Genomic DNA, 126,147 nt, shown 5'->3' with positions numbered 1-126,147 from the left:
AATTAACAGGAGAAAGTGGGAAAAAATAGTGAAGATTTGTAGCATGTGACTGTTACAACAATCTCTGATACTTGATGAGCTTGATCAGTTCAGAAGATTGCTTGAATTGGACGTGTTTAGGGTTTCGAAATAGAAACTTACTTTTTGCAATTGCAAAATGTCTTTTTTTTTTTTTTTTTTTTTTAACAAAAGTGGTTAAAGCGGAAAAGAGGCAATTGCATTCATTTTGATGAGAAAAATGTGCAAACAAAGAAAACAATAGAAAATCTAGACAAGATATTAATTCAGAGAAAGGCTCAAAAACGCTTTAGAAAATTGGCTAGAACGAAAAAAATAGTAATGGTGTTAATTTTGGCGAAGAAAATGTACAAAAACGGCAATCAAGAAACAACGAAGAAATATCTAAAGAAGCCAGCAGTTCAGAGAAAGTTGGCCCTCCACTGTACAACACGTGTTGCGGTTGCCGATCGTTTTTTGTTTTCAATGTGTCATGTGGACCTTCCTCTTCCGTCAGCAGTAACCAGTTCACTTGTGAGTGTCGTGGTATGAAAGTGGTGCGGTAAAATGGGCGACCTGATAGACTTCCAAAGAGGCATGATCGTTGGTGCCCGTCTGGTTGGAGCTTCAGTGGCAACAGTGGGAACATTGTGGGGGTATCGAAAGGCACTGTGTCCAATGTCACGGGGGCATACACAGTTCGTAGGCAAACGACGTCTGCAAAGCACAACAGTGGTCAAAAAACAACTCTGTCAGATAGGGACCGGAGGGCATTAAAACGGATTGTAGCAGCTAAAAAGAAGACCACTGTAATGAAAATTACGTCTGAACTCAATTCCGGCCTACAGAACCCGGTTTCATCGAAAACAGTGCGACGGGAACTTCATAAAATGAAAATTCATGACAGGGCCGCTATCGCCAAACCCCTGGTCTCAGCAGTAAATTCGAAGAGGCGTATTCAGTGGTGCAAGAACCACAAGGCGTGGACTCATGAGCAGTGGAAACATGTAATGTGGTCCGATGAATCAGCCTTCACCTTGTTTCCAACAACCGGTCGTATTTACGTATGGAGAACACCGTCGCAGGCCTATGATACAGACTGTCTGCTCCCAACTGTAAAAAATGGGGGTGGTTCTGTTACAGTATGGGCAGTGATATCGTGGTTTTCTGCAGGTCCCATCATAGCCCTGCATGAAATGATGAATGCTAAGGCGTATGAGACCATTTTGGGGGAGCAGGCTCTACCCATGGCCCAAATATTGTTCCCTGATGGTGATGGCATCTACCAAGACGATTTGGCACCCTATTACGCTGTAAAAACGGTGAAATCATGGTTTGAGGAGCATGACCAGGTTTGAGGAGCACCTCCCCTGGGTCCCACAATCACTAGATCTTAACATCATTGAGCTATTGTGGTCTGAGTTAGAAAGGCGTGCTCGGTCTCATTACCCTCCACCAGCATCCCTTACGGAACTGGAGTATGTTTTGGAGGAACATTGGTACAAAATTCCACACACCACGATTCAGGAGCTGTATACGTCCATTCCACGTCGGATCCAAGCTGTTTTGGACGGAAAAAGAGGCCCCACACCATACTAGGTATGATTTTTATACTTTTGCAAACGTTTTAGATTTTTTGTTCAACCTCTATACATAGATCTCTGATCTAAACGCATAGTTGCCAATTTTGATCCATGTGATCTAAATATACTGAATGAAAAATTTCATCGCAGTAAAAAAATATTTAGAGGTGCTCAAAGCCTATGCTCCATACCTGTTATTTCAAATATTGAACGTATTCGCATTTAAGCGGTGATGGACCTTTTTGTTGTTTTGTGCAATGTCTAGGGATTTCATCCAAAAACATTTAAAGTGGCCAAGATTTCGTAATAGGGGGAGAAGCGGTCCATGACATGAAATAACCCCGTTACAACAATATCCATTTTTAACTTACACCCCCCGTTTCCACCACACAAAGCTACTCATAAGAAAGAGTAACCAAACGCTTGATGTAGCTTTTTATTTTTAACGCTGATTCTTCTTTTTCTCGTTTCTTTTTGTTTAATCTTTCCATAATTTTTCCAATTTTTGATTTCGAAGGGGGTCCAACCCTCCCCCCCTTGGCTACGTGCCTGAAATGGCGTTTCTAGTTTAGGCATAAATATCAGGTATATAAGTCCACGACTGGAAGAGAAACGAAGTTATATTTATGATTGGTATCGTCTAAAATACGGATAAATTTCACCTAATTAATTATGCACCTCCCACAATTTTGGAGAACATACTAGAGGTCCAAATATTCCACTGTGTCAACGTGTCCAAGAGTTTTGACCAAACCTTAAGCATTATAATTTTAAGGCGCTGGAAGACGAGTGTCTTTCCATGCCATATGTACGAACACTGAAAAATGAAGTTGTTATGTTTCTACAAAATTGTCTTGAACATAAGGAAGATAATAACTATGTTCCCCGTGATGACTATAAAGAAATGATAGAGCTTTGCTTGTTGATACTTGGTGAATTTCCAAAGGAGTACCGTTTCAAGTCACCAGGTGCTTACCATATGGCTCGTTGGATGGGAAAGGTAATATGCTGCTTCAAGATATAAATTTTCCGCGAAATGTTTAAGCTTACAGTCAAAGAGGAAAAAAATATGAGGAAAGTGTGTTTATTTGCAAGTCTCATATACGTGAAAGCATGGATTTCGTGTCCCAAGACATGTGATGCCCCCGTCAACGACTTATTTCTGTTCAAGCAGATCAAACAATACGCCATAGTGAATAAATCTGTGTCTGAATCTGCAATGAACAAGTTTCAAACTCACTTGGTATCTTGAAGCAGAGTTAGCTCCACTTTCACTGTTCTCTGAGAAGTTATCTTTCGAGGACAAGCGGAATATTATAAATCGTCTTAAGGCTTGTGAAAAAAATTGGAGTTCAAAAGGCATAAAACTCACAGACTCCCACGGCTTAGAAACAAATAATCTTCATGATTTGATTAATTCAGTCTCTCTTTGCGCCTTACGTTCTCTTCGAGTTGACATCAATTGCATTTTCCAATGTGATCCCGGGCCCTGGAGTAACTCAGACAAATTCCAAAAAGAGAAACGAATCGTCGAGTCACTTAAGGTTGTCAACGATGCTGCTGAACGTTCAGTGGCCCTTATGTCCAATTTCAATGAGTAAATCACAAAGAAAGTGAAATGCAGGTTGTTGAGGACCACAGAAAGCGTGTTTCAGACGCTCGAAAGAGCACTTTGAAAAATTACCAACTTCGTTAATAACCTTATTTTTTCTGTTTAAAATGAACAGCAACTGCTTATTTAGAGGTATCTCACTTATTTTAAATCAATAAATGGTAATTTTGGTAATAACTATCTGCAAGTTTAGTAATAATAATAATTCATTTTGTAGGACAAAAAGTACAATTTACTTTTTACACAACTTCGTGTCGCTTGAGCGACCCCTAAATATTATCCAATTGAGTTGATTGTTTGCAGTAAAATATACTGTCCGTTTTGACAGTTTAGACTATCCAGGATTTGAAATTTGAGACTGCCACATTCACCGTATTCACCAGACCTCGCCCCCTAGTGTCTTTTATGTGTTTAAACCGCTCAAAGAAGCGTTGGGAGGCAAGTTTCAGAAGTGATGGAAAAGTAAAAATCGTGGTGCACCAGTGGCTACTGTCATGACCAATATATATATATATATATATATATATATATATATATATATATATATATATATATATATATATATATATATATAATTTTAACGTGGTATCCATACACTTCCGAATCGCTGGAATACTTGCATTAAACGTCAGGGAGACTACGTTAAAAAATTATGGGTATGTTTTTTCTTAATAGTTATATAATTTTTACAGCACATTTAAGGTTTTCATTTGAATCACTCTCATACCACTTAAAGTAACCTCTCGTTGTTACTTCTAAATTAATTGATAGAAATTACAGGTTTTTTAAAAATAGATTTATAAATATTTTTTTTTTATTTCATGCCAGAAAAATCTTAGATTAAATTTAAAATAGATTAAAATAAAAAAATGATAGAAATAGCTGAAATTTTGTAACAAGCAAATATCAGCTGAGGAAAAAGTTTGACACACTTGACATCATCACCTGATTAACAGTGTTGCCATCTCAATATAGGCATTTTTCAAATGGTACTACGTCAAGTTATTAAAAATCTCAAATCTACATGTAAAATGAAACATTAAAATACCACCCGTTTTATTCAGTGTTGCTAGTTAAGGATGTTACAGTATCTCATTTCGTAGTGTTCTATAATAGTAGGCTAATTCAGCAACTGAGATAAAGGAGATGATGCATATCTAAGTGACTTAGGGTCGCATACTATGACCGCGATACGGCGTATTTGGGATAAATAGGAACAAAATTACAAGAAATTGGAAATTTAATTTTTTGTACAGGATTTATTTCGAAACAGTGCTTAGATAAGTTTCGCATCTACAATAGACAAAACAATCAATGCCGTTTACAGCAATTTGATATCTCGAACTGTTACGAAGATATGAAAAGCACTGGTGGAGTCCGCAGTTTAAAATGATCGCTACTTCCTTTTGCACATACGTACAACATTATAGCGATAATATTTAGTAGTTGTAATTACGATAAGTTCTTTTAATAAATCAGTGTTCAAATCTTATCTATGTTTATCATATGACCTTAATAGTTCGAAATATCAAATTGCTGTAAACAATATTATCTGTTTGAATGTGATAGTTATCTAAACACTTCTTCGAAAGAACGTATTTTAAACAAGTTCTAATTGCCAATCCGTTGTAACTAGTGCTCTCAAACGGGTCGGGTCGGGTCAGGTCAACTCGGGTCGGGTTGTCGGGTCGGGTCAGATCGGGTCGGGTTGTCGGGTCGGGTCAGTTGGGTCAGTTCACTTTGGTCAACTGAGTTTAGGTTGAGTTTAAACTCGGCTGGAGTCGAAAGCTGCTGTTTTTCACTAGCTGCCTAATTAAAAATAGCAATTTTCAATTGATTTTATAGAAACCATAAATCTATTTTGAACACTTGCAGGTAGTGTTTTTATGGTATATATTCTTATTTTTGTACTTGTGTGTACTTTAATTTTTAAATGTGGAAGATTGATTTTACCAATCGACTGTAATATTAATATCTACGCCAATATGGAGTCTGGATTTAGAACAAAACTAGAAGTTGTTTAAGCAACACCAAAAGAGATATTGGATATGGACGACCAAGCCAAAGCAGGACCGCGGTGGCTCAGTAGTAGAGAATTCATCTCTGGTGCATGGTGTCCAATAGCGTAGCTAGAGTTTTTTTCAGGGGGGCTAATGAAGGGCCCAAGAGGATTTTGAGGGGACCATCTCCAACACACACACACACACACACACACACACACACACACACACACACACATATATATATATATATATACAGGGTGGGCCATTTTAATTAATCCACGGAAATATCTGAAAAATGATAAAACATAGAAGAAATGTTTCAAGTACACGTTATATATTGCTAAGGGGGAAAACCAATTCCGCCAAAAGTACCCCTCCCCGCCCCCCGTAAATGGGGGTAACGGGGGGTAACTTTGAAATGTCAAATGGGAATATGGGTCGAGTGATACCTCGTTCGAAAGGTCTTGGAAAACTAAGTAACGCTGTACCAAAAGATGTTCCATATTGTGCACCGGTTTCAAAATGGCCGCCATAATATGGTTCGGAAACTCCAGTACCCGTAGTATGAAAACCATGGAAGGTAAATGAATGGAACAAAATTGAAATACGTAAATATCATAGGGCATATCGAATGATGTAATCCCTGTGATCCCAGTGGCCTCCCTAAAGGGGTCTTGGGGGCTAACTTCAAAATTTCAAATAGTAACATGAGTCGAGTGGTACCTCGTTCGATAAATCTTGCAAAATCTAACATATTGCAGGAGAAAACGATTGATGTGAAATGGCAGTGTTCTCAAAAGGCCGCCGAAACATAGTATCCGTGTCAGAGAAAAGGTTTAGTACCCGTAGTATGAAAGCGATTGGAGATAAATCAACAAAAGAAAAACTGGAGTAGCTAACTGACTCCAAGGGCTAACTGAAAGGTATCCGGGGCCAACCTGAAAATTTCAAATAGCAGCTTGAAGCGAGTAACATCACGTTACATAGACAAATTAATATCAAACAGCTTCTGTAAGAAAATTTTCGACATGAGACACCGTTTTCAAAATGATCGCGAAGACATGGTGACTGTGTCTAAGAAAACGTCTAGTGCCCATAGTATGAATACGGTTAGACATAAATGAAAATAACGAAAATTAAATAGGAAAACCACGGAGGCGTTCCAAGGCTCGAGAATAATACAACAGAGATAAAAATATTAGAGTAAAATTGCCATAAAGTATAGAGGGAAATCCAAGTCCTGCAAAATAATTTCTCCCTTCGCTCTGTATGTGAGTGAGGTGGAAAGTAAAGTGAAAGTTCAAACGAGAACTCTACTTTAATTTGTAAATTAAGGCTAACTTTACAAATAGGTATGAAGTGGTTGAAACATTTGTTTCTAAGGATGACGCTGTAGTGACTAAAAAAAGAGAAACTTTTATGCAATGCGTGCTGGTTATTGAGAAAACATTTCGGGGAAATACGTACACACCGTTTCGTCCCTCAAGCTCACAATATGACATGAATGCTAATAGTTAATCAAAATGTAACTGTGGCCATCCGCGTTAACTTAGTGCACCAATTCTCTATGCATGAAGTCTGCCTTCCAAACAGCATTGGGTAGGTCAAGCGTACGCCCGAACCGTTGTCCGGTCGGACATTGAAATTTTGAAGTTAGCCCACAAGACCCCTTCAGGGAGGCCACTGGGATCACAGGGATTACATCATTCGATATGCCCTATGATATTTACGTATTTCAATTTTGTTCCATTCATTTACCTTCCATGGTTTTCATACTACGGGTACTGGAGTTTCCGAACCATATCATGGCGGCCATTTTGAAACCGGTGCACAATATGAAACATCTTTTGGTACAGCGTTACTTAGTTTTCCAAGACCTTTCGAACGAGGTATTACTCGACCCATGTTCCCATTTGACATTTCAAAGTTACCCCCCGTTACCCCCATTTACGGGGGGCGGGGAGGGGTACTTTTGGCGGAATTGGTTTTCCCCCTTAGCAATATATAACGTGTACTTGAAACATTTCTTCTATGTTTTATCATTTTTAAGATATTTCCGTGGATTAATTAAAATGGCCCACCCTGTATATATATATATATATATATATATATATATATATATATATATATATATATATATATATATATATATATATATATAATTGTGTGTGTGTGTGTGTGTATTCAAGGTGAATGTTTTCATCTTTGTGGTTCATGATTTTACTCTTTGGAAAACAGTGAAAATATAATAATTTAGTACCTCAAACAACTACGATTCATTAATGCAATTGATTTCTAATATAAGTAAATAGTTATTTAATCATGGCGTTTAAAATATGTGTAGCTGGTTGACTTAAGTGGAAGCAAACACACTTTTACAGGTAAAGAAAATAACTTATAGGTTCATGCCTCTACTTGAAGAGGATCTTTCTATTCGTGTGGGCAACAGCAAACATATCCACAACATGTTAAAGATCTAACGATTTAGCAATTTTCTTCTCAATATAAAGTAACACTAAGTTTCTCAACCTATCATGAGTCATTGAATTGCGTATACAAGTCTTTAATCTTTACAAAGAAGAGAATGACCTTTCACATGTAGCACTAGAAACTGATATAATCACAGAGATGATACCTAGCTTGTAGGTTTCTGGGAATGCGTTTTTGTAGATACAAAGAAGATCAACGAAATTCGTTAAGGTATCAGCTTTGGTTTTCTTCTCGTCTTCATACAACTTAATTGTTAGAGCAACCCCCATTATGCTTTATTTCTTGTTTAATTATGCTTTTTTTTAAAATTATGCTTTATTGTTAATTTCAATGATTATTTTACATTAATCGTGTATAATGTATAATGTTTATTATACATTAAATATTCTAAATATCTTGATCTATTTATTGATAATTTTTTTTGCAACTAGTTTCTCTCATATTTAATGAACTTTCTACTTAATTCATTGTAAAGAGATGTGCTTTGCTCGAATAATTTTTTCCTATCATTTGTGTGCGCCTTACAGGTACATATATACAGATAGGGAAAGTAAAAGATGCCACCAAAAAGTACAGAAAGTGCTTAAGTTCAAAAAGTCAACATAACAATATAGTATGGAGTTCTTGCATACTATTCATTGTTGGCGGAAAAATTTCTTCTTTTACTTTTTTTCTTTTCTCCACATCAAAGGATTACACCGAAAAGTTTACAGAAATGAAAATAAGCTTTTCATTGTTGAATTGTTATGTTCTCAATGATTTTGCATTATTAATATTGGTTTTAAAAAAATATTAACACAGTATGTTAAACTTTCAGTTAAAGAGAATTTTCCAAGAATTGTGCTATATATTTTAAACTATGCTTTACGCTTTATTTTCTAAAATTATGCTTTTAAAACTAGTTTCTTCTGATCCCTTAGACAATCACAATCATGTTCAAGGTACCAACCATATGTGTAAATTGCTGTTATGCTTTATATGCTTTTTATGCTTTTGGGTTGCTCTATTAATTGTGTTTGGGAGGATTTTGAGTTCTCACTTTAATGTTTGCAAATCACTCCATAATGCTGGGTTATAGGCTCGGCAATGTTGTAATTTAAAAAAGTTTTTACTTTTTGGATGTAGAGTGGGGATTGATCTGATGATTTTGCAACATGATACAAAGCGGTTTTCCATACCAGATTGTCTATCAATAGTAGGGAGAAAAATGTCTCTTGATAGATATATTATCTTTAGAAAATTCGTTTTCTGCATCCAATGAAGGAAAAGATTCATCCAAAATGTATTTGTGATATTTCGATGGCGAATGTCTAGTTCGTTTCCACGAGGAACCCCTATATTCTATTTGTTTCCGTCTCTGGAATTCGAGACCATTTTCTTTGCACATCTCCAAACATTCTTGATAAATTTGTTCGAATATTGTTCGTTGAGAGTCATATTTACCAGACCTCATCTTGGACAGCGTTTGAACTAGTGTATCTACAAGGATCAAACCTTCTGACATGTCTGCATCTACTTGAGATAAGGCGAAACTCAAAGTTCTAGCATGGGACCAGTAATCTTAATTTTAGCAGCCCGAAAACATTCCCTCGTGTACAGATCACACTAATTTTCCGGATGGAATGATGGAGGTAAATAAATATCAGAAGTTCCAGATTTGTTTTAATACCGCATGATAATATAATGTGTTGAAAACAGATTTTAGGGAAAAAAAAGGGAATAAATGGATATGATAATTTGTGAAAAAAAGTGATAGTGCTTAAGTGAATTATAAGAAAAAGCCTTGAAAAGTAATCAAGAGAAACCATTAATATGTTTTTCCTTTGTTATAATAACTTGTCCTAAGGGACAACGGTGATAGAAACTAATGAGACTTTATAATTGTAAAAAAATCATAAAGCACTTAATTTGAAATTAAAGATTGATAACATTTGGTAATATAATGGGGATTCAGGCTGGCAGAGGGGGAGAGTGAAAACGGAGGCAACAGACTTTTTTTTTTTTTTTTTTTTTTAGCCATGTGCAAAGAGATTAACCTTGGACTTCGGGTGAGAGGTTACCATATACTCATGTGAGTTTCAATTCCTACCACTTGTAAAAGTTAACTAAGAAAGACAGTTTGAGCATAGTTTTAGTTTCCTAGCGTAATTAGTTTTTGTGACAAGTAACTCGTATATGCAAATAGCATCGTTAATATCATCTTGTATGTTAGAATTGTCTTTGTGCAAATAAAATTGTAATTAAGCATTTCGAGGTAAAACAGGTTCTTTTCTTAACTTCTACAAAGAAAAGATTAGAACTTACCTCTTATGCATAGATACGACAGCGTGGGATACTATCGGTCAGTAAATAATATAATCTGAAGTCATCTACCATACGTAACTAAATATAATTGATTAATCATTTTTATTAATCAATAAATAGTTGTTTGGTAGATAAACTCATAATAATAATAATAATAATAATAATAATAATAATAATAATAATAATAATAATAATAATAATACCAAATTATTTAATGGATGCTATGCATTTTTTCTATGTCGCCATAATCAATGGAAATTAATTACTTAGTGTACGAAGACTTTTTTCGTCCAACACAAGTGTAATGTTTTACTGCAGTGCATGTTATTTGTAAGTATGCATATCATATTTTAGTATGACTTTCAACGTTGAAGCGAATGAGAATGTCGATTGATTTTCTATTTTTCTGGTTGTTTGTCAAAAACACAGGAGATAACTAGATAATGGACAGAGGTTAAAATGAATGTCCAGGTGGCGAGGTCAATGCAAGCATCCCACAGATTTCCGTGAATTAGATCTTCCCGTACTACAAACTAAAACGAGTGGAGCTATTTTATTCGGAACGCAACGGTATTCTGCAGTTCGTAACTTTGTTGTCGAGAGATGTTTTGGAAGTAGTTTCACTTGTAGCCACTGGCAACTCACCGTTTGTGGGGGGCACTAGGGGGGCCAAGAATTTGAGCAAGGGGGCCCCCTGGCCCTCCCTTGGCTCCGCCACTGATGGTGTCCATGGTTTGATCCCAGTTTGTGCTAAGTGGGCTTTGTGGTGGGAAAACGCCGTGTAGTGGGTTTTCTCGGGGTTCTCCTGTTTCCTCCCACTTTCTTCATTCATTTCTCATAGTCACGATATCCCTTAGCCTCGGTGCAGAATCGACGGACCTTAAACTGAATATTTCATTTTATTTCACCATGCCCAAGGACACCGATACAATAACAAGATAAAGATTGGATATGCAAGACGAAGTGCATGGTAATCTTGCTCTTGGCCTTGTTTTGGTGATCACCAAGTAGCGATGAGCGTATTTTCTTGCTTTCCGTATAGTATGAAAGACCATAATCAAAATCACGCTTGGTCTTCATTTGTACCGATGAGGCGAGCATTCTTGGTTCTTGTATAGCATGATAGATAACCAAGACTACGAAATGCAGGACCAAGACTTGACTGCAAGACAAAGGATAAGACGCAGAATTGATGACCAAGACCCAGGGAGCGAATTGTTTGAATTTCATTTGTTGGGCTGAAAGTGATGAAATAAAATTAGTACTTTATAATTAATTATCATACAGTATTTTTAAATTTTAAATTACAAAATTCATATTATGTATCTTCTTACGTGCAACTATATATACTGTAAATACGTTTTAATTACCGAGAAAGAGAAATCAAAATGGCAGGGGTCCCGGAATCATAGGAACCTATTTTGGAATGAAAGTTGAAGGGTTGGAAGAAATCACAGTTGTTCTCCCGTTTCCTCAACCCTTATCATTGTAGTTAAACGATTTCCTTTTGTCTCCGCCAAGATACTCTTGCTACTGCCTTCCGAGAAGACCCCCTGCCGTCCGAGCAGGTGAGAACACTGACCTTGAAGAAAAATTTCGTCACATAGAACTAAAGCAAGAAAAAAATTCTCAAAAGTCGGACATTGGTATCAGTTATAAAAAGAAATAACTAAACCTCAAAAGTGCCAAATATTCATTAAGATGCATATACAAATCCCCCGCTTGATCTAGCTAGTGGTTAACGTGTAAGACTTCGGTACACGTGGTCCGGGTTTAATTCCCAATGTGAGTGCATTTTGGCCTTCACCCAGTGTCGTGACCATAATGCTCTCAAACGGGTCGGGTCACCCGACTCGACCCGACTCGGATAGGGTCAATTCGGGTCAAGTCGGGTCGGGTTGTCGGATCGTGTTATTCGGGTCGGGTTGTCGAGTCGGGTCAACCGGGTCAGCTCGGGTCAGGTCAATCAGATCGGATCACGGTTCGGGTCAGCTCGGGTCGGGTCGGGTCAGTCAATTCGGGTTACGGGTTGGGTCGGGTCGGTCTTCAACCCGACCCGACCCGACCCGTTGAGAGCACTAGTTGTAATTGTTCCTATTCATTCGAAATTTTCCATACCATGATTATACCGTAGTATTTGACACAAAAGTACTTTTGATGCACTATTCTCCAATCGTATCGTTTGTAAATGAAATCTTTTAAGTTTTATGTTCCGCGGTTATGCCGGCTAGTCTAAAGGAGACGGTGATGTTGAGAAATGAATAAAACGTTGGAATGAAGGGAGTGGGAGGAAACGGGAGAACCCCGAGAAGACCCACGCACACGGTATTTGTCCTCCACAAAGATCACTTGGCGCGAGCTGGGATCGAACCAAGGACCCCATGTACCAGAGGTGAACGACCTACCACAGCCACCGCGGCCCTTCGAATCGTTTGTATTGCTATTGTAGAGGTTCCCAAAATTTGGAAGTTCATTGGTCTCTAGCATTCGTAATTTGCAACACTGAATAATAAAAGTGGTATTGTAAGTTTTCATTAAAAAACTTAAGTTTGAAATATGTAATAATCTGACGTAGTGCCTGAAGTAGTAGTAAATTTTTATATGGGATTTGCAACACTGTTAAACTGGTGGACCAATTGTTTTAAGACAAAGAAACAACTCGGAAAATACAATGAAAGAAGACACAGAACTTACTACGAGTTTTGTTTATGTCGAGTAGAATACAAGATGGGACAGTATTAGTTATTTAATATAATGTAGTTGGCGCTGTATTCGGTGAAAAAGTGATTAAGCTTTTTTTTTAAAAAAAAATTGAAACTATAACTTTTTATTGCAGAATTGAATTGTACAAAAAATTTAAAAAAAACATTATTTTTAATAAAAATGTCGATTCTTTGTAAATAGCAGTTGAAAGTGGATAAATGAGTTTTTTTTCAGTCGACTTTATAAAGTGTAAAATCTTTCCAGACTAGGGGAAGTAACATGATACATAAACAGGTGTAGAGCAGGGCTGGATTAACCTATCCGGAGGCCCGGGGCCATTAAAAATATGTGGTCCCTGCCAGTGGCGTAACTAAGAGCTTGGGGGCCACCCCGCAAACAACGTGGAGTGGGGCCCCTTCTCTACGCCATACTTCACGATTTGGGGGCCCCGTGATGGATTGGGGCCTTCCCGCAATGCGGGGTCTGCGGGGCCCTTATTTACGCCCCTGGTCCCTGCTGACTTCACCTAATACATTTCTGTGAAAGTACAGTAGAAAAGTTCTGGGAATATGTTTCGTATTTTTGGTCATATTTTATTTTAAGATGACAGTGGTCGAAGTGAGACGGTACGCTGTGGTATGCCATACCGCCTCTGGGTTTTCAGTAATGAAGGCATACCGCCTCCGGTTTTTCAGTGATCAAGACATACCGTTATTGGAGAGTAGATGCTAAATACCTTTAATAAATCAATTTTTATACACTGTAATTGACGAATAGCTTTGGAAGTAAAGATTTTATTTCTTATGTAGAAATTATTTCCAAGTTGACAAGACCGACATTTTTGTTATCTTTTCCCTATCTTTTGTTTCTAAAATGAGATCTCTTCATAGAAGTTCATCTAGTTTATTGTTTGATGTCCCATATTGAATTGTTTCTTTCTTATGTATATGTGTATATTTTTGCATTAATGCATATAAAGGTCGTGTTTTGAGCTTGGGCTGATTTAGGGGTTGTTTGCTGTGGGGGGCGAATCTTCCGGGAGTTTGGAATATCCCTCAGTCGAGTGGGGTTTCTGGGAGTTTTCCCGCAGAAAAGTGTTAATATAAAAACTCGGTTTTTGAGCATTTCGTGTATAATTCTCTTTAATACAACATAAGGGGATATTTTTTAAAAATTTTTTACAGGAAGTTGTTGGCAGATCAAAGTCTCTCCATGCCCTCTCCCCCCCGTAACTTCAATGGTTTTCAGTCATTATATAAATAGAAATGCCACCTTGTAGGCAACATACCCTCACTGTATTTCATCATTTAGATAGCCGGTATGTCCCGTCGAAATCGTAATAAAACATACCGCCTCTGCATTTTTTCCACTTCGAACACTGATGATGATTGTATCTTCATGACTTTTTTTTTTTTTTTTTAGATAGCCAGTTGAGATTTTGATCAGAGTGGAGTCCCCTGTCCACCTGGAAGCCCGGGGCTATAGCTCCTCCTAAACCTCCCCTCTCTTTATCCGGCCCTGGTGTAGGATGTTTGTTGTTGCAGGAAATGGTGTAAGGTGACGTTGAGCAACTTGTGTATTTGGAAAGAGGTTACTGATATTTATATCTTGATGAAGTTCATATCTCGTTAGATATGAATAAAATACGTTAATTGTATTTCTAATTATTTAATGAATAGTGGATGTTGTGGAAGCAAGCATATGCAGTCTGGGGAGAAGTGCTGGAAAAAGTTGTACTGTCCTCTTGTGAAGATCGTAACTGTGCTCGTTGTGGTCTGTGCTGCAAATCACACATTTGTTAATTTCGTCGTACATAATGAGTTATATTTGAAGCTTCTCAATACACCATTAGTCTAACTAGCAGAACTATAATTAACCAATTTGCGTATAGGCGATATGATTTGATTAATTATTTTTTTTGTAAAACGATACAACTATTATAAACGATATATATTTTTCTTTAGCTTCATTCAGTACATTAATCGAATTAGGATAAATTGGAACATGATTGGAGCCATATTCTTTAGACAATAGTTTCTGATATTACAGTCCTGTCTGGGTGTTTCCCTCTACCGCATTGAAGTCTTATGTTTATATTACGTTCTTGAACTCTTAAAACCAAATAATGATATCTCGTATTATTCTACTGGTTTTCTTTTATCATCAATGTATTCTTCTAGTATTTTTTTTCTAGTTGTTCCTTTGATAAGTTCTTTTTAATAAAAAGTAACTTGTGTATCTTGCAAGGATCTTTTGTATGTCGAGCTGCAACCTATTTAAGCCAGTCAACTTCGTTGTTTACGTAGATTGGATAAATGCGCTTGTAACTCTTCATTCTGTAGTTTCAATCTATTCATTGTTCAACTTCTTCCACTTTTAGCTGTAGTTCTTTATTATGTTAAAGCCTTGAACGGAGTAATCTTCAATAATATCATAACATTTGTCATGATAATCAGATAACCATGTTGGGTATATCGAGAAAAAAAATCTTGTACACATATGTTTTACAATTAAGATGGTCTACATCTGATCACTGTAGTGGTTTTACACAAGACAGTTTTAGCCTCTCCGAATTCGGCGAAGCTATTTTCCTTGCAATACTCTTATAGCTTCTTCGATTGTTATTTTCAATCCATTTATAAAATTTTCTTTCACCATCCTGACCTAGTTTAGTAGTATTAATATATTCTGTAGATTTATCGATAATCAATTTAAAACCAAAATATACTATACTAATAATTGTCATTGATATGTTCGTAGCATGTCGACTAAAAGCAGGAAATCTGTGTTATTATTCGGTTCAAAATTTCTTGTCGACACGAACTCTGTCGAGGAATTTGAAGCTTAAAATATATAAAACGATAAACATGCCTGTTGTTCTGTATGGTTGCGAAACATGGTCGCATACTCTGAGGGAAGAACGTAGACTGAAAGTATTTGAGAATAAGATCCTGAGACGAATATTCGGACCCAAGAGGAACGGAAATGGGGAATGGCGCAGTAGTCCAAGTCAGACGGTATGAGGTAGTATGCCATACCGCCTCTGGTTTTTCAGTGGTGAAGACATACCGTCTCTGGTTTTTCAATGATTAAAACATATTGCCACTAGAAAGTAGATGCTAAATACCTTTAATAAATGCATTTTTATACACAGTAATTAACTAATAGCTTTGCACGTAAAAGAATTCTTATGTAGAAATAATTTCTAAGTTGACTATACCCACTTTTTCTTACCTTTTGTTTTTAAAATGAGGTGTCTGCAAAGAATTTCACGTAGTTTATATTTTGACGTGCCATATTGAACTTTTCTTTGTTATGTATGTGTGTGTGTCTTCTTGCCTTAATACATATAAATATCGTGTTTTGAGTATGGGCGGATTTAGAGATTGTCTCTGTGGGGGCGGACTTTCCAGGTTTTTGGAATACCCACAGTCGAGTGGGAAACCAGGAGTTTTCCCGCAGGAAATTGTCAATGTTTTCATTCGGTTTTTGAGCATTTTTGTGTATAATTCTCTATAATACATCATAAGAAAATTATTATTTTTTTTATCAGAAAGTTGTTGGGGAGGCTGAAATTCTCTCTATATACCCCTAACCCGTTACTACAGAGAAGCTCGCCAATGGTTTCTAGTTTTTATGTAATTAGAAGTGCAATCTTTTAGGCGACATACCATCACTGCGTTTCAACATTTAGATATCTGGTATGACGGAACAAAATCGTAATAAAGCATTCCGCCTCTGATTCTTCTCCACTTCGAACACTGGAATGACGGAAACTTCATAACGAGGGACTACATAATTTATACGGTTTACCAAACATTTAGGGTCATCAAATCTAGGGGTCTCAAGTGGGCAGGTCATGTAGCCAGGATGGAAGAAAGTAGGAACAGTTTCGAAGTCTTAACTGGAAGACCAATCGAAAAACGTCCATTAGGAGGACCTAGGCGCAGATGGGAGGAAAATAATGAAGATGAACTTCGCGAAAATAAGAATACAAAGCAGAGACTTGATCCAGTTGGCTAAGGATAGAAATCAATGGAGAGTTTTTGTGAACGCGGCATTGAACCTCCGGGTTCCATAGGCCATAGAGTTAGTTTTAGTTAGTTATGTTCATAGCACATATCAGTTTTACATTAGATGAAATTAAGCAATGTGACCAACTACTATGTATTTAAATGAAAGTTGATATGCACTTAAAATATGAATTGTCTTATTTATTTTGCAAAAGAAAAAGAAATAAAAAATATCTATATAAGATTGTAAATCATTTTGACACAATTAATAACATGCATGTATTTCTTGTAATTATTATTGTGTTAGAGTAACAAAGCTTATGATTAGAGACCGGATGTTTAGGCACTAAAAACCTGGAAAATAGGCAGGCAAATAGGCACTAAAAATTTAAGAAATAGGCAGTAAAATAGGCACTAAAATGTAACTCGAAATAATGAAGATAAATACTCAATATAATTAAAAAATAGATTCAAGTCATAGATAATGTTCAAAGAATATAGAAACATACTTCTTTGTTAATATCTTCTTTCATTGTCTAAAAACGAAGCTTGTTATGCATTCCATATATACTGGGAGAACCTGAAAGATGTGCACATACGTCAGGAGGTGATTCATGATATCAAAAGAAGACAAAAAGTCCTTTCGTATGTTGTCGAATTCCACGTCGTGTAGGAGTGACAGGGGGCGAACTTGGAATCCAAAATCAAATCCTGACAATTGGAACAAGACATAAAGGCGTGCACATACTTCGAGAGGTGATTCTTGACATTCAAGAGGACTTTTTGTCTTCTTTTCATGTCACGAATCACCTCTCGAAGTATGCACACATCTTTCGGTTTCGTTCAAATTGTCAGGATTCGATTTTCAATTCCAAGTTGGCACTCTGTCACTCGTACACGACACGGAATTAGACAAAATACACGAGGACTTTTTGTGTTTTTTTGATATCACTAATCACTTCCCGAAGTATGAGCATATCTTTGAAGTTCACTTTGTATATCTATTGCAACGTACCACGTGCTTGTGTTTACAAACACCTAATATACACATATATGTGTGTATTATTTATGTTATATAAATTACATTTTTCCCAATGAAGGCTTAATTTGAAGAAAATGCATAGAATAGGCAACATTAGGCACTAAAGCAATTATTTAGGCAGTAAAGGTCGAAATAGGCAAAATAGGCAAAATAAAATTGGCTTAAATCGAAACTATAACCCCCCATATAAACTTTAAAACGTCATTTTTTATCATATCTTTAATATTAAAGAATAGGCATTTTGCCTAACATCCGGTCTCTGTGTTAGAGTAACAAAGCTTATGATATAAAGAATAGAAATCAAAAGTGCCTGTTTGTAAATTAAGAAAAAGTCTCAACACGTCGATGTCAATATAAATACGATTTATTGTAAGAAATGTAATCGTTTTTGTTACAATCAAACAGGTAAAGATAAACACTCTGTTTGTGTGTAAAGAAATATACATAAATGTAAAGGTTGCAATAAGATTTTACAAAGAGGTAAAACACACACCTTTGGATACTATTTTTTTTTTTTAAATAAATTGTCAAATTGTTGCTAAGAAAATAATCACCAATATTATATGCAATTTTAAAGTCAAAAAGATTGTTGTAATAACGTGTGTGTGCGTAATACCAAAATAATTAAGTTTTCAGATTTATTTATCATACTACAGAAAGCATGCAGTATAAAAGGTTAGAGTATACCATGGATATACGGTGTATCTATGTAGTTAAATAAAAAAAAGATACATGAACACATGACTAGGGATAGGCACGAGCAAGTTCGAGCGAGTTTTCTTTGAAACTCGACTCTACTCGAAACATTTTTGAACTCGACTTGAGAACTCGGCTCGAAAAATTTCCTCCAACTCGACTCGAATTCAGTTCGAGTTTCGAGTCGAGTCGAGCCGAAACTAGCCAAATCGAGCTAAATCCTGTGTGTAGCATCAAGTATTGTCTTCAAGTATAAAACATAGACAGTATAATTATCAATGATAGTACTACTACTACTACTACAGATTATTATTATTATTATTATTATTATTATTATTATTATTATTATTATTATTATTATTATTATTATTATTATTATTATTATTATAACAGGAATACTAAAAGCTAGTTGACTGCCGATATCGGTCGTGGAGAAGTCTTCAGGAGGCAAAGACACCGTTCACGAGGTTCTGGGTTCGAGTTCCGAAAAAGCAAGTATTCAGGCTGAAGCCATAAATTGTTACAAGTTATAGGACTCCAGCCAAACATGTTCAAAGCTCATTCACTGTCGAGCCGAACTGAGAAGTGAACCGAGCCAACAGCTCACCCAACCGAGCCGGCTTGAGCCGATGTGTCACCTGGGCCGAACCGAACCAAGCTGGTGGTTTACACCAACCGAGCCGGTTAGAACCATCGGTTCAGTTGAGCCGAGTCGAACCGAGCCAATGGACTCGTTCCAATGGAGTGGCTCGATCTGATGGCTCACCTGAGATGGCTCACCAACCGAGCAGCTCGAGCCATCGGCTCAATTGAACAGAGCCGATAGATCATCCTAACCGAGCCGGCTCGAGCTGTTTGCTCAGTTGAACCGAGCCGAGTCGGTTGACATCACTACCCGGATTGGGCTTCTGCTTGCCCTAAAAAAATCGACCGTGCAGGTCTCAGCCTTGATGGTAAGAACTACAGTATATACTTATATTGGTGCTAATGACATTTGAGGCTGTTTCGTTACAAAAAAAAAAAAAAAAAAAAAAACCTATTGTCGTCTCGTTATTTAGACGAGACTGAATGCGACTAGTGTCCCTTGTCGTGGGCAACACTAAAAGTATTCCACTTTACTGCTTATGGGGCGTTTACACTTAGTCGATTTAGTCACACGACTAAATCGACTCGCTGCATTTGCCACTAAATCGAAGCAACTAGGCCGAATCAGATTGATGGATCTGTTCAATTATTTCAACCACAGAAAATAGAACGTCTTTTAATTCAGTTGCCAGTCGATTAGTCGCCTTCGATCAACAAGCGATTAAGTTGAAGTCTAGTTTACACGGTCGATTAAGTTGAAAGTGACGTCAATTCAACTGAATCGAACGCAAATCGACTAAGTGTAAACGCCCCATTACATTTCTCATGGCTTTCGCTTTCCAGTCTAATCAGACAATGATTTCAAAACGAGCTAAACGAGCGAGCCATTTATCAAACTCGACTCGACTCGAAACTCGACCTCAAAACAGTGACTCGGCTTTGAACTCGACTCGAGAAAATTACCTTTGACTCGACTCGTAACTCGACTCGTGCCCATCTGGAAAGAATCTTAACTTCCATATGATGAATGAAACAATGATATTTTAAGTGAAGATGACTTTAAGCTACAAATTGAAGTGTTTTTAGTTAAATATATTAAACTTAACAACAATTGTAAATACACACAAAATATATATTTTTTTGATTACGAAGCACTGTTATTTTTTACTATAGTTATCGCGGAACTTTTTTTTTTTTTTTAAATCGAAGGGGCTATTTACGTCAGGAGATAAGTTGATCGCTCACTCCGTACGGAAAATCTTCAAAGAAAAAAATATTCATATATCCTAAGAAAATCGAGTAATTTTTACGTAAGTTCTTATGGATCGCGAGGAGAATATTCCATTCTTTGCGCTTCCGTGATCTTTCATACAGAGGGGAACTTAAACTGTAGGAGGATTCACTCTTTCATTATTGTCATGTTTTAATCTCAAGCTGTTTAGATCATAGGAATCTAAAAAAAAAAAAAAAAAAAAAAAAAAAAGTACAATATGTTTTGTCGAAATCGTCGTTTCTTACCATATTGGAAAATAGGGGAAATGTGCTGCCATCTACTGGTTACACTTATCCTTATAAATAAAACAATGGATAAAGTACTTCAAGGATGGAAATCTCAAACGAGGACACGTGTAGAAAAATTCTATTAGAACACCCCCTACCATGTCTGAAACACGCGCATTTGCACGGAGAGACAAGTTTCGAGGGGCTGCAAAATTTGTCATAACTATATTCTTTAAAATAAATGTTTCTTGTTGGAAAGAGACTTCATGATGATGGTAGAGTTAAATTTACTAAGCTGATTCAAATACCACATTCATAAATAATGTTTAGATCGCATTAGTTCAAGGTCACATAGACAGTGTTAAAGCAAATAGTCGAACAAATCCCAGAATGAATTGATTGATTGTTGTCAAATACAAGAACTCAATTCTCGAACAGTAGCGAACACCTGTTCCATTTAGTTAGTTATTACAGTTTTGATATGAAAACTAGTCTTGTCTTTGTCACGCCTTTCTGAGTGCGAATGGCTTTTCCTTCCCTTTCGTTCTTTATGATGGGGTAGCATCCTTAAAATCGTGACTTTTAAGATTTGTTCTTTCTGAGGAAAGGGGGCGGCAAAAATGATGTCATTGCACGGGGCGGCAAATTGCCTAAAGCCGGCCCTGTCTCTACTGCAACATAAATATAAACTAAACCTTGGGGGAAAATGAAATAACTCAAAATAATTCACGTTATACAATTTCTGAGACTTAGATTACACACACAATTATGGGAAAGGAGTATAAGAGGACGCGGTCGGACAAGTGTACGCAGTGGATTTTTCTGACAATGGGCAACATTGAGAGAAAAGGTACCAGTTGTGTATTCATTCGTACGTTGTACGAAAAAGCTTGTATACCATACCTATTCTGTCGTTTCCTCCCACATTATCATTCTACAAATTCTTCCATCATCATTCATTTGCCTTAATCATCTGTTTACCTTAGTCTAAACTGCATAATCGTATTACATTAAACTGAAAAATTTCATTTTATTTTTTGCTGAAAGTTACTAGCAGGCCCGTAGCCAGCCCAAAAATACAGGTGGGGCCCGGCTGAAGTTAGGGGGGCCCGATCCAACCATATTATAGTTCATTACCATATTATAGTTCATTACCATATTATAGTTTATTTGCAAGCCTACCGTGAAAATTTTAGGGAGGGGGTAGCAAAAATTTAGGAAGGGGGCGGCCCCCTAGACCCCCTGGATACGGGGCTGGTTACTAGTATCACGTGTAGATAGCCCTATATGAGGTTTATCACAAAGACAATTAATATACTTTCTTCTTACTTTTTTACTATTTTCATCTCTAGATATGCAACGTAAAACTACACTGAAATAACTGTCACCTTCTTCCACATCGTCACAGTTACGTATTTCGTTAAGACAAGATTTGTCACTAGTGATTGGGAGAAGGCTCTCTTCCAATTGATCTTCACTTACATCCCTTTCAATTCTTTCGTTTGTTTTCTCTTGCAACTGTTTTCAAGACACTGAAGTACCAAATTAGTACTTAAGTATTTTTCCATATTCCGCCCGATGTTTATTAGATATGTTTTGGTTCTTTCATGGTACGCTACATGATGAGTAACTTCGCTGTTCCCATTGTTTCAGCACACGGTATACCAGAAAGAAAAAGTTAATTTCAGTAATAATCATTATAACTTTTAAAATGAAATATAGTAAGTCGAATCACATATAAAGATAATATTAGAGAACGGTGAACAAAATTATTACGAAAAATATCACTTTCCTTTTTGTCGTTTTTAAAGCAAAAGACAATAAACAAACCACATACCTAAAGTAAATGTAGTATTCAAAACAACTTGCCATCCTGAAATTATTATTCAATCCATGAATCCACCTATCAGAGGCAATAACTCCAACAGTCTGCTATAAGCTGCTATACCATGGCGTCCTACAAGGTGATTGTCCAAGGAATGGAACAGGTGATAATCAGATGGTGCAACGTCCGGGGAGTATGACGGATGCAATAGTGTTTCCCATCCAAGGCGTGGAATGGTGTCCCGCGTCATCCTAGCCACGTGAGGCTTAGCGTTGTCCTGTAACAGAAGGACCCCTTTGCGATTCAGAAGTGCTGGCTTCACAGTTTTGAGGTTTTCTTGAACACGGCTCAACTGCTGACAGTACACAGTTACATTGATGCGCTGACCAGCTGGTAGCAGTTCCCAATACACGATGCCGCGATCAGTCCACAAATACATAGGAGGACATTCTTCTGGTGTAGTGCTGGTTTCGGCTGTTTTGGAACCGGTTCATGGGATGCTAACCAATGATGGCAGCACCGTGGAGCTTCATAGAGGACCCACTTCTCATCACCCTGCCCAGAAATATCTCCTTCCTCAGACGAGACAGCAAAGAAACACAGATGTCTGCTCGCGTTGTCTTCTGGCCCGGAGTCGAATCATGTGGGACCCGTCGACTCAACTTGTAGTGCTCCTCCATTCACACTGAATTGTAGTCCCAGTTTCTCAAATGTCTGGCCACTGTTCACCTCAATTCCTATCTGAAGATTTTCATTTTGTACATGTGTTGGTCTTCTGGCACGTGATGCGTCTTCCAGTGTTTCCTCACCGTTCTTAAACTTGTTAAACTACCGCTGCACTGTCCGAGTAGTCACGCCATCCTCAGCAAAGTTGACGGTGTAACTGGACTACCACAACCAGGTAGTATGTTAGATATACCCAACCAACGCCTGACCTTCGCATTCAACTCAAGGTGTGAGGGCCAATTGAATGCCAGACCTCCACAAAAAGCGACAGAACTTTCTTGGTTACGTTCGTAGCTTTAACTTTAGGTTAACCAACCTTTTCTGCAGCTCCAATTTGCTACCAAAGAATAGGATGTTGACTTATGTTGTGTATTATTTTACTAATTAAATGTTTTTGTGTATTATTATAGAAAAATAATGTAAATATATACTTTCACAAAAATGTATTCATTTTATTTTCGTTGTTTTAGATAGGTTTTTGGAGGGCGTCATAGAGGGAAGGATGTATCGGGCATTTGCTCGCTTGCCTGCCGAGTCTTTTCACCACTGGTCTCCGAACTTGCCTTCAGCTCAACCTGGTATCCCTGAAGCTAAATGTAAGACCCGTGTCGTATAGAAAGAAAAAAATGATCTATGCGACCCAACGTTGGTATCGGAACTGCAAAAGGTAAGTTTACATTAAAAATTATGGAACAAACATGTAAACTGAACAATGATTTGATGCTGGATTTACGTTATTGCAGGAAGATAGCCGTTGTACCTTGGAGATATTTCGATCAAGTCGAGCTGAGATTACTCAGCAAGTCGAGTAGTTTATCGATAAGACGAAGATAATGAGATTTCAAATTATTGTGGAAGAAGCAAACAATGTTCATCTGGAAGGATCGACACTTGTGAAAGAGAAATACTGAATGTAAAGAAGAAGTGATAGAAAATTACCGAAAGATATAAGTTATAGAAAATTACGAAGGATGAGTAAGAGATGGAAGCAGAAAAAGCGAATGATGAGCCGAAGAAAGAACAGCACAAGAAAGAAAATAATTATAAATAAAAATACTTGAAGTATGGGCGAAAACAAAATAATTCCAACTTAACCTTAGGAAAAATATTTGCAAGGAAAAAAAATAGCAAGAAATGATTGGATCAAAGAGTGGTGAAAGAGAAGAAAGAATAAATCAGCAGAATGATATGAAAGGCAAAACCATATCACGGAGAAGAGTACAAAACAAGAAGACCCTGACTAAGCGTAGACCGGCACCAAAATAATCATAAGAATAAAAAGGAATAGGAATTTTGAGCTACAAGAAGGGAAATAATACAAGACAGAAGGATTATCAGTTACAATAAAATAAAAAGGTAAGTCGAGGAAAGAGGAAATCGTAGAAAATATCAGGAGAAGAAAACAAGGAGAAAAGACACAAGGAAAAATGACGGATCACAAGAAGAAAAGCAAGATATCTGAATACGCTGTAAGATGCTTTCGTAAGAAGCAGGCATAAAGAACGAAATTCAAGAGAAAGAGAATGAAGGTCAAATAGGTGACAGAGAAAGAACTTGTAAGAAGAGGAAGAAAATGTAAAATGTCAAAACACAATAGAGAAGACTTGAAAAAAGAAAGAAAATGAAATCATGTTAATCATATGGATGTGGAAACATGAAAAGAAACTGTTGAAATGGAAATACAGAAGAAAGAAAGAACATTAGAAGAAAATAATGAAGTGAAATTATCAACGTAGGAAAATAAATTAGAGGAAATTGAAAGCCTGGAAGAAGAGAAAGTGAAAACGTGGTGTGTAGGAAGAAACTAAAAATTGCATTCATAAAACTGAATAGTTTTTTTGTTTGTTCGCGATGTTGTTCTGTGCAATTAATTCTTCTACTGTGCAAACAAAAATGAAGTCATAGAAACATGCATAGCTATTGCCAGTACATATGTCGTAAGTAAAATCGTTGTGAAACTGTGCGGTTTTAAGTTCGTTGTCTGAAAATCCTATTGGAACACAAAATTTCAAAAAAATATTGTTGTTTAACTGCTCCGAAAGAAAGAAACAGAAATTAACCGAGGAAATACAAATCTTTGTTTTCTTCCGATGGCAGTGACAATTTGTAACGATTCAATTGCCTCGTTACAATTGTTTCTCTTTCTTTTAACGTTTCTTATTTTACTGCCTGAATTGTTTGCTATATTTATGTTACGTGCTATGTGATATTTGATGTATTTATTGGCCTATTGATAATGTACTGTCAAATAGTTTACTTAAATGTTGTTCATGTATATATGCCCTAATGTTTCCATTGTATTGATATTTTACGTTGTATTATAATTGTGGCCATATTTATATATTTCGGTGACTATATCCGGCTTGTTGCTAATATTTCATATTTCTTTGTTTGTCTCGTTCGAGTCTTATAGTTAGGCAACACGATGGTTGCTGTGGTATGTAATTTTTCTTTCTCCGTGCATTTCAGTTTGTTTAGATAATTGTTAAGATGTATTTACAGCACATATTACCAAACCTGTTGAAGCTTATTAAAAGAAAATTCTACGCTGAGTGCTCATTGAATTGCGACTAATATTTTGTTGGTCCACCTTTTGCTTAGAGGACCGCCTGGACACGGCGTATAGCATGATTCTAGTAGTTACTGATATGTTTCCATTGGGATCTAACAACCTATGTTGCTGATGGCATCCCACAATGAGCGCTTAGATGTCGGTGCAGGATTCATGGTGCGAAGAGCTCGTTCCATAACATTCCATAAATGTTGTATAGGATTAAGATCCGGTGAGTTAGGGACCAATTCATATGCTGCAGCTGCGTGGAATGTTCCTTAAACCAAGCAAGTACAATCCTGGCTTGGTGGCACTGTGCATTATCGTCCTGGAAAATTGCGTCTTCATGTGAATAGAAGTGATACGCATTGAACGGCGTATGTGATCCTGTAGCAACTGCAGGTAATGGGTTCTCACTGTTGTCCATGCACACCAATGGTCCCAGTCCATACCAACAGAATCATCCCCACACCATACAACCACCCCCGCCTGCCTGTATAGTACGCATCATGCACGAGGTGTCCATAGCTTCGTGCTTTTGACTCCACACATACACACGCCCGTCCGAGAGGAGTAGCACAAACCGAGATTTGTAGGACCAACATATCCTTTTCCAATCATCCACGATCCAATTAGCGTGTTCCTGTGACCAAGCGCAACGAAGTCGGCGGTGACGAGTCGTAAGGAGTATGTGAGAGTGTGCTAAGGTGATTCTATTAAAAAAAATGTTTCAAAAGTTTCATAGATGTAACTTACGAGCAATGACACAATTTGTAACAACACTTAAAACTGTATATTTCCGTACAAAAAAATAATAATTACAAAAATACAAAAAACACCCACTTTATTTTTTAACCATACTATGTACGTGTTAAGATGGATTTACAAAAAAGAAGTTTCAAAAGTTTCATAGTTGTGACTTTTGAGCAACGGCACAATTTGTAAAAAACCCTAAAATTTACTTTGTATGCCCATTAATGTTTGATGGTGTAACTTTTTGCAAGGTTACTTGAGATCTACTGAAAGAACAAAAATAAAGCTTTCATTTGACACCTGTATGAGCCCAATAACTTTAAAAATAAGGAAGTTATGGTAATTTAAGTTCCATGATGCTGAGTGGCGGAAAGTGAAATTGAAGCAAAATTCACATTTTTCAAAAATTTCTCCCCGGCCCATTTTTCATCCCAAAAATTGGAAAATTAATTTAGCATAATTTCATTGGTATTAATGTTTGAAATTTTTTAAAAGAGAATCTGAGACATCGAAACACGGTCATGTTTTAAAATTAGGTGATTTGACATGGAATGACCTCTACAGAGTTTGTCCGAAAAGTAGTAGGACTGATTTTTTTTTTTAAATCGCAATTTTGACACATCGACTTAGTAATTTTCAAAATATGCCCCTTCTGAACCAACACAGCGTTTCCAGCTACTCTGCCAATCACTGAAGGCTCCCTGGAACGCATAAACTGGAATGCTCTTTAGCTCCCTCGTTACGGCCTGTTGAATGGCCTGAACCGAGCCGTAGTGCCGTCCTTTCATAACCCTTTTCAGACGGAGGAAGAGGAAGAAGTCTGCAGGAGCAGCATTTTGGGCTGTAGGGTGGCTGGGGAAGCTGTGTGATGCCATGTTTAGTTAACACCTTCGGCACTAATTTGGCACAAACTTTTCTCATTCCGGTTTCCGGTCACAATTTCGTGCACAATAGTTTTTAGCAAGTTTAACTGTTCTAATATCTGCACACTCAATCTGCGCTCAGATTTCAAAAGATTTCGTATTTTCACTAAATTTTCGTCACTCTTTGCCGTTGAAGGGCGTACTGGCCATTGCTAATCATTTTCAACTTGCTCTCTTCCCTCCCGAAACAATTTGTGCCACTCAAAAACACTTGATCGACTCATGGCATCACTCCCATAAGCAGTCTTATTTATGTCATAGGTCTCACTCGCAGTTTTACCCCGTTTGACGCAAAACTTCACCACGTAACATTGCCCTAACAAACGATTCATTGTGAAGATGACAAGACAACTTGAAAAGGGTTCACCTTAAATTCGATCTACACTCAGTGAAGGCTTAGAGACGACGGGCGACTGGTGAAGTGGTAGTCTTACCACCCAACAGCGCAGTAACACTCTCTTCTTCACCACGCTTTGGCGGGAAAAATCAGTCCTTCCAATTCCCGGACAAACTCTGTATACTGTACAGTAGGGTGCAACATTTAGTAAGCTCAAAATAGCCCTGCAGCATCTCGCCGAAAATACCTAGGCATTATCTGGGAGCGAAGTCGAATCAATATTTAATTATTGCCAATCAGCTGTAAAATAAAGCTACATAGCAGTACTGTACTTTTGAGACTGCTTAGCATGCTCTTTTGAGTCTTCCCGTTGATAATGTAGACTGCTAAGATGAGCTATTTTGTAACAAACTTACTTGTATAAATGCCATCATTTCTTTTTATCTGATATTGCGATATGTTTAAATTTGGTTTGTGAAATCTAATTTAAACATAGTTCACTAGGTTGACCAGAATTTGAAAATATTTTTAAAAACGGAAACATCCTCGGCAAACTGGCATAATTTGATAATCTGCCTAGATATAACCATTGTTATTGTCGTTATTCATGTCACTGAGGGAGAAGTCTCTAGATTTTCATAATAACTAAAATATCGAATTACGTTCGATATTCTAGTCTATCAAACTAGAATTGAGTTTACAAGGTGCACACTAAAAGTACATGCTGTTTCCCTTTAACTCTCACAGTTTTCAACTTTCGAGTATATTTCTCAATTTTCAACACAATTTTTGTCCCCTTCTATAAACGATTGCAATCTTTGCAACCTTGCTATGAAAACGGTCTGAGAAGTCTTATATCAGCCACTGGAAAATACCGCTTCCGAGGGCACTTCTGAACTGAAAACTTTCTGCTTCTCAGGTTTTCAAAACATGCAGAGGTCACTGTCGGATTGTTCTTGATAATAGAACGGCATTTCGGTGTTCTTATCATGCTAAAAGTCTTCTCATGATCTAGATGTCGAAGGATCTAACGTGATCCGATCTTAACAACCTATAGTGGTCTGTGAAAGTTATTTCCATGATGAAATGAGATAATTCTGTAAGGTTTCAGGTATCTTTAACGGTTAGCCTTCTGTACTCCTGACCAATCCTTTACAGGCGCAATGCTGGTTGCACTAGATTTCTGAATCTTGACAGATCTTCAGTTGACCTCTTCCCTGCAAATTCACGCACCCACGTCCGCAAAGTACAGTTAACAAGAGACGTGTTTTCACAAACACCTTTGAATTGGCGACGATTATCGATATCTTTTAACAACATGCAGACAAAAATCTTGATTAGTAGCATCTATGGTGAAATCCGACATTTTAGGTCAGTATCATAAAAGGCTTTCTTCCACAGATGAATACATTAAACACGAACATAGTTAAAAGCACAGAATTTTATACAGTTATGCCTTAAGGTATAAAGTTAATTCACGTGTGATTATATTCATCTACCTTGATTAATTTCTGAACTGCAGGAAAACGACACGTACTTTTGATGTGCACTTCGTACTTCGGAACCATACGTTCGAAAAATATGAATGTACTTTACAAAATTTCGAAATCTTTCCAAATGAATACTCAATTATGAGGTTTAAGAACACGAAAAGATTTAACTACGTATCTACGACTCAACAACGGGATATTTTGCATTCCATCTGCATTTTTCTAGGGTCATTAGACGACTTCTTGAAGTCTCAAACAATCTGGTTAGAAACGTCTGGTCACCCTATAGTTTAAGCGCACTACTATGGTCGAAGTAAAGCCGATACTTACTCATTCAGTCGAAAACCAATACATACAGATTTTTAGTGGCGTACGCAAGATGATATGAAAACATTAATAGTTATGATATTAAGGTATGTGTGAAAGGTTTTGAACTAACTAGTTTGAATGCCTCTGTAATGAAATTTTGCGTACGCTCCTGCATCGTGCACAATATTATTATGATATCATAACACAGTAGATATTTTCACTTTTTATCGGGTTATTTTAACATTTGATTAAATAGAAGACTTAATATCTACTTCTATTGATTTACATTTTTGTGAGTTACCTATCCTGCCCCATGCTGTTGGGCATATCCGATTTCCCAACACAATATCCCTTACGGTTCCATGGAATCATAGACATCCAAAGCGTGGCAACGTTTGCTGTCTGGAGTTGACAGCTGAAGTTGCGGAACGTAGTAATACTACTTCGATGGGCGTCGGCGACGAAGACTGCAGTTGATCCATTCAAGAGCCGCCACTGGAAAATTCAGATTTGTATGCAGTTATATGTGTATTGTGTTTACGATGGCTCGTGAGTCGTGATGCAGTAACCGAACGCATGTCAATTATTAACTTGAAGTGACATTATATCGTGATTCAGATGCATAAATATGAGAATCGAAACTTTCATTCATAATCGGTGTATTGTTACAAACTCACGAGCAATCAAAAAATTTAGTTTAAAAATAAACTCTTTCAGTATTACATCCCATGGTTATGCCGTGGACTAAAGCAAACGTTGATGAGAATGAATGAAACAGTGGAACGAAGGAAGTGGGAAGAAACGGGAGAAACCACACACAGTATTTGTTCACATCAAAACCTACTTGGTGCTAGTTGAGATAGAATCAGGGATCCATGCACGAGAAGTGAATGCTCTGCTATTGAGCTACTAAATGACATTAGGGTATCACTGTTCGTCTCAGCGACCCCAACAACTATGAATTCGACATGACGAAAATACTAATAGGTCTTTAAGTGATTTTCGATTATTTTTACATATCATACCCCTTCCACCTCTAGAGATACTAATAGTGTCTTAACTCCAAGTGGGATGGAACTTAGACTTAAACGGCATCAGGATTGTCACTATTCATCTCAGCGACCTCGAAAACTATACATTGGACACTAATATCGGTCGGTAAGTTAAAAGTTTTTATTGGTGGTAAAGATCATGATGTCTTAAGTCCAAATGCAGACACAATCCAAGAATAATTATAAAATTTGGTATCAGAATGTGCGTGGTCTTAGGACCAAACCTGAACAGTTTTTCTCTTCTGTAGCGGAATGTGCCTATGATATAGTGATCATTACGGAGACGTGGTTAAGTGACTTGCATAGTAGTTTGGATTATTTTCCGGACATTTATAATTGCTTTAGAGCAGACAGATCATATGAATTAAATGTTTGTGAAAGGGGTGGTGGAGTGTTACATGCTGTTAATAGAAATATTATTGGTGGAGTGTTACATACTGTTAAATGACTTCTTTACCCTAGTGTAAAAAGGCCCTTTGGAGTGAAATATGTCAAGCTCTTCATATTTTCCTATGGTACTTACTTGCTTTAGGTCATTCGACGACGCAGCTGACATTTGCTGACGTCATTCAGGCTGTATTGTTCTCCTATCTGGTCTATGGCCTGCCCTACTCACTTTTAAAAAATAAATTCTGTAATTAGTTTCTTTTTAGTCATTGTATCCTACCGAATACTTCACCCCGAACATTTCCAAAAAATGACATTTTAAAATCTCTCAATATCAAACCTCCCCTAGTGAGAAACAAAATTTCTGATCTAATATTTTTAGTTATTAAGTCAAATCAATTTTCGAGTACCCGCCAGAACAACACGGTCTAGTGATCTATTTTACATTCGAGCTGCGAGGGTAAATATTGTCCAAAGGTCCTTTATAAACCGAATTGTTAGTACGTATGATCAGTTACGATAAACTATAGACGTTTTTTCTAATTAATATACCATCAGATCCTCTATAAATAAGCTATCTTCGTAATGTTGCCATTATGCTGTACCATCTTGAGCTCAAATTGTTATTCTATTGTTATTCTATTGTTATGTTACATAATCTTAAAATGTTTCAGTGTAAAATGGCCTAGTGCTGTATCTGAAACCTATTATAAATAAATAAATAAATATTAAAGGAATACGAAGAACTGAGTTTGAAATTATTAAAGAATATATTTTTGTTGAAATTGCTAATAGAGCTGGTAAGAACTCACCACTATTCTGTACTTATTTTTATCCTAATTTGCGGGTTCGATTCCCGGCGGGAGTTCATGTGGTTCGGATTCCACGTTAATCAGTAGGTCCCGTCTCATATAACCTCGCTGCTGAAGGGACGTCAAACTCAAACAAACTCAACTCACCCCAATTTGGTTTCTATTGTTTATATATTTTTTAAGTAACATCTTTATCAAAATTAATCCTTTGAGTTTTGATATCTTAATTGTTTGTGACTACAATATATCGAAGGTAGATTAGGCCAGTAGAATCTTCTTCTTGACATACATTATAACGCCAAGTGTAAGGCTAAGATATTATTTTCGTTTCTGGAAGATTACAATTTAAATATTATTCCAGATACATTGAATTTAGATTTAGTTATACCTAATTTTAATGTTATTGCAATCAAAGATGCTTCACCTATCGTTAATCCTGACTCATATCACTATCCTATTGAGATCACTATATTAAATAAGTAATGCACTCTGGATGATGGAAGTTTACCTAAATACTCTTCTCATAGATGTAACTATCTAGTCTTATACCAGGAACTAGCGGATGCTGGTTGGACTATCTTGTTAACTGAGAATATTAATCATCCTGTTAATGCTGCTGAGAGTGCAATTAAATCTAGTATGAATAATAATATTCTTAAGTACAAAGTTAAAATCAGGAGATTTCCCTTATGGTACTCTAAGGATCTCATTTCCTTAATTAAGCTAAAGACAAAGCGTACAAAAAATTTAAAACAAAAGTAATAGTGGAAACAGTAAGAGTTGATCTGATCAGATTATTAATGTAATTAAAGGTTTGAAAGTCAAATCCTCTAGCGGAATTGATGGTATACTCATTTTTATAATTAAAGGAATTATGTATATCATAGCTCCAATTCTTGTGTCATTATTTAATTGGAGTATACTAACTTTTACCTTTCCTAGTAGTTGGAAAACTGTTGTTGTTTCACTTATTACTATGATTGATGGCGAAGATTATACTGATCATAGACCTATTTCTCTCATGGGAATATTACTTAAAATGTTTGATAAACTTGTCTATAATTATTTTTATAACCATATTTCTCCTGACATTATGGATCAACAGTATAGTTTTATGAAAAATAAATCTACCTTATCTAACTTGTTTTATATATTATATTCTTCCTCCAGTGAAGAGTTAAGGACAAGTTGATGTAATATGCTTTGACTTTTCTAAGGCTTTTGAGAAATTTCCTCGTGATATACTAATCAACAAAATATCATATGATTTATTGCCAGATGTTATTACGTAGATACTTTATTTAGTATCTAACCTATAGGAAATTTGTTGTAAAATATAAAGGTCATGTTTTCAATACACACAATACTTATTCTGATGTTCCCCAGGGATATAACTTGGGCCCACTTTTGTTTCTCTTATTTGTTAATGACTTATAAGAAATTATTAATTGTAAATTTCTTAAATACGAGGATGATTTGAAGACTTATTATCTTATTTACATTGCTCATGCTTGTGTAAAATTACAAAATAATGTTAACTTTATTATCATCCGGCCAAAAGTTAATGCTTTATCTTTGAATCTTAATAAAACATACTTTGTATCCTTTACTTCTAAAACCAATCTGGTATTATAGTTATTTTATTGAAAATATTTCTGTCAGAAAGGTTGTCTTTAGCAAGGATCTGGGTATTACCTTTGACTCTAAAGTATTTAGTAAACTGTTGAATGCATAGTCTTTAAAGCTAGAAGAAGCTTAGGAATTATAAAAGGGATTTCTAAAGACTTCTCCTCTTTGAAAACCTGTTTAATACTATATTACGCCAATGTAAAAAGTCATCTGGAATACTGTACGAATATTTGGAATAAAGGCGCTCAATATTTTCAAAAATACATTGAAGTAATTCAGAACTTGTTACTCTCACGGTTACGATGGAAGTTTAAATTCTTATCAGAGAAATCTCATGATGAAATTAGGCATCTACTTGGTTTATTTAAATTACCGGAACGAAGAACTTTATTTGATATATAACTTCTTCATAATGTTTTGATGAACAAACTACCATTAATAGAGATTGTAAATCTTTATGTTTCTAACATGTCAATAAGAAATAAAAAAAATAAAAAAAATCTATTCTGAATAAATAAATATTTCAGAAATGCTAACAATATTACTCAATATTATCGATATTTTTACTGCTGATTTTCTTTCTATTCAGAAGAAACTTAATGGGTTAATTCATAACCTATCACTTGTCATAATTTTTATTGTCTTATGCATGTATTGACTGTATGGTTCGTTTTTATTTTATTTTTTTATTAATCCTTCATTGGGTTAATTCATAACCTATCACTTGGTATAAATTTTATTCGCTTATGCTTTGGTTCGTTTTTATTTTATTATTTTGCGTGCATGTTTCTTATTATTATTACTGTAATTTTATTATGATTATCTCTATTGTGTATGTTTTATTTAATGTATTTTTATAACTTTAAATTTTTATGATATTGTTTTTTTAACGCATGCTCTTTTGTTTGTATTGTTAATTCATATATTATTACTTTTTGGAAATTGTAATTGGACTCTATGTCTTAGTTTCCTGATACCAACAAATTATTATTATTATTATTATTATTATTTGCCCACCAATTAACTTGCTCAAACATAAATATGGTTACCGTCTGTTATTGGTAGTATACTGTTATTGGTGAATTGGCGTTAAAGCTTGTTCAATATTCCACTGTCTTACAAGTAAACGGTAAACAATTGTCTGTACTTTACATATTATGTTCTTGTTGTTTACTTACTAAATTATGTTATGCTTTGCATGAAATAACTATTTATGGATTTATATGTGTAATTTAACCTTATTAGGACATTTAATAGCGCTCAAGTTCTATAAAGGTAACCAAGAAAGTTCTATCGGTTTTTCACCCCACCATCTCCGAACATCGATATATCATCTAAGACGTACATGGAAGGTAAAAATAGTAACTATCAGCATCGGCGACCTTTTGCTAACGTTCTGGAAGGACATGGATTCCATTCCGGTAAAGCTTGGTAGGCAGTGAAGCGAAGAAGGTATCAAGTGCATTTTGCACCTCTACTAGGGATTTGAACTGGCGTCCTCTAAGGTGATTGACCCAGGAACGGAACAGGTGATAATCGGATAGTGCAATGTCCGGGAAGTATGACGGATGCAATAGTGTTTTCTATACAAGGCGTAGAATGGTGTCCCGAATCATCCTACCCACGTGGGGCTTAGCGTTGTCCTGTAACAGGAGGATCCATTTGAAGATTCAGAAGTGCTGGCTCCAGTTTAGAGTTTCTCTTGAACACGGCTCAATTGCTGACAGTACACAGTTGCATCGATGATCTGGCCAGCTGGTAGCAGTTCCCGATGCACGATGCCGAGAGCAGTCCACCAAACACATACGAGGACCTTCTTCTTGTGCAGTACTGCTTTAGGCTGTTTTGGAACCGGTTCATGGGATGCTAATCAATGATGACGGCGCCGTGGAGCTTCGTACAGGACCCATTTCTCATCACATGTCAACACCCTGTCCAGAAATATATCCTTCCTCAGACGAGACAGCAAAGAAACACTTGTTTCTTCTCGCGTTGTCTTCTTGCCAGGAGTCAAATCATATGGGACCTATCGGCCCAACTTGTAGTGCTTCCCAAGTTGATGGAGGTGCTGCCGAATGGATTCTCCACTCACACTGAATTATAGTCTCAGTTCCTCACATCTCTGGTCATTATTCGCCTCCATTGCTGTCTGAAGATATTAATTTTGTACATGTGTTGGTCTTCTGGCACGTGGTGAGTCTTTGAGTGTTTCGTCACCGTCCTTAAACTTGTTAAGCCACCAGTGCACTATCCGTGTAGTCACGATACCCTCACCAAAGGCCTGGCATATATTCCGCCTCCCTGCAGCGGGGTTTGATCACAGTTTGAACTCGTACAGCATACATGCCCTTATGACGCTTTGTGGAGGCCCCATGCTCACTCTGTTCTTACATAAGTTCACGGTATAACTGAACTTCTACAACCACGTAGTATGTTGGATATGCCCAAACCAACAACTTGTCTTCACCTTATCTCCATTCATATTCAACTACGGTGTGAGGGCCAATTGAACATCGACCTCCAAGATTGGATCCTTGGTTGCTTTATAATAATAAACCACAAATGTGTGGTGCAGATTTATTGTACGGATCCATACATTAATTTGTTACATATAGGACCTATACTTCTTTTTCAGTAAATCGACTCATTTTTGTATATTACTAGCCACCCACTTTGCTGGGGCGTCAATTACCCACTTTGCTGGGTTAAAGTAAGAAAAATTAGTAATATATTCCGTCAGTCAATCACTTTTTAGTATTACTGAATCGCTCTGAAATTGATAAAAACAAAGAAAATATAATGAAAAAGCAGTAAATAGCAAGCATTCTATATAAATAAAAATGAAATATTACTGTTTTTGGGCTGAATTTGTATTTACACGGCATCGGAAATGTCACTGTTCATCTCAGCGACTCCGAAAACTACGGATTCGGCACTAATATAGGTCAATTCCAATATCTGTCTGTCTGTCTATCTATCTATCTATCTATCTATCTATCTATCTATCTATCTATCTATCTATCTATCTATCTATCTATCTATCTATCTATCTATCTATCTATCTATCTACCTTTCTCCCTCCCCTAAGTTGCACCGTCAAAATAAAATGTTAAAAACCATCTAAGTCCTGAACCTCATTTATATAGAGATTTTAACGTAGAAAGGGATAAGTTATTTGATTTATCTTATGTTATTCTAATTTTCTTTTACAATTTTTGTAGTTCAAGAATAATGTATCAGATTTTCATTAAAACAGATGATGAAAAGAAAATGCTCTGCAACGTATCCATTATATCTACTTTTTGCCATCTGCCTTCAGGAGCTTCTACATTCTTCATTTGCAGAAGGTAATGATTTTTTTTGTTATAATTTTAGAAAATTATCATAGTGATGTTCTAAATACGTTAAAATGGTTCACTAATTAAATTGAAGGTATGGAAAATTTAATACTTTGTTTATTATCTCCAACTTATTTATGATAGCTAAGTGAAACATATGTTTTAACAAAGGAAATATCGGTTTGAAAGATTGGATAATACAGTATTAACAAATGATTAAAAATGTGCTTCTTTCATTCGTTTTTAAAGCAATTATTCATCGTCCCATGATCGTACTACCGTTAGGTCTTAAATCGATTTTGTTGTAAATCGATCAGGGGGTAACTTACTATACAGTACATTTCGAAATGCCATTTGGTCAATCATGGGCCGACGATTTTGGCTGTAGCTACAGTGGATCAGATTCATATTCAAAATTGTTTATAGCATTTCTATAATCTTAATAACAGTATCTTTTCTATGATTATTAGTAATATATCTATTTTTATTATTTTTATTACTAATCTTCTTTTATTATTGTAGGTTTTTATAACAGTAACTACTTCTCTAACGTTTACAACCGGTCGTAGATCGGTAACTAACTGTATTTAAATTGTATCGTTTTGCTAAATCGCCACTGTCGCATTAAATGTGAGGCACTTCACAAATTCAACCATTAAAATGTTGTGCTGGGCCCCGTATGTATAAGTGTTCTTTTACGTGACTTATTGTTGACGAAATGTTTTCTGAACGTACATACATACAGACACACAGACGTAAATAGGACATGGAAGATCTTCATCAAAATCTGGTCGTATCTAGATTTACATTAAGCATTTTGTTCGTAATACAATACTTTCTTGTTATAGTATAACAGGGAAGTAATAACAACTACTCACAGAAATGTTGTAAGATTATGACACCAATGTTGTAGAGAGTTTGTTTATACTTACAGTACTTTTCCAGTTAGAAATTGTTTTGATTTGTCAACATCAGAATCGTAATCGCAACTGATCTTACTTTGCAACGTTTATTCGCGAAGTGCCTACAAGGATTTAACATGTAATATCTCGCAAATGGTACAAGTTACCGTAAAACTCACTACACCAATGAATTTCCTAGAAAATTTTATATGAATTTGATGTATCACATGCACCTATTCCCATTTGAAAAACCGAAAGTTGAATCAAATATGGCGGATCCAAGATGGCGGCCGGTGTGGATATCACGTGTCAGAGAAGCAGTACTTGATCCAATTTGTTTTGCATATGCCCACATTTATGTTCAGTTACATCTAAAGAAACTAAAACCAATTTTCTAACCGAGCGTTATAGTAGTGTATGATTGAATTCCGGGTATATGAAGGTTCATAAATATGCAAATTACCCATATGGGCCGCTGAAATTAGTACAATACACATTGAGCCATGGAGAACTTTGCATTTAAATCAGTTTTACATGAATTCCGAGGGGACACTTCAGGAATGTACCTTGTAAGATCAGTCTTATGAATGATTGTTCATGCAGTTAGTCGCCGGTTTTACTTCACTATGGTCGAATATGCAATGTTCCACATACTTCACTATGGTCACATCAGGGGTGAGTAAGGGTCTTCCTCTTCTTGGTCCACTTGTCAGAAACATGTGGCCACTTTGGATATAGGATAGGCAATCATTACCATAGACATTTTCTTCTGATCATAGATTTACAGGACGGCCCTTACCTTCAAATCCAGAAATTTACTTATACTGGGAGCGTTAATTTTTTCCATGTTAAAATTACTGACTTCTAGCGTCACCTGTAAAGAAACTAAGTGATACACAGATATAGTTTTTGCAACATCTTGTTACTGAAGACAACAATTAAGTTACACAAGTTTTATTCAAATAGTTCCAGGAAAAAAAATCTGGAAATGACTTCCAGGAAACAGTTAAAACTTTATATACCATCTAATAGTACTTTTTCCCATTAAGATATAGTAAATATAGTGTATAAATTACATGTTTCTACAGCTTATAAAAGGAGAAAATATACTTTTTTTTTTTTTTGCGTGTTTCATTCCCAACAAATGCCAAATTATTACAAGAGTGAAATAGATAATATGATTTCAAATTGATAAAGCTTTCGTGAAAATGACAAAATTCATCGTGCAGGTCAAGTTTAGGCACATCACTATAAATAATTGTTGAAAAATTATAATTCTTTCTCTAATATCCTTCTTATTGCCCTCCAAATGATTTGTGCTGGGCGACATAACAATATTCCACTTAGCGTAGATGAAGTTCAATAGGGATACCAGAAGTAATTGTTGAAAAGTTACAATTATTTAACGATTTGCGTATAAATACAGCGTTCATATACGTCACAAAATGAGTGCCACAAATACAAACCAAGCTGTGCTAGGTGCTCACTAAAAGATACGAATATTATCTAACAAAGTCAGGGCTGCGAAGTGTTGCATTCGAAGAGAGCAGGCGCGTCAGCGATGGTGAATATGCGCCCAGCAGAGGTACTGTTAACAAATGGGTTTTCGCAGTGATACGAATTCCTGCAGCAGTTGCAATGGTTTCATACTAATAATGCTAATCTTGTAAAATAAAATAAACCTTTTGTTACTGTGCAGGAATACTCCGCCGGCAGGAAATAATATATAATAGAGTCATCTTTCATATGCATTTACTTGATTTAATCGTCGCTAAGCATTACTAATGATTTTGCTGTAGTACTTACAATTTAATTCTGCCGCCTGCAGAGAGATTTGTTCCATAGAAACACGTCTTTCTATGCAGAATATTGTATTTTACCTGTAAATTTGGCAAAATATGGTTTGCCTAATCTTATCAGCACCAAATTTATTAAGGATTTGATGAAAAGATGTGACAATTACTAGTTTAATTTCTAATCACATTGCACTTTTTTCTTTCTCTTTAGACGATGAGGACGAAGAATCACCCATCAATTTAAGTATGTATAATTTCATATATTTATTAGATCATATTACGTACTACATGTATTCAGGTTAACAATCAAAATTTTATATTTATTGAAGTACATATATTAGCTTATTCACATTACATACAAGCACATTAGGTTCCGAGTTATTTGAATTCATAATAACAAAACCCATCTATTTTAGTATAAGTAAACTGATTTTTTTTTACTTCAAGAGAATTTTTTTTACATGCAACTAAAGATTATTTTTTAACTTTTATTAAATATATGCGTGTTAGGACCACGCATATTACACTCCCAGAATATTACTCCCTAAAGGACCAAATGTGTTAAACTAACACATTAAAAGTAAGCTACAATACCTTTATAACTTACAAGATTATTTAAAATTTAACTTGAAGTTTAAAAAAAAAAACAATTAAAATAAACTTTAAGTTTAGAACATTTCAAGCACAAGATTCTACAAAGCACAATCAATCGTTAAAAGAAAGATTCAGCTAGAAACAGAACTTTAAAATTCGTTTACTTGTATAGAATAGGACTATAGTATGTATAGGACAGTATTCGTTAGTATGTTACATGTATACCGTTAAAGTCATTGTTGTTCGTTAATATGTTTACGGATATAGTCCACTAACGAACTCGATCGATATATTATGAAGAACATAATTATAAAATGCTTTCATGGATGAGATATGGGCTATAGATAACCAACGTTAAAATTGCCGTTATTCGTTAATACATTAACGGATCTAGTTCATTACCGAACTCGATTGACATATTACAAAGAATTTTTAAAAAATGCTTTCATGTATGAGATATGGGCTACAGATAGCCATCGTTGTTCGTTAATATGTTTATGGATTTAGTCGATTAACGAACTCTATCGATATATTACAAAAAACGCAATTTAAAAAATGCTTTCATGTATGATATATGGGCTATAGATTGTCACCGTTAAAGTCACCGTTGTTCGTTAATATGTCAAATGGTTGACTACACTAAGAAACACGGCGGAGATAATCACTTTAGTTATTTATTCCAAAAACACAAAAATCGCATATATAAAGGGATATGTGCTACAGATATCTATTACACTAATCGACAAAAAAAAAAAAAAAAAAAAAAAAAAATCTCTCGCACACGGAAGAAAATACCTGATTCTAATAGAACTTTTCACGTAGAATTCGAATCTGCAATAAGTTTTTCTCCATCATCCCAGTTTTTCCGTGACAGAGGGATTTTCGGGAAATTTCCCCTCAAATTTTTCATTTTTTTTTTACTATTTTCATACCTGTAGCTCGGGTACCCGTAGGTATATAAAGTTTAATATATTATATTATAAACACACACATTATATTGTATGTTAGCTTGATGTATACTTAGTAAGCCCTCTAAGTTTCTCAGAATCGCATTATTCTTTCTAGAGAAATAAACATATTTATATAAAAATATGGTATATGTACTGTTCATTTTACCACATTCATTAGTACAGATAAAATCACATATAACTTCCACGAAAATTACAATATAAGCACGGTTTATACCTCATTGGATTTGAAATAAAACATATTTTCAATGATGTATACACCGTGTCACCATTTTTTGTATGAGGGAATTTCTAGGGGGATTTTGTGGGAAATTCCCTCCAAAAAGTAGTTGATGATTTTGTTTTGTCTTAACTTGTAGCAAGTATAAATAGTTTGTATATAGTGATACAGAAACATGAACTGCACTAAAACATAATTTTATGTCTACTTAATAAATAACACAAAAGAAGTGAGTGGTATCTTCTTAATAAATGAACATTTACTTACCTTAACTAAAATGTTTTCATTGTCGACTTTCTTCTGTGTTTGGCTTCTGGAACATATCTTTTGAATGTCCAACAGTAATCAGCTAGCATTTGTGAACTCCACTGTCCCTGGTATCTCTTCTCCATGGAGGAAATGTCCTGATGAAAACGTTCTCCATGCTCATCACTAACAGCACCAAGGTTTTCAGGAAAGAAATCCAGGTGGGAGTCTAGAAAGTGAACTTTAAGGGACATGTTGTAACCCATTTCTTTGAATGATTGCAGGAAATCACTCACAATTTCACTTATATTTGGGCTTTCTGGTTTCCTAAATAATTCTCTGTTAAACATTTAAATGAACACCAAGCTGCTTTCTCAACCGGAGTTAAGAGATTCTCAAATTTTTGGTCACGAATCAAACATCTTATTTGGGGGCCTACAAAAATCCCTTCCTTGATTTTAGCGTCATCCGAAGAAATTTTTCCTTGAAGTAACAAAATCCTGCATTACTTTTGTCCATTGCCTTGACAAAGTTTTTGAAGAGCCCCAACTTTATGTGAAGAGGAGGTAGAATTATCTTATCAGGGCTCACCAGTGATGAATATGCAACACTCTTCTGTCCAGGAATTAATACACGCTTTGGCCATTCCTCCTTAATGTAATGTTCCGCTTTGTTCCTGCTGTCCCATTCGCAGAGGAAACAACAATATTTCGTATAAACAAGCTGAAAACCCATTAATAAAAAATAACTTTTAAATCACAGCAAACGGTCCACTTGTATTTCTCATACTAAATTCTTTCTAACACTATTTTGATGTTTTCATAGGTTTCCTTCATATTAGTTGCATAAGCCAAAGGCACTGAAGGAAATTTGCTGCCGTTGTGCAAAAGGACAGCCTTCAAACTAGTTTTGGAAGTCAATAAAAAATCTCCACTCTGTACTTATATGTGCATGTCCGAGAGTATCCATCACAGCACATACATTATTATAATACACTAAATCATTTTCTTGAGAATAGTAGTTTTGAAACTCTGTATGGTTTCGAATAGTAGTTTCGAAAAATATACACTTTAGTGTCACGATGGAGCAGATTCCAGGCTTTAAGTCTAGAAGCAAAAAGTTCTGCCTGTATCTTGGGGAGTTTTAAATCACGTACGAGGTCATTTAGTTCACCCTGAGTTATCAGATGGGGATCCAATGTAGATGTGCTTCCTACATAAGTAGGATCATCTTCATTTGGAACTTCAGTAGTTGCCTCAAGTACGTAATCCTCATTTACCGTAAGATGAGCAGGAGGTACTGGTACAGGTAATTCTGCACTGTGTGGAACTGGCCTAGTTGCTGATGGGAAATTAAGGTACTGTACTGTGTGCTTAGATTTACTGGTTATTCCTTTTATCTGTGTCATACAAAAGTAGCAGTTTGAAGAATGATCTTTTGGTTCTCTCCAGATCATCGGTACTGCGAAGTTCATGTTTCGTTCGCTATTTGCCCATCTAGTCAGACGTTTCACGCAAATACAACAAATGTAGTGAGGAACCCAATTCTTATCTTGGTCTCCTACACAGCAACCAAAATATAGCTGATAACACTTCCTCACAAGTGGAGTGAAACATCGACGTTGCGATTTAAATGTCAGCTTCTCACATACATAACAGAAATTGTCCGTGTGATATACACACTTCTTCGGCATCTTGTATCCTGTAAGGTATCACACACACATACACACACGAATCTACAATCCATCAATCATGAAGCAGCACAGACGTGATCTAACTCATTGCATCACCACACAACACAATCTATTCGAACTCCACAATGCACAAACACTTCAACTTACACGCGGCCACATCTAAAACACGTCCAGCTTGGACCGTCACTCAACGCTGCTAACAGTCATCAGGCTACATGAGTCATAATTTTTTAATGCATTATTGCCAGATCAAAATATTAAAAAGTGACTTATTTTCCACAAAAGCATGCGTGTATTTGTGCTTGTATTTGAGTATCGATCTATGTGACGACAATAATACGTCCACGTTAGGTTTTTGTGTTTGGTAAAAGACTTGCATAGTATATTCTTTATTACCTATAAATAGACACGATAGTTTATATCTCTAGACAGAATAATGCGATTCACATGAAATTAATATTATTTATTAAGTAAACATAAAACTATGTTTTAGTGCCGTTTGTGTTTCTGTTTCACTATATCACAAATAGCAAGTTGAGAAAATAATCATATAAACCACTTTTTGGAGGGAATTTCCCACAAAATCCCTCTAGAAATTTCCTCATACAAAAATGGCGACATGGTGTAAACCTCATTGAAAACATGTTTCATTGGAAGTCCAATGAGGCATAAACCGTGCTTATATTGTAATTTTCATGGAAGTTATATGTGATTTTATCTGCACTAAAATGAACAGTACACATAGCATATTTTTATATAAATATGTTTATTTCTCTAGAAAGAATAATGCGATTCTGAGAAACTTAGAGAGCTTACTAAATATAAATCAAGCTAACATACAATACGATTTGTGTGTTTATATACCTAAGGGTACAGGTACAAAAATTGTAAAAAAAAAAAAAAAAAAAAAAATTGAGGGGAAATTTCCCGAAAATCCCGAGAAACTGAGGGTGATGGAGAAAAACTGATTGCAGATTAGAATTCTAAGTGAAAAGTTCTATTAGAATCAGGTATTTTCAAATCTGTGCCAAAATCTTGTTGACTAGTGTTATTAAAGTTACCTTTACACATTAAGTTGTTAGCGACTAAGGAACTCGTCGACACTCTAGGTATCTATTCCAAAAACACTGAATTAGAAAACTCACATCCGTTCAAAAGTTATCGTGGAGAGTAATAGAAGTAGGTATACTAATAAAACAATATATATATATATATATATATATATATATATATATATATATATATATATATATATATATATATATATATATACTATATATTTCTTTGAATAATGGATGGATGGACGTACTATCAACACAATCTTATAAGTCTCACTGCAGTAAGGGATGAATGGATGTACTAATAATACACTCTTATAAATATCACTCTAGTAACGGACGGAATGGACGTACGAATAATACAATCTTATACGTCTCACTGGAGTAATGGATTAATAGACGTACTAACAACACAATCTTATAGGTCTCACTGGAGTAACGGATGAATAGATGTACTAATAACACAAACTTATAAGTCTCACTGGAGTAACGGATGGATGGATGTACTAATAACACTATCTTATAAGTCTCACTGGATTAAGGGATTGATGGATGTACTAAATAATATAATCTAATAAGTCTCACTGAATAACAGGTGGATGAACGTACTAACAACACAATCTTATAAGGCTCACTGGAGTTACGGACTGATAGATTTACTAATAATACAATCTAAGAAGTCTAATGGAATAACAAGTTAATGGACATACTAACAACTGAATCTTACAAGTCTCACTGGGGTAACGGATAGATAGACGTACTAACAACACAATCTTGTATCATTGCAGTAACGGATGGATGGACGTACTAATAACACAATATAATAAGTCTCAGTCTAATTGGAGTAACGGATGGATACACGTTCTAACAACACAATCTTATAAGTCGCTCTGCAGTAACGGATGGATAGACGTACTAGTAACACAATCTTATAAGTCTCACTTGAGTAAGGGATTCATGGATGTACTAATAATACAATCTAATAAGTCTCACTAAATAATAGGTGGATGGACGTACTAATAACACAATCTTATAAGTCTCACTGGAGTAACGGATAGATAGACGTACTAACACAATATTGTATCACTGGAGTAATAGATGAAATCTCTGGAATTTCGGAGGAAACAAGGGGGTATTATGATGGCAGTAGAAAATAAGAATGGGCAGATAGTCAGCGAGAGAAATGAGGTCATAGGAAGGTGGAAAGAATACGTTGAAGACTTATATGAGAGTAGGGATAGACCGTACAGCCTAAATGTTGAAGTAGAAAATGAAGTAGGCGAGGATGATAAAGGATTTAGTATTCTTAGGGATGAGTTTGAAAAGGCTATATCTGAGATTAGGAATGGAAAGGCAACCGGAACAGATAACATACCAATCGAATTCATTAAAAATATAGGAGACAAGCGAAAGGAAGAATTGTTCCGACTATGCAATGAAATATATGAACAGGAGAATGGCCAAAAGACTTTCTGAGAACGATCATGATACCGATGGCTAAGAAATCGAACACAAAGAGATGTGAGGATTATAGAACTATTAGTCTCATATCTCATGCAGCTAAAATTCTGCTCCGAGTACTGAACAGAAGGTTATATGAAAGAACAAATAAAGAAGTTGAGGAGGAGCAGTTTCGGTTCAGAAGAGGCAAGGGCACAAGAGATGCAATTGGATTATTAAGGGCGATCGGTGAAAGATTTATAGAAAAAGGGAAAGAGGTGTATGTTATATTTATTGATCTAGAAAAGGCTTTTGACCGCGTGAATTGGGAATTGTTGTTGGGAGTTCTAACGAAGATAGGGTTGGAATGAAAAGATAGAAGACATAAAAATCTTACACATTAACCAACAAGTAAGTGTTAGGATAGGGGAAGAACTGACGGAAGAGAGTGCTATTGGAAGGGGAGTTCGACAAGGATGCTGCCTCTCGCCAACACTATTTAATGTCTATCTAGAAGAGATAGTGAAAAAGAGTTTACATGATGATGATGGTATTTCAGTAGGAGGTAGAATGATTAGATGCATAAGATTTGCAGATGATATGGCACTTGTTGCAGAATCTGAAAAGAAAATCAATAAAATGTTAGAAAAAATGAGAAAGGGCTTTGAAGAATATGGGATGAAAATAAATGTTAGAAAGACAAAAGCCATGGTGATTGGAACGAAGGGGTCTGTGTCAAATATAAAAGTAGGAGGGGAGAAAATAGAACAAGTGAATAGTTTTCGATATCTGGGTGGTATTCTTAGTAATAACATGAAGTGCGAACGTGAAATAAAAGCAAGGATAGGAATGGCGAAAGAAGCCTTTAAGAGGAAGAAAAGTCTGTTTTGTGGGACCTTGAAGAAAGAGTTGAGAAAAAGACTCATAAAATGCTTCGTGTGGAGTGTTGTACTGTATGGGGCGAAAACGTGGACATTACGTATAGGTGATGAAAATCGACTGGAGCCTTCGAAATGTGCGTGTGGAGAAGAATGGAAAGAATTAGTTGGGTCGAGCGGAAAACGAATGAGAGAGTGTTAGAAATGGTGGGTGAGAAAAGAACACTTTTAGATATTATTAGGAAGAGGAAGAGAAGCTGGTTGGGGCATTGCCTAAGAAGAGATTTATCATGTGGGACGTATCATGTAGAGGGTATGGTGGCGGGAAAGAGAGGGAGGGGGTGAAGGATACTACAATTAATGGATGATATAAAAACAGAAAGATCATACACGAAGACGAAGAAGTTAGTGGAGGACCGTGGAGCATGGAAGCTTCTCAGCTGCGGCAAGTGACCTGCCAATAAAGGCAGAATACCTATGATGATGATGGAGTAATAGATGAATGGACGTACTAATAGCACAATCTTGTAGATCTCACTCCAATAAAGGATGGATGGACGTACTAATTATACTGTTATAACTCTCAGTGGAGTAACGGATGGATAGACGTACTAATAACACAATCTTATAAGTCTCACTGGAATAACGGATGGATGCATGTACTAATAATACAATCTTATACAATAAGTCTCACTGAGGTAAGGGATTGATGGATGTACTAATAATACAATATAATAAGTCTCACTGAATGGACGTACAGGTGGATGGACGTACTAACAACACAATCTTATAATTTTCACTGGAGTAACGGATAGATAGATGTATTAAGAACACAATCTTGTATCATTTTAGTAACGGATGGATGAACGTACTAATAATACAATCTTATAAATCTCACTCTATTTAAGGATGGATAGACGTATTAATTATACAATGTTATAAGTCTCAGTGGAGTAACAGATGGAGAAAAGTACTAATAACACAATATTTTAAGTCTCACCGAATAACAGATGGATGAACGTGGTAACAACACAATCTTACAAATCTCACTGGAGTAAGGGATGGATGGACGTTCTAATAATACAATCTTATAAGTTTCATTGCGTGATCCTAATAATAGATGGATTTAACTCAATCTCCATTTAGAATTAACAAACGATAACTTCCGTCATAATTATTCTTTTTTTTATTCAATACAATGTATAAATTATTTTAAGCTCTCTCAATTCGCAACACTTTGGGTTGACATCAGTCGAACCCTGTAATTTTATTGAGGCCTCTCAATCATTTCGACTGCTTCCAGTTGAAACCTGTTGATAACAAGTGTGTGAACTTACCTTTTCGAATTTAAGGAAAGGCGTTCCTTAAAAAATCGATATTCATTAACGGAATTGTGTGTGTGTGTTATTTAGGTTAAATTCTTCTTTCATTTGTTTCTATTAATTTCTACTTGTTTGTAGTTGAAAATAGTCAAAAAACGGAAGAGTGCAAATTCTCCTTATCTTACGAAGGAATGGTAAAACCATGACTATTGTAAGAGTTTTATGATTTTTATTAAAAATTGTGTATAATTTCTTTCAAACTTATTAATCTATTTTATAGTTTTGGTTGGAATGAACTCTTTTTCTAAGTGATTTTATGTTTAGGGCCAACAGGAAAATTCGACCCCAACTTTCAGAGCAACTCGTTCAATAATAATAATAATAATAATAATAACCTGATTTTTATTGGAACAAAGTATATTTTCATCGTAAGTTGAGAATTTACTCATGTTTGTTAGTATTAAAATTGATAAAGTGGAAGAGAAGAAAGTGAATATAATGAGAATAATAATAATTTAATTACAGTACATACTTAAAGTGCTAAAAGAAGCGTTAGTCAAGTATAACACTGTACGGTGGTAATTAAATACATACAGAGAACAAATGCATGTATAGTAAAATATAATAAAATGGAAATGAAATAAAAGCGTACTGGTTCCCTTTTGGGACACACCAGAAAGAAGTATTAAAATTCTTTCACTAATTTCCTTATTATTGTCCACTTAAAGGTTTCCGCTGGGCGACATGAAAATACCTACTTGGAATAGATAAGATTCAAGGGAGCCAACAGAAGTAATTTTTGAAAATTTACAATTCTTTTACGATTTGCGTATAAATACGGCTTCCGGATGTGTGGCATAAAAACTGCAATGCAAAAAACACAAACCAACTTGTGTTAAGTGATCTCCTAAAAGCATGAATTCTGTCTAACCGAGTCAGGGCAAAGCGAAGCCGGTGGGCCCGCGCGGTAGCAGATGTATCTGAATGATGCAGATGCATCAGCGATGGTGAGTGTGCCCGTGTGCGAGACTAGTGAAAAGAAATGGGTTTTGGCAATGATAGAGTTTCAATGGCACTTGTCATGATTTCATACTAGTACCACACAATTGTAAACATAAAATACTGGTTCTATACATTGTGCAGAAATATACTGCCGGTGAAAAATAGCATGTAATAAAGTCACCTTTCATATGCACTCACTCATTTTATCCGTCGTAAAGCACTTGTAATGATTTCACACTAGTAACCCTACACTTGTAAATCTAAAATACAACTGTATTACTTTGTATTTAATTCTGTCGGCTGCAGAAATTTGTTCCTTATAAACATGTTTCTCCATGCAAAGTATTGAATTTTACTTGTAAATCTTCCAAAATGTGGCGCGCCGAAAACTACATCAGCACCAATAAAAATACTAAAATAGCAGTAATCATCTGGATTAGATTTATCTTATGCTAAAATATACGAGCAAATATAAGTTGCGTATAAAATAGAAGCGTGTACGAACTATTTGTTCAAGAAGTTAAGTCACAATACATATTAATAAAAAAAGTCATCATAGCCCTAATCGCTTAGATTCTGTTTGTCTGTTATTAAAAATACTAAGAAAATTACTTATAAGTGAGTGCTTTGCATTATTTGTTCACAAGAAATTTGTTTTTCTTATTTCATACGTTGGTACTCTGAGTCGCCCATTTTCAAAAGTTCAATTCATACAGAAGGCTGAGTCTGAAGAAAGCAGACGTGTATTCTGGAATTTCTGAAAATGTCAATATCTTCTGATCCAAGGCTGTTCAACACAAACAAGCCCGGCATAGATTATACCTGTCGTCTCTGGCATCGTCCACACTCATCAATTCAGCACCGACTGTTCTACGGCGATCCTAAAACAAGAATTGAAACTGCTTCAAGCAAGAAAGGAAAAGATTCATCACCTGCCCCTGTTCAATATACTTCAGGCAATCAATAGGAAAATAAGGTTTCTTTTCAGGATCAACCAAGATTCGACATGAAGAAAATTTCAGAAGAATCACCTTTCAAAATGACTAAACACACCGTAAAACCACGACTTGTGGTTACTGCAGCTGTACCCACTACCAACAATTCTGACCCACTCGTTGTTTCTGAAGCCAACCAAGTAGACTAGGAGGGAAAATGGAAATATCCACTACTTCTAAACAAGCCATCCCTTGTACCACTAGAGACGAACCTTACACGACAGCTATTTCAAGGTACATCAAGTCTCTTACAATTTATGTTTATCCTGATAACAAAGGCTAAAAGTTAACACATGGGGCATCAGCAGTGTGTAAGGACATACCGTGTTGTGCGGTCTTTAAGGATCACATCACTTTCAAGTGTCATTTCCAAGCAGCCTACGGAGAAGTGATACAGTTGTGCAAACAATTTAACTTTTAATATGCCTTGGAAAAGATCCACTTGTAAAAGTAGTATTTCGACAGCTCCCGATAGATACCAACCTTGAGAATATCAGGACAGACCTAATAAACAGACGCTACCCAGTTATTTCTGTCCAACAGAAGAAAGGCAGTGGAGAACTAATGATGCCACTACTTTTAGTCACCTTAGAGAAGACTCTTGCAGCGAAGAATACCACTGAATTAAATTGTTTGGAATTCTACCGTATCGAGGTTGAATCATATCGCGCAAAACAATATATACAGTGTTATCTTGGACAACGATTGGGGCATACGCAATCATTTTGTCATGCTCTCCCAAGATGCATCAAGTACTCCGGCAGTCATATCTCCTATGAATGTACTCGCAAAACTGAAGACGCCTATGTCAGTTGTTCGACTTGTGGTGGGAGACACCAAAGTGAACTTCAAAGGATACTGTGTTCTTCATAAAATATTAACAATACGAACTATGCAACAAAAAGTGCTTTACAATAAGGACTTTCCGCCACTACCCTCAGACTCTCCTCCAGCACTGACGGGGGCCATCTCAGTACCCGAACAACGTACGTCAAGAAGACTAGTTCTCCACACAAGCCCCCAAAATCCTATCCGATTAATGATCAGGCTCGAAGATTCAAGATCCACTCTACTGAATCTCCTTATATCAGAGATTTACAACTTACCAAGATGCTTCAAACTATCAGACGCAGACTACCACGTACAAAATTAGCAGTAGATCCATTCACAAAGCTTTTTATCTTTGTGAAATTGTAGATGAAATTATGACTACTGAAAAGAGTTAACGGCGATCAGTCATCCATACAGCACCAAATCCTTATGAGGGCCACCTCACTTTGTAACACCACATTGGCTAAACCAACTACCAATCACAGGATGTCTCTCCTTAATACAAACATGTTCTAGCAACACGCAATCTTTTCATCGTTTGTAGACACTGCTCATTCTATGGGTACAGATAGGAGGCAAGGGACTATAATTCCGGAACTCCATTATTCAATCACTCGCCATTTATACTTTGACATTTTCAAAGGAATCCTTGTCTATGAATACAAAATAAAGGAAACTGAAAGAAACTAAAACTATCATTTTCTTTAAAAAAATAACCTGACAATATTTTAACGTTTATTGATGAATTAACACGTAAATGTGTCATGAAATGTAGTTCATGTGCATAATAAGCATGTATTTGGACACTGTTTGGAAAAAGGAAGTTTTGTAACTGATCAATAATTTTATATTTATTTTTAGTTACTTTAGAATCGTTGAATCTCAGTATCTTTTTATGTAGATTTATGGAATGAATTCAATGCTACCAATAACTTAATTTGCGATCTTTTGGGTCAACAGCCTTTTTGGGAATAGGGGCCTCAATTAGAAATCCTTCTTGTGCAGTGTATGCCCTTTAGCAGATAGTATCTCAGTTCACTCTCCTCATACAAGGTGGCCCAAAAGTAGGTATACACCCCTGCATTGATCAAGTGTAACATTCTAGTATATGGCTTTATTTGCTTCGACTGTTCCGGGCTTAAGTTATAAGTAAAAAGACATTAAGAACAAATAATAAAGAAACTAGGTCTACCTGTTTGATAACAATAAGAAATTATATAAAAGACGGGACGGGACTGTATACCTACTTTTGGACTACCCTGTATTTTGATTTTGTGCCACTGGACACAACTCTAGATGGAACCCTGCAAGTAAAAATTGTAGTCGCAAAATAGAAATGATACAATCAAAATTCTCAAGGTACTTAATTTTCAAGGAAACAGGCATATATCCTAAATTTGAAACATGCTTAAGCCTATGGAAACATGAAAGAATGCCTATGGATACAAGTATGATTATTTATTTTTGTTTAGAGATAAGATGAAAGGGTGGATCAGAGAACTTTGTAAAACAATGTTTATTTTGTTTATTTTAATTTCTTATCATACTACATTTTCTTATTTCCATTTAGATGATGCATCTCCAAGCGCAAGTAAGTATAATTTCGTTTCTTGTTATATATAACGAAACTAACATTTTCCAACCACGTTAAAAAAAATCGTGAGCTTATAGAAACGATAAGAACTGGAAGGGATTTCAAGAAACAAGACTCATTAAAAACGATATATCGTCGACAGCGTCACAAACTGTCGTATCTCAGTTTTCTAAACTTTTCAGGAGAGCGATTTTTAGGTTTTCACACAACTTTGAAGAGCCATAACTCAAAATCTATTTTACCGAAAGGAGAGAACATTTACCAAGTTATAACTTAAATCATAAGAAATCAGTGTAGAAAGTTTTATGGAATTTGCTTGTACAAGCTTGTGGAAAATTTGGCGGGAAAAAGATACGACAGTTTGTGACGATGGTAATCCTCTCTTGTATGAAAGATACGACGCATATTTTTTTATACTGAGAACTACCCTGTATATTGCACTTTTATTGAAAAACTTCGTGTTTATTACATAAAATAATTTAACAAATGCTTCCTGAGATTCCTGAGGGTAATACGAAATTCCTGAGAACACACAAGAAACACAATATTAAGAGCATACTAAACATAACATAAAATAATGCTATCAAGTTGTCATTGCCAGAATATAAAATCTTGCAAAGTAATTTGCAAATTGCATGCTTTGATATTGCACTCGAGAAGGATGGCTAATGTGGTAAGTTTCTGTAAAATTGAACATGTTCAGGATTTCGAATGATTGGAGTTGGGCCCGGACACAATGATAACGAGTCCTCGTAGGCTTGGGAGACCCGGGTTCGATTCCCGGCGGGAGCTCATGTGGTTCAGATTCCACGTTAATCAGTAGGTTCACGTCTCATATAGCCTCGCTGCAGAAAAGGACGTTAAAAATCACTCAATCAATCAATCAAAACGAGTCCTCGTACTTCTCTGGAGCGATAATTTTTGACAAGTCTGCAAAGTAGAAACTTCTATCTGGTGGATTCAATCTGCGTTCTTTCAGGGAAATAGTTATGTAAGTGTCTTCAAAATGACTTGTCTTAAACTGAATGCAGTTTGGATAGTCTTCGTTCACTTTCAGTTCGCGCATTTCCGTCCAATTGATTGGATATCCATTTTCGTCACGTCTAACTGACAGAATACAAACACATTGGGCCAGAGATCTAGTCTCATACATCGCTTGTGTCAACACAATGAACAGTATATGGGTTCTTTTTCCTTGCCAGTTTAACAATCGGTTTAAGTTGCGAGGGTACAAAATTACTGCCACAGTGCTTAATAACTAGCTAAAACACTCTGTATGAATACTAAACTAACTAACTAACTCTATGGCCTATGGAACCCGGAGGTTTAATGCCGCGTTCACAAAAGCTCTCCACTGACTTCTATCCTTAGCTAACTGCATCCAGTTTCTACTTTGTATTCCAATCTCTGCGAGATCCATCTTAATATTGTCCTCCCATCTGCGCCTAGGTCTTCCTAATGGTCGTTTTCCGATTGGTCTTCCAGTCAAGACTTTGAAAGCGTTTCTATTTTCTTCCATTCTAGCTACATGACCCGCCCACCTAAGTCTCCTAGACTTTACGACCCTAACAATGTTGGGTAAACTGTATAAATTATGTAGTTCCTCGTTATGAAGTTTCCGCCATTCCCCATTGCCCCGCCACAGTGCTTAATAGATGTGCTTGTCCATGCCTAGATTCAAAGAATCGGAGAGAAATTTCTCTGATGTTCTTACGTGTTTGCAACGCATACCCCATCATAGCAACCAACCTGAACTCCCACTAGGTCCATCCTGTATTTCTCTAACTCATTCGTTACGGATTTTAACGCGCCTCCCTATAAAGAATTCTAATATTCCATGTTCCGAATCTCATGTCCATTTTCTTTTGCTGATGTCGTGCCAAGTTATCAGTCTTGGTCCGAGGCTTCTGTGATTGTTTCTGAAAAAGTGTCTTTTTTTTCTATTATAGGATGAGTTTGTTAGGCTCACCCAAACCCCCAAGCTGGAGGGCCACTCCTTGTCTGCCCGCGACTGCTTATTCAGTACCGCAGCTAACCTCTATATCTAAAGGCCTTCTCCTCGATCCGCAACCTGGGGCCGCGGTGGCTCAGTGGTAGAGAGTTCACCTCTGGTTCATGGGGGTCGCGTGTTCCAATCCTGCTACTGCCAAGTGAACTTTGTGGTGGACAAACAGCGTGTGCGTGAGTTTCGTCGGGGTTCTCTCGTTTCCTCCCACTTTCTTCATTCCATCATTTCATTCATTTCTCATAACCACCTTCTCCTTTAGCCTAACCGGCATAACCGTGGAACGTAAAACTAAAAAATGTCATGTCATGTCGATCCGCAACCTGAGGACGCCCCATGCCGTGTAAATATATATGTATACAGCCCCGCATTGATCACGTATAACATTCAGCTTATAAGTTTATTTGCTTCGGCTGTTCCGAGCTTAAGATATAAGTAAAAATACATTAGGAATAAATGATAAAGAAACTAAGTGGATAACAATAAGAAATGATATAAAAAGCAATGAGTTTATCAGTACGGGACTGTATACCTACTTTTGGGCCACTTTGTATATATAAACAAATTGCTTTGAATATAGGCGTATCTATCCAGTTGCGATAGATCTGTTGCTCACAAACTGTCGTAACTCAAGATACGACTGTTTGTGAAAATGGTTTATATGCTTCATCTTAAGATACGACACAGTGACGTCATCACCACCGTCAAAACAACGCACATTACAGATGTGTCGTTTTGGGAAATTGTAGAAGTCAGTGTATGCAACTACATAGTAAAATATCTCAATTTTCGATTTTTTTGAGATACGACACTTTGTGACGCTGTCGACGATATGATGCAATCGTTAAATCGAAACTACATAGAATGAGCTACCGAAATCAAGAACCCTGCAAGTAAAAATTATAGCCACAAAATAGAAATGATACAATCAAAATTCTCAAGGTAGGCCCTACTTAATTTTTAAGGAAACAGGCATATATCCTAAATTTGAAACATATCAAATGCTTAATTAAACAACTGAACATTGTATCCCTCGGCAGTAGAAAAAAAGTTTGGTTACTTTGCCTTCTATGTAAAATTTTAAACAACAAAATCCAAGTGTCGCAATTGCGTGAACTTCTGAAATTTAAAGTTCTCAACGTTAGAAGACGTCCAAAAGCTGGCTTATTTCCAGTACCATGCCGTGGAAAATCAGCGCTCGGGGCGAGAGTATGCGACGGTGCCTCCATACATGTATTCCAAGTAGTTTTTTCCCTCTCTTTCCCATTTTTCCCCGAATATTGAGTGCCCTTACTTCGGCAGCCGGGGCCGTCACACCGCTCCCCTCACGGCACGGTACTGCTTATTTCACTGTACAACATTAAAAACAAATATGATGAAAAGTTCACCTATTTGGAGCATGTGTGATCTCTACAACAAACTTGGTTGTGGTTGTGGTTGATCCAAATATTGATATATTCAGAAAGTCCTTCACTAAATTTTAAAAAAGTAATAAATTCTTTAAGTGTCAGAATCTATAATTGACTAGTCATTAAAATTACCGTTTGTCTCTTTATTCTACTATTACGTTATCTGTTTTTGTGAACACTGTAAATGGGTATCTTTACCTGTAGTATTCATCCCTCTAAATAAATAAATAAATGTTACATATGAATTTAGGTTGGAAGTCAAGCTTTTATACGTTCATTGATAAACGTATATCAGCTTATTCACTTTACATAGGTTAGAATCAGCGCCATAGACTTTTTTTTTCTGGGAGGGCAAGCATTAACATTTGGGGCCCCTAGAAAAAGTTGTTTTAGTTCCTCCCGCAAAATTCGAAAATAGGCCTCTTCTTTCCATCTTTCTCTTACTCTTTGTGGGCCCCCTGTAGCCTGTGGGCCCTCCTGCACTCCCCTGAGCCCATTTCATACATGACAAATTAATTAAGGGGAAAATATTGACAAACCTCAAAGCCAAACGAATAAATATTATTTCTAGGGCCCCTAATAGTAGACATTTTTACTGAAATGGACCCACGACTCATTTTTGTTTTATTTACCCAGCAGCTTCACATGGAGTGTCCCATCTTCCCTTCCCATGTAGGATGTAGGACCCTCGTCTTAATTTTTGTAGAGACCCAGGGTGGGGACCTGTTCTGTTTATTTATGGCGTTGCAAGAACTTGTCAAATGATTAACAGAGGGCCCCAGTAGGAATTTATAAAATTCAGTCTCATTTCGGTATTCATGGGGCCCCAATACACATTTAGACAATATGATACTGGGGCCCCATTCTTAATTTTGTTGAAATACAATCTTAGTAGGCTATAAACAAAGGCCCTAAACAGGACATTATAATATAACTATTAGTTTCATTCCAATAATGGGACCCCAAGACTACATTCAATGCTGGGATTAACCGAACTCTGGGAACGGAACAAATTACAACGAGTAACTATGCTCCAACACAGCAGACATGTTTTACCTTATTTTCCACAAAAAAGTACATTACTAATCGCTTCAGTCATTATACGAAATTATTATTCAATATTCATTATATATATTTATATACATATCAACCTATTTGAATACTCTGAAAACAACGCAATGTCCGTACCTCATCATGTCAAATGGGTTCTCAAGGTGACCTGTGACGTTGATCTGACTGACCTCTAACCATGACACTTGATTGACGCATATTTAGTCGGCTTGCGACATAGAATGATACCATACAGCTTTTTTTTGTTATTACTTCGATTTACGTTTTTCCAGGCTCTTTCGGAATTCACCATTGCAATCCCATAAGGAAAAAAAAAATAATCGAAATTTGACCTTTGACCTTTGATCTCTTCAATCTTTAGTACAAGTGACATGCTTCTGTGGCGAAACAAACTTATGTCTTTCGTCTAAAGTTGCACCAAATTGCACGGCTTTACCTCATACCACTTTTGCACAGTGAACAAATGTAATTGAAGCTTCTCAATATGTTTCGTGTAACTCTGGGCGCCATCTTGAAAAATGGCCTACTTTTCACAAGTTCCCCAAATTTTGTCCGGTTTACACCGTCTTTGCGCTCAAATTCACAGACAAAATGACTATAGAAAACTGTGAACTGCTAGACAATAACGGCAATAGCTTTAATTTCTTGAGGGGGGCTAGTGAAAGGGCACAGGTATTGTGGGGGGCAGTTATCTTGTGTACACCAAAAGCAAGACTATTGTGTTACTTGACCTATATATTAAGTCAACATCTCTGGGAAGGGGGCTCACGACAGGCCCGCATCCACGGGGGTCATGGGGGGCCACCCCCTAAACTTCTACTGCCCACTAAAGTTTTCATGGTAGGCTTACAAGAGCAGATATTACAGTTAATATGGTTGGATCGGGCCTCCTAACTTCTACCGCCCCCTACATTTTTGCGATGGCTACGAGCCTGGCTCACGATGCCACCAGAGGGCACTTGCACCCTTCTTCCCATCTGGTGTCATCCTGATGTATTTAAGGAATTCTCTAAGGGACATTTCACCAGTAGGAAATCTTACCGGCACTTTTCACGTATGTCAGACGACCAGTTTCACGAACAGAAGAGCAAACTGATAAAAGAAAGTGGTTCTCTATGGGTAGCTTCCGATAACTCATTTACTCTTTTGAACTAAATAGTCAGTTGTCCCGAAATCGCTTGTTTACTGGCTGAGTATGAAGACAGCAACTCTGCTGAGTTGTACGTATCGAGATCACACCACGAGGACACGGATGCATTCCAAAGCAAGTACAGGACACATGTGAAGAACCTGATTGATGTATTTCGTGATACTGGTAATCCTTTTGAGGAAGAGCATCTGTCTACAGTGGGGTTCACTAGACGTATAGCACCAGAAGATTCGTGCCAGTCTGTCCGCATCGCAGCTACCACAGGAACCAAAATGTATGAAGACTTCGTTTATAACTGTCTACTGACATGCAAGCACTCCATACAAAGAAAGTTAATATGCAGCTTTTCAACTGTAGCTCGTTGAAAGTTCGTTGCAAAGATAAGATGAAACTTTCTACTGCACACAAAGATTCTAACCTGCTCTGCAAGATGTTCATAACATGTTAGGGAAGGGAGGGCGATATCAGGGAATTCTTTTCTCATGAGAACACAACTTATCCTCCATCAATATCTGAATTTGGAGATCTCAGACTTCCTACCTCTAAATCAGATATTTTGAAATGTTTTGAAAAATTTGATGGGTGTACAAGTACTAACATCCCTCCATTCCTCTTGTCTTGTCGTCGATGGAGCAATGCTGGTACACCAACTCCAACCAGGAGCAGCGAAAACATTTGCAGAATATGCCACAGTTGTGAATAACTAGGTTTTTTCACACTTCGAGACACTAAACGCTTAGACGTGGTCTTTGACCGCTACATTGAAAAGAGCTTGAAAACACAAACGCGTCAGAAGCGTGGGCAGGGCGACTGCTTGTTGTCAAGCCAACGGGGCCGCTTCCAAAAAATTTCCAGAAGTTCCTTGCAAACGATGACAACAAGGAAAGGCTATTTCATTACCTCGCCGAAACAATAACTGCAGCTGATATTTCAGAAAGAGAAATATTCTGCACAAGAGGAATTCAAGTCTTATCCTCTTTCTCAGACTTAGATATTACTTGTATTTCTCCCTCATCCCACATAGAAGCTGATGAAAGAATCCTTCTGCACGTCCGTCATGCCGCCGAGAAGGGACACAAAAATATTACAATTCGTACAGTTGACTCCGATGTTCTTGTTATCGCTCTCTTTGCGTTTCTGCATCTATCACCCACTCTGAAGAAACTATGGGTTGATTGCGACGTTTCATTCCTATACACACTATGTGCACGAACTTACTTTCTGGAACGATAGATTTGCTGCCGTTTTTCACAGTTTTATGGGCTGTGACATAGTGTCAGCCTTCCTTGGCGTTGGCAAGACAAGTGCATGGAATACGTGGATGGCGTTTAGAGAAGTGGGTACAGCTTTCCGGAAACTGTCAGTCGTTCATTCTCACGATGTTGTAAGCTACCAATCTCGCATGCTAATCCAGCGATTTGTAACGCTCATGTACGACAGATCAAGTACTTGCGAGGAAGTCAACGAAACCAGACATATTCTATTCAGCAAGAAAAATCGCACAATAGACAGAATATCTTCAACCGAAGACGCATTGAATCTCCATACAAGAAGAGCAACTCTTCAGTGCAAGATCTAGCGACAGTGAATCGAAAAGGATGTGCATGATGTTGAACCCCTGAACTGGGGTTGGAAGGAAATAGATGACGGGCTCGGTCTTAACCTGTGTGGACTACGTTAAGGAGTATATATGATAACAGTCGACAACTAGTGACATGCCGTTGCAAACTGCGCTGTACTGGGAAATGTACTTGTATTAAGAACGGCCTCGTTTGTACGTTGCTTTGCGAATGTGAAGGACAATGCTCACAGTGATATCACTATGAACACAGCAGCTGAACTTTTTTTTTTAATGTGAAAGTGTATATGAGTTATGTAGATATGTAACATTGTAGCAAACGTATTAAAGTTGTAGAATGATAAACTGTATTAGTTTGTACTTGATGTACAACACCTCTACAATAAAAACTCATAGTGAGGTCGGGTGACCGGGGAGGCCATTCATGCAGTTAACCCTTATGGGACCTTGCCTTTTTAGGCAAATTTTAGAGTTTCAGTCAAGCAGCTATTGCAACGAGACTATTTATGGTAGGATCATGGTTTATACCTCGTGTTTTTGTAATGAAGCTGCGTTTCCAACTGTACTAGTCAAATTTTCTTATTTTGTACCTAAGGCGGGAAATTCCCGCCCAAAGTGGGAAAAACGGAAATTACAAAACAAATGGCACCAATATCTCCCCTCGAACATGCAAGTGGTACATGACACGAACATGCCAGTGGTACCAAAAAAACTTTTCTTATAGTGAATAGAATGAGGTATGAAGAATGGTCCCTCAAAAATTAGTGTAGATGCTCTAGCCGACTTACCAATTTCCCCCAATAATATATTGTCAATCAATTGTTTTTCAATGAGGTTCAGCATAAAGACTATTCTTCGTAGGAATATGAATCGTACCTTGTTGTCTTTGGAATGAATCAACCTTTCGAGTGGTACCACTCGCATGTGGGTATCATGTGCCTTAGGAGGGGAAATCACCTCCAAAGAAAAATTTTGTCAGAAAAATCACTCTTTTTCAAGTTTAGGTTCCTCTCCCCCCTGGGTTAACACTTGGATCTCAAAATCGCCTAAAACATACTACATGGTGTATGCAATATCTGTGGAAAAGATAAACCTCATATCTTCAAAACTAAGGGCGTAAAGAAAATTCACCCACGTGGAAAGCATAACCCGTACTACTTTAAGGTACTACTTTAAGGGAAAAACAAAAAATCCCTGACACGTCTCTATTTATCCGGATCATAATTCGCAAACAATTTCGTGTAAAATTATCGTAGCTTTCAAATGGTACCACTCACATGTCCCTATCGTGTCCTTGAGCGGGGGAAATCCCGAAAAAGGGATTTTTTCCAGAAAAAATCTCATTTTTTTCAATTTGGACGTGATTTTCTCGGTTTTGACACACAATAGAGAAATTGTAATAGTACAATTGGAAACAGTGCTTCATTATGAACATAACGAGATAGGAACCATGATCCTAGAATAAATAGGAACGTGTCAAAAAATTCCCAAAAAAGCTCTAAAATTTACCTAATATTTTCTTCCTCAATGTTCGTGACGTTACCACCCGTAGGCATCGCACGTGTGACCGAAAAATGCCCATGAAACATATTGTTTGATGCTTCCACGCTCGAATAAACGCAAAAACCCGGTGTGAAAAGCTTAACTAGAGGTTTATAAGGCAAATTCCAAAGGTCGACGATATGGTATAGATCTGTTCCATTGGTTCCCAAAGGGTTAAATGATTAAAATCGGAAAGTTTTTGCTACTAACTGTTTATTTTTCTGTTTGGCAGAAGACTGGAGAAGAAGAAGTGTTTTCTAATGCTTTTATATAAATATTTAGATTAAGTTGCTAGAAGTTAGCCATTTTCCAATATGGCGTCCAGTGTCGACCATAATGATCCTACGAAATGTCTCCCGGTAATTTTCGAACCTTCATTGGACATGTAACAAAATGGCGAACTTTCATGCTGGTAACCGGAAATGCAGGATACTTATGCTAACATACCACACTACATATACTAAATATGTTTATATATTTTTCTCGAACAATTGAACCGAACATGACTTATCTGTAAAGATACAACAATGGAATTTGTCGCAAAATACTTCTAAACCAGTCCTAATTTTCGATGCCCATGAAGAGAAACTGGAGCGTGTAACATAAAGTTAATATGATAAGCACATTGGGAGATATTTTCTTTTTAAACACTGTGATAAAGGAACAAGGCGAAAATATTCTCAACTTGCACCATCAAGTGATCGAAATCCAAGTTTTGAATGTAGATTTAGAAACGAAACAATGTATAACCTACGTTCTTATGCAGACGTCAGTGTATTTATTCTGCAGACAATCAAGTAGTATGTAATCTAATAGAATATTAAAATTGTAGACGAAAATAAAACTAAATTTGTAGTTCTTTTTTTTAATTTCTACTTAGATAAAGGCTCATTTAAGGATAATATATTTGCACCGAGAACAAAGCGAACACAAATCGAGAATTATATTACAGCGTATTAAACATTTAAATGATATTATCAATTTCTTGCTCCCTTCCTCTTTCTCTCTCACTCACATACACACAAATAGAGACAGGAAATTAACAATAGAAAGAGCAAGATGACCTCAAACTTCGTCACGTATCGGTACGTATTTACGTCATCACTTAATTTGATCAATAACAATGGTACTTGGGCCATATTTTGGATGAAATTTTTGAGATTGGCGAAGATGGTTACTGTGACTGGGTGTCCGATGACTCTATAGTCTACTTGAAGAAGAGGTTCAAAAATTAAGTGAGAAAGAAAGAAGTTATATTTTTCGTAGGATAAAATGAAGAAGCAACAATGGGACTAAGAAAGCATTAGGGGCTCTAAGTGGTTTTCAATAATTCTTTATAATTAATCGAGCCGTATGCTCTTATAGTCTTAGACAATTTTTTTTCATTTTGTCCAAAAAAAAGAATCTCCTTTTTGTATATTTCATAAAAATCATTAATTTTATTATTGTTTTATGCTTATCGTTTTTTTGATAAAAAATTGTTATGTTTCCCTATTCAACTCTTGAAATTTACCATATCTTCGAGACCTGAAAAGTAACGAAGATATTCTGAATGTTATACTGTACCACTATGAGCAAAATAAATGACGCGTCTCTTTATTTTGAATTTTTTTTGAAAATATCTCCGTTTTCTTTATATGTTCAAAATTTCGGAAGGTTTCCCCAGCAGGAAAAGTTAATAACAAACCCGTTTTATTTGTGTTAGATATTGGCTTAAAATAAATAAATTAGAAGCTAAAAACATTAAATCGACCGAAATTACGAGAATTACCAACTCTGCTAAAGTGGGGAATTTTCAAGAACGCGAGGGAATTCTGCAGTCCAACACGAAGCAGCGACATCTATGTCATTGAGAGAAATGTGTATTAAATCTACAAATGAAACTTTTTAACGAAACATTTCTAGTATGTCTTATTACGTGCATTATCTGCAAACTCCAAATATATGAATCTATGCCAAGTATTAACGTATAGATAGAGCAAATAGTGGAAATTACCTATGGAAAAGGAGGAATTGGTAGCACGATCGTAATGTAAAATCTCTCTTTACCGTAGAACAGGGTCAGTTCACGTAAATACACATAGTTCATTTAGTTAAAGCAAGGAGTCTGTATGCCGGAGGTAGTTGGTTCGAACCCCATAAAAGTATAATTGTCATTTTTATTATTATCATCGTTATTTTATTTATTTTTTTATGTGGAAAATAATCAAATTGTGACGTATGTGTAAAACTCATGACGATACCAAAAAAAAAAAAAAAAAATGTCGTTGTCGCACTTGTTGTTGTCATTGTAATTTTGTTTGCAAACAGTTTCCTAATTATTTCCCCTGTGCTCATTGCCCACTATATGTTCGCTGGTGCATAACGAATGTTTTCCAGTAAATGTTAATTCTAATTTGGAAAATTTTATAAAGTTTCACAATGTTTATCATTAAATAGTCTTCTATCTACTTGTTTGGACATTTTGATAACAGATTTTTAATGTTTAATTATGGAAAAGTTTTACAATGTATTTGTCTTGAATTGAAATTGTTTTGAATTTACCACATGAGGTAAGTAGCCCGTAGAAGGAGAACTGAAGTAGTTGATATTCTACGTAAAAGCAACCTATTATAGAATGATGATGCTTCTTACCTTCAGCACATAATCTTTACGTTAGAGAGTCAGGCAGAGAAAAATCCTGTTTTTTTCTCCCCTATGACCACCCATCTTAAACCTCTACATACCATGGTTCGTCTCACACAATTTCGGCGCTTCAAAGACATTCATATAATAATAATAATAATAATAATAATAATAATAATAATAATAATAATAATAATAATAATAATAATAATAATAATAATAATAATAATAATAATAATAATAATTATTATTATTATTATTATTATTATTATTATTACTATTATTATTATTATTATTATTATTATTATTATTATTCTGAATATACCATCCTTACATAATGTAGTAACCATAGGCATCTAAGTTTAAAATGCTTTCTTTAGTAATAATTTGAGCAACCATGTAGGAAGGGGCACGACGTTTTATTTTCATTCAGTACCCTCCCAACAGAAATTAATTTCTGATAAGCAGGTCAGACAAAATGAATAAGAAATATATTTACAGCATCCTCTCCCCCTTCATGATTCGAATATCACCTAGCATTTTTATTCCACTGAAGATGGCCCTGTGCGGTTAGGGGTGGGTAATTACGAGGGAGCCCCTACACAACCAAGGGTGACAAAAAGAATAGGAAAAGTGTCTATTGATTTTAGTTTCAGATCCAGCACGGAGTCCTGGCGGGAGGGGCGGTGAAGTGACAGATTCTTTTGATGAAGTGAAGCTGTCACAAATTACCACTTAACTAAACTAAACATAATAGTATGGTGAACTGGAATCCAGTCAGTTCAAATTGAGTAAAAGTTTAATTTTTGGCTTCACATTAAAGTTTTGGTTCCAAATGAGAGTTTCAGTCCGAGTGGTCAATGATCAAATCTCGGGGGGCTCTTCGGTGTAGAGGCTATGACTCTTGTATGGGAAAAGGCAAAAATATTAAAATGTTTATAACTTTCGAATTTTTCGTCTATTTTAAAGAAATGTTTGGCTTCATATTAAAGTCTTGGCTTCAAATGACAATTTCAGTCCGAGTGGACAATGATCAAATCTCGGAGGGCTCTTCAGTGTAGGGGTTTCGGCTTCTTTATGGGACAAGATTCACGTAGCTTTATATTAGAAAATTGTTTTGCATACATGAGTGAAAAATTGCATCATTTGGTTAAGTTTATCTTTTTTTTTTTTCAGATTGAAATTCCAAGCAATAGTTACTTCGCAAAGCTAAAAGAAGGCACTTACTAGTTTCATTAAAATGAAATTTGTTTTATGGGAAGTTGTTATGCAGCAGACGAACGAAACGTTGGTTGATTCGGACGATTGAAACTCGTTAAGCTCGCTTCAATTTTTATTATTATTATTATTATTATTATTATTATTATTATTATTATTATTATTATTATTATTATTATTATTATTATTATTATTGTTGTTGTTGTTAGTAATAATAATAATAATAATAATGAAAAGTGATAGTGATTGTTTTTGTCTCGTACTAGTAATATTTCCTGAGTAAGCCCCCTAAGTTTTTCAAGAGGAACTTTTGCGCTTCACTATCCAAAACTGCAGCATGCTTTACTGAACGTTATACATTTGAAAGTCTTATACTGAGTTGAGCTAACAAGGAGAAAGCAGACTTTGGCAAATGATCTTCGTAGTCATCTTTCGCGAGGTAGTAATGCACATTTAAAGTGTTAAAATTACAAACTGATAGAGCGAATTAGCCAGAAATAGCGGAGAAAAGGCATCTCAAAGTTTTCGACTCCCTGCATATATGATACGACGCGTGAAGTTACCAAATGACGGTATGGTAGAGTGAGGAGCATTTATGACTCATGTGAAAACGGTCCCGGGTTCGATTCCCGCTCGGGTAAGCTTTTATTTTCGTTTTTTATTTAACCAATAAAGTAGCAAACCATTTGTTACTACAAGTAAAATATTATTTCGCCGTATGTTTATAATGCATAAAGTAATAGTTGGTTTAAATCAGTTGTAAAACCATTCAATGTTCCATGTTAACTAGCAACAAAATTTAAACTATTCCATAAAATATTGATATCAAGAGTTATATTATGGTTACCACTATCGTTGTGTAAAAAATGTTCTTGACGCTTCGGTTCTATATCTGTGGACAGTGTACGAATTAACCGGACCTTTGCAAAAGGGAGTGGATTGTGCTTTATACAACAATAACATGGGAAACTATGACAGTTATAGCCAGGGACATCATTCATGGAGGGCAGTAGGGGGCAATTGCCCAACCCGCAAGAGCTTGAAAAATACAGATACTTTAGTCGATTATTTACTAATACTGCATACTAGTAAAAAACGTGAAAATCTTATGTCGGTGGTGTCGGTGTCGGTGTCGGTGGTGTCGGTGAAAATCTTGTCGCGCCCCCTTCCCCAAGGGAAGTCTACAATGACACTCCTGGTTATAGCATACATCCAGTATTACCAAATGGGATTTCCCTCTCATCCCGCTTGTAATTCGTACATTGTCCACAGATATAGACAGGAAGCGTCAAGAACATTTTTTACACGACTGTGGTAACCATAATATAACTCGTGATGCCAATATATTTACGAAATAGTTTACATTTTGTTGCTGGTTAACATGAAACTGTTTTATAACTGGTTTGAACATTTCTATTGTTTTATGCATTATAAACATGTGGTCACAAAATTTTACTTGTAGTTACAAATTGTTAAGTTATTGGTTAAATCAAAAAAGGTTAACTCGTGTGGAATTAAACCCGGGGTCCTTTGCCTGGAAGTCGTCGCAGCTGCTCTTCACTCCTCGACGCCGTCTCTTGACAGCTCTACTTGCCATACCATATATGTGACGAGTCGGAAATGCTAAGACGCTTTTTCTCCGCTATTTCTGGCTATCGCGCTCTATCAATTTGTAATATCAACACTTTAAATGTGCATTACTACCTGACGAAAGATGGCCCCAAAATTCATTTGCCAAAATCTGCTTTCTCCTTGCAAGACTGAAAAATAAAATCATAAATAAGCCACTCCCTGGCATTGATATTATATTATTTGAAATTGTATAAAGGTAATAATAAGAACTAAACATCAACGCTATCATTGTATGCTCTGTAATTCGTGACTATTTTTTTATGTGATAAATTATTTTCCATGAAGGATACTTCGCAATTCTTGTTTCTGAGTCTTATAAATTGACCGGGCGTTAAGTCAGTAATTGCTCAAAGGGTTGTAAAGATGATCAAACTCCTAGAAATAATATGTTGTTCCAAATGAGTTTTTTTTATAGTCATTATAGATAGTGTTATTAACAACAAGAACTACCATAGTCAATTATTTTCCCATAACAGGATATTAGATTAATGCTTGCACTTTCCAATTCGATTTTCTCTTAATAACTATTTTTATTACCTACTTAATCTGCTTTTATATCTGTATAGTATTTACTTTTAGAAGATAGTTGTCCAAGCAAGGTTTGGAACCCTATCAAATAAAGCTATATCCGCACTAGTAGGCCACGCAAATTACCTATTCTGATTGTTTTTCATAATAAAAGAAGAAAAAGTCATGCAATCAGCTTTCATTAATTTGAAGTATGTAGTTTTAACATTTAGTATATTATATTTGTTTCGAACGAAAAATAAAGTAACAAGAAGGTTCATTGTTCACAATCTAGTATTTTCAAAACAAAATAACTTAGCTGCTGAGATCAGTATTTCTATTCTATTCCCAATTCTTACTATTCTATTATACATTTGAAATAATAATAATAATGTGAATCAGTGGTAGGAAAGGTTGGTGGTGTAAAGATAAGACATGGAATTGCCAAACAGGAGACCAGGTTCGAATCCTGTCCTGTTAATTATTAATACATGCGCGCCTTTGGTATACGAGGTCTTGTGTTACATTCCCGGTGGAAGAATCTTTGTGATTTTAAATATCTTTGATATTTCTGTGTTTATGTCCCTGCCGTATATAGATGACCAAAGGATCGAATAAAAAGATTGGCAATAGAGTTGAGTATCCCCGTTGGAACGAATTAAAAAGAAGTGGTAGAGCATTCATCTTTGGTGCATGGAGTCCGTGGCTCGATTCCACTTCGCGCCAAGTGAAATTTGATGTGGACAAATACCGTGTGTATGGATTTTCTTGGGATTTTCCATTTTCCTCCCACTTTCTTCATTTCACTATTTCATTCATCATTATTCTCCCTTAGCGTAGTTGCATAATCGTGCAACGTTAAACTAGAAGTTCCATTTAATTTTAATTTCAATAATAATAATAATAATAATAATAATAATAATAATAATAATAATAATAATAATAATAATAATAATAATAATAAACAATTAATTCAACTGAAAGCACTGTAATTTATGTTGACGGCAATTATCATAAATATGCAACCATTATAAAACAATGCTTTGAGTAGAAAGATAATCCTTCCCAAATTTAACGAATGCGCACGAGATGAGACATGTCTCGAGAAAGAGGCGAGACGCTCTTTGTGGCATCCAAGATAAGACGAGACAAATGCTTTGGACACGAGATAGCTTGTAAAATGTCTCGTCTTGTCTGGAGTGTCTCGAAAACATACGTAAGTCTAAGTTTTAAAATTACTTTTAAGATCTATTCTCTCAGAAGTAGCATCTGCCTTAAAATTAATAATGGCATTTGTTATTTAAAAAGATAAACAATGCCTAAAGTTAATAGTTAACTTTTCGTAAAGAAGCTTCATTAAGGGTAAACTTGAAGGATGTCCACAAACTTCGGGAGGTGATTCGTGATATCAAAAGGAGACAAATGGTCCTTTTGCGATTTTCGAATTCAGCTTCGTTTTCGAGATGAAGGGTTGCCAACTTGGAATCCAACATCGAGTCCAAAAACTAGTCTTAAAAGAACAACAACGACTTTTTCTTTTGTTTAGACCTCATGAATAACCTCCCAAAGTTTGCCCAAATGTTTGTGTTCAATTCCAATTGTCAGGAGTCGATTTAAGTTGGCTATCGTATCTCGAAAACGAAGTTGAATTCAAAAAAAGGCAAGAGGACTTTTTCTTTTGCTTTTATCTCAGGAATCACCTTGCAAAATTTGTCCACATGTTTGTATTAACTTCCAATTGTCAGGAGTCGATTTTTGATTCCAAGTTAGCAATCTTTTATCTCGAATACAAAGCTGAATTTAAAAAGAACCGCAACAAGATTTTTGTCATCTTTTGATCTCAGGAATCACCTCCAGAAGCTTCTCCGTATGTTGGTACTCATTTCCAAATGTCATAAATCGATTTAGGATTTCAAGTTGCAACCCTGTATCTCGAAAACGACGCTGAATTTTAAAAACTACAACAAAACTTTTTTTTCTTCTTTCGATGTCACGAATCACCTCCTGAAGTCCTTGCACATCTTTTAGGTTCATCCTATTTCTTTGATATTTTACGAAATATAAATAAAATCCACTAGCTCGTGTTTGAGAAATTCACTGGGAATAAATTCAACTCCAAGAATAAACTACTAATATATTTTTCAGGTCAATTGACTTATACCATGTTGTCAGGTTAAATATTTATTTATGAAGTGAGAACAAAATGTCAGTGTCTTTTCTGAGAAAATCGTCGAGAAAGAGTCACTTCCAATAATAAACTACCGTACCCCTCGTAAATTTTTCTAAGAGAAATATCTGATACCGCAATATAGGGTTGTTAATTAAATATTGATGAATGAAAAATAAAATTGTTAAAACTATTTTTGAGAAAATAGCTTTCTTCGATTTTCGGCTGTTAGTAAACCATACTTATTTTAGGTGGTAGGAAAAAAAATTGGAAAATCTCCTGTAGGAATACTATGTAAACCCTAATTTTAAAATTTGGTGCAGATACGTTGAAAGGTATGGCCTCTAGACAAGTGCACACAAAAGTGTAGCGAACGGACGGACGGGTATCGAAAAATCACATTTTCGGTATGTTGACGCCATGAAATATGAAAAATTCGTTGAAATCTGAACTTGATATATTATTATTTTTACAATCATCATATTTTCTTCTCTTTTCTCGCTGGAAAAAGAAAAGTCTTTTTTACACAAAAAGGTAGGGAGTTTACCAAAAAATATTCAATTACAGGGTACGGGCCACCGCACTAAACCTTTTCAATTCAAATCTGTAAGTTTTACGTCCCACGGTTATGCCGGTTAGGCTAAAGGAGACGGTGATAATGAGAGATGAGTGAAATGGTGGAATGAAGAAAGTGGGAGGAAACGGAAGTACCCCGAAAAAACCCACGAGCACGATGTTTGTCCACCACAAAGTTCACTTGGCGGGGGCTGGGACCGAACCCGGGACCCCAAGCATCAGAGGTGAACGCTCTACCACTGAGCCACCGTGCCCCCCCTTTTCAATTCAATTTCTTAACTGTGTTAGGTCGCAGTTGTTACTGAAGTGTGTATTTGGATAATACGAATACAATTATCGTATTATCCAAATACATAGAATATCAGATTATGGAATAAAAAACTTCGATTGAAGAAAGTCCACACTACAAAACTAACTCACACTTTGAGCACATTTTCATCAGACATATAATAGAGCAATTAATGCAATAATTGTTTATGAAATATGGAAAAATCAAATGAGTCATTTTTGAGAAAGTCGTTCAAAAAGAACACGTTAGGAGTAACCTACCTCTTGTGAATTATTCGGACAAAAGAGTTAAGATATACTTTTGGTTATTGATGAAATATTTATTTGCGAAATTTGAACAAAATCGCCTGTCGTTCGAGAAAATTATCGGGAAAAATCTTAACTCCAAAAAATAAACTATCCGTCGTAATATTTTACCATAGAAATGACTTATACTAAAATATAGGGTTATTAATGAAATGCTTATTTGTGCATTATAAATAAAATTGCCCGAGTAATTTTTGAGAAAACTGTGAAGGAAAAATAACTCCCCGAATAAACTATCTCTTGAGGATTCCTTTAGCATAAGCGAGTTATTTCATATTATTAGATTTTTAATGAAATATTTATTTCTGAGTATGAACAAAATTGCTTGACTATTTTTTTTAGAAAAACGTGGAGGAAAAACACCCCAAGAGTAAACTACCCCTCGGATACTTTTCTCAGGACTAAGGAGTTTTGCCATATTGTTAGGTTATTAACGAAATATTTAGTTTTGAAATATGAATAAACTCTTTTGAGTCGTTTTTAAGAAAATCACCCAGACAACACACTTCACCAAGAATAAACTACCCCTCGCATCTTTTTAGGACAAACGAGTTATGCCATCGTTATTTGAAATATTTATTTATGAAATATAAACAAAACCTCCTAGGTCGTGTTTGAGAAAACGTTGAGAAAAAGCTCAGAATAAATTATCCCTCGTACATTTTATGGATCAAATCACTTATGCCATATTGTCAGTTTATTACTGAAATATTTATTTATGAAATATGAACGAAAACGCGTGAGTCCATTTTGAGAAAATGACTGAGAAAAACACCCCTAAGTATGAACTAACCCTGGTAGATCCAGTTGGCTAAGGATAAAAGTCAGTGGAGATCTTTCGTGAACGCGGCATTGAACCTTCGGGTTCCAAAGGCCATAGAGTTAGTTAGTAATCGTGGAGAATCCTATTTACATTAATGTTTCTTTCCTATGTTTTCCTACAACATTTTAGTTAGCTTAATCGTGTAGACTTAACCGCATAATGGTTCTCGTATTGTAATGGTGATATTGATAAATTTACAAAGTTAACCGTGTTTTCTTATCAGCAGTAGAGTTGCACAATGGACAGTTCTATCTATGTCCATTCTCAACGTCAAACGGTTAATAAGTGACATGTTGCCGTCGTACAAATGATGTAATTACGTGATACAGGGTATCCAATATACAATGCAACCCGGAGTTTGGGATAGTAGAACTTTTGAACCTGAAGTGATACACAAGTAATGGTTATACCAAAATGAAACCTTGTTTATGCATATATTTTTAAACTAGGAAGCAACAATTGACGTACACTAGCAACCATACAGTGTTGCCAGATGTAACCGAAGGTGTAAGTCAATTTTTTTTTGCAAAACATGTAAATTGACTCATAGCTTATACGTATAGATGTTCTGTCGTTAATTTTCAGTTTGTTTAGTTGGAGTGGTTTGGAAACTATGGAACAGAAAAAAGATTTTTTCATTTTCACCGATAACTAATCGGATGAGGCCTCTGTAAGGGGGAACTAGGAAAATCGTAGTTTTCATAAATTAACATACTGAATTGGCAACTTTGCTGATGTTTCAGTGCATCAAAAGGCGTGTTAAGGATCTGTCTACATTATGCAATTCCTGAAAATAATGAAAAAGAACTTTGAAATTATCATGATAAAACGTTTACTTACATGCACCCGGCAACCCTGCTACTATTAGAAATGAGTTACCAGCTCTACAGCGATACTGGGAGTGTCCTCTGTTTTGATTCAAACACGTTCACATGTTTTATCAGGTTGGCAGCAACTTTACGAAGATTAGATGTGTTAGTCTTCTCAATGGCACTGCGAATGTTCGTTTCCAGGTCTTGAATAGTTCGAGAATTGTTCTTGTATACCTCTTGCTTTAAATAGCCCCATAGAAATGAATAGCAGTGTTGCCTCGTGCATGTAAGTAAAAATTTTATCATGATAATTACAAAGTTTGTTTTTCATTGTTTTCAGGAATTGTATAATGTAGACAGATCTTTAACACACCTTTTGATGCACTGAAACATCAGCAAAGTTGCCAATTCAGTGTTAATTTATGAAAACTACGATTTCCCTAGTTCCCCCTGACAGAGGCTTCATCCGATTAGTTATCGGTGAAAATGAAAAATTCTTTTTTTTTTTTTTTTTTTTTTTTTTTTTTTTGCTCGATAGTTTCCAAGCCACTTCAACTAAATAAACTGAAAATTAACGACAGAATGTGTGGTTCCTAGTGTACTTCAATCGCTGCTTCTTAGTTTAAAAATATATGCATGAACAAGGCTTCATTTTGGTATAACAATTATTTGTGTATCACTTCAGGTTCAAACGTTCTACTATTCCAAACTCCGGGTTGCATTGTATATTGGACACCCTGTAGTATCCCTAAGTGTAAAAGATGGAAAGAAAAGCAGAGGTTGGAATGTTCTTCTTTCTCCCGTAGATATTAACCTTTTGAGATAACTCATCTTAGAGTTACTAAAGAAGTCTAAACTTTAGATAATTTGTAAAATACATAATTGCTTTCGTCGAATAAGAAAAAGTCTAAAAGGTCATGAAATCTCAAACGCTCCCAGTTGCTCTTTTTTTTTGTTTCAGTGTATCCTTTGGAAATGCGAACGCACCCTGTGGTGCTTTAATGCTCACTTTGAGAAATACTCGTTTAAATTACTAAGAATAAAGTTGAAATAATAATGACTATGACAAAGGGACAAAGCAATTTTTACTGCTTGTAATGTATGTAACTACAAGCCGAAACCACTCCAGTAACACATGTCGGTGGACCGTTGATGGGTAAATGGAAAACTGCGACATCGATCCATGTGGATCGCGAGGTTGATCCTCCTAGAACGGTTAACAAGTCGTCCAATTACAGATGGCGCGATGTTAATCTACCAAGAATGATACAGGCTAGGTAAAACGACATTTAACGACATTGCCACATCTCGACAGCTACATTGGTTTAAATCGTCTTATAGTTATGTTAACACAAAAATTCCGAAAGAAATTAGTAATTTGCGTTCCAATTGGGCAGAATCTGCACAAATCAATAAATATGAGTTATATCGTTTATTGACATGGTCTGTAAAGGAAACCATTTGGGCTCTGCTGGGCACACTTAAATTCTACATGATCGATATGGAAATTAATAGGACCCCATGAGTGGCCCATGAATTTTTGCTACTGGGGCATTTTATACTCAATTAGTTAGTTACTCTCATACGACATCTTTCCATTTTAGAGAAATTGACAAAAGGGTAAAGAAAGAATATACTGTATTGAATCGTTTTCAGGAAATGACAAAAAACTGATTTCTCACGATTTGGTTTGGCTTATGAAAAAAAAAAGTATGTGTAAATGCATATTAGTATTAAATGTTTATTAGCTTGTTAGGATGTAACTGTAAGTTATTGTTAACGTACAAAAATATCAAACTTTGGACACATACGCCCTTTTAACAGAAAACGATTATATATAAAAACATATAATGTTGAGAAGTTATGCATAATCATTCCAAAATGAGTTCCTTTAAGGTAGAATACGTTTCACTAAAGGTTTGCTCTATGGCGTTGAACATTACTTATTCTTCTTTATGAAAAAAAGAAAGCAGTTGAAATGTATTTGGATAGAGAAAGGAAATAAAAGTAGAAAAGAAAGAAACATTAATTAAAACACGAAAGCATCTATGGATGCACTACACGTTTACTCGAAGAGATAACGAAAACTACAGTAAATTATACATTATAAAACGCTTTGCTTAGACAAGGAAAAAGGGAGACTATTTTCAATACTTCACGGTTTATGCAAACTGTAGGTAGACCAACAAAATAGCGCAAGCATTTAAGGCATTTTGCTTGTAATTTAAAGGACGTATATTCAAGTCCCCGTTTTCGTTTTCTTTATAATGCGGCAATTTGCTACGACTTGCGAAATAGTTTATTCACAGACACACATAAATCAGTAAAGGTATCGAAAGTGATAGAACGCGTAGATTAAAACGAAATACATCGATAGACGCGACGTCTTGAACCAAGAGTCCATGAAGACAGCCTTTGGTGTGAACAACAGTCAACGAATACAACTCTTTCTATTGGTGTGAAAATAAATAAGTAATACATTTGGCTCAAACAAGACATGAATAACTAGTATTATTTTGAAAAATTATTTCTACTCTTTATGCCTTTAGGACCATCTTTTTTTGTAGATTAGAAACATGTTTGTTATTGTCTTCATATAAACTATATATTAAATTTCATAATTTTCGCTCCTGACGCACATTGGATTACTAGAAAAATATTCTTGTTTCCACGTTAGTGGTATAATGACTGAAACTGTTAGTGAATTGCGTGAGAGAGTGCTAATGTTCACTAATTGATCAGCTAGTTAAACGTTTTGAACGGTTACTGATATTTAAAGTTTAGCTAAGATAAAGCTACATAACTAAAAATATTGCAAAACTTCTCCGTAAAAACAGTTTATAAAGAAAATTAGCTGCCACGAGTGGCGCTTTCGCCTCCCGGCCATTTCCTTCCCCTCCCTTCTCTTCTATTCCTTTGCATTACGTTTTAGGGAGATCAGGCTTGCCTGGGAAATCCTATTTAGGGAGAATCCCTTTTACTTTTTCTGGGAAATCCCGCTTTCTTGAAGAATCTCGTTTTCCTCGGAAACACCGTTTTTCTCGGAAATCCCCATTTTATGGTAAATCCCGTTTTTATGGGGAACCTTCATGCTAAGGGAAATTCCGTTTTATAAGGAATCAGATTTTAATGGGAATACACACTTTTTTGGGTAAACTTCACTTTTGGAAGAAATCCGTTTTCCTGGGTAGAAAATCCCCACCTCTTAGAAAATCCCCACTTTTGCGAATACCCGCTTTCTAGAGAAACCATACTTTCTGGGAACCACCACTTTAATGAAAATTCCCACTTTCTCGGGAATTTCAATTTGTAGGGGCTATCCCGCTTCCTAGAGAGTCCTTGTTTTTGTGGGAATTCTCACTTCCTAGAGAGTCCGTATTTTTCTTATTGGGGAAATTCCATTTTACTAGAGTATACGCACTTTTTGGGAAAATCATACTTGGGGGAATTTCACTTTTTGAGGAATCCCTACTTTCTGGGGAATCTCGTCTCTCTGAGAATTCCTACTTTCTAAAGAATCTCCACTTTCTGGGAAATCCCCACTTTGGGAGAATTTCAACTTCCTATGGAGTCCCTGCACTGTGGGGAACCTCACACTTTGGAGTATGCCCACTTTCTAGGAAATTCCCACTTTTTGATGAATCTTCACTTTTTGGGAATCCCTTCTTTTTGGAAAATTCCCACTTTCTAGATATTTCGTAATTTCTGGGGAATTCTCACTTCCTGGGGAGTCCCTACTTTTTGGGAAATCCTCATCTTCTGGTAATTTCCACTTTTTTGAGGGAATCCCAAATTTATAGGAATTCCGACTTCCTAGAAGTCCCTACCTTTGGAAAATTCCCCCTTTTTGGGGAATCCCTACTTTTAGGAAATTCCCACTTTTGGGGCAATCCCGTAACAGAATGATAAAACAGAGATAAATAACTATTTAATAGGGAAACCTGTTACCAAACTGTCCAAGCAAATAAACTGAGGACAATTTAATGATAAGCGCTTTTAAATGTTTTATAAAATTTTCTAAATTAGAATTACAATTTACTGCAAAGCGTTTGTTTTTTTTACCAGTGAACAAGCAAAAATGAACATCTCACTTTTACAGGACTCGAACCCACTTCCCACTACCTTCTGCTTACAGACTCACTGCTCTAACTAATTTTTTTAAAAGATATTTATTTAGAAATCAATTATACAGAGATAGAGTAGCTCAAGATAGGACATGCATAAGAAAAAACAAACAGTAAAGAAGACAAATATAGATTTGCGATAGTCGGACAAACATTATACTCTTAAGGTAATATAGTTAAAAATTTTGCAAAATAGTTTCGTTTATGAACAAGAGAAATGTCGTGAGCAGAATGTTTGAGATAACCAAAGTAAACATCAGAGTAATATGGACCTGTTGTAGTTAACACATACGTCGTTATTTCGTTAAAAGTTCTATTTGTAGATATAATCCACATTTATCTCAATGAAATAACTTAAACGGTTACTGATATTTAAAGTTTAGCTAAGACAAAGTTACCTAACCAAATACATTTGATATTGCGATGTCAAAATTTGATTTTTCCTCACATAAAAAAGAAAAACAATGGTAATAAAAAAGCCCTTACTTTTACTGGGCTCGAACCAAGAACCTCCTTCGTACAGACTAGTTGCTCTGACCAACTGAGTTTCGATTTCTTATGCGAAAGAAATTTGTAATATTACGAATTATGCTTTCCATTATGGTCGTGCTGTAAATTTATTCTTTTCGATAGGTAGTTTCCACTGTTTGCTTTATCTACACTGCTCCACAAAACTTAAGCAACTCGAAGAAAGTGGCAGAAAATAAAACGACACGATCACTGCACCAAGTATAATGAACAAACAGACGGTCCAGATGCAGAATGCAACACAAGTGAAGACGAACAATACTGTTAGGATGTACAGGGTGACCAAAAAGTTCAGCACTACGATACCTCAACAGGTGAAGCTGGGTTGTGCGAGGGCATAGGCAGTCAATATGTCATGTAACCACCACGAACAGCTATACAGGCACGACATCTGGCCTCCATGCTGCAAATCAGAGTGTTGATCAAGTCTTGCGGCAGATGGCGCCACTCCTCGAGGAGAGCTGTTTGCAGGTCAGGGAGAGTGTGTGCTGGTGAACTGCGCTGCGCTATTCGCCGCCCAAGAGTATCCCACACATGCTCGATGAGATTCAAGTCCGGCAAATATGCAGGCCATGCAATACGCGTAATGTCTTCGCTCTCCAGATACTCGGACACACGATCTGCACGGTGTGGGTGGGCATTGTCATCCATGAACAGGAAGTCTGGGCCAAATGCTCCGCGGAAATTGCACACATGTGTATTGAGAATTTCATCCAGGTACCATTGTGCTGTCAAAGTGCCATGTTGCACAATATGGAGGTCCGTTTTCCCGTCCAGCATAATTCCACCCCACACCATAATGGAACCACCGTCATAGAAGGGCCGTTTAGCAATGAAGTTTGGATGATAGCGTGCTCCTGACTCTCTCCACACTAAAGTCCTTTCAGAATCTGACGACAGGCTGAATCTCGACTCATTGGAGAACATGACACGCGCCCACTGGTGTTCCCCCCATACAACATGTTCCTGACACCATGTGTAACGCGCACGTTTGTGCTTCAGTTTCATGGCACACACAGCGCAGGCCTTTTTGCATACAGTCCTGCTCTATTGAGTCGCCGACGAACAGTTTCACGACTCACGCGTTGTCCTGTAGCCTGAAACAAGTCATTGGCCAGGTGAAAGCATGAAGCTTGACGGTTACGTTTGACAGAAATTATAAGAAATCGTTCCTCGACGGCCGACGTCTTCTTCGGACGGCATCCTCCATGACGTCTACTGACTTCACCTCCATTTTGAAAGCGATTGCACAGCCTCGTTACAACACTTTTGTTCACGTTGAATTCCTGCACCACTTCCACTTGCGATCGGCCGAATTCCACCGCCCAATTGTTTGCCCGTGGTCAAAGTCACTCAAATGTCGTCTACCAGCCATTACAAGGTGTGTACCCACACAAGAACCACTAACTCAATGCTTGGAGTTTCTGACACTACTGGGCTGTGGTGTACGGCTCATGGCATAAGTTGTTCACCGCGCTTGCAACGATGCTGCTTATGCGATAGAGTGGGTGCTCGACTTGCCTGTGTGTCTCTGTGTATGTGCATGCCACTAACCAGTATTGAATGGGCCCCACACGTCACTTATACCACGTTCTCTCGGGTTGCTTAAGTTTTGTGGAGCAGTGTATATAAATAAATGTATAGATTCATATATTAGGAGTCTTTGGGTAATGTGTGTAATAATTTCACGACAAATATACTTGCTTAAATGTAGTATATGCTATGATTTGCCCTGATTGTCTGTTCCTATGGTGGTTGGAAAACAAATATGTCAATACTGTTCGAAGCAATACGAACACGGCTTAAGAACAGGGACGGAACTGAATTATCACTCGATTGATCTTGAGGATAAATCAAAAGAGTAGCTAAAACGTAAGTTTAGCATGCATTTCTGTGGAGTTCTGTTCAGTATTGCTATCTGCCAATCGCATTTTCTTAGGAGTGATATTTTACAAACCCAACCTGGAGATGTAATCATTCGATAGAACGCAATGGCAGAGAACGGAATGGAAGGTATTCTTGCCCTTGTTACAGACAGCGTCTCGCAAGCAGCAATAAGTGTTGGGGTTAACCCAAGAAGAGCTCAACCGTGGGTGAAGCGGTACCGAGAAACTGGGGAAGGTGGTAGACACCCCGGTTCTGGGAGGAAACGTGTGACAACAGAAGAGCAAGATCATCAGCTCATTGATGTTGCACAGCAACAATCCTACAAGACCTCTCGACAGGGGATGCGAATAGGAAATTTCCCAGCTTCTAGGTTCACTGCTAGAAGACGGCTTAGGGAAGCTGGCCTTTTCGCTCGTTGTGCGGCTCGAAAGTATGTCCTCTCGGAAGATCACATTCGGTTGCAACTTGAATTTGCAGAAGCGAACAGGCATCGCAACTGGAACGATGTTGTTTTTTTTCTTTTACCGACGAGTGCATGTTCGTCTCTCAAAATTCAGGACCAGTCGCTGTGTATCGTCCGCGTGGAACCAGGTATGGCCAACGATACATCCATCACAGACGACACTGTGGTCGTTTGTCGGAGTCGGCCTGGGGATTCTTAACATCAAAGGGCCTAGTAGTACTCCATCGAATAGAGGGACGTTTGAGGGGTTAAATTACACATTCTTCAGAATGTCATGCTGCCATCTGTTAGAGAACTTTATCGTGATGGCGTAATCAACTATCCGCACGACAGATCTCCCGTCCACACATGTCGCGTAGTTGAGAATTGGCTAGTAGAACAGGCTGATCTAGATGTTCTTGAGTGGCTTCCACGTGGGGCTGACATGAACCCGATCGAAAATGTGTGGGCTGAGGTGAAAAGAGTGATTAAGGAATAGAGTAATCCGCCAGCCATGACGCAAGCTGCTTTGTGGAACTTAGTAGAAGACGCATGGGAGGAAGTTGCGCAGAGCGAACGCTACCTCCGTCGTCTCATTGATGGGATGCCGCGAAGAATACAAGCGGTTATTGATGCAGATGGCCACTGGACGTCTAATTAATTTGGAGACGAGTTTACATTAAGCAGTCCTTTTGAAGGCTACATTAATAAATTCTAAAACAAAAACAAAAACAAACAAAAAAAAAATAGAACTTCTAACAAGAAGTGCCACATGTAGAAATCTTAAATTTAACAATAACGCATGATACTCACCCACTGGGAATCGAACCCTCGTATCTTTCGTTCAAGAGTTCCACGCGCTAGCGACTAGACCAAGGGAGTACGCTGTGAACTAATACCTTCACACTGTCCCTACAGACTGAGACCCCTTTCGTAATTTAGATACTTTTATACCAAGTATATTCTAAAATTAAGTCTAGGGAAATGAAGTGATAATAAATATTACGGAAGACAACATATAGGAACTACAGTTACGAGTGAAATGAAATCTTTATTGCAAAGTCGATATAATCCCTCACTTACACTCTCGTTGTTGGTTCACTATAATTTAGTAAGGAGGGTTTTGTTTATTTTTATTTGCTAAAGAGTTGGTGATACAACCTGTATATCCGAATTGCATTATAATATTTAGCAATGAGTGAACAGTAGTGATACCAATAAAATGGAAAAAGGATACCGGGTTCAATTCCTGCCGGAAGCTCATGTAGTTCGGATTTCACATTAAGCTACAGGTGCACGTCTCATATAGCCTCACTGCTGAACGAAACGCTACACTGAAATCAAACAAAATAACAAAGGAAGAGGAAGCAAAAAAACGCTGAGGATCTACTTTAAGTGCTTGTCCAGCGTTTTCGTAGTATAAAAGAGGAAAAGACTCGAAAACTCTTACTTATTAGTTAAGACTGTTGGCCAGCGAACATAAACGTGGCTTGTGAAACAAAAACGTCCTTATGTTCGTTAGCATTTATCCATAATGTGTTGAAGTTTTAGAAAAAAGTCTAAATTGCCTCTTCTAACTAACATCGTGATCCCTTTACAATAGATAGATTAAAACCACCCACATAAACTCTTCTTAAGAACAGAAACTTAGATATAACAGTCGCTGACAACAGGATGTGATAAAGAGGGATCATTATAGGAAAGAGGTTGAGAATCACTGATATACATTAATAACAACGACCTAATGAAAAGTAAATAATAAAGGCCAATACCATAATATTTAAGAATATTTAAAACAAACATAATTGTTTTGTTTTATATGATCAAAAATATTAATATATCAGAAATTAGCAATTTGCCCAACGAAATGGGTGTGCCTGATTGGATTAGACAGTATGACACAGTGCACCGTGGTCTACCTGTTAGGATTTACATTCTAGTACTAGACCACGGTCGAGATGTTGGCCATCCCTGATGAGAATAAAGGACATTGACAATGTCATATCAAGCATACTGCACCATTTATTTCATTCTCCAGCATTTTAAAAATAATTTTCATCACATCTAAGTATGCAAAATTAATCGCCTAATTTTCACGACATTTCCGTTTCTTATTTTACTAAAAGGTTTTTCGAAATGAAAAACAGTTATTCAAGAAAGCATTTTGATCTCAGGCCATAGATCTATATTAACATCATGCCCACATTACCTTTTCTACATTTCTCTATATAATGAAAAAGATGAAAAGGCACACGTTTCAGTTTTCATTAATTTAAAATAGATAAAATATTTTTTCGCACTTTTAGGTCCAATACCTTCCTTCCAAATAAAAGCAATTAAAAATGTTATTCACAAACTAATATCTACTTTCAGTTAAAAATAATCTAAATTACTCAGGCCAGAGATTCTACAGCACTCTATTGTGTTGTTCCTATAGGTAGCAATACCAAAATGTTGTACGACATTTCCTGTCGAAATTTGACAAGTGACTGTACTAGAGATCAAATAAGTAAACCTGTGCTTTTCTGTATGTTTCTGTGAAACCAGAAGTTCCTAAAATCTTGTGATACACTTGTGAATAGGCAAAAGGGAGAGACCTGAAATTTTCCTTGTGCACATGAAATGTAGAACAAAGACAGTGATATTTTCCAGTTTGTTAATTGGCGTTATTGTTTACTATCACTTGAATTTACCATTGTATTACTGGAATTAGTTTCGGGATAATTATAGGCCTACAATGGATGTTTTGTTTTATTTAAAACGTTTGCTTCTAATTTAGTACAAAATTTAATCATTACATTCTCAGGCTTTAATATAGCAGGATTAAATACCTCAACACATTGTTCCCCTACGTATCATTGTTTCATTCATATACTAGAATGATTTCTTTATACACTTTCAACAATTTTTACACCACTAATATTACTTACAAATTTATAGTGAGAGGAAAACTGATTATAGGTTATTTTTATTATTATTCGTTGTTATTCTTATTGATGTGATAATGTAATAAGTTAAAATTAATTTAATTGAAGCGACTGTAAAGTAGTTTATATTAAAGTGTTATTATGATAATAATGTTTGAATTGGAAATACAGCATCGTTTTAGTAGTCATTCCTTTTATAAACAGGGTGCTTCTGATACTTGAAACACTGGAAATATGTTGAAATATCCATTCAACTCCTGCAGAACGTGTTAACTTTCGTTACTATTATTTACGATCAGTTAGATTTAATTTTAGTGCCGTTACAGTTACAAGACGGGGGTTAAGGGGGCTTTGCGTCCTTAAATTCTGGTAGAAGATATTGGGGACTCCGAAGGAGCGTAAAGTTTATTCTGCCTAATTTTATAAGCGACTCAAGGGTGAAACACTCGTTAACAAAAGCAATGCTGTGTATACACTGCCATGCTTCTGACAAAATATAAAGTGTTTTTTAATGTTTAGACTCTTTTCCTATTCTTTTTGTCACCCTTGGTTGTGTAGGGCGCCCTCCAACAAATAGAGAAGCGGTAATATTACAGTCAAGGGGCGCTATAAATATATTATGTATTTATTTTGTTACCTAACCATAACCGCCTAGGATCATCTTCGATAGAAAAAAAAAGTGCTACGTGATATTCCATTCACGGAGGAGGAAAGGATGCTCTAAATATATTTCTCATTCACTTTGTCTGCCCTGCTTGTCAGAAATTATATACTTTCTGTTGGGAGGGTGCTGAAAGAGAGGGGCAAAATAAAACGTCGTGCCCCCTCCTATATTTTAAATTTTGTTACGTGGTTGCTCAAATTATTACTAAAGAAAGCACTTTAAACTAACGAGAAGAAAGCAGACTTTGGTAAATGTGCACTATCACCTTGAAAAAATGGCCCCGAAGTTCAATTACCAAAGTATGCATTTTGTAAGATGTCTAAGGTTGTAAGGTTGTAAGATATTATGTAAGGGTGGCATATTCTCGAACATTATTATTATTATTATTATTATTATTATTATTATTATTATTATTATTATTATTATTATTATTATTATTATTAAATATGAATGTCTTTGGAGCGCCGAAATTATGTGACACGAATCATTACATGTAGAGGTTTAAGATGACTGGTCATAGGGGAGGAAAAAACAGGATTTTTCTCTGTCTGACTCTCTAACGTAAAGATTATGTGCTGAAAGTATGAAGCATCATCATTCTACAATTGGTTGTTTGTACGTAGAATATCAGTTACTTGAGTTCTCCTCCTTCGGGCTGCTTACCTTATGTGGTAAATTCAAAACAAATTTCAATTTAAGAAAAATACATTGTAAAACCTTTCCTAATTAAATATATGGAAAATTAAACATTTAATATGGAAATCTGTTATCAAAGTGTCGAGAAAGTAGATAGAAGACTATCTAGTGGTAAACATTGTGAAACTTTATAAAATTCTCCAAATTAGAATTAACATTTACTGGAAAAATTTCGTTATGCACCAGTGAGCATGTAGTGAGCAGTAAGCACAGGGGAAATAATTACGAAACTGTTCACAAACAAAAAATTGGGACACTAATGCAAGTGCGACAAGGACTTTTTTTTGTATCGTTATGAGTTTTACACATATGTTACAATTTGATCCTTTCCCACATAAAAAAGTAAAATAACCATAGTAATAAAAATGAAAATTTCACTTTTATGGGGCTCGAACCAACTACCTCCGGCATACAGACTCTAACTAATTGAGCTATTCATTTTCTTACGTGAATTGAACCTGCTCTACGGTAAACACGATTTTCATTTTGGTCGTTCTACCAATTCGTCCTTTTCGATAGGCAATTTCAACTGTTAGCACTATTTGTTCGTTATTACTTACATGGATTCATATAGGCTATTTGGAGTTTGTGAACTCCAATGCACGTAATAAGATATATTAGAAATATTTCGTTAAAAGTTTTGTTTGTAGATTTAATACCATTTATCTCAATGATATAGATGTTGCTGCTTTGTGTTGAATTGCAGAAATTCCTCGCGTTCTTAAAAATTTCCCACTTTAGCAGAGTTGGTAATTTTTGTGATTACGGTTGATTTAATGCTTTTTGCTTCTAAATTTGTTTATATTAAGCTAATATCTAACACCAATTTTGAAAACGGTTTTATTATTAACCTTTTTTGCTGGGGAAACCTTCCGAAATTTCGAACATATGGAGAAAACGGAAATGTTTCCACAAAAACTTCAAAATAAAGAGATGCGTCATTTATTTTGCTCACAGTCGTACATGACAACTCTGGTTGCATAATGCAATAGGATATTTAGTAGAGAGCAATATTAATAACTCGTATAAAAGAAGTCCTGAGTGCGTGATCAACGCTCAGGCCAAATTACTTAAGTTAGAAACTTCAGATTTTGAATATATAGGATTTGTGATATAAGCTACCAGGAAAGAATAATTTATGAAAATTCGAACGAAGAAGAGAGGCAAACAGGGATGGCAATTATTATAGTAATATGTCCATATCTTTGACTCTGCAAAGGATAGAGACATGAAATTTGGTATATGGATTTCCCATTAAAAATAACACAGCCACATACAAAAACAAAAGTTGTGTGTACCGAACCCTAGGGCATGGATTCGATGTATTTTGTTTCACGGAATCCAAATTTCGAAACCCCAAGAAGATCGATCGTGTCAATTTTTTTGTTATGGGCGAATAATTTGAGCGATTTTGGATAGGGAGGATTCACGTAAAATAGGAATACAAAAAAAAAGTTCTGTGTAGCGGACCCAGGGTACGGATTCTATTTTTTTTATATACACAAAATACAAATTTGGAAACGCCAGGACGATTGACCGTGTCAATTTTTGGTTATGAGCGATTTTGGATACGGAGGATAAACGTAACACAGCAATATAAAGAAAGAAAGTTCTTTGCACCGGACCCCATGTATTTTGTTACACACAATTCAAATTTGGAAACCCCAGGACGATTGACCGTGTCAATTTTTGGTTATGAGCGATTTTGGATACGGAGGATAAACGTAACACAGCAATATAAAGAAAGAAAGTTCTTTGCACCGGACCCCATGTATTTTGTTACACACAATTCAAATTTGGAAACCCCAGGACGATTGACCGTGTCAATTTTTGGTTATAAACGAAACAATTTGAGTGATTTTGGATACGGAGGACACACATTTTTGCCCATAAAACAAAATTGACAAGGTCAGTCGTTTTAGGATTTTGAAATTTAAATTTCGTGTAACAAAATATATCGAATCCATACACTTCGCAGAACTTTTTTTTTGTGTGTGTGTGTGGCTATCTAATTAGACATATGTTACTCCATTTTTTGATATTTCCCCTGTACAGGAATGAAAAAGGTGTTAAAAAGGGTGTGGTTACAATTGTTATAACAACAGCAGATCGTACTTCGAAACATTTTAAACGTAGAGGCATGGTATTTGATATTTAGACTTTTTATTTAAAATAATTAAAGACTTGTTTGAGTGTTTTTTTATACTCTTCTAGAAAAGAGGAAAAAAAAGATGAGGGTTCCAACATGGGTTCCCCCTCTATCGCACAAAAATGTATACGTAATATAGTAAACCACGTATATTAAATACCAGAAACATCACACGCAATATAGCAACCATGGAGATGGATCCCTCTATAAAATTTTCTACGGGCGCCCCTTGGTTCCAATAGTTATAAAAAAGATGGCCATATTTCAAAATTCCTTAGGATTGGAAACATGTTGGAGATATGAAACTTTACATAAACTCCCTATTCAAAACAAGTGGGCATATGGCACGGCGCTTCAGAAAATTCAATTTTACATGAGAAAAATGGGTCAATTTCTATTTTTTTAAATACATAAAAATGACCGAAGTTGACTTTCTCATCATCAGTAGAAAAAGAGGTGAACCGTTTGGAATGAAGTTTTGAACACAGCACTGAACTGACATAGGTTTTTATCATTTCATTTGATTGAAATGCTTGTTCGAAGGGGTGAAAGGTGTTTATATTTATCGCAGAGAATTATACCATAAAATCGTGTTGTTGCGTGCAAAAATCGGAAGCAAAGACTGAAATATGAGGTGTGAAGTGATGTCCGTAGCTGGCACTCGACCAGTAACAATGGAGCATCCTATTGCTATACAACTTACGTCTGTACACTGTTGCCACAGTCCTCGTTCTGAAGTGGGCTGAAAAATAGTATCAAATTGAAACAAAAAGGGCTGAATTCATTATCTTAAGCCAGTGAAACACATCGCTTTATAACACGAAACTAAAAGAGGTAAAATTCTAGATCCTCCCCCCTCTTCTAAGAGTCCAAATCAAGAAAGTGCTCATTTTATAAATTACTTTTTAAAAACATCCAAATAGGAGGACCTCGAACAATCGTGGAAGTAGACGAAACTTTTCTCGCACGTAGGAAGCATAACAGAGGCCGTAAATTCATAGGGAAAGCAGTTAAGATATTCGGTATGTATTGTAAGGAAACCAAACGCGCCTCTATTTCAAAGTAACCAAAAAACCAAAACGGTATTATGGCCATATATGAAAAATATATAAAACAAGGAACAAATCAATCATCTCTGTGTGTAAACAGTTATGTTATAATAAAATATTAAAATATAAATTATTGCACCTTATTCTCGTGAATTTCACGATCGAAGGGGCACAATAGACACACAAAGTTTGTAGCATTATGCGATGCAACGTCAGAGAATGATTGCTCAGCAGCATTTTTTAAGAGTCCAAGACACAAGTAACGTGAAATGTATGAAAAGTTTTACTGACACCTTTGAAAATGTAACAAATATTTGTTAAATGGTGCTGAATTAGGTAGAATTGTACCAACTTTTTCACAAAAGGGCTGAAAGTACCAGCATGGTACCGATCCGAAAGTACCAGCGATCCGAAGATCAAAAAGTAGCGATAGGTTGTGCTCTAAAAGTAGCAGATTTGAACTATTTGTAGCCCAAGCATAAAAGTGAAATAAAGTGAATTATTTTGCACCTATACACTTCTACTAATTATATATAATCACTCCATATCGATTTAATAGAAACGCCCGAGTTGGAAATACGTCAGATATCTTTGTTGGCAACAGTTAGACGGCGACCGTAGTTTCGGATTGTTGGCGCAGTGATTTATTACGGCAAACTTCGTGCTACATCAAGAGCATCAAGAGTCAAGTTTTTGTTGTAACTCAAATTACTCATTCTATTAATATGGATAAAGCAGTAACACGATTAAATTTGCGATGTTCACGTTTACACAAATCCGTTCAACTATTAGGCCTAGGTATTAACTAAGACATGAAGACGGTTAGTGATACTGCAGCAGCACAATGTCAACAAAAGTCTAGTGTTGTCAGATCTGTAGATTGAAAAAGAGCTAAAACAAGAATTAAACAAGTCTCGAAGATATTAGTTTTACTCTGATAAAATAATCACCAAACAATACTTCTATTGTATTATATGAAACTAATAATTTGTGATTTCATATATGAAAAAGAAGAAAGTAGTGCATTCTTAAGAGTAATTGCCTACAGATAATTAAAAGTAGCCCAAAAGTAAGGTGTCGCCCAATTTGAAATTTTGGTAGCGAGGGTACTTAAGAAAATCGCCCAATCCGATACTTGTAGCCCAACATGGCAACACTGGTCGAGAAATGAGTTAAATCAAGATTGCAAGATTCAAGGATAAAGCTGGATCAGTCCGAATCATTGTAAGTTAAAGAAAACATTTTTAAAAAAATCAGCATTGGTAACATATGCACTAGAAGATTTTTTTAAACATGTCAGTTATTAACAAAACAATAGATGAGTATAAAAAGGTTGTAAAACGGAGCAATAGAAATAAAACTGAGGGAAAACATTTTGAACAGAGAAGAAGTTTTGAAAACAATTTTCATCATTAATAGGGCAATATTAAAAATTGCAAATAAACTGACAAATTTATTACATATTGAAAAATAATACCAAAATATTATAACAAAGTTATGTATAAAACTAATATTTACAGACAGGCATGTTATACAATAGTTTTCTGAATTGATATAACTCTGATAATGGCAATCAGATCTCTTTGAAATGTTAGTTCTTATAAAAATAAAACACAAATGGAAAAATCAACAAAATTTATTTATTGAGTTACAAACATCTCCGTGTAAAATGATATGAAACACATGGAGAGGAAACGGTCTTTCATGTAAATTGGTTGATAACGATTTAAGGATTTATTAACGAGAATAAAAAAGTAGTTGTGGTGATAACATTATCAATGTCTCCTATTTTTCTTACAGAATTTTTCTTTTGCAATAAAAATGAACATTGGGATTTGTGTGCTTGGGAATGTAAACCGACATGTGATGATCCGAGGTGTAATGATTATGGTATTTGCTTTCCTGGATGCACTTGTAACGAGGGTTATATCCGCCTACATAAGCTCGGAAGATGTATCAGGCCTTCACAATGCCCTTTACATACTTGTAAGTACATATTTACTTTTATACAGTCTTGTTCAAGAGAACCCGCCGGCTTCTAGGACCTACAATATTATAATATATCGATCGATTAATGTTTTCTAATATCTATATCGGAAAATTTGACTTACCGGTAAAAGCTATTGTTTTATATTTGAATATTCGAAATTTTCTGATATACTTCGATTTTTTTAAAACATTTCCAATATTTTCTGACATTTCGATATTTTTGGTATTTTCCGATATTTTCATTATTTCGATATTTCAATATTTTCTGGTATTTCGATATTTTCTGATGTTTTTCTATTTGGTCTAGGAATTAATTCGTGCGGTTTTACAAAAGATGGCGTAACTAGCTTATTGTCCCATAGTTTCGTTGATCCAAACATGCGTTGAAAACTACTGTCATTGAGCATCTTGTTTAGTATATGTCAGTTGCTTAAAGCGGAAACAACAACATTTTTTCTTCAACTGAAAATGGCGCATTTTGTGCCTGATAAAGTGTTTTTGCGGGGAGTTATTCTTCATTGCTTTAACATGAAGAAAAGTGCTACCGCAAGTCATCATATATTAGTGGAAGTGTTTGGTGACCATGCTCTAGCTGAGCGAACGTGTCAGAAGTGGTTTGCACGGTTTAAAGGTGGTGATTTCAGCTTGGAAGACCAAAAGCAATTTGGACAGCCAAAAGAATTTGAAGATGAAGAATTGAGAGCATTGCTTGATCAGGATTCGTGTCAAACGCAGGACGAACTTGCAGAAGCATTTGGAGTTGAGCAAACAACAGTTTCCAAACGTCTCAAAGCCATAGGAATGATTCAAAAGATGTCTTATTGGGTTTCACATGAATTGAAAAGAAAGACGTTGAAAGAAGAAAAACCGTTTGCGAATTGCTGCTTCAAAGACAGAAAAGGAAGGGATTTTTGCATCGAATTGTAACTGGTGATGAGAAGTGGATTCATTACGAGAATCCTAAACGAAAAAAGGCCTGGGTGAAGCAAGGTGAATCAGGTCCTTCACAACCGAAACGAGATATTCATTGTGCAAAGGTTATGCTGTATATATGGTGGGATTTGAAACGTGTGGTGTACTATGAACTTCTGAAACTTGGTGAAACTATTAATGGACACCACTATCGACTACAATTAATGCGTTTGAAGCAAGCTCTGGCCTGAAAACGACCAGAATGGAATAACAGGCATAATAAACTTATTTATCAAGATGATAACGCTCGACCACATGTCGCAAAACCGGTCAAAACCTATTTGGAAAATGTCGGATGGAAAGTGTTACTCCACCCGCCATATTCACCAGACACTGCTCCGTCTGACTACTACTTGATCGATTGCATGAATAACGATTTGATTGGACAGCGGTTCACTTCTTCAGAAAATATCGAAAAATGGATGTTTGATTAGATTGCGTCAAAAGATGAGGAATTCTTTCGACACGGAATCCGTAAATTGCCTGAAAGATGGGAGAAAGTAGTGGCTAGCGATGGACAATATTTTTGTTAACGTATTCATTTACTTTGTTTTTGAAATAAAGCTTCAATTTTTATTAAAAACCGCACGAATTAATTCCTAGACCAAATATATTTCAATATTTTTCGATATTTTCTAACTTTTTCGATATGTTTTATATTTCGATATATCGAACTCTCAAAAGCTATGCACTCTTATCTATTGGTGAAGTTCAATCAAACATATGTGAATTTTGTTGTTACTTGAGGAATAATATTATTTCCGGGATCATGTCAATCTGATTTTATTATATATATTGTAATATTGTACTATTGTATATTGTAATATTCTTGCAGGTAGAGTCAATAACGTACCCTTTACCCTTTACCTTTACCTTATAAAAGTGTTGTATGAAGTTATTATACAAAATCTCAATAAATCTTTCTATAAGTATGTTATTAATTTATATAGTAAATATGGATTATGTTACTTGCCGGAACCCACTGGCAGTCAAGCGTCATCCTAACGCATCTTACACATGCTCGTTTGAACTTACATCCGGTGACTTTGTAGACCAGAGTAAAAGCCATATACCAAGCAGAGCACGCTAGGCTGCTCTAGAGGTGTAGACACGCTCGTTGTTCTGAAGGATAGGATTTCGCAAAGCATCCAGGTAAGATCAGAGGAAAGGATTGATGTCACTGAATATACAACGCACTAGGTATATTCACTGAATGAAGACCTGAAGGAAGCACAATGTGTTGCTTAATGCCATCATAGCAGTATACCGCGTATAAATGCTACATGGAGAGTGCGAACACACGTAGGGTTTAACTACTCATCGGCAGGTCTATGGACAGGTACATGACCATCATTGTATCAGAGATAGAAAGGACTCTCGTTGCTGAATACCATCACACTCCATTCGCATCACATTGTCGAAGACCATCAAAATTTCCGATAGCCAAAGACGTTCTCGGCGCTCATGCAGATGTCATAGTTAGTTATGCAAGAGGAAGGCGGAAAAGTAGACTTGCCACAACTTAGGGGTAATGATGGTTCTGATTGCATTAGTGGTCGCTGTCGTACTCGTTACAGCGATCCGAATAATCATTCTGGCCCAGTGCGCTCTCGGTACGTAAAGGAACACTATGGGTCATCTTTAATGCAGAAACGCTCATTCGCTTATCGTGTACATGACTGAGACATCAAGACAATGGGAATTCTCAAAACTTTGTTTTACCTCTAGACTATGATTAAGGAAAACGTCTACAAAACATCTATTCTCCAGGTCGAACGGGTTCAGAAATTTGACGAAGAACGGACAAGCATTTAAGAGGCCTAATCACTGCGAAATTAAAATACCGCTAATTTTACATTAATTATGTGATATCTTCAAATAGATAAAAGATAATCGAAATGTGGAACAAGAGCGTCCTAGACAATATTATTTTGCATGAGGTACCATTATCACGAGTCACCTAGTAGCTTTCCGTTTGCAGCCGTTTAGAAATGAGAAAATAAATGGCAATTTTCTAAATGGCTAGAAATCGAAAGTAGATAAGCGAGTCGTGATAACGGTATATCATTTAAAATTATATTGTCTAGTTAGCTCTTGTTTCACTTTTCGATTATCTTTTATCTATTTGAAGATCTTACATAATTACTGTAAAATTATATTTCTGTGATGGGGCCTCTTAAGCCTCCTTACCCTGCTGTATGGTGACGAATTTCACAATAACATGTCTTACTCGTACTCTAAAGTCTGAAGATAAAGTTTGTACCAAATTTCAAGTAATGAAAAAAAAAAAAAAAAAGTCAACGGCGAAGAAAAATTCAAGCGCCCTTTCCCAAAGTCACGGCCAGTGCTTCGCAACATCTTTTCTCTTTCACAGCAAAGGAATCAAGAATATTTGTACACAATTTCGAGTCTCAGTGTCCAATAATTCTGAAGATTAAGTGAACAACAAGAAAGGGTTGAAGCCCTTTCTCTCCTGCAGAATCGACTTTCTGAAAATCCTTCTTTATCTAAAACATATGATGAATTGAGAACATTTGTGTTAACTATGAACTTCCTCGCTCAAAATGTATCTGAGATATGACGAAGGATGAGGAAGGGTTCTAAGTACTCCCCCCCTCTTAGGAATTAAATTTCGCAAAATTCCATCTTATCAACAATCTAAGGTTTAAGGAAGACATTCATACAAAATTTTAAGTTCATATGCTAAAATGTTTCGGTGATCGTTGAATAAAGTGAAAAAAATCTAGACATTCTTTGCACTTGTAACGAATTGGATTCAATATATCCCATTTTATTTACACATTAGGATTTAAAGAGAATGTTTGAACAGAATTCTAAGCCTGTATTCTCAAAAGTTTCAGAGGTCTCATGAACACACACAAGATACTCAATACAAACCTGTTTTCCCCTCCCGTTAGGAATTCTCCAATCCCAGTCACATTTGCAACCTAGGGTTTACGGTTGTAAAAGAATTCAATTTCTACGTTCAACATGTTCTGATATTTTATGACCAGTCTGCGAATCAATAAATTTACTCTTTAATGCATACACATTAAACGCAAACAAATGTAAGATTATTTGTGCAACTAAGTCGTTGTGTGTTATTAATTGAATTATCGTAATACCTTGCACTGTTTACTATGCGTCCATGATAATTTGTAATTCACTTGAATAACTCACAATAAATTTTATCAGAAAAACGAAAAAGTAATAATGAACGTGGAATCATATCAATGCTTTGTCAATGGTTGCTCCAATTTTGGCTCATATACTGCCTAAAACAAAGTTCCTACTGTAATATTATCGAATGAATTAAAATTCACCGAGTGTATGGGTGTGTTTACGATACGTAATAAGTGATAAGATTAAATGTAAATAACGTGTTATTAGATATCTAATATACAAAATTCAGTTGAAAATAACTTTATCTTCGAACTTTTTACAGATTGCGGAAAAAATCCCCATGTACTAGGTAAGAGCTTGATTTCCATATTTCTGTATTCCTCTATAGACTTAAAGCGTATTTATTTTATTACTAGTAGTCATAGTATAGTTTACTAACTAACTAACTAACTCTGTAGCTTATGGAACCCGAAGGTTCAATGCGGCGTTCACAAAAGCTCTCCACTGACTTCTATCCTTAGCCAACTGGGTCCAGTTTCTACTTTGTATCCCTATCTCTGCGAGATCCATCTTAATACTGCCCTCCCATCTGCGCCTAGGTCTTTCTAATGGCTGTTTTCCGATTGGTCTTCCAGTCAAGACTTTGAAAGCGTTTCTACTTTCTTCCATCCTAGCTACATGACCTGCCCAGTAAGCCTCCTAGACTTGATGACCCTAACAATGTTTGGTAAATCGTATAAATTATGTAGTTCCTCGTTATGAAGTTTCCGCCATTCCCCATTCCCGTTCCTCTTGGATCCGAATATTCGTCTCAGGATCTTGTTCTCAAATACTTTCAGTCTATGTTCTTCCTTCAGAGTAAGCGACCATGTTTCGCAACCATATAGAACAACAGGCATGATTATCGTTTTATATATTTTTTAAGCTTCAAATTCCTCGACAGAATTCGCGAGGACAAGAGATTTTGAACTGAATAATAACCCGAGTTCCCTGCTTTTATTCGACATTTGATTTCTTTGTGAATACGAATTTCGTCTGTTAATATTTATCCTAGATATTTGAAAGTATCCACTTTATCAAAAGTATTATCTAATATTTTAACGCATCTATAATTTGTTGTATTACGGTCCCGCGTAAAAAAGATTATGTATATTTCTGTAATAAAGTATTGAAGTTACTACAGTTTTTATGACTTCATATTAAATTTTACACCGGACAGATATATCATGAGCCGTTTTAATCTGTATTTAACACCAAGGGAAATTATTAAAAAAATCCTTCAAATCATCCTGCCTTCTAGCAAGGAATGTAAATTTATCCATCTGTCGTTTATGAGACACATGCATCAACATGTTATGCAAAATACATATAGTAAATATTGTTTTCAACATGCCTATAAGTGAATACCATAAAAGGAAAACATGGTAGGCCTGTGTCAGTTCGACCCATGCTACGTGGTAATCAAGACAACACCGTAACTGGATTCATTAAAATTAATACAAACTACTGTTTTGAAAGAAACAAAAGTTTTCGAACAAAAATAGAGTATTTATCAGTAAAAAATTATAACAATAAATAAACAACTTTTTTTCAAAAAAATCACTGACTAAAAATAAAAATTAGTCTATATAAAAGCTTTTAGCAAACTGAGTGTTAAACAAATGATTTAGCTAACAAGGGACATCACCCAATTGTCCGGCTCCGATTTCAATGAAATTTTTCTAGCTGATAGAGGACATATATGTATTATTTGTGATGACAGAAATTTTGCCATGGTGCATGTTTTCTATTTCTTTTTGTAAGTTTTAAGAGTTGTGATGTGATTATTAGAGATTATTGCACAAGTCTCTTACTAACCTTTGTAAACGGAGCGTTAATGAAAGAACAACCATGTAGATACATATAAGGACTAGGAGGAAGTTGTATGGTAGGTATAACCTTGACGGCAGCCATCTTGAAATCTGCCATTTTGAATTAAGGTCAAGTTTTTGAAATAGGAATAGGGTAATATGATACATAATTTCGTGCTAGAATTTAATCTGGAAGACAATGGTGAAGTTAGTTCTGAGATACACCCATTTGGGGAAAAGTTACAGGCATTTAATTGTTCACTTACTACGTGCGAAAGTCCCTTCCCTCCGCTTCTAACCCGCGTGGATAAAAGCTTCGGTAATACATATTATGCCTAGAGAGAAGTGATACGGTAAGGGTAGCTTTGACGGCAGCCATCTTGAAATCCACCGTTTTGTATTAAAGTGAAGTTTGAGAAATAAAAACCATAGCACGTGATACCTCATTTTAATAGCAATTTTTCCCAAAAAGTCATTGGTATGCTTATTTTTATTCTATAGTTATCCAGTATGAATTTAGGACTGCTTTGGCAACACTCCTAAGTTTCACCGCAAGTTTTAAGATTCCAACTGGCAGTTTGCAATTGTTGCCATGGCTCATGTTTTCTAAATTTATTACATTTTTTAAGAGTTGCGATTTGTCAGTTCATAAATAGTATTGGGATAAGCATCCAGCAATCTTTCTCAATTTTGAAGACTTGCCATGTAATTATTTGTTTCCTATACCTGCCCTTCAAAAACTCGTTTACCAATATGAACCATCGCACAATGAAACAACTCCAACTTTGCATTCAGGTAATACCGAAGACGTAGCTTGTATAGTAGATGAGACGAAAAATCAAACGAAAATTCACTTCAAAGAGGAAAACGAAATATGATTGTTATGTAAATCAAGAGTCTTTTGTTTTGTTTTATATTTATTCCTTTATTGTATATTTATTTATTTATTTATTTATTTATTTATTTTCTATGGCAATTTTTTAGCTAGTCAGACAAAAAAGTCATTCGTTTTCTAGCAATTGTTGTCGATGATTCATGTTTGTAAGATTTATAATCAGTATTGATCGGGAACTCAATTAAGTTACACCTGTTTATAAACAAGTTACCTGTTTTCATATTATGTTCATGGTACAATGTTTTGAGAACACCTCTTTGATATTTTCTATCATTGCTGCTGTTCTTTTAAAGTTGTATTTATTAAAAATATTTTATTGTTTATCGTTTGTGCAACATACAGGCTACATTTCCTGATAATTTTGTATTCCTATAACACCAATTTCTTATAATTTTATTGTGTTTCTTTACGTCACGTAGGTCCACAGGTTCTTCATGTATTCTCGTTTAAAATAAATAATTACACTGCAAGTCTTCAACATTCAGAAAGTTTGCTGGATGCTTATCCCAACACTATTCATGAAGTGACAAATCGCAAGTCTAAAAATGTAATAAATTTAGAAAACATGAGTCATGGCAACAATTGCAAACTGCCAGTTGGAATCTTAAAACATGCGGTGAAACTTAGGAGTGTTGCCAATGTGAAAGATCGAATAATGGACGTTTGGTGCACATTAGAAGCAGTCCTAAATTCATACTGGTTAACTATAGAACAAACACAAGCATACCAATGACTTTTTGGGAAAATTTGCTATTAAAATGAGGTATCACGTGCTATGGTTTTTATTTCTCAAACTTCACTTTAATACAAAACGGTGGATTTCAAGATGGCTGCCGTCAAAGCTACCCTTACCGTATCACTTCTCTCTAGGCATAATATGTATTACCGAAGCTTTTATCCACGCGGGTTAGAAGCGGAGGGAAGGGACTTTCGCACGTAGTAAGTGAACAATTAAATGCCTGTAACTTTTCCCCAAATGGGTGTATCTCAGAACTAACTTCACCATTGTCTTCCTGATTAAATTCTAGCATGAAGTTATGTATCATATTATCCTATTCCCATTTCAAAAACTTGACCTTAATTCAAAATGGCGGATTTCAAGACGGCTGCCGTCAAGGTCATACCTACCATACAACTTCCTCCTAGTCCTTATATGTATCTACATGGTTGATATTTCATTAACGCTCCGTTTACAAAGGTTAGTAAGGGACTTGTGCAGTAATCTCTAATAACCACATCACAACTTAAAAATTATATAAAAAATAGAAAACATGCACCATGGCAAAAATTTCTGTCATCACAAATAATACATATATGTCCTCTATCAGCTAGAAAAATTTCATTGAAATCGGAGCCGGACAATTGGGTGATGTCCCTTTCAAGAAAATGTTAGAAAAATTTTGCCGGTAATTGAGAAGATAAAAAAGAAAATTAGCAAATAAAAATTTTCAAAGTAAAAATTTAAGTGATTGAGGATTCCAGAAAAATTAAGAAGTAATTTTTTTAAACAAAAAATAATATTATATTAAAAAATTTTCCACTGTAACAATGTGTTGGACTACATATCTGTACAGTATTAATTTCATGCGAATGATTTGCAAAATCTTTGCTCACAATGAATAGCAATGGAACCATTTATTATGCCCTCAACAATGCCCGACTTTATGATGCTATAATATACATACATGCATTTGTGATGTTTGTTCAAATACATATTATTCGTTGAATTATAGGAAATGAATGTTTAATGATGCAAATTGATTAGGTGAAAAAGATTATGCATATTTTTGTAATAAAGTGTTGAAGTTACTAGTTTTTATGACTCCATAAAATAGCAACATCCCATTTCTGACAAAACTATACGACCTTGTAGTTTTGTAATGTATGAAGTCAATTATTTTTTCTAGAAAATAGCCCATAGAACTATTAGTAGGAAATGTGCCATTAAAACTTAGGTCAGGCTCCACTTTTTTTTTAAAAAAAAAAGATGAAGGGATTTATGAATTAAGAGAGGTAGTATAATATTTCCAGTGGATAAAATTCTCCATTTTGTGATATGATAACATGTTTAATCAACGTATTCAATGAGTAGTAACTGGTAAATAAGAATTCTTAATAAAGTTTAACGTTGGTCGTACATATTTACCACGAAAATGCTATTGCTCGAATTATTTAATCAAAATAAGTGCAATGTCAATAATTTATGATGACGTAAAGTACGTACAAATTCCATTCATAACGGACGAGTTCAAAATTTTACTTTCACAATTATTCACTTTGACTATTCAGTCGTCTACTTTAGTCTAAAGGGCATAACTATAAGACATGAAACCAAAAAAACTTTTCAAAAATGTTTGTATAAATTTTTCCAATTTTAAATTTTGCTTGCACATTTTTTGTTTCATTTTTGTTTTAAGTGTTTGTTTTTTGCTCACAATTTAATTTGATTTTTTCTTTCTTTGACGAATTTTATATCACTAAAGATACTTGAAACACATTTTTCCTTAGTTAATTTTTTTGTTTGAAAATATTTGATACAATGCTTATTTTTTCGCTTCCTGTAAAATTTTAGTTTGAAATATTTTGTGATAGATTTTTGCTTAACAAATTTTAGTGCGCTAAAAGTTTTAATAATAAAATTTTAATTGTTTTCAATTCATAGTGAGTTTTGAAAAAAATCGCTTGAATTTTTATTATACTTTTGCTTAATTGTTTCTGTTTTTATAAATTTATTTACTTGAAATCTTGAAATTTGAAAAGATTTTTGTTTGTAATTTTGTTTAGAAAAGTTTTTATTTGTACAAAACTTTTTGTTTAAAATGTTTTCTTCAAAAATTTTTAGTAAACAAAGATTTTTAAAATTTGCTTACAAGATTTTTTTAGTTTGAATTTTTGTTTGCATAAATTTAGTCGTATTAAATTTATTGTTCCAAACATTCTCCTACCGAAAAAATATAATTTAAATATTTACTTACATTTTCTCATTTTATTTGTTTGCATATTTTAATTTTTGTTTAATTTTTTTTACATTTTTATGTATTAGTATTGTTTTAATTCCATTCATATTAAATTTTGATAAAATTGTCCTTATTCTTCTTTTTGCTTACAATTTTTAAATTTAGAATTCTTTCGTTTGCTTAAAAATTTATCTTAAAAATTTTAGTCGGTAAATACTAAATTCCATAATATTATAAAGTACAGGTATCTAGTTTCAAGGGATTCAATAATAAGATTAGGTACCTCAGATCGGTTCTCATCTGAGTCAATCATAATTTTGATGGGTAACTTATAAGATTTAAGGAAACATGAATTATAAAATGATAGCTTTAACCATGTCATTAAACAAGTCATCATAAGTATCCGATCTCTTAGAACCATATGTATTTGAACAGGATATGTGTACCTTAGAATATGTCTTAAGGGGATAAAGCAAAGGTTGTACTGCAAAATACCATTAATATTTTAAATATAAATTGTATGTGTAATGATCTAAAGATATAATATCATTAAGGTGACAATGGTTAAATATAACATGTGTTAAATATTTAACACACAGGTATTCTGTTTTCATAATAAGGTATGCACAACAACACATACCGTGTAAGATCTTACAACTATAACGATTTCAAAACTCTTAAAGTCATATGAGCCAAATTAGTTTATTAAATTTTGGGAAGTACCTTAGTCATAGTGCATGTAGGGAATACCTAACCTTAATATAACAAGATTTCCTCCAATGATCATACGACTTCACGTAATACGATTTAAATTAACAAAATTATCTCTCAAAGTCATATCTCCGAAATTCGTTTCAAAGATTTTGGTAGGGGTACTTGATTCTTAACTTTTTAGCTTTGAAATAGACGAAAGTATCTTTCATAGTTACAATACTTCATTCGATCTGTTTTTCTACTTAGCGAACTACACATTGACAATAATAAAGCTAGGATAGAGCTTCCAAATTAATAGTGATCACGAGGTAGGTAAATTTCTCATTCATCTATTCAAGAGTACGAAATAGATTACAGGGTACCTGTTCTAAATACCTATGAAAGAGAGCAAGGTGCAAATTATAAGACCATAAGCCGTGATAAGATCTCAGCTCAAATACCTGCGAAAGAGAGTAAGACACCTGTGCACAAGGCCACAAAGAACACCATAAGATACATTAAGCCAAAAGGGTGAAAGGATAACCTAGCCCATCCCACTTACACGAGGAACAATATGAACAACCTTAGCATTCAGGCATCTATGAAAGAAAGTAAGGTACCTATCGAAAGACCATAAACATACATCTTATAGGATAAATTACGACAAATGAGGAAGATATTCTCATACATCGAGGAGAACGAGATGGACCACAGAGGAAAATATTTAACCCTAGTTATCCCTGAATCAGAGTAAATTACATACAACCATAAACCCTCACGTTTAAAAAATACAAAGTAATAAAATCGTCCCAAATATTTATTTTCGGTATCGTTTTTACCTATTCACGGAAAACAAATTCAGGACTCCTAAATTTTCAGGGATAAATACCCAAGTGTCACAGACCCATTTTTAGGTTTTGCTAAATCCCTAAAATTAAGAGGATGGACCAAAGCGCTCATCCCAAATTTTTGGTACATGTGATGTACTTCTCCCAAAATCAGGAGAGAGTGGGCCAATATCCATAGGCATGTGGTATGACGTACCAAATGATATGGCTTTTCTGGAAACCCAATATCCTCAATTGGAACCAGTACTAGTAACACTTCTTTACTCCATGTGGAGTCCCATCGAATTAACTTCTCCATATTCCTACCTAACTCTTGTAGTCTTTCTAATAATTTTCTTGTATTTGTTCATGTTTCTGTGCAGCAAATATACACCAACGAAACATTTGATAAATCTTCTTCTTAAGTCATTTTACAGGAACCCGCAACTGTTGCTGTCCATTAGTGGGATTTATTCGCCAAAATGGAGTATTTAAGTTAATTGATTGTTAATTAAGTTAAGAGTTTTGCAAAGTAAGACGCTTGAATATGAATTTTGACACAAAACTTAGAATGACTTTTCCTTATACTTTCAGCCTTATTTTTTTAAAGGGAATAGTAAGAGAAGAATACACCATTATAAATAACTTTCCGATTGATTGTAGTGATGAGAACACCAGAAGTTATATAATAAAATACTGATTTAATTTATAAAATATTAATTAATCTATATACATAATTTATAAACATTGTTTTAAAAAAAATATTTTCATCTTCCTCAAGATAAGTACTGAAAAAGTAAACCACATTTTATAGACATTAAGCTGGTGGGAACTTTAAGATAATAGAGACAATGTTTATTTGGTTTGACAGGACTTCGAGATTTAAAAAAGCTAACAGCATTACTCACAAAATACCTTTCTCTTTCTCTTAAATCCTTGTTCCATATTTCTAATCTGTTTTCAGTTGTGTGTTTAGAGTATTGACTGCCATTAGGTGGAAAGTTTGGTTTATTTTTTGGCTTTCTTTTAATCCATTTCAAACAGTAATTTGTCCATTCTGACCGAGTCTTGCAGCCCTCTTATGGTTATATGCGTCTTTGGCGCTCAAGCCAGGATTTGGTTCCCGGCGGGAGCTCATATGGTTCGGATCCCAGGTTAAGCTGTAGATTTACGTCTCATATAGACTCACATCTAGATGGTAAACCCGAACTCAACAAGTGAACCAATCTGACCGAGTCTTTTGATTTGGTGGGCTAATAGTATTTCATAAAGCTCCGTCTGGTTCTCAATTTAAATTACTTCACACTTCCAGAAAAAGTAAAGCTAGCTTAAATCGTAGGTCTTTTGAAATTAGGTGGAATTTGATTCACTCATAACCAGATTAAAATCATGTGCTCACGTGCATACACATTTATAGACTTGCATGGAAGTTCTTTTTTTCCTGTCATCTAAAGTTCAGTATACAGTAGTTTTTTTTTCAGAAGTATTGTGTTAGCTTGATTTTTTCAATCTTAATCTGACAATTACATTTATCTGAGTCGATTAACAATTACGGTCAATCGATCTGTCTGTGACTTTTCTATGTTAATCTAATCTCTTCTTGAGAGCTGATCCTTTCATTCTACTGAAAGATTCGTTCATTTGGATCAAAGAAATCCGGAACAACTCATCACGAATTTTCATTAGCAAAATTCCTAGATATAGAAAAAATATAGAAAGTAGGAACCAAATTTTTTCATTGTATTTCGTAATAATTAACATTAGTGCTTTTTTCTAGCTTGCAGATACCCAGGATACTCAGACTATGGTAAGTAAATATCTACTCTCATAGAGTTCAATAATATTTGTTAATATATTTAAAGTCCCCCTTGATAGTATCTGCACCTTGCCGCTGTAGGGGGTGGAGCTTCCGTGCTCTAATGAACCCAAGAGCTATGTCGGATATAGTTTCGCTATCAAAGGGCTTCCCATGCCGGACAGGTCATTAGGGGTAGGAGCCAGACGAAGAGAGATATTATGGTAGTGGACAGCAGCTCTACCATTGCCACACTGGGGCTGAATATGATTGACATCGGCAAGGCTCAGATGTGGAGAAAAGTAGGCAGGGACAGGATGTCCTCTATGGCTGTTTCACTGCGCGATGGAAGGACCTGGGACACCACCACTTTACTCACTCCCTAGGAAACAACATGGAATAGAAATACGAAAATGTAATATTAGGGAATACCATAGTTCTATTTCACAGAGGGTCGTCCCCGGAATTGGAGAGAAACAAAGCAAGGCCTCTTCGGTCTTCATTAAACGAAACCTCTGCAGGGTAGGAACCTGGGATGTGCGATCGCTGCTCCAGTGTGGAAAACTGAAAAACCGGAAGAAAGAAATAGAACGCATGAAGATAGATATCTTGGGTATCAGGGAAGTTAGGTGGCTTGATGGAGGAGACATGTGGAGCGGGGACTTCAGAACGATTTATTCAAGAGCTGTAAACGGTACAGCAGGAGTCGGTTTGTCTTGAATAAGAAGATAGGACAGAAAATTATACGGAGCTGGAGATACAATGAAAGGATAGTAATGTTGAAGATTGCAACAGAACCGAGGAATATGACGATAATTCAAGTACTTGTATATTTGCCTACATCAGGCTACACAGATGAGAAAGTTGAAGAAACCTGCGAGCAAATAGAAGTATTGACGAAAGTTCAAGACCAAAACAATTTAATCATCATGGGTGGCTGGAACGTAGTAGTCTGCGAAGGCAAAGAAGAGAATGTAACTAGGAATTTCGGCCTACGAGAAAGAAATGCGAGAGGTGCACGACTAGTTGAGTTCTGCTAAAGTCATAATCTGACTGTAACAAATACTTTCTTCGAACAACCACTAAGAAGAAGATACACATAGACACGACCAGTAGACAAAGAAATATACCAAATAGACTGTATGCTGGTCCGACAAGCATTTAAAAATCAAGTGAAGAACAGTAAGAGTTACCCAGGAACAGACGTTGACTCAGACCATAATTTAGTTTTGATGAAGAGCAAACTCCGACTAAGGAAGAAAAGAGTGATAGCACCAAACAAAAGATGAAACACAACCAAGGTAAGAAGAGATGAAAACACGAAAATGGAATTTGCAACTCCGACAGACAAAGAACCGTCTAAGGTAGCTTTACCAGGCGATGTCATCAACTCAAAATGGGAAGCCATGAAAGCAGAGATTTTAAAAGCAGCCGACCAACACATAGGAAGAGAATCGAGCACCAATATAAACCCTGAATAACAGCAGTAATATTGGAAATTATGGAGAATAGAAGACAGTTCAAGATAACAAAGAAGAGGAATGCAGCAATCACATCAACACAGAAGTAAAGAAGACCAGAGAAAACTGGATAAACAACTTGTGAAAAGGAATTGAGGAAAATATCGTCAAAGGCAATACAGAGACAGCATGTAGAAACGTTAGAAAACAGTTCCGTGAGAAAAAGAAACGCACAGACATTAGCATAGACAAAGATGGGGACAACGCTAATAGAAGAGGAGCAGACAACGTTGCAGGAGAGGACAGCACCAGCGTTGTGATGTTGAATGAGAATGTTTCGTTTCGTATTTTCTTCGTAATTGCTTCTTGAAGCTTTCTAAGTGTCAGGATATATAGCTCACTGTTCGAAGTAACGTCATCCTCTTAAAGCCTGTAAGAATCAATCCTGTTCAGTAGGTGGAAAATTTGTAGTGTCCAAGTAGATAGGTTAGGTTGATGCTATTGCATAGCATGATGCCATAAATAGAAAAAATAATGCAAGAAAAGTAAAGAATTAGAAGTATTGATGTGCATGCTAGATTATCTTTTTATGATTGGTATATGATTTTGAAGATCTATGAGTTATAATTATCGTTGTGTGATATAATCTCTGATGTGTTACAGTAAACAATTTTGGTACATATTATTGAGCAGAGAGGTAGAAAATAAATATGATTATAGTAGTTCATGATAACAGGAAATACTAAGTTTGCGTAGAAAAAACTGTTGAATCGAAATACTAGTACCGTAGGTGGATGATGTTTGAAAGAATGATTGAAATTACGGTGATAAGAGCAAGTCATAAGCATTACACTGTTACATGTTCATTTCAGAAAGTAAACATTATAACTGTTTGTGCATTGTTTACTTTTGAATTATGAGGTCTTAAAAAACCTGCTTGACGTCACTCAAAGGATTGAGATTTAGTTTCTGATCCCTATATATTTCTTCACATTTTATCTCCCGCCACCGTATTGGCCAAAAAACTGTCTTTAACAGCTTCAAATGCCTCGAGAAGTTCAGAGGAGACTTCCACCGTCTCTCCTTTAAATCGGATGTCCTCTGCTTTGGAGCCCAACTCGGGCAGTAGTTTATGAGTTACCCTAAATCATTAATCATCGTTTATCTAGCACTATCACTACAGATGAGTTCTACAGCAATCTCGCAGACAGCTAGTCGTCTGTCCACACGAATGAATTTATCAAATCTTGCAAGTCTTCGGTTTTCACACTTGGTGTCTTCCACTACTTGGCTTGTCATTGAATTCTGTTTCAACACCACATCTACACATTCCTCTTGTTGATTGTTCGATTGTTTCCTCTTCGTATAACTTTTCACTTCTTTGGATCACAGTCAGCAACATCCTTCCTTCATCAGAAACTCAACGTTTTTGTGTTTCACATCCTTTATTTACCAACAAAGAAAAATAAGTGTTGTAATACCTGTTCAGGAGGAAACTTTAGTATATCCTAACTATATATAAAACTACAGGGGTACTTCCGGTTGAAGTGGAAAGTTGAAATTTGGCATGACTGTAGATTTCCGGGACTAACCGACAGAAAATTTGCCAAAAGTGAATATTTTTAATTTTTTAGATGGTCTAAAAAGCGGATGAAGAATTTCCCCATAGTATTTAAATAGACCTTTTTTATGACCTATAATCTCGTTTCAGGTACTTGGAATTATAACAAAAACTTGAAATTCTGTATGCTTGTGCGTTTCCGTTAGTATTACTTAAGTAAGTCAGTAAAAATAAAAATTTCCAACTTTAGAGTGGTTTTATGGGGAACTGAAAAATCTTTCCCATATGTTATTTATGTGGGACACCTTTTACACCCCAAAGCTATTAGAAACTTTCTGTAAGGTTACAATTATTAAATTTGACATGATTGTAGCTTTTCGGGACTAACTGACAGAAAAATTGCCAAAAGTAAATACTTTTAACTTTTAGTTGGTTTAAAGGGGAGTTGTAGAAATTTCCCGTGTTATTTAAATTGGCCTTTTTTTGAACCTATAATCTCATATTTTAGGTACTTGGAATAGGAATAAAAACTTGAAATTCGGTATGCTTGTACGTTTTCGTTAGCATTACTTAAGTAAATCAGTAAAAATAAAAAAATTGAACTTTAGACTGGTTTTATGTGGAACTGAAAAATCTTTCCCATGTTATTTGTATGGGACGACTTCTACACCCCAAAATGTTTAGGCTTTTCCGGGAGGATTAGAATGATGAAATTTGGCATGATTGCAATCTTCCGCGACTAACCAAGCCAAAACTGGATATTTTAATTTTTAAGAGTTCTAAAGGGGGATGAATAAATTCCCATGTTATTTAAATAGGCGTTTTCTTGTGATGCAAAATCTCATCTTTTGGATAGTTGAAACAGAAAAAGAAATTTGAAATTCAGTAGAATTGTGGGTTTAAGAGGTGCGAGGCCATAGGACGAGCAAAGGCGGTGGTGTGGGGACGAAGCCTCAGCTGGACAAGTTTAGGGAATATGAAGAGAAAATGCACGAAATTCACTGTTGATGCAAAGGCTGATACATGAGATGCGAGGCTGTAGGCCGAGCAGACGCGAGAGACTGGGGCGGATCTCCCAGCTAGCCAAAGGCTAGTCATTATACAAAGTTTTAATACTTTATGTTGATTAATTACAAAACTATGAGAATTGTTGCACTCCTTTCGATAAAGCCCTCATATTAAAGTAATTCATAAGTCTCCGGAAAGAAACGCCACAGAATCTTTGGTCTAGTAGAACATGAATGTGGTATCCTAGTTTTAATTATTGTAAATCATATAATTAAATAACTTGAGATTTTTTCTTTTCGCAGGTTGTCGTGATCATATCACAGACCATGTCCTTCCAGCAGAACGTACCTCTCCAACAAGAAATCCCTGTAAGACGCCACGACGTACCACTCCAAAAGCTCCTTACCAATCGTTAGAGTATCCCTTTTCAATAGAAAATTCCCATTCAAGCGAAAATGTCCTTTTGAGAGAAATTTTCCGTTTGAGAGAACCTTTCTTTCGAAAGTTTAGTGGGAAAAGGAACTATGGAAACTCAGACGGGACAAATTAAAGCAACAAGGGTGAGTAATATCAGATTAAGAATTGCTGAGTAATCGATGTAGTCATACCCTTATGAGGATGTATCGGAGTTCGAATCCTTGCTTCAGTTCTGAGGGCAGCTTCGAAACATACAAATTTGTTCCGGCATTGAGTGATTCATACAGTAATAAAAATTGTTTCATGGGTGAACCCGAAGAGGATATTAGGCTTTGTCTCTATAGCACCACTTCTACAGATAACTAGGTGTAGAAGAACCTGGGTTCGCTCCTCTACTGTCTCTCCATTAGCTAAGTTACTAATTTACGTATACATCGTAAGCATAGGTTTTCCAAGTCCGCTGGCCAGTATCCGGGTATTTACTAGCCCCAAAAATGATCGGTGAATAATGATATCAGTACTCCAGTAGATAATCGCTCTGGAAACACATGTAAATCACTTATTACCTTGCATGCCTATAACGTACAGCAACAAGATCTTGTACTAGTGTGCATATGTAAATAGTACATAGAAGTAAAATATTCATACACAAGAAATGTTGGTTGGAAGAAAATGATGTAATAAACGGATTAAATATTATTTAAATTTTGCTATAAGATATTTTCTAATAAACTTTATTTATTTATTTATTTATTGCTGAATCTAAAACATAAACTTTTGTTACACTAGCACGTAGTGTGAAAGCCAATCATCTCCTCAAGTATTACACAGGAAATGGCCTTTCCGACGACAAGCTGTTTACAATTGAGCATGTACGCATCATCATGAATGCAAGCTGTTGAATATTTTCCAGGGTGCAAACGTCCCATCACCACACGTCAACCATAGTGTGGTGAGGTGAGCTTCAACGGTAAAACACAGCTCCTTTTCTGTGAATATGGAGTGAAGACATTGGACAATGTTAGAGTCCATTGTGAAACTACTGAGTATCACCATGTTCCCCAATCAAAAGTGGACATTCTAACTTGGTCTTCTGCTGTACACCTTCTGCTTCCGCACACAAATCTCGGTCAACACAGGAATGACTACGGGCTAAGGTCCCAGACTTTATGTTTACATGAAACTGGTCCTCTAGCAGCCCGAATCTGAACTCCTTCGACTACAAATTGCGGTCAGTACTTTAATCAATAGTCTGCAAGAAGGGACACCTTAATCTGGACTTCTTGAAACGCGCCCTGATCAAGGCAGTTCGTCACTTTTCATAATTCCATTGACGACTGGCCCATCAGACTCCGGATCTGCATCTAGGCTTAAGATGGACATTTTGAAAACTGATCGGTACTCTTCATGTTCCATACTTCTGTGTATCATCTTGCAAAATGATATCAATATATCTCCCAACATTGCGTCTGTGCTTCATTTCTAACCCTATTACAGTATTTATGAAATAACTAGGTACATACAACAAAAATAAATTTCTAGTATTCGATTTGAAAAAGCATAATGTATATTTTCTTAAGGGCATTCTGGTCGTCCTATTGATTGTGATTGAAATAGATCAAGTGCAAGTGGGTAAGTATCACCAAACTTGTAAATGATAACAAAAAAAAAATCATCTACACTTTCACAAAAATAATTCCATTTTGGTCCAATACGGCGTATATATTCTTTAATAATCCGTTTCAATTATCTCAACTCCTTGGGCTAAAATCTGTCAAGATCAAAGAATGAATTTACTTTTTCCCACTATTCGTAAAATACTATAATTGATTTGAAGCAACATGGCCCATATCCCTTTCGAGGCTCTCCAATGATTCTCACTGCATGGATTTAAAATCAATAAAGAATAAAGGATGGGTTGAACACACCTCCCGATTAAAAAAATATTACTCAAAAATTTCATTAAAATTCTGGAATTTTTATGAATCATAGTGAAATTGGTAAAAAGTAAGGCAATGAAAATCTCCAATAATAATAATAATAATAATAATAATAATAATAATAATAATAATTATAACTTTTCGTTCGCTTCTACGATACACAGCATCATTATACGACTATAATCGTTTCGTTTAGGTTAGTAGCTAATTTATTCGTTTGTTTGGAGAATGGTCCTTTTTAGCACCATATATATGATAAATTACTTACAATCATTTTCGATTTATTATAGTCCCATGAAAGTTCAAATTTGAGATTCTCTCAGGAAGTTAACAACGGTACCTATCTAGCTAGGCAGAATATTTCATTTAGTCTTGAAGAGTAATACATGTATATAAGCAGAAGTAGAATACAGGCAGATAAAGAATGTTTCAAATTCCAGAACAAATGTTTCTGTGTGTATATACTATAGATAAACCAGCAACTGAGGACAGAAAATACAATTTATTTTCTAAAGGCTGATAATGGTAAATAGTTTCAAAAATATGATCAAAAGCAAACGCATGGTAGTGTTGTAAGTAAGTATAAGTGAAGTGGATAGATGAATATATAATAATGTAGTGATAATACATTTTATTTTATTTTATTTGAGAAGAACACAACGGGTAACTCTATCTAATTATAGTGTTCATCTCAGATTTACAAAGAATAGCTATAATACATTTACGAAATCTATCCTGACTCATACCTCTCATATCCAGAATACTTTTACATTTACTCAGTTTGTTGTACACTGTACCCATCCTCCACATTGGTGACTGTTTTATTGCACTTGTTCGAGATTTCTTACAATGAAAGAAATCTCAATTGCCCACACGTATGTTTCTATAGGGTACCCTGAGATGAAATGCAGAGATCAAATCCTTACTTTTTAATTTGCCATTTAATATTTTGTACAAGAAAATCATGTTAGTTAACACTCGTCTGTGTTTGAGAGACATTGTGTTAAAATTTTCATTACATTAAGCGAGGTACTATTATCATATCTAGGGAAGATGCCTGTTCTCTTGTATACCATAAACTACAGAAATGTATTTTGAATTCTTTCTATTCTAATAAAGAGTCTTTCTTCGTGTGGGGATTCCACGCAATAGACAGGGCCCCGCGTAGCGTAGTCGCTAACGCTCTCGCCTTCGGTGCGAGCGGTCCCAAGTTCGATTCCCGGTGGGGACACTCGGTCGAAAAAGTTTAAAAAGCATTTTTTTTTTTGGCCAGCCATCCTGAATGAGGCTTTCCTGGGTTTTCCTCATTCACATTAGGCAAATGCCGTGGTGGTACCTAACTTGTAGGTCCCAGGCCACTTCCTTTTCCCCAGATAGTGTGCTCGTCGAGGGACATCATCCCTCATACGTGACGGGCTAAATGGCTATAGATGCCAAAAGCCCAGAAATCTAAATCCCTAAATCCATATAATAGACGCGTATTCTAATTTTGATATAACAAATGAAAAATATAATTTAAGTAAAGCATTCGATTAAAATGTATTATCACATGACATGAAAGTAATTTTGTTTTACTTTTCGAACTTCTGGATTATTTTATTTTTCATTTTCTTTCTTTTCCTAGATTTTAAAAGGAAGTGAATGGTCTTCCATGAATTCATCAGCGTCTGTTTCCCTTAAATAGTATAGCATGGAGTTCCTGTTCCATTACTTTAAAAAAGTAAATAATGGAAAACAAAAATTGTTTGTTCGTATGTTTGTTAAATTATTTATAAGGCAAACTGTACAAACTTAAAATATACAAGAATAAAGAGATCTCACCTTACAGAAGAACGTGTTTGTGTTATATATTTTTCTCTTCTTTTGCAGCCATAAGCGTTCTAGTGTTTCATTTTCCTGTATATGACCATTGAAAGGACAATCTAACAGCACCAGAACCTTATCTAATATAGTGTGCTAACAAAAACTACAAAACATTTTTACATATTATTTCATAAGATGTGATATCTTCATCCTTCTTAGTACATGGAAGCACTGCACCTTATTTTAAGATCAATCTATCATAGCTATTGCTTATCTAGTATGTGTTTCAAGTTTCATCTTTTTTGCTAAAAAAGCGCCTAGCGTTATGAAGATCAAGAAAATAAACCAAAAGACTCAAAAGGATTAGGTACACTCATGTCCAAAATTATTGTCCCATATCTATAACTGTCTTCTTGTAAGAATATAAGTTGATAATGATTTTGCAGGGTACTTTTAATACTGATATTATGTGTATAATCGGGAAATGTATATTTGTGGTAAATTTCACAGGAAAAGAATTATAAATACGAAAATTAGAATGAGTAACACAAAATGTTGCTAAATGAACAAGAAAGTTCTATTTTCGTTTTATTGTTCTTATTTACTGCTCTTTTGACATGAAATTTGCCACATACATGTCTTTGCTGATCATACACATAGTAACATTATAAGAAATACCGGGCGTATTCGTTATCAAATTATATTCCTACAACAACATATTTATAGACATGCAACAATAATTTTGGACATGAGTGTACATGGAACAATGCGTTGAGGAACACAAATCTCAAAACTATAATATTAAAATATTCATTGGCCGATGTAAACTAATGATTTTTTTCAGTTGTTTTTCAGTGCAATTAACTTGCAACTCTAAAGGCATGAAACAAGAAAACAACATATGATTAATTCATCTTCTCAAAGCAGTCAGAGATCTATATGAAAAATATAGATGTTTTATGATGAGAGGGATAATATATAAGATTTATATGTTTCTAAACATCACTGGATTCCATATTGAAGTTTTATTGTCCTTCATAAATTTAAGCTCTAAGTGAGGAAAGAATTTGGAAGTTGAACATTAGATTTGGATAGCATACATACTAAGCAATATTTTTTTTTTATTTAGTCTCATTTTACATGGCGAAGTTAAGGGTAACCACACCTTGTCTCCCACATAATCATGCTAATATATGGTATATTTTTTACAAGTAAAAAATATAATAATGAAAATAACAGTACACTACAGCCAAACAAACAAAATTATATAATTAACAAACAAAATTATATTAACATAATCATATTAACCTAGAATAGCAGTACTTAATATGAGTAAAACATATCACACACACACACACACACACACACACACACACACACACACACACACACACACAGGGGTCCACCTGGTCCGATTCCACCAAACTTCCTATCTCAACATATATTTGTACAATTTCTCAATAAAATTATACTTGTTTGACAGGGAAATGATTGATGTAACATGAAAATTTGATCTTACACTTCATCTGTACTCTTTCTCTTATTAAAACAATCTAGTTCTATATATTTTTTTTCTGAAACTATAGATGAAAGTATTTTACAAATACTTATCGTCTTTTCGGGTGCAGGATAATACCCGTTCAATACTTCATAGGTGTAGTGATTTGTAGTATTTGATCCCTCCCGTAAAAAGCTTGCATCCTTTCCAACAAAAATTTCTGGGTAGCCGCCCGCATACAGATATAAAATAATCAGAATGAACTTGTAGGAATATAAAAGCAAATGGGAAGAATGGAGAGTTGAAATAATACAGAGTTTTGTCATGAGGTTTGAATAGGCTAAGACTTAAGCACGAAGAACTTCCTGAACCGATTTTAACTCTCGACTATCCGGCCTAGTTCTTAGACAGAGAAAAATGAAAAGAAAGAAAAATCTCCGTAATAAAATGCGGACTTTTGAAAACAATCTACTATACTTGTTACGCCTTCATGGAAACAAGAGTATGCCAAGGAAAAGCAGTTATCTATTAAAGACTTCTTCAAAAACTAGCAGCTGTGAGCACTTGCGTCGTTAGCTGGGGGTCGGGGGGACGCGTCGCTCCCAGATTTTAGTCAAATATATTTAAGGAAACTATACTACTTTGTATAAATAGCTTCTATGGGAAAAAGGATTTTGACTTTGATTCCTCCGACCCCCCAGATTTAAAAAGCCAGTGCTGTGAGTCTTTACCTTTTTAGACCCACCTTTTTCACATTTGTGTAATAATTTATCAATGAACAATGATACAAGTTTAAAAACTTTTTAAAAAAAGAATTAGGCATACGTTTGCATTATTTGGTTTATTTTAAAATTGTATATAGGTACAGTGTACGCCATTTTACGTCTCCTGCTATTAAGTTAGACATTACACAATTTATCTTAAAAATTGTATAGGTAGATTACTTTTGGAACAGCTGTCCGCTCACTTTTGTGTGGATATATATTTCACTATTTAATACAAAGGCCAGTGAAGTCATTTTCTTCACATCTATGTAACATTATTTTATGATTAAAAGTTTGATTGCAGTCTTGTCAATATGAGGATGAGGAAACCGAAAATGGATAAAACACTAGACAACTTCAGAGCCGTAGCTAGGGAATGGGAGAGTGGGGCGGTTGCCCCGGGCGCTATTAGTAAGAGGGCGCCAAACGAGCAAGGAGAAAGGAAAAATATTGAAAAAGAGTAAACGATACGGCCGCCGCGACTCACCATAAATGTATTGGCACCCTATCAAATCAATATTGTTGTTTATTTGCAAAGAAATGGGCTTGTTAAAAATTTTCTTGCTCGCTCCGCTCGCAACAAAATTTTTCAATGAGTCTCACAACAAGCTTTTATTCTTACCTAAGAAAATTATTATATATGATTTATTAATGACGATGTGAAATACAAGGTTTTAACTAATGACTTATAGTGTACACCGGATCATTTTCAAAATCAGAAATGGTCAAAGTCTGAAATACGCGTTCGGCGTTTTGATGGTGATAACCTTGCTCAGTTAATCACGCTTTTCTACCCAATCGGATTAATCACGAATGTGAGAATGAAGGTACGAAAATGAGAGGAGTGAAAAAATACACGCAAACTTCTGTTTGCTCGGGAATATTAAAAATAAAGGTAAACAAGGGAAATAATAATATTTTCAAACTTGAAACAGTTGTAGAATAGGGGCTTAAGGGGTCAGAACTGAACCCAACGAATTTTGTGTTTCTTAAGACTGTCCACTACCAATCTTTTTCTTTTTTTTTTTTAATTCTATTGACACGTGAAATGCTTCCAATTTGAATGAATTTATTGGGATCATTTCTCCATTAACTAATTGTATCACCAGGATATTTTTTGTGAATACGTATCTAGTTGTGTGATATTTTTAAATACCAAACATATACACACATTATATATATATATATATATATATATATATATATATATATATATATATATATATATATATATATATATATATATATATATATATATATATATATTTGGTCTAGGAATTAATTCGTGCGGGTGGACAAGAGATGGCGCAACGAACGGTTCCGTGTATCCACACATGTGTTGCAAACCCCTGTCATCGCGTATCGTTCGTAGTATAGGGCAGTGGATTAAAGCGTCAACAACACCAGTTTGTAGTTAAGTGAACATGGCGCAATTTGTGCCTGATAAAGTGTTTTTGCGGGGTGTCCTGCTGCATTACTTTAACATGCAGAAAAGTGCGACTGAAAGTCATCGTATTTTGGTGGAAGTGTATGGTGACCATGCTCTAGCTGAGCGAACGTGTCAGAAGTGGTTTGCACGGTTTAGAAGTGGTGATTTCGGCTTGGCAGACCAAGAGCGAGCTGGACAGCCAAAAAAATTTCAAGACGAAGAATTGACAGCATTGCTCGAGCAGGATTCGTGTCAAACGCAGGAACAACTTGCAGCAGCATTAGGCGTTGATCAAACAACAGTCTCCAAACGCTTGAAAGCCATGGGAATGATTCAAAAGATGTCACATTGGGTTCCACATGAATTGAAAGACAGAGACGTTGAAAGACGAAAAACCATTTGCGAATTGCTGCTTCAACGACAGAGCAGAAAGGGGTTTCTGCATCGAATTATTACGGGTGATGAGAAGTGGATAGATTACGAGAACCCTAAACGAAAAAAGGCCTGGGTGAAACCAGGTGAACCAGGTCCATCACAACCAAAACGAGATATTCACTGTGCAAAGGTTATGCTGTGCATATGGTGGGATATGAAAGGTGTGGTGTACTATGAGCTGCTGCAACCGGGTGAAACTATGAATGGAGAACGTTATCGACGACAATTAATGCGTTTGAAGCAAGCTCTGGCCAGAACACGACCAGAATGGGAGAACAGGCATGATAAACTTATTGTTCAACATGATAACGCTCGCCCACATGTCGCAAAACCGGTCAAAACCTATTTAGAAAATGTCGGATGGGAAGTTTTACCCCACCCGCCGTATTCACCAGACGTTGCTCCTTCGGACTACTACTTGTTCGATTGCATGAACAACGATTTGATTGGACAGCGGTTTACTTCTTCAGAAGATATCGAAACATGGGTCTCTGACTGGATCGCTTCCAAGGATGAGGACTTCTTTCGCCACGGAATCCGTACATTGCCTGACAGATGGGCGAAAGTGGTGGCTAGCGATGGACAATATTTTTCTTAAGGTATTTATGTATTTTGTGTTTGTACTACAGCTTCAATGTGTGCGTACCAACCGCAGGAATTAATTCCTAGACCAAATATATATATATATATATATATATATATATATATATATATATATATATATATATATATATAATATGAGCGGATACAAGGTGAAGGCTATAGGAGTTATGGCCCCACCTTGACGTTCAGGTATATGCATTGGATAAAATTTGCTTCAATCCTAGTTTCTTTACACTGGATAAAGCGGCAAATTATGGTTTAGCCCCTCCCTTGATCATATCCTTGATTCGCGAGTGTGTGTGTATATATTCGGATGTTCCTCATTTAGGGTAATTTTGTGTTGCGATACGCACACCCGCTAAATGTATTCTATGTGACCGTAAACATGCATTAGTGAAATAGCAGTTCACTAGGAGAACGTTAACACGTGCCGACTTGACGACAGAGTCATGAAATGACGTTTCCATATTATAATTTAGAATGACCAGCCGTGATAACAGAGAAACAAAAAGAGACAGAGAAACGAAACTTGCACGAATCAACTAGTGAAAGAGTGACAACTATGTGTGTATATCGATGAACATTACCGGGTGAACAGTGTTGCCACCCATGAGAAAGTTGTGTATTTGTAAATAGAATGACTAAATTGGATATCATTGTTGGAAGCTAGAATGAAAACAAAGACAAAAGAGATGGTAAACGCAGATCAGTGTTGCAAACTTTTCGAGAAATAAGATGAAACATGTGTTAAATGCAAACGCCGTGGCGCATACAGGGAATGAGGTACTAACGTCTTGTAGACCTTAAATTAAATATTAACAAGAATTGTTTAACTGATTCTAAGTCTAGAAGGGTCCGTTGAACAGTGTTGCCGTCAACAGAAGAGAAAAGTTGAGCTTGGAAAGACAAAATGTCACTAGTGCAGTATGGTTTAAAACCTATATTGCAAGGGAAGAGAGAGTGTTAACACTGTTCATCCGGTGATTCATCAATACACAGGCAGGTGTCCTCCTTTCTCTAGTTGCTTTGTGCAAAGTTTCGTTTCTCTGCCTCTTTTCGTTTCTCTGTTATCACTTTTGGACATTCTAAATTATATTTTGTCGTCAAGTCATGATTTTTTCGTAAAGTCGACACGGGTTTACGTTCACGTAGGTAGCTGCTATTTCATTAATGCTTGTTTACTGTTACATAGAATACATTTAAAGAGTGTGCGTGTCGCAACACGAAATTACCCTGAGCTTCTTTGTGGCTAAGCGGTTAGCATACGCGTCTTTTGCGTGGGAGACCCGGGTTTGATTCTTGGTGGGAACTCTTGTGGTTCGGATTCCTCGTTAATCAGCATGTCCCGTCTTATATAGCTCCGCTGCTGAAAGGGACATTAAACTCAAAATCAATTCAACCCAACACGAAATTACCCTAAATAAGGGACACCTAATATATATAGGTAAGAAATCCAAATTCTACTTCGCCCCGGGCGCCGAAATCTCTAACTACGGCTCTGGATAATTTGAATCATAGCGAATACTACAAATTTTTTGTTTGAGTTTACTTAAAAACCATAGCGCATTTAAGTTTTGAGGGCAGGGTATAGCTTATTTGAAATACAACCTGAGACTTATCATCAGACAATATTTGCAGTTTAGATATGAAGTGATTGTTTTAGATTTATTGGAAAAGTGTTCGACTTCACACCACAGCCTGATAGTACTCGAATAAATTTGTCTAACAAGATTTATTTTGTCACAAGGGCTAATCATGATATCTATCTCGGGGGCGCACTTACATGAAGAGCCACTGGATCGGGACCTTCCTAAGCTTCGTAACTGGACATTCATTTGTACATTTTCTTAATAAAACTAGACAATGCTGGATCTAGAAGTTAAAAACAGGGGGCAATCAGATCTCAGACAATGATAAATATATCGTGATTTTACTATAAACTTTCAAAATCATATAGGGCTAAATAATAACTTCAATTTTAGGGGTTAGTGGAAGAAGAGCGTATCCCACAATTTTGTGATTTGAAGAGAAATGCACTTATAATATTTTTAATGTAGAAAAAAGCTAAGTAAAGTAGGTATTTTAGTTGGTAGGAGTAGATACAAAATACTATTGCATATCCCACAATACATTTAGTTCAGTGAGTAACACTAGATGACACTAGCTTAAACTTCAGTCACAAAAGTCAATTTTCATGGAGAAGTGGGTTTAGCCTTTCTTCCACCAAGCCCTTCAAATGATTAATGCACCTTAAAAATTTGATCTCACATTAGCTTCCTATTCTTCCTTTTCTTATAAAAAATAATTTAGTTCTATTATTTTTCTCTGAAAATGAGTGTCAGTACTTAAGAATTACTTATTATCTTTTAGGGTGTAGGACAACATTGGTTCAATACTACATAGTGTTGTTGGACCCCTCCCAATCTTTGGACCCCTCCCAATCTTTGGACCCCTCCCAACAAAAAATTCTGGGTGCGCGGGTGGTTACATTTCCAATTATAGGATCAAATCTATCCCAACGTTGGAAATTTAACGTACGAGTACTGCGCTCACTAGTTGTATTTGGTGCGATGAATCTCTGTTCCAACTTGTTACTTTCTTTTCTTAACTTTAGAGTCTTCGAGCTAACTACGGGTATCTCCAATAACTCTCGTTTTCACAGATCTCTGAATTTTCCAGTTGCAGCGTAGGGCTTAGCTACTTAGCTCCAGTGGTGTTATTGTTATTTTTTACGAGAGAGAGAGTAGATCGATAGATATAATTCTGTTAGGAAACAAACCCTACAAGATAGACAAAAGCAGAATATTTTACTGGAATGGATCGACAACTGTTGATAAATCGTATGAATGCGTTTCAAATATAAATAATCCTCACCACTACACTAATGTGATCCCAGTTCTCATTCTTGACATCTGAGCATTTGAGATTATGAAGTAAACGCTTATACCTAGTTCTGAGAGATGTTAAACCCTGTAGCTGGAAGAATTTCTAAAAACAAAGATAGTTAAACTAAAATTTACTGTTCCTCGGTATAACTGGGTAAAATTTACTGTTATGTCTGGGTATAACAAACATTTCTGCGAATTGGAAATATTTTAACAACAGATTCTATCAAACCAGTGCAAACTGGCTGAATAAAACCACTGCCTAGCTCAGACCTTGTTATGAAAGTCTTTATAATGTATTTTCTTGATTTCATGCCCATAAAGTGATTTTTATATCTTTAAAAAATGAAATGAAATCTTTTGAGTTTTACGTCCCACGGTTATGCCGGTTAGGCTAAAGGAGACGGTGATGATGAGTAATGAATGAAATGGTGGAATGAAGAAAGTGGGAGGAAACGGGAGAACACCGAGAAAACCCATGAACACGGTGTTTGTCCACAACCAAGTCCAAACTTCGCGAGCTGTGATCAAACCCGGGACCCCAAGCACCAGAGGTGAACGCTCTACCACTGAGCCACCGCGGCCCCTTTTTATATCTTTAAAAACAATATAGTTGTTTAAAGCTGACTTCTTACATAATCCCCATGCCTTCAAAAATTGTAAAAATTATGATTGAATTTTGAGTAGTTTATACTAGGTATATCTAATTGATAGGTTATTCTAATTTCAAAAACAGAAATTTAATTTGTGTTAATGGAAACTTTGTGTGAAATTCAGCCAAATGTACTTACAGATTGGACTCGTATAATAGATAACGTTTATTGTAATTTCCAACCACAGGAAACAAATGAAAATGAAATAAACGGAATGAAAACACACAACACTTAATGTTGCTGAATTTCACAATTTGAATTTGTGTATATGAAGTGGAATGTGGGAAGTGGTAGAGTGGTTATCTTGAGTTTGTTTCAACAAGTTGATTTCCCAAGGGACCAGCTATGTAGGAGTAACAGTGCGGAACCGACTACATTTGAAAAAAAAATGACTCACACCAAGTGATGAATAGGCTTTTGAAATGAATGAAATACGCAGAATAATATACACGACAAAGGGAGGTTGGAGCACAAGTAAACGTACTAAGCAGAAGTGTAAACTAAAACACTCATATATGTATTATGTATGTATGTATGTATATATATCATAGTACATACAAATACTATATGTACGTACAAGAAAACAATGAATTAAATAAATGGCAACGAACTTAGCACTAGTGTTGTTAACTATAAATATTATTTAATGTAGTAATTTTCTTCTTTTAAATTCTCAAAACGTTTTTTTTTTACTGTAGAATATTTATGTTATGCTAGTTGCACTGAGAAAAATCCGTTATCCGGACTGGGGAATATTGTACAATATACGGAATCCGTAAGTTTACTACATAAATCTGTAGGGAGCATTAGGTATTATCCATATGATACATACGTATTGCTTTCTTCCAAATTAGATGTTACATCATGCGGCTGCAGGATGTCTGACATCTAACAATCTTCCGTATATTATACAAATACATATGTTACATACGTCAGCTGTATGTTATATACGTCCATCTGTGTATGAGATCCTAACCGCCTATATATATATGTATATTTCTTTGTTTCATACGGGAAGTACGTATGGATGGAACATTTATACGGAAAGTATTATAAAACACACATTTCCAGTTATACTCTTGCTGCAGAATCTTACCTATAATCATACGTTAAGTCCAAAAACTACAGGATTGACGCATGCAACCTACGTTTTTACGTACGCCACATTTGTTTTTTCTTGTATGTGAGGTGTCCGCTGTTAACCAGACGTACATAAGGTTAATGGAAAATGTTTTAAACCAGAGGGTCAAATTAAGCCGGTATGATATACTGATATACTAGTAGCAAATTTAGACGCTGAAAATTATACCAGTTGAATAAATTTAAAGTTTTTACAACATTGTTAGCACATAACGGGAAGAAAAAATGTGTCCAATCACGAGGCACATCCAATCGATAAAATTCAATGAGATTGAGCTGAACATAATTGCAACCGGATGTTTAGGCATTAAAAACCTGGAAAATAGGCAGGCAAATAGGCACTTAAAATTTAAAAAATTCGCAGTAAAGTAGGCACTAAAATGTAACTCGAAATAATGAAGATAACTAGTCAATACAATTAAAAAATAATTTCAAATCATAGATAATGATCAAAGAATATAGAAAAGTATCTGTTTGTTAATATCTTCATTTACTGTATATAGAAAAAACGAAGTTTGACATGTGTTCCATGTATACTTGGTAAACACATTCTCTACAGTACTGTACACTTATCAGTACACACAACAGTCCAAATTTTACAGCACTTTATCAGTACACATAGCAGTCCAAATTTTATACACTTATCAGTACACACAGCAGTCCAAAGTTTTACAGCACCTTATCAGTACACATGACAGTCCAAAGTTTTACAAAATCTTATCACTACAAACAACACTTATATTTCTCGGAAGAGGCAGAATCCTTTCTTGAAATACTAAATTATATATATTTTCCCCAATAAAGTCTTATTTTGAAGAAAATGTATAGAATAGGCAACATTAGGTACTAAAGCAATTATTTAGGCAGGAAGGGGCGAAATAGGCAAAATAAAATTGGCTTAAATTGAAACTATAACCCCTCATATAACTTTAAAACTTTTTTTTTAACAAATCATATCTGTAGTATTAAAGAATAGGCATTTTGCCTAACATCCGGTCTCTAATAATTAAATTGTTGAATGTAAAATCCTAATGTGTAGTTTTCTAGAAAATAATCAATAAACCTAAGAATTGATGCTTTACGATAATCACGCCATTTATTAAGATGTAACTGATACTGAAGTATAGTCTCGTCAAGTTCTTTTTAAAATACGACACTAGAAGGACGACAGTACATAACATAGCAATGACTAATGAGATACAGCTTAAATTTATGATTAAATCTTAAGCTTATGATTATGACTTTCGTTTTGGCCAAAGATAGGATACACAGTACGTAAATCAATGGGTAACATCAAACTGAATGGAATACAATATTTGGGGATTTATTGTCATGAACACTGATACACTTCTCCTATTAGCAATCAACATATAAATATAATTATAAATATTAACAAAAATGAAAAATCTTTGTTTGCGTCCAAAGGTTTAAAGGAAACGGCGATGATGAGAATAAATGAAATGGTAAAATGAAAAAAAAAAAGTATAGAAAACGGGAAAACCCGAGAAAATGAATGCACACCGTCTTTGTTAACCACAAAGTCCACTTGGCACAAGTTGAAATCGAATCAGAGACCCTACACACAGAGCTGGACGCTTTTTTTTCTTACATATCATTAATACAAGTTCCATGGTTGAACGATAATGCATTGGCGACAGACGACGGAGCTATAACAAATAAATCAATATACTGAACATAGACATAACATCTATATTAAACAACACTAAAATTTGAACATATTTAAGATTTGTAATTCAATCCGCTTTTCTCTCTCTCTCTCTCTCTCTAAACAGGAATACTGGTGTGAAGGAATATTTAAAACCTCATGAAGGAAGGAAAAAACTTCAATAACGAATAAACACAAACCATCATAATATACAATACATATTCATAAACTGGCATATTCATATGTACATCACATATGATCGTGAGAAAGTCGAATTCGAGATTTCAAAGGATTATTAAGTTTCGGGCTCCCTACATGTTGATAAAGATATTTTTGGCTGCTGTTAGTCCGCTTATTCCGATATATGTACACACGCTTGGAGGCTTATGCTTTTGAATGTGTCTGATCAAATACTTTCCATCATAAAATTTTAATAAGATTGTCCAATTTATTATTATTTCTAAAAGACCTTTATATCCAATAAGGCTGGTTCACTGAAAAGTAAATGTCAATAGTTGTGACTTCCTCAAAAAAGACTAGCAATCTGGTTTATATGTTACACATCGTTTCATTAAAAATCCTATAATACAATATAAGTTATTTTTCTAGAAGAGTCCAGAAGGGATAGTTTACTCTTGTGAGCTATTTCCGGACAATTAATGACTCAGTAGATTTTCAAGTTATAACCTTACATAGTATGGCTAAATTGGAACTTGACACGGAAAAAAATATTTATTTTAGTACAGTATTTGGATCCCCCTAAGACTCCTGAGGAAAATCGCCAAAAAATATATGTATATATTGTGCAACTATGTAAAATAACGGAGTCAACAGGGGTGCCAATCTTTTCATAAAACTGAAATACAAACTTCATTTTCGTGCCAAATGAGTAAACTGCATTTGGTGCCATCCGTATAAGCTATTACCCTATTCTAACTATAATATGTTGGTAAGTACATAAGTTCCTTATGGTTCATCTATCCTTCCACTCCAGCTACAGTTCAATGAGTCACAAACCCTTTTCAAATCATTAAGCACTGCAGATATTTTGTTTCTATTTCAGCTTGCAGCTATTGTATCTAAATAAACCAATATTAGATATCTTTTGTACCTTTTCCCTTTCTAATCACAAATTGGTCCGTCTCTAACATATCATCTTGTTTTGAATATTCCCAGTACAATTTCCGTTACATATTTTGAATAATTGTCCTGTATTCCAGCCATGTGCTTGTGTTTGCTTTCTTTTTCAATAGAATCTCTGCCATTCTCCTATATTTCATAGCGTATATGTCAGAGATTTTCTTCCCTTCTTTCCAAATCCTTACAACTCACATTGTATTAACTTCAATGGTTTCTTCTCTATCTAGGATAACTCATATTTCAAGATAACTCCTCATGATTCTTTTTTTCATTTTATATACCTAGGCACATTCAACGGAACGAGATGAACCTCTCTGAAATTTTAAGAGACACTACCTTTATCCTGGACCAAGGTAAACCTCCCTCCGAGGATCAATGTACTCCTGTCAACGATTACACTCTACTAAATTTGCATTGTACTCTACTAAATTTTGACAATTACTAAATTAAAGTACTTACCCATGGTTGATGATACTTCTGGGCCAAGTCCCCATTCCAAAATTTAACCTTGGTCTTTCGACCCAAAAATTGCCATACTTAGGTATGAAAATCAATTTTTTTAGGAGCCTGTTCCAGGTCAAATTTTTGATGATTCGGTGACACGAACGCTCAAATAATACTCAAATAGTATCCAAATACAACCCCTTCACAGTTTGATCCCCCCCTTCCACACGAACCTTTCTGGAAAATGTAGTTTCACGATTCACTTTTTGCAGAGGAAAATAGGAGTCTAAAAAGTGTGTGGTAGAAACTTGTACTGTTGACCCTGGGCTGTCAAATTTTAGAGAAATAGATCAAAATTTCTACCTTCGTTGCCCTCTCACTTAGAAGAAGAAAAGTTAAGTGAATTTTTTGTGTTAGAAATCAGCTTTAACTACAGTTTTCAAAATTTCCTTCTATTCTCTTTAAAACATAAAAAACGACAAAAGATTATATATATATATTGGAATTTTCAGGAACAGATCATTACTACGAATATTTTCCACAGAATGAGTAGCGAAAGCCCTACAGGGTCGACATCGTGAGTTATGTGTGGCAAAAATACAGAAATTAATTAACGAACTACGCAAATAGCTTGCAAACTCAGGAACATAATTATAGTACCTAGGTAGAAAGCCGTTTAAACGTTTGATCTTCATACAAAACCAAAACGTAAAAAAATATACAAACCAAGAGACGTGTTCAATCTAAAAAAAAAAGTCAAAATGAAGTTTGTATCTGTTTCACTTCGAATGTGCTATATATTTATATATATATATATATATATATATATATATATATATATATATATATATATATATATATATATATATATATAAACTGCTATTTCACCCTCTAAGGTCACAGAATGTTTCATATTCTGAGAGAGACAGAGAAGAAGGAGAAGAAGAAAGAGCGAGCTAATGACTCATATGCTTAACCAGGCCAAGAGGAAAGATAACTGACTATATATAAAATTCAAAAAACAGTGCAAGTGCACGGGCTTATTTTACCTGCAAGACACATTTCAAAGGATACGTACTACAGCAGTATCTCTTCCTCGTTTATATTTCTGAAACTACATTGTTTCCGTAATAATTGTCTAAAATTAAGGTTCGTTTATTCGAATAAAATACAATGTAATTAGGATAAAGAACTACTTCAATTCTCTGAAATTTAATTAGATTAGAATACAAATAGCCCTCGACTTAAGTAAACATATAGTTCCAATACTTTGCGTAAATTAAATTTTTGGATTAAAAGATCCAATATATTTCTATCAAAAATTTTCTAGTAGGCCTTATATCTGGAGAACTACTTACGTATAGCCAAACCCGAACTATCACTTATTCCGTACTTATTCCGTAGAAGATACGAAAACTCGATTTAGGGACCGTTCAAAAAATTTGTGGTCCCTGATAAAAAAAAACTAATTATTGGCCAAGATAACAATCTTTTATCCATTTTTTTTTGCATCATTCTTGTTACCATAAGCTAAGATTTGTCGTAAACACCTATCAAAAAATACGAAATAATACTATCTAACAATACAGCAATGCACCTTAATTACATAATTTGCTTAATAAATAGAGCACAGAATCTTATATTCTTACAACGGCAATGGAAAAAAATAACTAATTAATAACAGTTCAACAATAGTTTATTGATTGATTACCAGGATCATCAACAACATCCAAGTCTTCAAATGAAGTATTAGTGAAGCCAGAGATGAACTTGTTACTTCAGTGATGTAAGTTCCGTTCGTAATTTTGTATTATATTGAAAATTTCTTAACAAGTATGACTTTATTAAGTCGACAGCTGTCTGTATATATTTACACTTAGAGAGAAAGGAAGACCCAAGATAGATATTGGTCACATTCTCGATTAGTGTCAAAAGAAGTGATAGATCCATGTCAATTGCACAAAAGTGTATTGGAAACTACTACTATATTAGAGTCTTTCCAATTTTTTTGAATTAGATGTTATACTAAATGCAGGTGCAAACCATAACCACTACAAGATTAGGGATGCGCACGAGACAAGATTTGTGGCTGTCTCGACTCGACAAATGTATATTTTTCTATTGGAAGAGCCGGGTCTCTACTCGAATTTTGTCAGGAAAATCTTTTCTCGACTCGTGCATATCCCTATACAAGATTAATCCTGAAGATTTACTACGAGATGCTGTATTAACTTTAAGGTTCATTTATATATATATATATATATATATATATATATATATATATATATATATATATATATATATATATATATATATATATATATATATATATATATATATATAAACACAGTGGTTCAAATGTTTACAAAATGAAGATCTCATGATGTTTTTCGTTTGAAAGATTTTATCTGAACACTTTTTTGTTTATTGAAAGGCTATTAAAACTTTTGTAGCTTACTGAAAACTTTTTGAATAAAATTATTTTCCAACATCTACAGAAAACTTCTCTCTTTCAAAATGAAGATCTGTTTGCAATTGATTTTAGATCTTGAAGACAAAATATATTTTGTATAGATGTGCATATAGAACAAAAGGTTAAGGAACAAATTTGTTAGGTTCTATAATTGTTTTAAAAAGGACCAGAGTGTGAAAAGGGCCAAGTGTTCAAAATCAACTATGTACCTAAATCGTAAAGGGTTTAAAGCAGAGGCGAACCCATGCAAGTGTTCACCATGTCCAGACATCCCTCAAGAACAAAATAAAACTTCATAGCTGTACATGCGTTTGTATACTACCTTCATAAAACTATTCTTATTTAGCAGAGAAATGATTTGATCTTGGACTCGATGCAGACTTGATCTTAGACTTCATCTGTAATTTTTTTAAAACAAAACCAACTTAATTCTATATTTTTCTTAGAATATAGGTGGCACTAGCAAACTATTTATCATCTTTTCTGGTGTAGAGCAATGCAGTTCAATACTGCATAGACGTAGTGATTTGTATTATTGGGACCTCGCCAAACAATTGCACCATTCTCATAAAAAAAAAATTCTAGGTGCACGCCTATTCCTACGAATATTGTTATGCATCGTTGGCTAACGTACAATTTATGTTTGATGTTTGTTGTGTTTATTTTTATTTATATGTATATAGTATATGCCATTCAGAATCTGTAATATCACGAAAATCATATTTATAAAATTACAGGTGAAAAGTGCAATTCTCTGCACCATTAATTCAACTCACAAGAAGAAGATGAAACTAACAATAAAAATAAAACATACTATATATATCAAGGATCTTATAAAATAGAGGATCTGCCCTTACAACAAAATCTTGAAGCCATACGTCACAGTTTCGCCCCACTACTCTACCCACTCCACCCAATAGGATCGCAATGTTTTGAGCCAACAATCATGGCGGAGACGAAAGTAGCCAATCAGAAGATGGCAAAAGCGAGAGTAGCCAATCAGACGTGCCGATGCTCGTTGTTTTTTGGCTTCATCGATTTAATAGGATGAAGATACACATGGGCAGATCCTCTATTTATAACATCCTTGATATATATATATATATATATATATATATATATATATATATATATATATATATATATATATATATATATATATATATATATTTTGAGAGAGAGAGAGAGAGAGTGGGTGTTTCAAAATAACACCGACAACGTTTGGGAGCTGATTCCTGACACCAAAATAAGACAAAAAGTATAGACCAATGTGGGTGCACAAATCCTTCCTTTCGGAGTTATAGGCTGCTGAAAACATGAAAAAATGAACTTTAAAGGTCTATAGCTCCAAT

At 35.5% G+C, this 126,147-nt stretch overlaps 1 protein-coding gene across 1 annotated transcript; it reads left to right on the top strand.

Annotated features, from left to right (window-relative positions):
* The first annotated feature begins 25,437 nt into the window (after positions 1-25,437).
* On the top strand, positions 25,438-109,678 carry LOC145691774 (uncharacterized). Its single transcript, XM_081767083.1, has 9 exons — positions 25,438-25,516; positions 36,579-36,669; positions 39,570-39,602; positions 52,176-52,196; positions 88,176-88,361; positions 92,782-92,808; positions 101,459-101,488; positions 105,808-106,065; positions 109,487-109,678. The coding sequence occupies exons 1-8, from the start codon at positions 25,505-25,507 to the stop codon at positions 106,053-106,055; spliced, it is 648 nt and encodes a 215-aa protein (XP_081623209.1). The 5' UTR covers positions 25,438-25,504; the 3' UTR covers positions 106,056-106,065; positions 109,487-109,678.
* Positions 109,679-126,147: the final 16,469 nt, after the last annotated feature.

The sequence above is a fragment of the Thermobia domestica genome, chromosome 8 (genome assembly GCF_964235325.1).
Source record: "Thermobia domestica chromosome 8, izTheDome1.hap1.1, whole genome shotgun sequence".
In the NCBI taxonomy this organism is placed as follows: domain Eukaryota; kingdom Metazoa; phylum Arthropoda; class Insecta; order Zygentoma; family Lepismatidae; genus Thermobia; species Thermobia domestica.
This window is presented reverse-complemented; position numbering and strand designations above follow the sequence as displayed.

What these genes read in the sequence shown, in the direction of transcription:
- LOC145691774 (XM_081767083.1), top strand. An exon ending in AGAATCACCCATCAATTTAA is followed by an intron (nt 39,603 to 52,175) that starts GTATGTATAATT and finishes ATTTCCATTTAG; the next exon opens with ATGATGCATCTCCAAGCGCA. An exon ending in ACAATGCCCTTTACATACTT is followed by an intron (nt 88,362 to 92,781) that starts GTAAGTACATAT and finishes AACTTTTTACAG; the next exon opens with ATTGCGGAAAAAATCCCCAT.